This window comes from Rhinolophus sinicus, chromosome 13 (assembly GCF_057876585.1).
Source record: "Rhinolophus sinicus isolate RSI-liver-muscle chromosome 13, RSI-T2T, whole genome shotgun sequence".
NCBI lineage: Eukaryota > Metazoa > Chordata > Mammalia > Chiroptera > Rhinolophidae > Rhinolophus > Rhinolophus sinicus.
In genome coordinates, this window is record NC_142513.1 from 52,240,521 (window position 1) to 52,383,243 (window position 142,723).

General features: G+C 48.0%; 2 protein-coding genes across 6 annotated transcripts in view; one reads left to right on the top strand and one right to left on the bottom strand.

Annotated features, from left to right (window-relative positions):
- PGPEP1L (pyroglutamyl-peptidase I like) overlaps nt 1-9,993 on the bottom strand; it is a 21,358-nt gene extending 11,365 nt beyond the window's left edge. Inside the window, exons 1-2 of the mRNA XM_019726678.3 lie at nt 9,789-9,993; nt 3,782-3,834 (exon numbers count right to left, since the gene is read on the bottom strand). Of these exons, the coding sequence (XP_019582237.2) occupies nt 3,782-3,834; nt 9,789-9,822 (87 nt within the window). The 5' untranslated portion in view covers nt 9,823-9,993. The remainder of the gene's footprint in view (nt 1-3,781; nt 3,835-9,788) is intronic.
- Nucleotides 9,994-16,400: 6,407 nt separating this feature from the next.
- Nucleotides 16,401-75,562, top strand: LOC109444914 (protein FAM169B). Of its 5 annotated transcripts, none has more exons than XM_074317603.2 (9): nt 16,401-16,457; nt 31,610-31,743; nt 34,656-34,755; nt 53,076-53,161; nt 55,897-56,074; nt 66,099-66,281; nt 69,118-69,258; nt 73,392-73,486; nt 74,730-75,562. In XM_074317603.2, exons 1-9 carry the CDS (start codon nt 16,427-16,429, stop codon nt 74,892-74,894), a joined length of 1,113 nt encoding a protein of 370 aa, XP_074173704.2. In that variant the 5' UTR covers nt 16,401-16,426; the 3' UTR covers nt 74,895-75,562. The 5 variants fall into 5 exon arrangements, with proteins under 5 accessions (XP_074173704.2, XP_074173706.2, XP_074173708.2 ...); XM_074317605.2 differs by having other exon boundaries at nt 69,118-69,249; XM_074317607.2 differs by having other exon boundaries at nt 56,011-56,074.
- Nucleotides 75,563-142,723: the final 67,161 nt, after the last annotated feature.

Here is a 142,723-nt window from a genome sequence, read left to right on the forward strand (position 1 = left end):
AGAGTGTGGGGTCAGGGCTAGAAGCTGGGCTGTGTTAAGTGAATGGACATTGACAGGAAAAATGAATTCTCTCTTTTTTTTCCTTGATCACCCTGGCTAGAGATTTTCAATTTTATTGATTTTTCTCCAAGAACCAGCTTTTGGTTTCTTTGTTTTTCATCGTTACGTTTCTGTTCTCTATTTTACTGATTTCTGCTTTGATCTTTATTATTTCCCTTCTATGTAGTTAGAGTTTCATGTGCTCTTCTTTTTCTCGTTTCTTAAGGTAGCACCTGAGTTGCAATGATTTGAGACCTTTCTTCTTTTCTAATGTTGCTGTTCGGTGATACACATGTACCCCTACATTCTGCCCGAGCAGCGTGCCGCAGATTTTTATATGTTGTGCTTTAATTTTCATTCACTTAAAATATGTTGTGATATTCCTTTTGAGTTCTTCTTTGATACATGGCTTATTTAGATGTATATTATTTAGTTTCCAAATAGTTGGAGATTTTCCAGATAGACTTCTGGTTTTGATTTCTAATAAATTCATTGTGGCCAGGGAACACACTTGTATGACTTGAATCCTTTTGATTTATTCAGAATTTTATAGCCCCAGATATGGGTGTCTTGGTAAATGTCCTATATTCACTTAAAAGAGTGTGTGTCCTGCTGATACTGTGTGGCGTGTTCTAGAAATGTCAGTTAGGTCAATTTGGTTGATAGTTCATTCAAGTTTTCTGTATCTTTGCTCATTTTCTGTCTGTGTATTCTGTCCATTGTTGCGGTGGCGGGGGTTGCGGGGAGCACTGACGTCTCTGACTACGATTGCGATTTGTCTGTTCTCCTTGCACTTCTGTTAGGTTTTGCTTCATATATTTTGGAAGCACTGTTATTAGGGGCATAAAAGTTTAGGGCTGTTATGTCCTCTTTGTTAATTGACTTCTTAATACGTGATTGTTAAATGACTTTCCGTCTCCAAATTGTGAGCTCCTAGAACATAGTTACCAAGACAGGAATATTCTTTCAAGGGGGCAAAAGAGAGCGTGACCCCAGCAGGGTGCCCCCTGTGGACTTACCCCAAATGCATCTTGTGGAGCCTCAACCACATCCCCATCTTTGGGGAACCCTGTGCCTGAAATTTCACCACCGTAGAGCCTTTGGGTTCATTAGCCTCTCTCTACATATTTTTGGAAATGCCTGGAGAGAGGAAACACTGAATCAGCCGCTTTCCTGCCCAGAGAGGAGGTGCACTGTGTGAGTTCTGGGGCCCAGGCCGTGGCACCCAAAGCTGGGAGAGTCAGGAGCACCCCAGAGAAGTACAGCCTTACCGAGGCTGGTTAGGGGTGCGGCGTAATTACCTGTGATTATAGACGTCAGCACAGAAAACCAGGAACAATTAGAAGCTGCTTAGACGGCTTGCAGCCTGCAGGCCATGAGAGCCCTGTGGAGTTTGAAATCCCAGGTGTGGCGCCCCTCATGTAATGCTGACAGCTTTTCACGATGTGAAACGTGCTTTTGATATGAATGAATGTGAAGATGGAGATGAGAAAAGGCGTGCCCGGTAGCCTCCTTTTTCTGTTTGTCTGTCTCCCCAGAAGCTCTGTCCCTCCCCACAATGAAAAGGAACTAAGGGTTGCTTTTGGAATCCCACTTCAAATCTTATACCCCGCTGCCCCGAGAGTCCTGCGTGGTTTCCAGGGTCACGCTTGTTTGTGTACTTGTCTCTGGTGTTACACTGGAAGCGTTGCAAGATATGTTTTCATCGTATTTGTGGCTGCACAGATATAGACCCAGTGTCCTCAGGATCCCAGTATGGGCTCCTCAAAGATAAACAGGCCCGAGTGCTTCCCATGCCAGTGGAGTGTGTAGTCAAGAAAAGACATGACGTAGTTCATCAAATCTAAGCCCCAGAGATTGAGCGCCCAGCATTGTTGTATGAACCATCGGATTGAAGAAAGAAAGTGTAAGAAATCATGGAAAAGCGTTCATTCATTCAAGTGAGTTTGGGTTACCTGGCCTTAGAGGTCAGTGTCCATACAACTCACTGAAGTTGGCACTGAGCTGGTCGCCATAGCAGATGAGGTCCCTGTAGAGAGCAGGGAGACGTTCGGGGTCTCTTTTCCATCCTCACGCTGGTTATTTTGATCTCAGGCCGTCCCATATTACTCAACAAAACAAAACAAAAGCCATTGTGGGTTAGAGTGGAAAAAATGTCTGTCATATATATGTCTGTATTTATCTATGTTGGAAAAGGTTTTATCTTGGGATTTAGTGGGAGAATAGAGGTCCTCTTAGGAAAGCAAATAAAGATGAGTCCACAGAAACAATTGGCTTGGACAGGTAAGCAGTTACCTGCGTGTCCCTGGGTGTGGTCTGCACGACCCTCCCTTCACCTTACGTGCTCTTTAGCTCCGTGCTTCTTCTACCTTCTGATCCACTGCCTTTTATTCTTTATTATGATTTTCTTTTTTCCAAATCAAGTTGTTGTCCTTTCAGTCTTAGTTGTGGAGGGCACAGCTCAGCTCCAGGTCCAGTTGCCGTTGCTAGTTGCAGGGGGCGCAGGCGACCATCCCCCGCAGGAGTCGAACTGGCAACCTTGTGGTTGAGAGGACGTGCCCCAACCAACTGAGCCATCCGGGAGCTCAGCGGCAGCTCAGCTCAAGGTGCCGTGTTCAATCTTAGTTGCAGGGGGCAGAGCCCACCATCCCTTGCAGGACTCGAGGAGTTGAACCTGCAGCCTTGTGGCCGAGAGCCCACAGGCCCATGTGGGAATCGAACCGGCAGCCTTCAGAGCTAGGAGCACGGAGCTCCAACCGTCTGAGCCACCGGGCCGGCCCAGAAAAGTCCTGCTTTTTAAGGAACAGGCGGCAGACATCCAGGAGCTCACGAAAGCCCTGACCTGGCCTGCCTGGTACATCGTGTGTAGCAGTGAAGCTTAGCAGGGAGTCCAGGGTTCCCTGAGCTTTTCACTAATTGGAAAAGCCCCACATCCTAACTCTAGAGTGGTGAGTTTCCTTACCTGCATCTGTGCGGACAGGCTAGAAAATCAGTGTTACCATGGCTGCAAATGCAGGATTCAGCTGATTTTGCTGCATTTTCAGCTTGATGGGGAAACTCGGAGAATAGACTCAGGACTCCCCCTTAGGCTTGATCCCACAGAGGCATGACATTGATGGTCAAGGGCGAACACACAGCCGGCTGTCCTCTGAGCCCCTAAGTGACAGCATGGGGACGGCTATGAGGCACTTGCCTCAAGGAGGAGAGGTGGCTCTAGTGATTCGCTGGGACCCCTCCTCAGCTCCTGTTCCAGGACATGCTTTCTGCTGGTCGGCTCTTTCTTAAAAACAGAGCTGTGTAGTTTGCAATAATGACTTTTAAGTGCTTACTTCGTGCCAGGTATGATGCTTTTAAAAGCTGCTTTTATAGATGTACATACTTCTTTTACAGACTTACCTGTTTTACTCCTCAGAACCTACGATTCCCTCATTTCCGGAATGAGGAAACGGAGGCTGGGGGAAGTGACTTTCCCAAGACCTCACAGCCAGAAGGGGAAGGGGCCATGGGGATTCAGCTCATAGGGCAGCAGAGGCACCTTTAGCCTCTTTTCTTTCCCATGCAGTCAAAGGGCCACCTGGGGGCAGACAAGGAACAACCCAGGGACAAGAGACCAGCCCTTCTTCCAGGGTCCTGTTGTTTTTTCCCCCTCTTCGTGGGTCTGGCTACCAAGGGGCCTGCACTGGGTTTCCCAGAGCCACAGAAGGAGCCGGCTGGGCCCTGAGCCCCTGGGGTGGATATTTACCTTCACTGCTTCCCAGCTGGAATTCACCAGGTGCTGCCGGAAGGGCCCAAAACCTGAAACCAAGAGATTCTGGTTTGCGCAGGCCAAATGGAGAACGGATGGGGCATGGAGTGTTTGCACCTCCGTGGGAACCTCCTGTGGCTGCCATGGCTGTTGTGGGCCCGGGGAACCCACACATCCCCTTTCTTGTGGAGGCCTGCAGCCTTGCCAGTGTGGGAGCGTTCTCAGAGTTCTCTTGTGTGAGGCACCTTGGAGGATCCACAGAGGAACACGGGACTGACCCCCACCGAGCTAAGAAGGCTTGGGCAAGTGTGTGCAAGTGTCTGGTTAAAACGCATGCTTTGTAGAGAGCCCAGCAACACACCCACCAGATGTGCCCAGTTGTTTGCTAACAGAGATGCAAAAGCAGTTCAGTGGAGGGGGGAGACCTTTTCAACCAACATGGCTGGAACAATTGGACACCATAGGCAAAAAAATGAAATGAAATGAACCCTTCAACATGAGTCTCGCACCTTGTATAATCATTAAGTCAGAATGGATCATGGACTTACATGTGAAAAGTAGAGCTATAAAACTTTAAGGGGGAAAAGGGAAAAAAATCTAATGCTAGGCAAAGAGTTCTTAGACTTAATACCAAGTACACACAGGATCCGTAAAAGTAAAACTTGATAAACTTGACCTCATCAAAATGAAAACTACTGCTTTGTGAAAGACCCTTTGAGAGGGTGAAAACAGTTGCAAACCACATACCTCCACAAAGGCATTGTATGTAGACTATACAAAGAACTCTCAAAGCTCAACATTAAAGAGCCACTGATTAGAAAGTGGGCAGAGTCTGTGAACACGCATTTCCCTGAAGAAGGTACACAGACGGCAGAGAAGCACGTGGAAAGGTGGTCAGCATCACGAGGCATCCGGATGTGCGGAGTGAAGCACAGGAGACAGGCTGTGCTTTCTCGTGAGCAGTGCCGCTAACACCGCATGCTGGTGAGGATGGAGAAGCTGGGTCGCGGGACGTTGCTGGTGGCAATGTGAAACGGTCCTGCCGCCCCGGGAAGCAGTGGGACAGTTGCTTTTAAAACTGAAAGTGGACTTCCCAGCACTTGCACTCCTGGACGCCTACCTGAGAGAAACAAACTCATCTTCACATGGAAACTTGTACACAGATGTGTGCAGCAGCTTTCCTGGTGACAGCTCAAAGCCGCAAACTCCCACACGTCCCCACACTGTGGTTCTTCCAGATGCTGGAACACTGCTCAGCGGTGGAAGCGACACGTGCCCATCAGCTGATGAATGCGTACTCGCTGTGTGCTCTAGCCGCGCACGGAGTGTACTTGTCAATAAAAAGAAGCAAAGTACTGACACCTGCTACAACAGGAATGAACCTTGAAAACGTTATGCCAAGTGAAAGAGGCCGGTCGCAAAGGACCACGTAACACATGCTTCTGTTTATATGAAATGTCCAAGAGCGGTCATCTGTGAAGACCAGTGGTCCCTAGAGCTGCAGTGTGTGTTGGATGGGGGTGGGGGTGGGGGGCTAGGGAATGACAGCTAAGGGGAGTGGGGTTTCTTTTTGGGGTAATGGAAATGTTCTACAATAGAAGTGATAGTGATACATGACTGCATGCTCTAAAGCCACTGAATTACACACTTTAAATGAATGAGGTGTATAGTATGTGAAGTACATCTCATAAAACTGGTAAAAATGTTTTTAAAGAAGGAACTATTGATACAGATAGCAACTTGGATGCAGCTCAAGGTAATTATGCTGGGTTAAAAAAAAAACAGTCAGAAGGCTATATACTGTCGTGAGTCCAAGGCAGTAAGATATTTGTAAAGGAATGTAATTGAATTATAGAGCTGAAGAGCAGATTAAGGGTTGTCGAGTAGCCATAGGGAGGGGGTGTGTAGCTAGAAAGAGGTAGTTCACAGGAGCCTGCGGTGTAGGTGTAGTTATGCATCTTGACGGTGGTGGTTACATGAAGCTCCACGTGTGGTAAAACTGCGTATGGCTCCACACACACACACACACACACACACACACACACACACACTGAATTATACCCGTGTCAGTGTACGGCTTCGATATTTAAGACGTTAACATTGGAAGAGGCTGGGTGAAGGGTGCAGGGGACCATTCTATACATTTCTTTGTAAATTCCTGTGCATCTAGAATGATTTCAGAAGAAACAAAATGTTTTAAATGTGTGCTTTGGTCCAGCTAATGCACACCTGTATCTTGGTAAGATATGGAATCTGAGCGTGTGCATCTGGGGACGTGCTGGGGGTGGTGCGTTCCTTGCATGCTCCTGGGCGTTTCCCGCCCTGGGACCACACCTTGGGTGGCCAGGCCCTGAAAGGGCTGGAGTCAGGACACTTTAAAGAGGAGAGAGAGAGCAGGTGAGGGTGGGGTGGTTGGGGAAGACTCCTGGAGGAGGTGGGGGTGAGCCAAGACTTCACAGGGATTAGGGGGCCCAGTGGCTGGAAGGGGTGGGCCTGGGCAAGGTGAACCCCCAGGGGAGGCCCTCGAGGGGGAGCTCCCATTCTGGGAAGGAGCAAGAGCCAGGCCTGCTGGATGCGGTTGCGGATGGAATGGCTCATTCCTTGAACTGGGAACACGATTTACACTGTGTACTAGTTCATCATCTAATTGCAATGAAAATTGTAATAAGTAAAATGTTGTAGAATTTTGCTTTGGGGAGGGCAACGACCCCCCTCTGGGACTAGCTTAGGAAAGGCTTCCTGCTGGCTCAGGGAGAACCCACGTTTGAGACTGTTGTCCTCTCGGTCCTTTTCATGGCACCCACATCAGGAAGTACCCCCCCACCCCCCAAAGCCCAGGCCATGGCTCAGAGGACAGCCCAGAATGGTCAGCTCAGGGTTCGGGGCAGGCTTCCCCTTTTCCATCTCAGCTCCACTATCTACCAGCTTGCCGACCTTGAGCAAGTTACTTCCCTTCAGTGCCTTGGTTTACTCATCTGTAAAATGGGGATTAATTACAGTAATCAAATAGGGTTGTAAGGATGAAAAGAAGGAACACAAGTGAACATTGGGAATATTGCCTAGCACATGAAAAGCAGCGCCCAGTGTCACCTCACTGTTACAGTAACGTATGGCCCTGGCTAGTTGGTTGTATGGATTAAGCAGTGCCACGTGTGGAAAGTACAGGCAGTCTCCAGAACGTGGTAGGTGCTAAACAAATGCTGAGTCCTTTCCCACTGTCCCCTCATGCGATGTAGGAGGCTCCAGCTGGGCCCTTCCTCGGCTCTGATCCTCTCTGATCACCTCATGTCACCATTTCTCAGCTCAACCCGGGCGGGCATCCTGTCCTCACCTTTCTGTGATGCCTTTCACCTGCCTTTAGGCCTCTAGGCCTCTCTCCAGAATGACTAATATGGAGAGGCCTGTGTTAGTCAGGGTACCCAGAGGACTAGAATATATCTTTATCCTTTCTGAATATGGACATATCTAGAAAGAGATTGATTATGAAGATTGGCTCTGGTGATTATGGAGGCTGACAAGTCCCAAGCTGGAGACCCAGGAAGCCAGCGTAGTAAATTCCAGTCCAGGGAAATGCCAGGCCTGAGAACTAGGGGCACTGGGGATATAAGCCCGGGGACAGAAGACCCACGTCCCAGTTCACCAGTCAGGCAGAAGACGATTCAGCCTTCCTGCGCCTTTCTGTCCTACCCAGTCCCAAGCTGAGGAGGGCCACTACTTACTTTACTGAGCCCACCAATTCAAATGCTAATCTGTTCTGGAAACATTTCCACAGACACACCCAGGAATAATTTACCCAGATACCTGGGCAACCTGGCCAGTGAAGTTGACATAAAATTAACCATCGCAAGGCCTAAGGGATGGTACGGCTAGAAGGAGGCCAAGCCCACCATGCTCAGAGGTCACAGGTCCCCACCTGGCCCCGGTAGGGGAGGCCAGTTGCTGTCAGAGGGCCTGTGACAGGCGGGGACTCACTTCATGGTGGGTAGCGGGCTGCAGAGACACAGGTGGCATTCTCCAGCTCAGTTTGGGAGGGACAGCTGAGGTTTTGACTTCCATCTCTCTGATTCCTGTGATGTATTTCTCAGCTCAAACGAATTCAGAGATGGGAGAGATCTGTGATTAAATATCAGCTTCTGAAACCCCAACGACCCGGACCTCAGGGCTGTAGTAGGAGCCATTCTTGGGAGAATTGTATCTCTGAAATTCTGGAACCCCTGAACCTAGAACCACTCACAGGTGTGGCTCACAAGGGGTTAAACTTTTGCAGGGAATGGAGACTTTTGGGCAGGATATGCAGACACCAGGAAGTGAGTGGTGTCCTCTGACACTGAATCCTATACAATAAATAAGTCTGTAGCTGCCACTGGGAGAGCCAGCAAAAAAAAAAAAAGTTTTAGAAAATATTGATAGTAAGGGAAAATCACTGAGAAACCAGGTATCTTCTGGCATGACTGTAGGAATATTAAAAATGCAGTGACACACACAAAATCACCTTCGGCTTTAGCATTATCTCATCAGCCACTCAGATTAGCTTTTCCTTGTTCTAAATAGGAAAGACAAAGGGCAAATGAAGGCTTGAAGCTCCGTTCGGCAGGGTCAGACCTTGTACTTGAACCTTGGCAGGCTCTCCAATGGAACTCACAGAAGGCCTGGAGAAACCCTCCCTTGGAATCAGCAGAGGCCCTTAGGAGGGTGTAGGCTTTCTTAGTCCCCGATGTTATTCTGGGTGCCAAACAGAGGGCCTTCATCTCCAGACAGTTTGTCAGAGCCCCATTCCCCCAGATCTGTCTCCGTGCCAATTGTCTTGGCGAGATTTATACACGAAGCAAATCCAATTAAATGAAAAGACTGCCCCTGGCAGCTCAGAGCTGTTTTAATAAAGGCAGGCCACACTCTGAAAGCCAGTGGGCATCCCCAAATCATGGCTGATTATCAGGCACTTCAGCAAACAATCTCGAGTTTGCCAGCAAACCACACGCTGACAGGACGGGCAGGGGTCCGTGTGAGTCTGGGACTTGCCACGGCATTTCAGTGTTCACATTTCATTTGTGACAAGCATGGCATTGATCAGGGGTCCAGTTTCCTTAGGAATGCAAGGGTAATTTGACCCACTCAATCCTTGTACCCAAAATAACACAAAGAGAGCGAGGGAGATAAAAGATTTTCAAAAGAACTTTCTTTTTCTCAGAAGGTTAAGAGGACTTTGATTATAGCCTGGAAACATTAAGATAGGTAACTTTCAATTTGCCACGCACACAGGAATCCTTGCATCTCCTATCTTGCCTTCTTCCAGCACAATTCAAAACACTTAAAATATGCCAAATGTGTCTAAGTAAAAATAAAGAGCTTTGTGAAGAAATCAAAGCCTCTAGGGAGCCAGTGCTGACTGGCCTGCGGGCGACCTCGTGGAGTTGGGATTTGCTGGTGAAAAGCACCAGTGGGCAGTTACCCTCCCTTCCCAGTTGGCCTTTTGGGGTTCAGAGTCTCTAACTGGTGGCTCTCGGGGATGCTTCAGGGTTTCCTGAGTGGCCGAAAGCTCTCCAGTCTGGGGCTGGGGCTGTGTGTGCCTTTGGGGGGGAGGGAGTAGTCATTGTAGACGGACAGGCCCAGCCTTATGAGACCCTGTCCTTCCTGGGTCCCCACCTCCTCCTGTGCTACGAAACTGTACCTCAGCAGGTGCCACCTGGGCCTCCTGGGCCCCAGACTCTGACAACAGGTACCAGACTTGACTTCCTCCCTGGGGGTGGAAGGACAAGTTCTGAACCTAAGCCACATGTGGGCACCTACGTGTATGCCACTCGAGTTATTTGAAGTGGGTGACGGACAGAAGGAGAAAAGCCTCTGTCCCCTGATGGTTGTTAATAGGGCACAGCAGGAAGTTAGCTTCCTTCTGGAATTATGGGCACCACCAGTTGCCACTCTTTTTTCCTCCGTGGCCAAACGGCTTGTGGCCAGGCTCAGGCTAAAAGCAGCCGCAAATGAGAAAGCAGAAGAATATTCTTACCGGTCACCACCACGCAGCTGGCCTGCGGCTCCATGGCGCCGGAGCAGGGAGCGTGCCTCGCCGCCTGCGGTCAGACAGCTGGTGCAGCCTGGACACTGGGTGCTCTCGGTGCCAGGCTCCCCTCCCACTGGGCCACCAGGGCTTCATGGGGGGACCCAGCCTTGTGCGGCGCCTGGCCCCCACAGCACTCTGATGGCCCCTGAAGGCTGAACCCTTGGGGGGAGGGAGGATGGTAAGATGATGCCCTTAAGAGCAGAGCCAGCTCAGGACGCAGAGCGGGCAGCGGACAGCTGGAGGGACAGAGCACTGCCATCTGGGATTTTCTGGCCACGTGGGTCTCGGTCAGTTTGAGCCATGAATTTGGTGACCAGTTGTCCCATTTGTCTGGACCAAGGGATTTCTGGGATGGGGGTGGAGGGGGTGGGTTTGGGGTACAGACATGTGCTGGAACCAGTACAGTCCTGGGCAAACTAGGATGGTGGGTGACCCTACAAGTTGTTTGTTTGACCTGTTTTCTCCTCTTTAGCAATCTACCCCCTGCCCTCCCGTCCTGCCCAGAGTCCCTCATTCCGTTTGGCCATTATGACATGGTGAAATGTGGTTGCTCTTGAAATGGATTCTGCAATATATATACCAAAGGTGCCCAAAAAATGTATACAAATGGCCACTGTGGTCAGCGTTGCTCAAGCAGTAGTTCACCATCATCAGAAGTGTCTGGACGCTGATGGGAACCACTCTGAGCACCTCTTGTAACTGCAGAAGTCACATATGACTTGTATTCGTTTTTTGTTATCAGTATATATTGAGTATTACAATTGCAATAGTTTTTTCCTTTCTTAAAATGTGTATGCATTTTTTTGGCTCCCTCTGTATGTATTTTGTCAAACGGAAAACATGGATGAAGTTTATGGCTGAAAGTGTTGGTTTGAAAGCACCTGCTGCCTAGAAGCTGTGGGTCCTCAAACAGGTTAGCCTGTCTGTGCCCCCGTTTCCCCTTTCTGTGACATGGGGTTGATCACAGCAACCCTCATGGATGGAGTTGCTGAGTCCCAGCCACTGTCCCCAGCCCCAGGCAGCCCTGAGGCCAGAGGCTCACACCACTGGTATCCACACTGGTCCCCAGGCTGGGCTGTCGCCCTCCCACTCTGCCTGCGTGAAGTGCTTAGCACGGTGCTTGGGCAACTCCAAGTGCCACTAACTGTTGGCACTGTCCTTTCAGCACCCCACCTGGCTCTGCAGGCTTCCTCCTCCTTTCTAACTGTGTCCCAGTCACCAAAAGAGCTAACATTTGGGGCTAATTTCTCTACTGAAGAAGCCATGTTATGCAACAGCTTGACTTTTCAGAATATACTTTTTTTAAGGAAACACCTTTTTTTCCTCCCTAAAAATATATTTTTTAAAAGCTGTCTAATAAGAGTTACAAAAAACATAATTCTCTTTCCCCATCTGGGTGTGGTCAGGGAAAGGGAGTAGGGCAGCTCCAGTACCACGCTGCTTCCTGGAGCTCTGAGTACCCTGGATGAGCCTGAGTACCCTCTGAGTACTCTGTGAGTACTCGGTGAGTACCTGTGACTACACTGGTCCATCTTAATTGGCCCCCTGATAAAAAAAAAAAAAAAAGAAAGAAAAGTCCCCCTCCCCTTAATGGGCTCACTGCCAAGGGCTGGACTCTGCCTGATGCCTTCCTGGGACGCTGAACCACAGCCACTCCTGTTAATTGGTCCCTGGTGTGGGCTGTAGGCTTATTTACAGCAGAGAGCAGGTGGGAAGTGGCGTTTGCCCCCAGTGGACTCCCTCACCTGCTCTGGGAAGCTGGGGCCACCTTGTTTTGCAGAGGGCTTTGCACTTTGCCTTATTTTGAGGTTAAAGTAGAAGACAAAAGTTCAAGCCTGAAAGCGGTTCCCCAGGGCTTTGCCTGCCCGTCACAGTTACTAAGTGGACTCGGCCATTGGACATGCCCACGTTTGTAAAGTTGGTTGCCGCTGAGATCAAACTCCGGTATCAGCACCAACTCATGAGGTCCGGTACCTTGTATGTACTGAGGTTACACGCCTCAAGGAAAGAGCCCCCGACTGCTAAGACTGCCCGTTTTTACTGATGCTGCTTCTGGTAACGAAGCTGCCGTTTTTACTTCCCCCCAAGGTTTGACATGAGCCCTTCATATTTCACTTAAACTGGAATGTGTCCTGGAGTTTTCACGTTCCCCAAATTCACTTGTTTTGTCCTAAAATTTCCTCTAATTCTGCAATTAATGAAAAAGAAAATGAGAGAGAGAACATATTTTTACTTAGCCACAGTGATATGGCTACAATTGGATTCATCCCCACCCAGAAAAACACACACACATATTGTGAGTCTCCGAAATGAAAACGATCCAGAGCAGGATGGATTTTGAGATCTGACAATCTGCACTTTTATTTCTCTTTCCAGTGTAAAAAACAATTGCTGATGTCAAATGCAATCTTTAGGCTGATGAAATACAGTAAGCCTGAGAACGAATAAAGCAGCTAGAGAGTGATGTTTTATTCAGCAGAAAGCATAGTGATCTTCCTTACAAGTGAGATTCCCGGGAGGAAAATACTTGTAATCCTATTTGACTCTGGGATGAAGAGGGCAAGGTGTAACCCTCTCTCAGTGAACCAGAAAGCAAGTCACAGTGCGCACGCGTTCTCACCGGGGACGACACATGTGGGTTGCCAAGATTGCAGTATCCCAAGACCTAAAATATTTCACGTTTTGAACCAAACGTAGAACTTTGTGGGATTTGTTTTAAACGTCTCATTGGCAAGTTGTGACTTCCTGCTTAAGCAAGAAGAAAGGTTAAAAGGGTTTGTGTACTGCCCCTGACACAAACAGCGCTCTTACAACACATTTTGTGTGCCTCACATGAGTGAAATTTACTCAAACTGGTCAAATTCCTCTTGGGAGGTGGAGCAGTAAATCAGTCAGCAAGAAGCACTGGAAATTTAATAATAATAATAATAATAATAATACAAGTTCTCTTCTGTGTCAGATATCACTGCTTCCAGATTAGCTACTCATCTCTACCATAAAACATAAAACTCGGCCACACTGCCTCTTGTCAAAGCACTAACAGATTCTCCAAAAATGTCACTATACCATGGTAGCCTTTGGGGACTCACTCTCCCTTATTGCTTTGCCGTGTCAGCTTAATCCTCCAACAGAGGCCAGCGTACAATTTCTGTAAAGGGCTAGATAGTAGATACTTCAGGCTTTGCGGGCCACGTGGTCTCTGTTGCAACTGTTCAACTCTTGTAGCGTGAAAGCTGCCCTTCATGATATGCAAACGATGGGCGTGGTTGTTTCAGTAGTTATTAATGGATGCAGAATTTTGAATTGCATGTAATGCCCATGTGTCACAAATGGCTTTTTTTATGCTTCTTTCAGTTTTTTTTCTCCAGCTATTTACAAATGTAAAAACTATTCTTAGCTCACAGGCTGTCCAAAAATAGGCTGTAGTGTGCCAAAGCCTGCACCAGAATACAAGTTTTCTTCTGTAGGGCACTAGATATGGCTTGGTGATGGAGGGGCTCAGAACGAGTCACCCCAAGGTGTGCCTCTGTGGTATTTGGATTGATTAGAGCTGAAGGCAACTGGAACCTGCAGGCTCAAGAGAAACTTCTGCCCCTGCCCCTTACCTAGAAGACTTTGATTAGGGGTCTTGCCCATAATAAAAGCTAATCAGAGACAACCTTTTTTGACCTATCCACACAGCAGGGCAAACTTCTAATTATTGAACCTCTGCTCTTTTTATAGTCCTGCAGCGACCTTCCTCCCCTCTGAAGCCCCAAGGTGATCCCCAGCTCAGAATGTCATATACACCTCATTTTCCCCTTTCTGTCTTTGAACCTCTCATGTAATATGGGGTCTCTGACTATACATGTGGGATTCCCATACTTATGTATGTGATTGAATTTGGTCCTTTTCTCTTGGTAACCTACCTTATGTCTATTTGATTAATAAATCAAATAGCTGAAAGTTTCTTCCTTCCTCGCAATGATAAAGTGACCTTATGATATACACGAAAAAATTTTATGTTTAATGAATAATCGATTATGATGAAAATCAAAATGAGGATGAAGTGATTATTTATGATTTTTACTAGTCTGGAATTAGCTCACTTGAAGCAGTTATCAGTTAATACTTTTTTTCACCTGTGGATATGTAATTGCAGGTTGTCTTAGGGGGGGTTTTGCTCCAACACCCAGGTAAAGAGGGATCCTGAAACTATACTTCATCTTTTTGGAGATTTCAGACACCATAGATTCATGTTTTTAACCTTTCCCCTAAAGGACAGTTCTCAGATGCTTTGGGCATTTACTTATTTAAAAATAAAAAATTGAGACTTTTATAATATTCTGAAACAACCATTTAAAAATGTCTTAAAATAATTGGGGAATCGGTATTTTAGAGACCATATTACAATGCTGGAATTATCTTCAGCTTTCCATGGAAAACTGGTATAGAAGACCAGTTCCCTCACCTAGGAATTATGAAATAATAGCTTGAAAATTAGTGTTTAAAAATTTGTAGTATATTTCAGTGATAAATCATAAGGTAATATTTTCCCTGTATTTTATAGGAGAAAGGCATGCCTGTATTTTTCTTCTGTCTTATATTTTTTTCCTGTGAATTTTTGCTAAGCCTTGATTTTTTTTTTTTTTAAGGACTACATGTCCTTGACTGAAAATTAACAACTGTTTCAATAGGAATTTGTTTCCTTTTTAAAATCCAGTAGCTTGCTAGCTCTATTGTCTAAATACGGGATTTTTCTTTCCAATTTCACAAATACCTTGGGAATGGCTAGAACAGTTGTGTTCTTACCATTGAGGAAATTCCTGTGTAGATAAAAGGCCAGATGGACGACAGAACAGGGTGCTCACTGACCTCCTGGAGTGAAAGAGAAGGCCATACTGGAAACACGCTTCAGAGTTTCATGGGCCCATTATTTTCCGGCATGCATATATAGGTATTAGTCAAGAGCAATTTTAGTGTCCGAAGTGAGTGCTAAGCGGCTTAGTAGGTTTGAGGGAGGTTTAGAAATCCAACAATTTATCTTCAGACAATCTGATTGTCTACTTAGAAAACCTGTGATAATTGCCTTTAAAACTATTGGACCTCATCCAAGTGGCTGGATATGAGACTTACATATACGAAAGCCAATAGTTTTCTTATATACCAGTAATAACCAATTAGAAGATGGAATTGGGGAAAAGAAATTGCCCATTCAGAACAGCCAACAAATATCAGAAATGTGTAGGAATAAACCTAGCAAGAAATGTATTGGGTCTCTTTGTAAGAACTATAGAACTTGAGCCAAAAAACAAACAAACAAAACCCATAAAAGACCTAAATAAACCTAGGTGTGCTTACGTTCTTTGATGGGAAGACTCAAATCTTTAAAGATATTAGTGCTATGCAATTTGATATTCAAGCTCACGTGCTATTTCCTTAACGAGTTGGTTCAAATATTTGACAAGGAGGGGCTTGTCCGTCCAGATATCCAAACACATGATAAAGCTGTAGTAATTAAAGTAGTGTGATAGTGTCGACATAGTAAAAGAGTCAATAAAACAAGCCATACTGTCATCACTGTGGAAAATGACATCTCAGACTTCCAAGAGGTGCCTCAAGGGTGTCTGTAAGGGGAATCCCCAGTACCAGGATGTGGTAAGGGCCCACTGCAGCCTTGTGCAGTGGCAGCAGAAAGGGGGTGGGGTGCCCTGGTCCTCCCCAGGTCAGAGCAGCTGGGAGGCTCCCGTAGGACACTGTTTGCTGGGGTGGAAAGACAGGGCATACAGATGGGGTGAGAGTGGAGTACCAGGCAGGTGGACGATGCCCTTGAGGGGACCAGTCCAGAAGCACCGACTGCAGAGCTGCCAGCCAAAGAGGGGCGGCGCCAGCTGGCTGACCACAGGCCTTTGGGTTCCAGGGCTGTTGGCATTTTAGAACCACCCCTGTAAGAAAAACACCTTGAAACAAGCCGAAGAAATATGTACTAGAGAACAGTTGCCTCTCATTGAATTTTGCTGTTTCAAGTGGGTATGAGCTGGAACACTCAATAAAGTAAGGTATTAGTTATCAGGCAAAGCAGACACGTGACCGTTGTCAGGCGCACACAGAAAAGACTGGGACAGGCAGTAAAGATTAGCGGTGGCCTGCATTATGTGTGCCACTCAATTTTCATTTTTCACCTCCGAAAAAGTTCATATTTCAACTGTGTACATTTTCAAAAGGGGATAATGCGGAAGTTTCCTGTCCATAGAAACAAATAGAAGGAAGTGGGAAAGGGCACGGGAAGGGGGCTGCCGAGCCCAGGCCCACGACAAGGGCGAGGGGTGGAGGTGCGAACAGATTCCCTTTCCAAAGAATGAAGGGGAATGTAATACTTCTTGGTGGCGAACTTGCTTTGCAAACTGTGTAGGGAGCCGGGGGTCGCCACGGGAAGGGCACGGGGGCGGGCCCCGCGGAGAGGCAGCGTGGGGTAAGGGCGAGGGCAGCCCGGAGGAAGGAGCCGGGGCTGCCCCGGGGGCGGAGGCGGGGGCAGCGGGGAGGCGGAGACCGGGAGGTGAAATTGGGCAGCCCGGGGGCGGGCGCAGGGCGGCGGGCGCGGGAGCATGGAGGCTGCGGCGGCCGGCGGAGCCGCAGGTAAGGGGAGCCCGCCCGCGCGCCGCCCTCGCCGCCCCACAGCCCCTCCCAGCGTGTCGGGTTTCAATGGCTGGGCTGGCGGGTAGCTCGGCTCCCAGCGCTGCAAACCGAGCTGGTAAACAGCGCGCCGCGCGCGGCCAGGGAAACTTTCCCGGAGTCGGCGCCAGGGCTCCGCGAGCCGCGCACCTGTCGCCGCCGGGGAACGAGATGGGCTGGCGGGCGGGCGGCCCGGGACATCGGCTCGGGGTTTGGTGGGGCTCCGGCGCTCACCCCGGCAGGGGCAGCCCCTGAGGGGTCTCGGTCATGACTCTGCCTCCGCCCCCAGGGCCACCTGGTGCCTGGGCTTGGCGAGCTCCCTGCCTCAGTGGACTTGTCTGTGAAATGGGAACCGCACAGTGCGGGGGTGGGTGGGTGTGTGGGTGGGTGTCTATACAGCAGCTCGGGTTACAGCGGGCGCCCCTGCCGCCCCCCTCCAGGACTGCCAGTTCCGCCTGGGCACCGTGCTCTGCGCGGGCGGGGGCCCAGGCCCAGCAGGACGACTGGGGGAGCCTGGGTTTCAGGGCGCGCCCCAGGGCCCACAGTTTCCCGGGCCCCAGGCGGGGCCATGCCCGGCCCTTTCTCCCGAGAGAAAACACAAGTGGGACAAGTCAGCAAAGGAGATAGTGTTTACATGGAAGCAGGCTCGGGAGTGCTGGATGCTGAGAGGGCGGAGGCACCGAGGTTTGTGTAAGTGCGCTCTGCGATGGGGGACAACTACATGCGGTGTCCGAAGGACACGTGTCTCAGAACACATCTCCGTGGTTAAGCGCGGCTGACTGCAGCTGGTCCTCGAATAAAAACACCTGAAGTTTCATTGTAACACTGCTGAGATGCCTGGCAACCTCACTCTTGTTATATCAATTAGCCTATGGCAACGCTGGTTTCATCATACATGGCTTTGCTGAAAGTCAAGGAACCTGTGACGACTGGACTCGTGAGGACTTACTGTGTTTGCTCTTTTTACCTGCATTTGAAAGCTGTGTGACACTGAGTCGTTTTTTTCCCCCTGATTGCAAGTGAGTGAGTTAAGGAGGGAAGGTAGCAAAATGTATGAATTACTCAGTTACAGTTCTCATGAAAGTTTTCATTGGTCTAGAGAGTGAGAGAGTTTTGTCTCTCTTTTTAGAGGGGGAGATCCCGTTTCGTTTTTGACTTTTTTTATGTGGTCCTTTCTGGAATGTTGGTGGTCCTGGCTGTGGATAATGAATGCTGTTGCCAGTTCATGTTTAAGAACTGGGGCAAGAAAAAAAGTAACCTGCTCTTTTGATCTTGTTTCCTTTGTGTGCAAAATGGAGATTTTGCCCACTTCGGGACTTACTGTACAGAAATAGCTCGGAAGTTTTAACACTTAGCGCATGGCGCGTTTGTGCAGAGTTGCTCGGGCCATGCTGTCTTCCTTTCCTTGTGCCTCCGGGCGAGCGAGTGGTACCACGAGTTAGAGAATTGCTGCCAACCATCGTCTTGGAGCTCCGCACCTTCTACCCACTCTCACTCCATTTTAATGGGAAAGTAATGGTTAATTTCAATCTTCTGGAAAAGTGTATTGGCCTAAATGGTTTGAGGATTTTCCTCTATTTGTGTCAGCGTTTGCTGTGGCTTTCATGGTTGCTGATGGCCCTGATGACACAGCAGTTGCCCGTTAATCATTTCCATGTGTGCTAGACCCGAATGGACTGGGGACTTTGATAGCCTGTTTCCAGAAGGGGTTTGAGCAAATCATGTCTACGTGAGAATCCTTTCTCCTTTAGCAAGGAAGTGTTAAACTAAAACCTATGCTTTCAGCTAAGGCTGTGTCCAGTCCCCACTTAGCTCTGGCCCTAAATGTAGGGAGAAGGCATGTCACATTCCCATGGGAGTTGTGTTCTGTATCTAGATGCGGCTTCTCAATATGGGTGTGTCTGGTGGGAGGTATTATCCATGGGGGCCTTGGAGGTACCCCCAATAATTCAACACATGCCTCAGGGCCACACACATTCTCCCCCTGCCCTCCATTCTGGGAACGTGTATGTGTTTTTAATTTCCCTGATGCTGAAGACCGTCCTAGGTTCCACCAGCCCATCTGTTGCAGTCATTTCAGCTTGGAGCACAGAGGAAAGGAAAAAGAAAGCCAGACGGTCCCGTTCCATTACTCCCCTCATCCTTCACCTTGAACTTCTCTCAACTGAAAAATAAAGGACTTGAGCTGCTTTGAAAGGATTGGCTGAGACCCTGTTAGGCCCATCCTAGACAGAGAAGGCCATTTGTTTGTCCCCCCTTCTGTTTACACACAGAATTGCAGAATTTGTGAGAATTACTTATTTTATACTCTCCATTTAGGAAGTTGGTTTAGTGTTCCAATTTAGAACAATTAGGTGTTGGACAGTTTGCCCTGGAAATAAAGCAGAGCATTATAGATGGGAAAGCTAGTAAGCAAGGAAGAAAATCCACGACGACTTGAAGCTTGGGTTGGGGAACAGGGACCATGGTCACTCCACTGAAGGAACGACTCTCGGAGGGGGAAAACGTGATGTGATCTATCATAGTGTTTTCAGAATGTTTCAAGGTGCACCTCCAATTAGAAGTACTGAAGAGTTAGCCCGCCACACTAACTCCGGAGCTGAGGGGCCGTCTGCAAAGGCCAGTGCCTGCCCTGAGCTCGGGTGCTGAGTGGAGAGAGAGCAGAGCAGGTGGAGGCCTGGGGAGGGCCTCCCCTGGGCAGTGGGAGGAGAGGAGGGGAGGGTGCAACAGGAAGGCTCACCGAGGGAGACGTTCTGACAACCAGGTTTGAGACAGGGACCCAAGGGAGGAGAGACTAGAAAGAAAGGAAACCATAGGCAGAGCTGGGTTGGTCCCTAAGTAGGGCCAGGGGAAGGGAGAGGCTAGGAGGGAAGGGAAGGGAAGGGGTCAGTATGTTAGCGGACCCTGAAGGGGGCAGGCACAGCTGCTGTTTCAGAAGGGCTTGCAGGGACAGGAAGAGGGAGAAAGCTGAGCTTCAGGTGGTGGTATGAGTGAGGAAAGGTGGCATTTCCTTTTTGCTTTTGGGTGGGAGAGACTTGAATACATTTTTGGGAAATGCACCCTTAGGAGCACTTTACCGTACGCCAGGTATTGTGCTCAGGCCTTTCTAAGCATTACCTTAATTGGTCCTCATAATCAATAATAAACAGAGATACTGTTAGTACCCCCGTTTTACGGTGAGGAAGCTAAGGCACAGAGGTGTAACTTGCCCACGGTCACCTGGCTACGAGGTAGCAGTGTTGGCATTCAAATGGGGGTGGTGCTGGTGGTGGTCTGACTCCCAGGCAAAGGAACCGGTAATGAGGGTGAGGTTTGAGGGGAGCCCTCCCTTCCACACCCCCTAAAAAGTGGAGTCTCAGGAAGGAGATAACCCATGATCCAGTTCCTCAGAGATGACCTCAATGTTAACATAAAACTTAAAAAGAAATGGAATAGTCATCATCCTTTTGGGGTCTCCTCTAGTTCAAGGTGTACAAGTGTGCCTGGAGAGCAATGTGGGGGATCTCAGTTCCTGGGGAGCAGGGCCTCCCTGGGGGCAGTGGGCCGGGCATTGAGACCCGTCACTGTCACAGGGTGCTTTGGGGCCCCGAGCGAGTCTCCATTCCTCCACTTGAGAGGTGGTCTCTCAGGTCTACTTGGCCAGCCCTTTGTCAGTGACTTCTGCCCCAGCAGACGTGATCTCTGTGAGGGCAGGGCCCGTCTTTCCTCCTTAGTGCCCTGCTCACACCTGGCATGGGCTCCATGAATGCGGGAGGGACGGGCTCCTTCCAGGTCCTGCTGAAGATGGTTCCGTGAGTTGCGTAGCTGGGAGTTTGCCGCAGCTTGGGTGTGTCAGGACGTGTGGGGAGGAAGCTGGCAGCCCACCTCCTGGAATGTCTTTCCAGAGGTCCTGCTCTTCCTGAGTGGGTCCTCCTAGTGGCCCAGGCATTTCGTATGCTGCCCTTGTGACTGTCTGACATACGCTGGTATCCATCCTATGGGTGGTTCTGGTTCACGCCCATCTCTAGCCCTGCAGGGCTGTGTTATATGTGTATCAAATGGGATCTGTACTGCGGGGGGCAGGGCCGGACATGGCTGGTTCCTGACCTGCTGGCGGGATGGAGTGAATGACCGGGCGGCCAGGCCTCAGGCTGGGCGGAGGAGGGCAGTGGGCATTGAGGTGTGTGCATCTGACCTTTGGAACCCTAGTCTGGTGACTGACTGACTGGCCTTAGCTGGGCTCCTGACAGCAGCTCGCTGGCTGCTCCTCTGATGACGTCATTTTCATCTCAACCGGGGAAACTGAACAGAAGATTATAGCAAATGGCTGTGTTTGCTGCCGTGCTGTGTGTGGTATAGAGACCAGCTTCAGGGCACAATTCAATGACACTTGTTGGCGAGATGCCCCTTGTGCCACGTGACTCTTAAAGTCGGGGTTCCTGGGTGGGGGGCCACTGCTGTTAAGGGACTGTTGGTAGCAGTTGAAGGTGTAGGGCCTGTGGATGACACAGCTGTGGTCCACAGTCCCATGCTGTTTAGTGCGCCCATCCTGTCCTCTGGGTTCCAAGGCCAGCAGTGAGCAAGCTGGGGTGGGGGTGAGGCACACAGCATGTGTCGCTCCAAAGGCCACTGTCTGCTGAAATCCAGGCATGGCTTTCCCTGTCCGTCTGTCCATCCGTCCCCCTTTTCTGGCCCACTGGGAGCCTTCTCACATCACAGCCTTTGTGTTCCCTACTCCCCAACAGTGGCCTTGTTCCCGATTAAACAGGCCTATTGTCTGTTGAGGCATGGAAACCTTTCGATGCGTCTTTGCTCCTCCAAAGCAGCACAGATGTGTTGGCCACTGGGCAGAACCTGAGGCTGAGAGCTGGGGGCTCTGGGAAGGGGAGAGGGGAAGCGCCTGTCTGTGTGTATGCATGGTGGGGGCTCCCAAGCTCCGAAGCCGCCTGGACCGCTTGGTTTCCTTGACTTGCAGAAATTAAGATAAATGTGTTTTTCTTGGAAACCGAGTCTCTAACCACTACTCGCAAATTCCATTAACAGGCAGAGAAAGTCGTGTTCATTTTCTTGCGTTTTGCTGAAATAAACCTTAATCAAAATCCCTGAATGTTCCAGTCAGCGGTGAGTGCTTGAGAAGTCCGTGTTGTGTAGCTGTCACCATTGCGTGACATTGCCTCTCACCTCCCATTGCCCCTCTGTTAGGCTGCTACTCAGGGCATCTCACCAACACATGCGATGGCTTTGCTGGCAGGTGCATGTACGCGGATCGGGGGGCATAAAGCCCAAACAGTGAATTATAGTCGGTTGTTTGTTTTGACCTTTATGTTTTCCAGTAAGTGATTTCTGTAATCCACGTGTGTTGCCCACCTTGGGGCTATTAGAACATCTTGGGGGGGGGGGGGGAATTTAACCTATGCAGAAGGAAAGGTGTTGCTTTGTGTTTTTCATAATATATGAGTATTGAATAAACATAGTCTTCAAATCTTAAAAAATACTTGGGGTGAAAACACTAACAAAAGAAAATCTGTCCTGCAAAAGTGTAGTCTAGTTACTTGTTGATGAGTATGTTTTTAATCGTAACTGTTAAATATTGAATTAAATATGAGTTTAAATAAATAACAATTAAATATGAACTTAATTGAAGACAGAGCATCTTGTTTTTGTTTCTAGCCTTCTTTTAAATTGATATTACCCCATTGTTGCCCTAATTCCATTTTTTTTTCCTCCTGTTTTGAACTGTAACATCTGTGTTTCTATTCTTATAGGGGCTAACTTAGAAATTTTAGTGTGTACATTAACTTCAATTAATTCTGAAATTAATCAATTCTAAACTTTCTGTGGAATTATAAGGGCCTTACGATGCTTTCACTTCTTAATTTATGTGCCATTGTTAGCGGCATGTTAGTCTATTATGATTTTTTTTTTTTTAACTCCTCAGAGAAGGTGTTTTTGTTTTTCCTGGTCAGCATTGGCTTTGATTTTATCAACCTGGTTCTCATTTTCTTTGCTCCCTTTCCTTCTTGACTCACTTCCTCTTGAGGTCATTTTCTTTTCCCCCGATGGGCATCCTGTAGAAATAACTTTAGTGAGGATCCGCTGGTCATCATCTCACTCGGGCTTTGTTTATTTCACCCACTTTTGCTTGATGGAGGATAAAAGCGATTTTCCTTTCGTGCTTGAAAACGGTTCTTCCATTGTCTTCTGGCTTCCATAGTTGCTGTTGAGAAGGCAGCTGTCAATGTCATTGTCATTCCTTTGGGACGGTCTGTCCTTCCCATCTGGCTGTTTTCATGGCCGTCGTTTTGTGTTTGTTGTTTTGCAGTTTGACCACAGTGTGTCTAGGTAGGGAGTTTTCTTTTTCTTCTTCCTGCCTTGGGGTTGGTTGGGATTCCAGAATGTGAGGATAGGTGTGTTTCATTAATTCTGGAAAAAACTTCAGTCATGATTTCTTCGCATCTTAACTCTTCCTAATTAATTTTTCCCCTGTGGAACTTCAAATAGGTTGTTACTGGACCTCATCATTCTACTCTCCATCTTTTTGAACTTGACCTTCATATTTTTCACCTGTTTTGTCTTTCTGTGCTGCATACTGGGTAGTTTCTTCAGATATATTTTCCAGTTTATTGGCAATTAAAGGCATTGATTTCTAGAAGCTCTCCTTCCTTTCCCCCTAGAATCTTATTGGGCAGTTAAAAAATATCTTGACCCTTTAAATTCACTATTTAAACTTCTTTAATATTCCTGTACTCTCTGTATTGGGTAAGTTCAATACCTGCGATCTTTGTGTGTCTGATGGTGTGGTTTCTGCTGTCCCTTTCATGGCAGTGTATTTCCTCATATGTTCAGAGATTTTTGAAATCAGGTCTGAATGACCCCAAACAAAGCTGGTGCTCTTGCCCTGATGCCCAAACCTCACTGTCTGTGTGGCCTGAAACTGGGGAGGTGTGACAAGGCAGCATCGTTTTGTGGGTGTTTCCCCTGTCTTTTCATACTGGCTTAGTTTGTTACACCTTAAGGAAAATATTTAGTATTTTAGAATAATGTACATCTTATTCTTCTGTTGGCAGACTCATCAATTTACCCCTTTGGAAAGGGCTAGGATCTCACCAGTCTTACAGTGTTTCCTGTGTTAGTTGATAAGCCTGTCACTATTGGAAAGCTACTAGTCGAATTTCATTGGTTTATACGGAGGGGAGGGGTTAGATGGGCAGCTGGGCCCCGCCCCCTGCACAGCCAGCTGGCGGCACTCTCTGCCATGTCCACTGCCCACCTCTGGCTCAAGCTTTGCCATCTCACCAACATCTCAGCACCTTCACTGCCCTCAATGGGGAAGAGTCTGCTGGAAATCTCAGGATCTGGGGCTGAGTTCCAACCCACTGCTAACTCTCCGTTTCTGACCTTCTGCGTCCGCATCTGAAAAATGGGGTTCGTGCTTTGTGCTTCCTTGGCTCAGAGTGAGGATGTAAGCGTCAAACAAATGAGGATTTGTGGAAGCCCTCTGTAAACTGGAACAAGTGTAAGGTGTAAAAAGGGACATTTTAATGTGAAACCATATCACTATTTTTCTCATACATTTCCCCCCAACTAGTACGTACTTGAGAAACTTTTTATCCATAGAAGACAGAATATTAACTTTCTTTCATATTCCCTCCCTCCCCTCTACCTGTGAACTTCCTTCTTGTGGCCGGCACATTTTAGTTAAATATTTCCTTGTATTTAATTTAATTTAGTTCCCATACCTCCACCGCCGCCCCTTTGGCAACCATCAGCTTGTTGTCTGTATCTGTAAGTCTACGTCTTATTTCGCTTTGCCTTTCATATTTCTTTAATGAAAACTGAGCTGGTGTTAACCCTGACGCAATGTTTGTATTCGGCATGTGCTGCTTCATTGACTCCGCAGTTTTATGTGGAGGCAGCCAGGGCCCTTACGCAGATGCAGCTACCTCCACTCACTCCCAGTTGTTGGGATGCACACAGCTTCACTAAGTAAATCATTGTCTAGGTTTAAGCTAAGCCTGTTCTTCTCCGCTTGTCCGTTCTCCACGTGCGGGCGTCGTGGGGGTGGGGGAGGGGGGCCTAAGGACTGACACGGGGTGTGCCAGCTTCATCTGGAGCTGGACAGGCATGGGGACCGAGGACGACGACTCTGCTTTCAGGTCCCCTTGGTACTTTGCACGAGGCTGGGCAGGCCAGAGGGAACCCCATTTTCCTCCTCTTCAGAAGTCTTATTGTTTGCAGTGGAACAGGAGAACATATGGAGATGTGATGTGATTTCTGGATGAAAGTTTCGAAAGTCCACTGACAACCGCAATTTGCGGGTCAGTTCTGAGAACTGTTATTCTGTGAGTAAAAGCATTAGGGCAATGGGGCATTATTTCTTACCTCTTGCTGTGTGCTCTGTGGGTTAGGCCTCCAGTCCAGGCTGGACAGTTGGTCCCCACAGCTTTTTCTCACCAGCTTCAGGGCCACCACACGTCGTGCTGGTGGTACTGACACTGGAGCTTGGTGTTTTGACAAGTTCTTGATCAATTAAATTCAGGATACAAAGAGTCAGGCATTCTGCGTTCTCCTGAGCATGTGCCAGAGTCTCTTCCTTCCTGGGAAAGATTAGACAAATAGGGCACCGTAATGATGACCACATGGGGTGCAGTGGCTCAAGTTCAGGGGCGAGGAAGGCCTGACCTTCCCACAGTTGTGTCAGGTGAGGAGCTCTCTTCTGCTACCATTCGTGTAAGGGAGCAGATGTTTGAGATGCTATTTCCTCCTGTCTGCCCCAAATCGGGCTCCACATTTGTCCCCAGTCGTGGCACCTGTTTGAATGCAAAAGGAACAGATTTCAGTCCCACCTCATGTCCTTTCAAATGGTTCCAGGGAAAAAAATAGTTTTATCTTTGTATCATTTGCCTAAAAGTTAAGACTCAACAAAACTCAGATTATGAGACCTTTGTATTAAAAGCAATTAGGATTACATAAACCTTTGTGTGGGAAGCACAGAAAGTCATCTGCATATTTTACCATCTCAGATTTGGGACAAGTGATGTCTTCTCAGCCAAGACAATGACAAGTTGCAAATTGGCCAATACTAAATATGTGATCACAGAGCGACAAACAGGCGCCCTGTCAATTACCGGGATGAAACCTTCCCCGCCGCCACCTGCAGACCTTCCACAGAGCTTCCTCCGCTCCTGACAACTTTGCTCTCATCTGCTCAAAACATTCTAACATATTCCACATTCTGTCTTCCAATTTTTTTTTTTTCAATTCTTCGCTGAGGATATTTTGGCAATCAGATGCTCTTCAAAAACCAACGAAAATATCCAAGTGTGTATTTGCGTCCCCTTCTGTTCTCTGCTCTTCTCTGTAGAGAATTGCCCTGCTGACACCAGGGCCCCCTTTCCCAAGGTCCTTGAGATCCAGCTGTTTGCACATTTGCTGTCTGGTAGCGATGGGTCCTCCTGCCCTGACATTATGCCAAAGCACTCCTCTCGAAGGTGTGTTTAGTCGTCTGTCAGTCAGTGTTCTGGAACAAGGGGTCCCTAGTTAAATAAGTTTAGGAAATAAATGCTGGCTTAAGCGAATTCCATTGCTGCTGAATTTCTAAATGTTCCGATTGCTGACAGGCGCTCAGAACTCGCCGCAGTGAGCTCCGAGCGAGTGAGCGAGCGCTACAGCTGGCCCCTCTTCCAAACTTGCCGGCCTCAGAAACCCCCATCCAAGGCATGTCTTGTGGAGCTAGTGTTCTGCAGGATAGGCTTGCAAAAATGCTGGCACAATGTAAGGAAAGTATAGTGATCGCTGCACAACCTTGGATTCTACGTTATCAAACACATGCCAGGCACTGCCTCACACAATGGTGGGTATTTCTCAACATGCAACAGCCGTCTTAAAAAACAAGATTAAACATAATCATACTTGAAGTTAAAAGGCGTTGTCAGTTCTAAGGCATTCGGTAGTGAATGGTTTGGAGGCCCAGGATAAAGTTTGCATTTGTGAACAGTGAGTTTTCTTCAAGCGTACAGCACGCAGACACACAGCCCCAGGGACTGGGCTGTGCGGAAAGCACATGCCTCCCTGCAAACTGGGGACCCTGATGCATTCCTGCTCCTGAATTCTGAGCAATCATCGAGGTGGCATTTGGAGATCGTGTCCCTCTAGGCACTACCTCACCGCCTTGGCTGTGCGGCGCACCTGGGTCAGACCTCCACAGAGACTTCCTGCTTGATATTTCCTGCCTCTTCCGGTGTCTGCCCGGCTGGTGAGAAACTAGTCTCCAAGCCCTCTGCTAAGCTCAGAGCCTGTCTCTTAACCCGCCCCCCCTTCCCCTCCCCTGGCAGTTTCTTCTATAATAAGGATCCCTTTTTACAATAATTTCCTTTTAGAAGAAAATTAATTTATGAAGAAAAAACCAGACCACTTACGTGAGAAAAAAGAAAAGGAAAAATAAAAAATTTCTGTACAAGCGATATCTATTGTTAACCATTTTTTAAAAACAGGAGTAGGATGCAAACTTTATAACTTTGCATCCTGAAATTTTTTTTTCAACTATTTTCATCAGCAGGAAATGTTCTTTTTGTAATTTGAGAATGACGACCCACATTACTAAAAAAAGAAAAAAGGAAGAAGAGATTATAGCCAGCTTTTCCAATGACATAATGCTGTGTAGTTAGTTACCAACGGGAAGAGGCTTTCAGTGAAGTCGAAATTCCTAAGAGTGAGACAAGTAAAATTTAAAATACCTTTATTAATGTTTCTCATAATTACACTACAACCTGAGGAAAATTACACTTTGCCAAAATGAAAGAATTTTCCTGATCTTGGTGGTGAGGTGGTATGTGGCGAGAATATTCTGCAAATGACACTGAATCAGTGATTCAGGGGGTTGATCTCTTTGAAGGTCTTCATTCATTGGCATTGCTGTTTACATAGGGAGGACCAAACAGTGCTGGGAAAGCCCTCGAGCATTAGGCCTTACCTGACTGACCAGCAGTGGCTGGCTGATTGGCAGTGGGTGACAAGCAGTGGCTTGAGAGTGTGGCAGGCCATTCGTGTAACCCTGGCAACTCAAATTTTGGTACAACGATCCTGAACGATTTAAGTATTTTCCCTAGAAGAATGCTTTAAGATGTACCACTGTTTTGTTTCTCGGAAGACTACAGCAAACATGTGCTTCCAGTGAATTCTTAAATTTGGGGTTTGTTTGGGGATTTCCATTTCTTTACAGTCTGCAATGAATTATCATTTCAACCGTGGGCCTTTCTTCATAAAAGCATTTTACATTGTACTGAAAAGACTGCATTCTTTTGGCTTTGGAAAAATATTTCCCGTGCTGTTGAAGCCATTAAAGCCTGTTAACATTTCACATCTGGAAGCCCCTGCCCCAGCCTGCCTTCCATCCCCAGCGAGCGAGTGTGGTGGCCTGGACTGGCCTCCAGTGCGTGCGTAAAACACCCCAGACTTGTTTACTTCCTCAGGGCCCCTCTGCAGTGCCCAAGTGAGCCCTTGTGGTTTGGTTTAGGGGGGTGGGTGGGGGCTTCCATCCTCCCTGGGATGGAGGCAGGGTCCTGTGTGTGTGTATATGTGCGCACGCCCGTGCCTTCCTCCTGGGCTGGGGAGGCGGGTCTCACTTCTTCCTAGGTTGGAAGGGGTCTTCCTGCCTCCTGGTTTAGGAGGGGTCTTCCTTCTCTTGGGGTTGGGGAGGGGGCCTTTCTCCCTCCCAGGGTGTGAGACTTCCTTCCCAGCTGGCATTGCACGCCCCCTCCCCTCTCTGGCTTTAAGCTGCTACTTTTCTCACACTGGCCCAGTTTCCCAGAAAGCAAACCCAAACACTCTGTATGAGAGGGAAGCTGCCGAGCTTTTCTGCTGGGGGGAAATTCCCCAGAAGGAAGAGAAGTAATTAAAACCAAAAGGCTGGAGAATCACAGCCCTAGGCCGTTGGCCCTAGGCCGGCTTGGGCTGCAGCAGGCCGTGTGTGGGGTGCTCCTTCCGGGGACGCAGGGCTCTGCCTCCGGCTTCCAGGTTTTAAGGGGAACTGAGCATGGGTGCTGTGTGTGGAGTCAGCATCGATGTATCTGGATACTCCTTTCCCCAGAGGGTTGATCTATGTCCTTGGGGCCCTGCTCCCCAGAGGCAGGCTTCAGGCAGCCCCCACTCCCAGGATCAGTTCTGCTGGGCCTTCTGCTGAGACCTAGGGACCCAGCTCTGGGCCGGCCGAGCAGGGGAGCCCCGAGGAGCCTGGGTGCCCTGCAGATACTGTCCACTGAGTTCTGTGAGGGAGTCTCAGCCCCGCCGCCTAACGCAGGGGAAGTGATTTCCTAGTGTGCAAGGAGCAAAACACATTCAGGACATTTCTCCTGACCTCACGGGCCCAGAACCGGTGCCAGGCAGTCCTTGGCAGGCTGGAGGGGAACTGGGCTTCCCGGGAACAGCCAGGCCTCTGGCACCCCCCCCCCCCCCCCCCCGGAAAGGCAGGACAATCACGGTGTCTTCCCAGCCTCCCTGTCACGAGGGGTCTCCAGGGACCAAGTTCAACTTCTTCATGGGGCTGGTGGATGAGGCGCTTCTGTCTGCGCTCAGCCTCACTGGAGGGGACTGAAGGCCGGGATGTGACAAACAAGTCTCCCAGGACGGGCCCAGCGACAGAGAGAGTCAGGGGGTCTTCACTTGCTCCGTAAGAAGGTGGAGGTTCTGGGCGCTGGCAGCGAGGTGGGGATTGAAGTTGATTTCATGGGCCAACATGCGGGTGACTGTACCCCGGGGCGAAGGGGCCTCTTCCCAGTTTGCTCTGCGTGTATTTGATCGTGCACTGAATCATTTCCATACCTGTGGGGAGGCCACTTGACCAAGTAGACACAATGAATAGCAGTTTGTACAGAGAGCTCCGCTGAACCACCACTCAGATTTCCTACGTGCTCAGCATGGGAAGGGCATGGCTAGGGGTCTTTGTGGGGGCGTGAGGAGGGAGAGGAGAGAAGAAGCTGCAGTCAGTGTGCCCCGAGGAGCCTTCCTGAGTTGGCGGAGGAGTGGGGTGAAGCCGCCTTTGCAGTGAAAGGCCAAGTTCAGGTGTGTGAGGCAGGACAGCGGAGGTGGTGAAGGTGGATTAATTCTCATGCTGGGCCCAGCTGGGATTCAAACCCAGGACTCAGTGACTCCCTGAGCCCTTGCCTTTGGGGGCTCTAGGAAGGCTCCCCAGTGTGCTGGCATTTGAGAGGGGCCTTGAGGATGGCAAGGCAGAAGGAGCCGGGCCTAGGGGCCCTGCAGGGGAGGGGACATGGCACTTCCGTAAAGGGGCTTCAGGGCTTTGGTGGAGGAGACTTGATGGGGCCATTAGGAACTGAGTGCTTTACACAGGTTTGGCAATCAGACTGTCGTGCCCTGGGGCTCCACTGAGTAGCCAAACATTTTCCTCTCCAGGCCTCAGTTTCCTCATCTGTAAATCAGAGTTAAGCTCGGCTCTGGGCCTCAAGGCCCAGGGACTGCCAGCTGTAGTTGTTGCTTTCATCAGTGGGTGGATGGGAGGGAGGGGGTGAGGCCAGAGGCTGTTGGGAGACGCTGAGCATCAGGACGATTGCAGAGGTGACACAGGCGGAGTGTGGTTTTAGTGACAGGTTGGAAGTGGTCCCTGAGTGAGGAGCCGTGGGCTTGGATCCATCGGGCCCAGCAGGGAGTGGCAAAGGCCTGTCGGTTCAGCTTGTGGGCCACGTCTGACCAGTTGCTGGGGGTTTCCTGGCTAATTGTAGTGACAAGGAGCCGGGGCTTCCTTAACTGTTTGTGTATAAAGAGAACACACACACACACCCCAAGTGTGTGCCTTCCGCAGCAGAATACCTTGGCTATGCAGAAGCACAGCCTTTTTTAGACAGCCCAAACTCCATCAGTGCCTTTTTCTTTGTGACTGCCCCCGTGGACTGTTAATTCTTTATGTCTGTATTTGAAACATTTGTATCATTGCATTTACAGTTGTCACTTTTTGGTCGGATTTCACTGAAATGCTTTTAAAAATTAAATAGTGGGAGAAGGTGTTTGCTGAGCTGTTTGCCACTCTGGTGCCCATGACATTCTCACCGTGGAACAACGGGCAGGACGCTGGGTTTCTGCAAAGGCTGAAGCCTGGTCTGCGGCTCCTCTTGGCACCCTCCGTTTATTGTGAGCCTTTGCCCCAGTAGCTAATCAACAGCAGTAAAATTTGTCTTAGGCGTACTTGGGTGGCTGGAGACTTGGAACTTTCTGCTGCTGATAGCAGTCTGTTTCCTGAAAAATGGCTGGGAGGAGGAAGGGGGGTTCTGAGAGAGACGGAGGAAGCTGATGTTTCAGTGGGTATTTACGAGCTGGCTTGTCTTTCTGAAGGAGGAGCAGAAGGAGACAGCCAGCTGCTCCTGCAGCCCCCCTCACCTGTAGGAGGCCCAGAGGTAAATCAGAGGTGGGGTCCCCCAGAAGGGGAAGGGGCGACAGAGCCCCCTCCCACTCGGGGACATCCCAGCCAGAGGCCAGCCAGCATCTCGGGAAAACCAATGGCCACTTCCAAGCTGCATTGTGTGCTATCAATTTGTATGGCTGTTTAACAATACAATTTTCCTCTAAAAGTGTGGTGATAAGGAAGAGCTGCTGTCGGTGTTTACATGTGTCGTTTTCAAGTCACGCTAACTCGCGCATTTAAACTCGGAAACAGTAGCCCAGTTGAAGGAGAGGAATTGGCACAGGTTAGCAACCTGCACGTGAATAAGCTGGCAAAATCATGGCTCCAGCCAGTTTCGTCAGTCATCAGGTTCTTAGCAGCTAGTCTCGCTCTCAAGGTACCTGCTTGTACCTGCTTGTACACGTGGCCACGGTGGCGGCCTTCCGGAGAGGGACTTGGGAAGCCACCTGATGGTCTGGGTGTAAGGAAGGAAGGTTCCACAGCGGTCTCCGAGGGCCATGTTTGACCTTACGTCTCCTGGGGTTGGTGCCACCCCTGTCATCAGAAAGGCCTTTTCTTTCGGTGACTGCTTTTTTGTTTTCCTCCATTAAAAAAATAGGTGAACGTGATTTTTAAAGCAAGTGCTCTTTTGGATGCCTTTCCTTTTTAATCTTCAAGAAAGAAGTGATTTTCTCTTTAATGAAAGAGCAAACCTGATGTCATTTTTTGCCTTCTTTTTCCCCAGCAGGTGTTTACCCAGTGGATATTTTGGAAGATGACCCTGAAGGGTATCGGAAGGCAGCTCTGGCTTACTACGCCCGACTCAGGGAAGGAGCACAGCCCTCCACAGAGGTTTTTTCTCTTCCCACTGGGGAGCAGGTATGATCTTCCTTGTTGGTAGAGAGCCCTGAAGAATTTAACTTACTAGAAAGTAGAATGTTAGTGAAAGAGTATTATAGATAAAAACAAAAATGAAAAAACCCATCTGCAGTGAGTACTATACTACGTTCACCTTGAGAAGCAGAAGGAATCCAGGATTGGAATTCTGGAGTCCTTTGTATGAGTCTAGTTCTGCAAAGCAGTGAGCTGGACAGCCTGTTGTGAATCCCATGTCTACCACTTACTAGCTGTGTGACCTTGAGCAAGTATCTTAACCTCTCTGGTCTTGGTATTCTCATCTGTAAAACTGGGGCAATAGCAAAGCTTACCTCATACTGTAGTTATGAGAACTAAATGAGATACTGTTCGTTATGCCTGGCTGGGCCTCAGTTTCCCCAATTTGTAAAACAAGGATTCATTGGTCTCTAAAGTTTGGCTCAGTTCTAAAATTTTGTATTTGGAATGACATTATATCTATTAGAATGAAGTGATATCCTTTACGATTTTTAGCACTGATAAGATTCCATTTTGAATATGGACTGGACGAGAACAGAGAAAAATGAAAACCATTTATTTATCAGGCCAGTGGGATTGTGGGTAAAATTGAACATTTGTGTTACTTTTGAGATTGCCCCCCCCCACCCCTGCAGTAAGTAAAAAGAATAAACAAATCTTGGGCTGTACTTAAGTCAGTCACCTTTCTTTCACATTTGAGGCTGATATGTTGAAAGAGACAAGATTTTCTTGTGTATATAAGATCTCACTCATCCCCAAAATTGTTGCTATCTGGCAGGTGAAGTCGGTTGAGGAAGATAGGCTTTTATCTCACTGTACTATAGTTGTTTCAAGTTAATTAAAGCAACGGCCTGTACAGTTTCTAGCGTGGCTTCCCTGAGATTTTGGAGATGGCTAGTTTGTAATTAACCCCTAGAAGAATCCAGTTCCCAGGGGTGGTTGCTCACCCTTCATTTGCAGAGGGAGGTCCCGGAACTCACACGCTTTCAGCGCCCCCTAGTGACAGTTAAACCAGAAAACGAAAACAAAAAAAAACGAGCTCTTGGTCAGGCCAGGGGCTTCCTTACTCTTAGGGGCCCTGGGGCCCGCGGGCTGCAGGGTTGGATGGATGGAGTGTGGAAAATGCTAGGTAATCTAAGAAGTGTGGTGAGATACAGGAGGTAGCCCTGAACTACTTAAGGATGGAGTTTCACTTATCTGCTTTTATTTCACGCTTATTTATGTATTACAGTACCTAAAGAAAACTTGATATGGTGTATGCATAGTGAGAGCATACTTTTAGTGTTACTTGCAAAAACATAATTAAATAAGACAGTTACTGAAACTAAGCTGTTTTAATATGATGGAAAAGCTGAAATGACTTTATACCTACTCACTCTCCCTCTTCTCAAAGTTTTAGGAAAGCAGTAATTTGATTTCCTACCATTTTAGCAGCTAATTAAGAAATGGTAAAAATTTCTTCCATTTAGCAGGTTAAAATAGTCTAATTTGGTCTTGGACCTACTTATTGCTTTTAGCAAATTTAACTTGTTTTTTTGAATCCAGAGAAAATTTTCCAAACAGAAAGAAAGGATGTCATTTGAGAATATATCATGCTGTGTCACTCTGGTCTTCCTAAAAATCTTTTCTTTTCATAATTCATTTACTCTGTTCCCAGGCTTGAAATTGTCCTATCCCATTTAAAATACAATCATACTTATTGTTTTTTTCCGGCTGTAAAACAGCATATGCTCACTTTATAATATTTGGGAACTATAGCCAAGGACAGAGAAAATACATACGTTCACCCACAGTTAACTGCTATAAACATTTTGACGTGTTTCCATTTGATTTCTATTTCTGTGTATGCTTTTTTAACATTCGCATCATACTCTGAATGCTTACTGTCTATAATAAGCCCCTTTCCGTGTCTATCCGACATACTGCTTGTAATGGCCTCGTCACGGCCATTGGGTGGGTGACCCAGGCTTAACGTCGCCGCTGTGGGAGGGCCAGTGTGGGTACTCTTCACTAAGGTGACTTGAAGATGGGTCTCAGGGTTTGTTAAGAAATAGTTCTCTGACGCTGTGGAGGCCTGCTGTAAACTTTTACAAGCAACCTGCCTGCCTCACTCAGCCGACACATTTTCTCCTTTTCTTACACCTTTCTCGGTTTTCAAAACAGATTTTGCAGTGGCACGTGTTGACCTTCTGCTCTGGGAGCTGGGAGCGGTGGGTTTGATGGCCACAAAGAGGGTTAGGGATGTGGGCACTTGAGAGAAGCGTCTGGGGACAGTCCCAGCATCAGCGATGTGCTGCTTGGCATTCCTCTTGGTGGTAAGCAAACTGGTACTTAGGGCTGAGCTCCTCCATCCCGTGGTTGCCATGGAGCCAGAGCTGAGCCTGGAGGGCCCAGAAGGGCCACAATTTCTCAAGCCTGCTCATAGAGACCCAAGCCAGGCCAGCAGGCCGCCTGAGTGGCATCGTGGGTGGACACAGGCTTGTCCAGGTAGGATACATAGAGTGGTCACCAGAGGACAGTCGGGGCCAGCTTGGCAGGTGTGGACGTGAGGTGGGAGTGTGGCCCTGTTTCGTCGGCTGAGGCCCAAGGGGGATTAGGCTGGACAGGGTTGCTGGGGCAGAAAAGGTGTGGAAGGGCCGGACGGGGCTTCAGCCAAGCGGCTGTTTGCGTCATCAGTGCTTGAAGCAACGGACGGGGGAATGGAGGAAAGAGAAGGCTTGCTGGGTGGGAGACGGCCTCGGGCCTTTGGCACATTACCCTTCGTGTCTAGCTCAGACTGGGTGAGTTTTCCACTTGTATGTTGTGTTCTCTCAGGAAATACTGCACTGATCGGTAAGTAATTTCCTGCGCCCTTATTATGATGAAGGAACAAACCGGGGATTTTATTATGTTTTCAGGTTAAACTTGAAGTTTCGTCCGTTTGCTTTTGCACTGTGCACCGTGACGAACCTCAACACCAAATACTGGTCTTGGTTAATCCTCAGGCCACAAAGACAGGTGGGTCGGTATTAATGGATTGAAAGAACAGGTATGGAGATTGAATTGTTTACACCCAATGGCATCAAATACCTAGCTGGTTGTACTCTTTGTCTGGACTTAGACTTAGAAGAACATCAGGGCAGAACTGATTTACTTTCAGCTTTGAGAGATTGAATAGTGCATTATGATTTCTGTTCACTGACACATATTGATGTTGTATTAAAGACACTAGCCACCCTCTCGCCCACAGTGACAACATTCAGGGCTGCCTTTGAGGGTAGCGCTTGCTGTTGTTATTAATAACATGGGTGGGTTGCATGTACACGGAGAGGCCCTTACGTTGGAGTGTCACCACAGCCTTGGGAAGCACCATTCTTATCCCTCCCGGACGGATGAGGAGATCCGGTCTCTGGTGGTCAGGTAGCTCCCAGGGCCACACAGCTAGTGCATGGGGAAGGGTGCATGGCAAGGTGACAACCGGGGACGTTTATGTCATCTGGGGCTCATTTATTCTCCCTCTGCATTACGGTGACGCCATTTGTGTTCAGCTCCTCGGAGTGAGTTCTCTGCAGAGGTGTGGTCCTGCTCAGTTGCATATGGGGCAGGGGTCTGGGGCAGGGGTCTGGGGCCGTTGGCAGTGGGAGTGGGAGGTGGGGAGGAGAGAAGGGTTCCAGCTCGTCAGTCCCCCTTGAGCTCAGGGTACCCGTGAGCTATAAGCGAAGCACCTCGTCTCTGACCCCAAGGGAGAGGCTCAATTTAAATTTGATCCTATTTAGAAAATACCTCCTTTATTATATTTTTCTTTGTTTCACAGATTTTTTACAGTCATCGTGTATGACTTTCCTAATAAGAAATTTAAAGAAAACAAACCCACCCTTCATTAGTCAGCCCTCCTTAAACAGTGTGGTATCTGGTGAAAGTGTGGGGTTATAGGTCTTTACAGTTTACAAACGGGGCCTCCGTCTGCTTTCCACCCTCCCCCTGCCCTCCATAGACTTTTGCCTTTCACCTGCCCATGAGTCTGGGGTTTGTACTCAGAGGGTGCCCAGCTCGATTGTTGTCACAAAGCCCAAGCTGACACCTCGGCCTGGGAAGTTCTCCTCTGGTTGCTCACCCACAGGCTGGAGTGTGCTGAGCTAGCTGTCCGGGAGTTGTGCGTGTGCTGGCGCCAAGGCAGGGTGGCTGAGCTGGGGTAAGCACTTTCCGGTTAAGGTTCAGGACCTGGCAAAGCCTCAGCCCATGAACAAAGTGGCTACGATAACCCCAGGCCTTCCACTGGGCCTTGAATCTGGGACTCCACCATCAGGTTAGTAAGAAGTTAGTAGCAAGATGTGCCCACAGGAACGCCTCAGGGAACAGATTGTCAGAAACTCCAAAAATGTCATTTGCCGACTTTCAGAAAATGTCCAAATATCAGCACCCCCCCCCTTGCCTTTTTACAGCATTTAGCAATATTCTGGTTATAGGTCTTTAACTGCAGTTTGCATAATGTAAACATATGGCTAACTCTTGTAAGTCTGTTTCCTATTAATACTATACTTAGTTTTTTGGTTGTTTTCAAAAATGTAATATAATAAATATTCATAAGCTCCAGGAAATCTCACTCTGGACCTTTCCTTATATATAATAGCACTTTAAATAAAGTTTCCAAATGTTTTCCAAACTGCTGGGCCTCTAGTGGGATAGCCGCGATTTTGCGAGATTTCCATGAAGAGCTCAGGTGTTTGTTACTTGCACCTGTGCTCTTTAACTTGGTATTTAGAAGCAGACGTGATGCATAAACGCAGCTCTTGGAGCTTGAAACATGTGGACTCCAAAGCCGCTGGTGGTATCGTAGCTTCTCTTTGCAGCCTGGACACATGTGACACTCCGTGTGCAAGCTTAGCGGTGGCTGTGGAGAATGCTGTCACCGGTTTCTTTGTAATTTTCCTGGAGCAGCTGGATGTGTGAAGGCCCTGGGTGTCTGTGTGGTTAGATGGAAGCCAGGAGGACCGGGCGCTGTTTGATAAGCTTCCGAATCCATGTTAATTATTGATAAGCTGGTTGACTCCATCACAGTAACTTCCAATAACCCTGTGAGCAAATGAAAACCAGCCCGGAGTTGTGCATTTCCTGCTGGTGAGCAGTTGTCGTTGAGGGCAGACTGCTGGTAGGAGGTGGGTAATGAAGCTTTCCAAAGTGCCCCCTAAGAAACTGGGGGAGCCCTTTCTCAAAAGGTGGTTTGAGAAGCAGGTGCCCCATGCGCCTTGAGGGGCTCATACCTGATTGTTTCTCTTAATCAGAGGCTGGTTATGTCACTGAGGGGATACGCCCAAGGCTGCCAGGAACCTTCCTTCCTCAGTTGCTTCTATACCTCCCACGGGCCTTATCTTTCATTTAGTTCCCCTTATTTGTTACTTCATTTATTTCCCCTTGTCTTGTTAGTCCTCTTAGTTTTAAATTATTAACTGATCTTGATCAAAGTGTTTACAAAGATGAAAAAATAACTCCTTTCATCAAAAAAGTTGTGGTCTTTGTCTTCTCTCCTGTATTAAATCAAAACCACCCACCCTCATGTTCCAGATTCCCCTGAACCCACAGCCCTTTTGCCTTTGTCGGTTCCTCCTATGACCTGCCGAGTAGAGTTAGATGAACCCAGACTTTGGTGTCAACTCCAGCTGACTTGGAAGCCCGTCTCTGCCAACTGACTCGGTGACCCAGATAAGTTATTTGGCCTCTCGGAGCATCAGTTTTGTCATTTGCAAAATGGGGACATCTTACCTACTTCCTAGGTTAGTTGTGAGAATGAAGTGATGTATTGGCAGCAAATCGGATGCTTTGGACCCCCCAGGGCAGAGAGTAGAATTTTAGCGGTATTCCTCCATCATGGCTCCCCTGTGCTTGTTCTTCCTCTGTCTTTATTGTTATGGAAGCACAGGGATTTAGAATGGGAGTCCTTCTTGTCAACCGTGGGACAGATGCTGGCAGCTGAATTCTGTCCCCGCTGGGTTCTGCGTGCATCGTGCCTCCTGGACAGAAAGCAACAGCACCAGTAGGACGACCTGGCCTGTTTTTGAACAGCTCCACTTGTAAGAAAGTTGTTCCTTCCACTCAGCCCAGGCTGCCTCACTGAGAGCATGTCACGTGGTCCATGCAGAAGCAGCCACTGATCCCGATGGGCTGGGGGTGTGTGTGTGTGGGGGTGCCTGCCCACCCCTGGGTAGAAAGACAGGGCAGACGTCCTGGGACAGCTCAGCAAGGCCCGCACGCAGCGGGCTGCTGGGGAGCAGACGGGGCCTGGGGCTGCGTTAAGGGAAGGAGAACGTGCCAGCGTAATCTCCTTTCTTGGTGGTGCTGCTCAGGCCGCGTCTGCAGTGAACGGGCGCTTATCCCTGGAGAGTAACTGGGCGATGAGAGCCCTTGAGAGCAGGTGAACAAGGCCGGAGGAGACTCGCGAGCTGGCTCTCCAGGAGGGAGGCCAGGGCCCAGCAGTTTCTGGTGGAACGGGGTTTAGATCATTAGGGCCCGTGTTTTCCAAGATGATTTGAGGGGGTGCATTTGAATGTCCGAAGGGGAAAAGGATGATCTTGTGAATTTGATTTCAGCCCTGAATAGATCAGGGAAACAATTTCCGTTTCCTACTAATATGCTTTTAATGCTTGTCTAACACTTGGTAATTTCCTTTGAAAAGACAAAAATGAAACGAGGTCTCCCAGGTGAGTGCCTGAAGTTAGCATTTAAAGATTTGTCCTTGCAAGATTTATTTTTGTAATACTAGCAAATGATGCCTCTTCTATGGTAGGGTTAATAAGATCATGGTATAGATACAGCAGAATCAGAATCGTGAAGGTGGGGCGAGCTGGCTTCCCTCCTGAGGCCTCTGTGTCCTGGCATAGCCTCTTCTCTTGTGGGGCAGCTCCGGCTATTAGAACACTCTTTATAAGGAGCCCACCCTGATCTGCCCTCATTTCTCCTCAATGGCCTAGCACCCCCACTGGGGTCTCCAGGTAGGTGGGCATGGCGTGGCTCCTTCACCGGACACATCTTCCCAGGCTGGGGGCCAGCCGCCATGTCCCCCGGGCTGTCTTTTAAGGTCTCACATTTCTCATTCCCCAGCTGCCTCTGGGGCTCCATAACTATTCACAGCCCGGATCCTTCTTTCAGATCTGGGTTTCTCATGGGACGTGGTGTCCAGAACCCAGTCATGGGTGCCACGGTGGAAAGAACCTGTGTTTGGGAGTCACTTAGACCTGAGTTGAAATCCTGTGCCCCTTCTGAGCAGGTGGCCTGGCTTGCGTCATTTAGCATCTCTGGGCTTTAGTGTCCTGTCTTTCTACTCAGCGGTGTGGCCCATGGCCAGAGAGTTTGGGCCCCACCCAGACCTGCTGAGTGAGAAGCTGCAATTGATCAAGATCCCCAGGTAATGTGGGCACATCACCATCTGAGAACTGGTGGATGGTGAGATCATGCCTCACTCTTCTTGGACAGCTCCCACGTAGCCTCAGTTTATCTTGGCATTTCAGTAGAAGCAGCCCAAGGTTGATTCACCTCTAGCTGACCGTTAGCTCACTTCTGTGCAAGCCCAGCCCCTGGGCTTTTAACTCAAACTTATTACTAAGACATGGCTCTTTCCTCCAGACCTTGTGTAGTTGATGTTTTGAACCTACAGGAATGACAACTTTTATCCCCATTACATAAATAAACAAACAGATTTATTGAAATTTATTCACACATCACACAAATGCCCATTTAAAGCATCCAGTTCAGTGGTTTTTAGTATGTTCACAGTTGTGCATCTATCATCACACTTCATTTTCCCCTAAAAGAAACCAACCCTATGCCCCTTATATATCACTTCCCGTCCCCCCCACCCACAGTCTTAGGCAACCTGTTCTGTCTCTATGGGCTTGCCTGTTCTGCACACTTCATATGAATGGGATCATACAACACGTGGCCTTTTGTGTCTGACTTCTTTCCCTGAACATGATATTTTCAAGGGTCATCCACATTGTAGCATGTTTTAGTATTTCATTTATTTTCATGGCTGGGTACTATTCCACTGTATGGATGGACCACATTTTGTTTATCCATTTATCAGTTTATGGACATTTGGGTTGTTTCTACCTTTTGGCTATTGGGAAGAATGCTGCTGAGAAAATTCACATACACGTTTTTGTGTGGACATATATACATCCTTTTGAGTTAGAGTTTTCATTTTCTTTGGATAAATACTTAGAAATGGAATTGCCAGATCATATGATAGTTTTATTTCAAAATTTATTGAGCAACCTCCCTACTGTTTTCTGTAGTGGCTGTACTAGTTTACAATTCAGCCAGCAGTGCACGAGGGCTCCCTTTTCTCCACACCCTCGCCAACACTTTTTGTTTCTTGTCTTTTTGGTAATAGCCTTTGTGACGGTGTGAGGAGATATCTCATTGTGGTTTGGTTTGCAATTCCCTGGTGATTTGTGATGTAGAGCACTTTTTCATGTACCTGTTGGCCCTCTGTGTTTCTTCTTTGGAAAAATGTCTATTCAGATGACATGTGTTCTTAGATTCAGTTTTCAACGTGTGGAGGGGGGCTGGTTTCCCACACGGCACCAAGTCTCCAGACACCAGCTGGATAGCCTATCATTCAACTTAATTCTCACCCAGAGGTAGCATCAGCTTTCACAGCGTGAGGGTTCAGTCCTACGACTCCCCCACTTCCCACCTGCGTCAGGTACCAGTCTCAATTCCAGCTTGTTACCTGTACTTCTGATCAACTGGCTACTGTAAATCAGAGGATCTGACCTTGGGTTCTGTTAATTGTAGAGCGGCTTACAGAACCCAGAGAAACATTTTACTTACCAGATCACTGGTGTATTATACAAGGATATAACTCAGGACAACCAGGTGGGAGCGACGCGTAGGGCCAGGTGTGGGGAAAGGGCTCGGCGCTTCCCTGCCGTCTCCAGGTGCCTCTCCTGCAGCACCTCCACGTGCTCACCCACCTGGAAGCTCCCTGAGCCTTCTCCTGTGGGTCTTCACGGCGGCTTCCTCACTTAGGCGGGATTGATGAACTCACTGGCCATTGACCATTGATTCAACCCCCAGGCCCTCTTCCCTCCCAGAGGTCAGGAAGATGGGACTGAAAGCTCCAGCCAACCCTCTAACCCCGTGGCTGGTTCTCCTGGCAGGCAGCCCTCACTGTTAGGAGTGGTCCAAAAGTCACCTCATTATCATAGCAACAGACAACCTTTCTTGCTCTCAGCACTTAACAGATTCCAAAGGTTTTAGGAGCTCTGTGCCAGAAACCGGGCAGAAGACCAAATACGTATATATATTTCTTGTAAATCACAGATCTTCTGCCCATTTTTTAATCGGATTGTTGTTTTTTTTGTTGTTGTTGTATGAGTTCTTTATATATGCTTGTATATTAACCCTTATTCAGTGTATGATTTGCAAATATTTTCTCCTATTTGGTAGGTTGCCTTTTCATTTTGTTGATGGTTTTCTTTGCTGTGCAGAAGCTTTTTACATCTGTGTCATCCCACTTGTTTATTTTGCTTTTGTTGCCTTTGCTTTTGGGGTCAAATCCAAGAGATTGTGGCCAAGAGCAATGTCAGGGAGTCACTGTGGTTTTGACTTGCATTTCCCTGATGACTAATGAGGTTTGCACATCCTTTCAAGTGTTCATTGGTCATTTTAATGTCTTCTTCGGAAAACAGTTCAGCTCGTTGGCCCAGTTTTACGCTGGGTGATTTATCCTCTTCTGTTGAGTCATAAGAGTTCTTGATATATTCGGGATACAGGTGCCTTATCAGATGTACGATATAGGATTTCTCCTGTTCTTTGGTTGTCTTTTTACTGTCTTGATGGTGTCCTCAGAAGCACAGAAGTTTCTTGTGATGTCCAGAGTATCTATTTTATTTTGTTTTGTACTTTTGTACGTGTACTTTTGGTGTCAAATCTAAGAAAACTTTGCTTGTTTGAAGAGTAAGTCCTTCCGTCCCATTTTGTTAAGTCTTCCTTCTGGCTATCTAGTGAGTGTCATTTGAAGTTCTGAAGGGATGCATTCTTTATTTTTAATCCAAGTAATTAAAAAATGCTGACTTTTTATTCATGCAATTTTTATATCACTAAACGCACGCCTGGTCCGTTATGTAGCATACGTTTCTGGTTCATCCTCAAAGAGATTTCAAGAGATTTTATGAAACGCATGTCTGAAATTAAGAACGGAGGGAAATCTGGCTGCTGTAATTAAGATGACTTATGTTTAATTATTCTCCTAACACTAGCCTGGAACACTTGTCAAAAATGGTAGTGAGGCCATTTTGTCATCTCTGGTCTTGGTGAATTCATGCTGATTTTAAAGCCTATTTTTCTTTTCTAGGGTCCTTATAGAGCATCTTTCATAATTCATTGGAGACCGTCCTTATCAGGAGGGGGTGTTCAGGGATCCTGTCACTAGTCCTGAGATGCACCTCTCCGCGTCACGTACTAGGGTACGAGGGTAGCACGGGGCCACTGGTTCGGGTCTGGTCTTTTAGGCCCACTCCCGCCATCCATACTCTGGGAGATGAAGGGTTGCCACTTCAGGATGATGTTCTCAGGACCTTCTGGCCCTGAGATGTAAATGCCCTGGGTCTGGAGACTTGAGCTGCTCTAAAAGTAGCGAGTGCGCGCCTTTGGCCTTCCCACTGTTTGCAGCTCCCAGCCGTGCTCCTGACTTGGCCTCTCTCTGCCTGCCCAGAGGATGGTCCTCTATGACATTAGTGCATCCAGCGAAGGTGTGTTTCTTCCTCGGGCCCTTCCCCCTCCGAGTCGAGCCCCACTGCCTAGGCAGCTCGCCCTGTGTTCTTGAACATTTCCCCAGCCTGTCCATATGTATTCAGTGCTCTGGGCTTTTCTACTTTGATTTTAAAAGGTCATGCTCATTCTGGGGACCTGTCCTTTATTGGGGGGCGGCTCTTTTCTTTCATCTTCTGCCCTTGTCCTTTCAACATCTGACCCTCTGCAAGCTCCTGGACCACAGGGAAGGTTTTTCAAGAAAATCTCATCCTGTTTTCCTTGTTAGGAAGCTAGTCAGATTTCTTTTCAGCTCTCTTTCTGACAAGATCTGTTTAGTATTTTTTTCGTATAAAACCCAGTAGTCAGATAGTCAGAGGGCAGGGCAAAGAATGATTAGAGGCTGATTAAAAATGGCAATATGTAATTGAGTCAAATGAAGGAGAACTAATGCCACAATGCAGTGGAAGCTTCCAGAATAAGGGACTGTCGACTGTTGCTGGGCGCAGGGAGCAGCTATCTTTGGTTCTTGGCAGGCAAGTGGTAGTTTGGTCAAAATAGAGGGTGGGGGTCCTGAGAAGTCCTCCGCTGCCCACTCCCCGGGACTCCTGGCGCCCAGGCTCACAGGGGCTGCTCCTTTAGCCTGGAGCGCTGGGGGCTCCTGGGGCGGAGGCACAGGGGTCCCAGAAAGCAGTCCCTCCCCCCACCCCAGGCCCCTTCCCTTTTGCAGCGTCTGGCTGGGAGACACACCTGTCCCTCCTTTGGACGTTTTGAAGTTTTGTTCAGAAATCTTCTCGTTGTGCTCTTGGCCTTCGTCTGTAGGGGGGGCCATGCTGAAGGGGACAAGAAAGATGCCTCGTGATGTCACGGAGGGGGCGATGGAGCTGGAGGCAGGGGTCCTGTCAGCCATTCACAGAATGCCCACTCATGGCCAGAACGGAGGATGGGCAGAAGGAAGGACATACCCGCAAACCCCTGCGAGGGGAGAGACGCTGCAGCCTTGCCTGCTGGACAGGGCATGGGCAGGAGGAAGAGTGGAAATGACAGGACTTGGGGTGGACTGGAGGTCGGGGGGAAGGGCTGGGAGTGACCTGGGTTTTGGCTGGGCTTGGTGGCGATGCAACCATGTGGGGTAATTTGGGAAAATGCGCTTGGGGTGAGGGCACCTGAGTGTGTGCCTGAAGCGTGTGGGACGTCGGATGGGAGGGGCCTGGAGCCCGGGCACCTTCAGGGGTCCTCTGTGACATTAGAGCATCTGGCTAAGGTGTGTTTCTTCCTCGGGGCCTTCCCCCTCTGAGTGTGGAGCCCCTCACCACCCCTCCCTCTCTGCTCATTTCCTGTGGCCTGTCCCCGGTAGATTGGGAGCCCTCTGAGGGGAGGGGTCCTGTCACATAGACCTTCTGGGCTCTTCTGGAGGCTGTTTGGTGAATCCTCCTTAGCTAGTGGGTGGGGGAGGCAGGGAGGCTGACAAACAGAACACAGGACTTGGGAGAGGGAAGACGGAGGACGGCTTGTGTGTAGTTGTTAGCACAGGTTCACGTCCCTGATTAGAAGGTCTCCCCCCCCCTCGCCCCCAGTCTGCTTCCAGGACGTTGTGTGACCAAGCATAACAGTCATCCTTCAAATTGCTGTTAATTTATTTACAGTTTGTGGTGATCGCATGTCATGTGCACCCTGAGAAAAACAAGCAGGGAATCGAAAAATGATGATTTTTTCCTGGAAAAGCATGCCCGTTCGAGGCCTGCAGTGACAGCAAGAGCCAAGGCAAACATGCAGATGGAACTGGAGCCGCCGTGGAGCCGCCTTTGGTGGCTGTCCTGGGCCGGGGGTGGGGATTGCGACACCATGGGCCTGCGGCCAGGCCCTCTCTGGACGGCATTTGGGGGGCAGGTGGAGGGTGGGTCAGCAGGGCTATGCTTCTGAGGTGCCCAGAGAACGTCTTCAGAACTGAGGCCCTTTCTGGGACGCTCCCCACCCCTGAGCAGGTTGCTTAGATTTGGGGAAGGTTGAGGGGTGGAAAGCCAGAAGGTGGGAGTGGGGGTGCGCTGTGAATTCTGACCCCCATAAAAAGGGACCCAGCTAGAGCAGCTCCTGTTCAGTAGGATGAGCCTGTCCACCAGCTGGGATGAAACGATGGTTTGCGTATATCCTTAAAAACAAGCTAATAGGGGAGGAGTGAAGGAGACGCTGCTGACCTGCTAAAGTGTGAGTTTTGGGATGTGGAGAAGTAACTGCAGTTTTTCTGGTGTTGACCTGTGATCACCCCCCAGACTCACCAAGTTCCAGGGACCACCTGGTGAGCAGTCTCCCAGGACCCCGTGGGCACTGGCTCTTGACCTTTGTGTCTGCGCTGGATGTTTGGAGAACACAAAAGTAAATGTCAGCCTGAGCGGGGTCCCGTCCTCCCACCTTCCACATCGGTGGAGGCCCACTTACGTGGGTTCAACAGTTTGGGCGAAAGAGTTGCGGCCAGGAACTCAGTTTAAGTACCTGCTCCTTCTGGCAGTTAAGTGCCCCTGTGGCTGCGCACACTTGGTGTCTGGTGGCCACAGGTTGAGCACAAGGAGCTCCATGCTGGACACGGAGAGTTCTGTTTCCCTTGGGCCTGGGTGAACACAGATTGAAGAGCTATTCCCAGCGACAGCACTGTGTTTTGGGAATACATTTGGCTATTGTTTGGGATTTCCTTCTTCATTCCCTGCTAATTTATGGCACTTACTGTGAGTTGGATTTCAGCGTAGGGGAAAACAGCCTCCCACAAACAAAGACATGTCATCCTGACCAAGGGACTAATGGTATTTGGAAAACTGGGAAGGGCCAAGGAAAATACTCTGAGTGTGGAGCACGGGGCCGTGGTCTGGGGGGCGGGGTGCTTCTTGGGGCATCTGAGGTCTTGCCCTTGCAGCCTGGGCTGTCTGCACCTCTCTCTTCTCCCCCAGCGCTGACACACTTCCTGCGCTCGCCTTGGTCCAGCCTGCTGATTTTAAGGTTCCCTTCCCAGAGAGACCAGCCCTGGATTTTTGTGTCTCTTTCTGACCCCCACATCTTGCGGTCCAGCTGTACTCCTGGATCCAGGCACCCCATCTCATCCCTCTTTCTTGAGTTAAAAGCTAGACTCATCGAAACCAAATTGCTGAAGGCAAGAAAGGCTTGACAACCACAGAGAGGCTGCCGCAGAGATACTGCTCACCAGATGTTTCCTTCTCCAGGGCAGAGAGGCGCCCAAGCCACCAGGCATCTGGGGAAGTGCTCTCCTTTAAGGAAGATGTCTGTATGGAAATGGTGGCCCGCGTAATGCGATGTGACAGTTGCTATGTCAACTCGTGTATTTTTCCCCTCCCCTTAAATTATTGACCGGCTCAGTCAATGTTGCATAAAAGTCATGCAATGCCTTGGAATGTGTTTATGTGCTGTCCTCTGCCAGAACTTTTCAGCATTTTTTTCCTACGTCTATTTTGCTTTTGCGAAGATGGCCTGTCACTTTGGTTTAGCTGTGCTGTTTTTTTGGGGAGCTACATATTTCTTTGATTTGTAATGGGACAGTGGTGGCTTAGACTCCAGGGGAGCGATGGAGGGAGGGCTGGGTGGGGCGGGGGTGCGGGGCGGTGCAGGGAGATTTGAAGCCCCTTCCTTTGTGACTGAAGAAGTTTAAATCGTGGGCCCATACACGAACACCTTGTAGTTAGCGTGGGGAGGCGAGGTGTGTGTGTGTGTGTGTGTGTGTGTGTGTGTGTGTGTGTGTGTGTGTGAACGAACTCCTCCCTCCTTGGTTCCTACGATGGTGTGGGGCATGGACCTTCTCTCTCTCTGCTTAGCTCCAGGCTGTATGTCCAGCCGCCTGCTGGCCACCTGACCTTGCTGTGTCTCCAATAGGCATTTCAAAACTCACACCTGCTGTTTCTCCTCATTTGCTTCTGATAAAGGCACCTGTACCCTTAAGCTTGAGAATTGGTGGCCTCCCCAGCCTCCCCTCTCTCCTGCTTTCAGACCCGTCTGACTCCCACGTGGTGTTTTCTGTCCCCTGAGCGTGGCCCTGCTCACCAGTGTGATTGCAGCGGTCAGCCCTCCCCTCCCCTTCCCCCGCACCCCATCTGGATCTCCACAGCCTCCCGTCATCCTCCCTGCCTCCGGCCTCACCTCCATCCCTGAGTCCACTCTCCCCACTCAGTCAGTGTAATACTTCTTCTCAAATACCTCTTTTTAATGCATATTTTTTTATTCCCCAAGGACGAATTCCTCTCACCTGGGCACCACCAGCTGTGGTCTTTGTAAAACACCACTCCTCTCTGATCTGTCTCTGTTGACTGGATGATTCCTGAGACTAGTTAGGAAGCCAGTACCTCAGCCTGGTCCCCAGAGCCCCCTGCACCGGAGGCCAGTCTGGCCCGGGACTATTTCTGGAACTCTGTCCCAACCGTCCCAGACAGCCTGCCATGCTCTGAATATTTGTGTCTCCCCAAATTCCTGTGTTGACAACCCCCAAGGTGATGGTGTTAGGACGGGGGCCTTTGGGAGGTGACTAGCTCAGGAGGCTGAGGCCTCATCAGTGGGAGGAGTGTCCTTGCAAAGGAGACCCCGGGGGCTCCCCTGCCCCTTCTGCCACGTGAGGTCACGGCGGGAAGGTGGCCGTCTGCTACCCGGAAGAGGGCTCTCACCAGATGCGCCTGTGCCGGCAGCTTGATTTGGACTTCCAGCCTCTAGAACTGCGAGAGATAATTTCCTGTTGTTTGTAGGACACCCAGTCTGCGCTGTTTTGTCACAGCAACCGACATGGAGCAAGACACAGCCTTCGAGTGGGTGCCCAGTCACTGCTCACGTCCTGTCACGGAGCGTGTGGTCATGGCCTGGGGGCCTGTCTTGACCTTGCTGTGCAGTGTCTTCTGTCCTGGACCCCTGGGGCCAAGTACAGTACCTGGCACTCGTCAGTGTTTGCTGAGTAATGGCAGGCGGTGCCCCCCCATCCTGAAGTGCAAAATGAGGTCCTAAGGTGTCCGCTCTGTCAGGTCTCCCTGCGCCGGCCCCGCCTTTCTCAGCACTGCGTCTTGGCGAGTCTCCTCGTCTCTCCCCACGTCCCTCCCTTTCCTGCTCTGTCAGCCTTCATGGGGGCCTGGCCCTGGTCCTCTTGTCTCTCTGTCCGTTCTTTGCCTGGAGCGTGGTGGCTAGAGCAGCAGCAGTGGGACCAGTGAGGCCCAGTTCACGTCCAGTCCCAGTGCCGCTGTCCACAGGCTCGCCACCTGGCAGATTTCTTCACCTCTCTGAGCCTTGCCTGGGAAAATGAATCCGCGGTGGCACACGTTACTGCACACTGCCCATGGGCTTGCACCTGCGGGCGCCTGGACAGGGATTTGTGATGAATGCTGTTGCTTTCAAACAGCAGTTGGGTCATGTCCCCCTCGTCCTCTGAAGCTGGGTGCTGCTCGTGTCCTGCAGAGGATGGCCCTCGTGGCCTCGCATTGGCCTCACCTCGTCCCCGCACCTTCAGCTCTGGTCCTTGCCCGGCACGCCCTGTGCTCTCGTGTTTCTGAGGCTCTGTCACCTCCCCCAGCTCTGTCCCCTGCTCCCTAGAAGGGTCCGACTCATCCTCTGGGCCCTGCTCATCTGAGGATGAGTTTTTTCCTCAGGAGGAACGCCTGCTGCTTCCTCTCTCCCGTCCCGTGGTGTAACCCCCGGGCTGGTGTTGCTTAATGCGCTTCCTGTCCCAGACGCTGTCTCCTCTGAGCTGTGAGTGTCCTAAGCCAGAGTCTGGACTGAATTCCCTGAGTGGGTTTATTAGAATAGCTACTCAACGTGTGGGTAGACTGAGCAACACTGCTACAGAATTGTGACCTGTGGAGGCTCGGCCTGCCCCTTGGTGCCATTGACTGTCCTCTGTGCTGAGGCAGGTGAGTGGGATGCAAGCAGCCACATGTGCCCTTGTCCTCCACTGGGACGGTGCTACCCCGTCAGTGCTCCTGGCTGGGTCGCACTGTGGCCTCAGAAGCCTTCTTGGGGCTCCTTCTCAGCTCCCCGCTGTCACCGCCCACCCATCCGAGGGGACAGGTGACAACCAGCTTACTCTGACCCGTACTGTGGAAAAATTATGCTGACTTTTACAAGAATGATTGTTTTGTTTATTTATTGATTAAAAATGTTCAAAGAAAAAAGGATTTTGCTTCTTTGAGAATTCTCAGGCAAGAAGAAAGGTTTAAAAATCTTGTTGGGAGGTTCTGGACGGGTTAAAGTAGGCGCCTTATCAGGCATGAAGTGTGTCCACAGCCTTGGGAAGAGAAAGAGAGGAACGCAAGGGTCGCTGCAGGCTCTCTGATAGGAAAGGGAACGGGCATGAGAAAATGTGGTGAGTAGAAGCCTGTATCCCCTGGAGGGCGCAGACAGATGGCAGTGATCAGGCTGTGGAAGAAAGACAGACATTCCCATGCAAAGCCCAGCGGAGAGTTGGGAGAGGGAGCTAGCTCCCAGGAAGGAGTGCTAGTGTTATGAAGCAGTTTCCCTTGTTTCGTTTACAAAAGCCAACAAACAACAAAGGGCTTTTCCTGCTTCTTTGAAGTCCCCAAGCAACACCTGATGCAGGTGCAGAAGTGTCTGGACACCACTGAAAAGCGTCAGACACCTTAGGGAAGGCAGTTTGGTGAGGTGAACTCTTTCACCTAACCCATAATGACCAGGTGAGAGTCTGTGGTGGCCTTCATGTGACAGGTGGGCACTCACGGCTGGGAGGTGGTTACAGTCACAGAATTAGGAATTGGAGACGCCGAATTTGAACCCCGTGTGCCTCTGGAGTCGATTATTTTCCCCACACCAGGTACATCTGGCTATATCTAAATGCTCTGCGTCGTCGTGCTCTCCCTTGGCACTGAAGCTCGTTAGAGGCTGGTGAATAAATGAGGCTGATGTTTTGTCCAGCTGGTGTTCGTGCAGGGTGTACGGTGTGTGTCTAGACCGATTTTCCCATGTGTGGATGTCCAGTTGTTCCAGCACCATTTGTTGCGGAGACTGGTTTTGTTCCATTGTGTGAGCTTGGCTCCATTGTCACAGAGCAGTTCCGTATATTTATGTGGGTCTGTTTCTGGGCGCTCCATCCTGTTCCATTGATCGATTTGTCTATGTTTGGCCAGTACCACATGGTCTGGATTACTGTAGCTTTATAGGAAGTCTTGAAGTTGGGCAGCATTTGTTCTCCTTCAAAATTGTGTTGGCTATTCTGGGTCTTTTGCCTCTCCATATAAAATTTAGGATCAGTTTGTTGATACCCACAAAATAACATGTGGGGATTTTGATTGACATTGCATTGAATCTATAGATCAAGTTGGGAAGAAAACTGACATCTTGACAATATTGAGTCTTCCTACCCATGCACATGGAATGTATCTTTATTTAGTTAGTTCTCCTTTGATTTTTGTTCATCAGAGTTTTAAAATTTTCCTCCTATAATAGATCTTGTACATATTTTGTTAGATTTGTCCCTAAGTATTTCACTTTTTGGGGTGCTAGTGTAAATGGCATTGGGTTTTTCATGTCGGCTTCCACGTGTTCACTGGTGGAAGGTAAGAAAGCGATTGGCGTTTGTATACTAGCCTTGTATCCCGCTCCCTGGCTGCAATCGATGTCTGCAGTCCTCTCTCCCTTGTGTAGGCCTTGCCCAGCGACCCCCACTGCTTGGGATGCCCTGAGTGCGACCTTGGACTTGTCGGGCTCTGTGCCTCTGCTCACAGGTTACGCATCTGCAGCGCCCTCGTCTGTCGTGTCTGCCCGTTGAAACCTTACCCAGTGACGCCTGAGCCCACGCTGGTGGAGCTCCCCAGGGATGCTCTTCCAATACCCCTCAGCAGAATTGATTCCCCCTTGTGGGTCCTCGTGACACTTTGGCTCCCTGCTCGATTCCAGCACCGCTCATGTCCTACCTCGTATTGGAGCAGCTTGTTTCGGTCTCTCTTCCTCTGCAGGCTGCCGGCTCTCAGGGGCATGGATGGAGACTAACTCCTCAGCCTCTGGGGGCCCAGAACAGCAGCATTCATGCATTCGGGAGTTGAATTCAGTTGATTGTGCGAGCCTCGGGTGAAGCCAGGTCACTGGGAGTTAGCCTCAGGGACCGCACTGTCTTAACTTGTTTGGGAAACCTCGGAGTGTCATAGAATAAAATCCATTACTGACATCTTCTCTGGGGTCCACATCACCTGTCACTCAGAGGGAGAGGAAATTAAATTAGTTCAGCAAGGTTGGCCTAACTAACAACCAGCGCTCGTTGACTGTTGTCACCACGGCACCACCGCCTTCTGCAGGTGTCCAGTCTCTGTTCAGGCTCCGGAGGGTGGGAAGCCCAGGGATACTGACCAGGATTGTACTTTCCGTTCAAAGCCATGGATGCTTGTTTTCCATTTTCTAACTCTCGGATCCCACTGGCTGCCGGGTCTCAGAAGTGAAGCCCGAGGCTGGTTCTGCAGTTCCTGTCAGCCTGCAGGATCTGTCCTTTGTCCTTACGGAGCAGAGGACAGCCTCTGCAAGGGCTCTGCTGCCATTCCTCCTTCCCGTTTCCTCTTCACTAGGTATCATGTTTTTCTGATCAAAAGCTGCCACTGTCCAGAAGGCTGATGCCATTTTTCAAGCGTTAGTTTGAGGACAGTTTATTTTAGGCCTGTTACATTTGATTGGACTTCACCTTCATTGTTATGTAGCAGCTTAAGATTAGTTTGAAAAAGGCAGTTCAATCTATGGGGTGACAACTTGTGTGACTAATTAATGCTCTGCCCTGCACCGTGAAACTTGCAAGGCACCACACAAATACCAGGTCACAAGACATTTCCTGTTTGAAACTGTCTTAGTAAATTGAACATCTTTTATTGATTCACCTTGTTAAGCAAGAAAATAATCTTTATGGCTTTATAAACCTCCTGTACGTTCTAGTGGGTGCCATTTTGAACATGAATTTAGTTGAATTAATAAGGCAGATGTCACGCGTTTAATTGGCCCTTCTCTCTCAGCCAGTTCTGTCAATTTGGGGACTATTGTTGGAGATGATATAATTAATTCACCAATGATGTGGAACTGACATCGTGGATTAGATGCTGTTTGTTGGCCTTTGGAGAGGAGGGGCTGGCTCTGCAGAGTGAGAGTCTAATAACTGGCAAATGTCATTGTCACCTGGTCTTCACAGAGTTTCCCACTAAAGTTCCTCAAAGAGCAGAGAGGAGTAGGGAAGAAAGTAGGGGTAGCTTAAATTTGATTGGCCCACAGAATTTGCTTTAAAGTCATGAGCCTCCCGTTAAATGTTCAAATGACTCTTCTTTTCTGCTTCATGTTACCACTTTCCTCCCAGTCTTTAGCTAAAAGGGTCTGATGGGAAGATGCATTTTTTTTATTGTGTGGCTTCTGGACCCTTTGGGCTCAGACACCTGGCTTGAAAAGCTGATATAAAAATGGCAACAAAAGGGGGTATAAAGAAGACACCAGGGCCGGCCCAGTGGCTCAGGCAGTTGGAGCTCCATGCTCCTAACACTGAAGGCTGCTGGTTCGATCCCCAGATGGGCCAGTGCCAGGTGGCTCAGTTGGTTGGAGAGTGGGCTCTCAACCACAAGGTTGCCGGTTCGACTCCCGCAAGGGATGGTGGGCTGCGCCCCCTGCAACTAACAATGGCAACTGGACCTGGAGCTGAGCTGCGCCCTCCACAACTAAGACTGAAAGGACAACACCTTGACTTGGAAAAAATCCTGGAAGTACGCGCTGTTCCCCAGTAAAGCCCTGTTCCCTTCCCCCCAGGCCCCCCAAAAAAAGACACCAGAAGAGAAATAAACTGGTCCATCCATTCAATGGAATAGTATACAGCACCAAAAAGAATTTTGCGATATTAAGGCTTGAAAAGCTAGGAGGAACTGTGACTGCATATTGCTAAGGTAAAGCCAGCCTGAAAAGGCTGCGTACTGTACGATTCCAACCACATGGCATTCTGGGAAGGGCAAAACTATGGCAGCAGGAAACAGGCACGTGCTGGCCAGGGGGTGGGGGAGGGAGCACTGAGGATTTTTAGGGCAGCGAAACTGTCCTGTATGATACGATCGTGATGGATCCATGTCACCCATTTACCCAGACCCATAGGCTGTATAACATCGATAGTGACCCTCATATAAACATGGACTTTGGGTGATGAGAACGTGTCAGCAGGTCCGTCCGTTGTTAGAAATCACAGCCTGGTGGGTGATGCTACCTGGGTTCATTGGTTACCCTTCGGTAATGTTGGATGTGACTAAATTCGGGGAATTCTGTGTTGTGGTAACTTTGAAAAGCAAAGTCATTCTTACCCCCTGAATTTGTCACCATTGGTGTGTAGCTCTACTTGCCCAGCAGCATTACGATCCATCCTGTTTTGGGGTCAACAATGCGTCATCTATACAGACATCTGTGCAGTTCCCTAGAGGTGAGGGGTCCCTCTTTGCCCTGGTCAGGCTCTCAGGAAACTTCAGCTCTAGAAATACCACCTGCTGTACCCACACGTCATCTCTCCTTGGCCCCATGACAGTGGCTGTGTGCTGGTGGCACCACCCCTCTGGTGGCCGGGTGGCTGTGTGCACATCACCATTTTCTCTTGGTTTTCTTTCCAGTCGTGGCTGTTTACATAAAGGAGTCCTGGTGGCCCCCCGAAGATGTACTGAGAACCTCTGATCCTGCACGAGAAGGTCTGATGAAGGTGAGATGATGGCATTTTAAATGGATGTTGCAAAACAAGTCACCGTACTTACCATCATGTTAATAACTTAAAGCAGTCTGCCCCTGTGGATTCCTTCTCTAGGACTGCTGTCATGAAGCACCACTCACTGGGAGGCTTACACAACAGAAATGTCTGGTTGCACAGTCCTGGAGGCTGGACGTCTGAGGTCAAGGGGTCAGCAGGGCTGCTTTCCTCTGATGGATGTGAGCAAGGGTCCAGCAAATGGACCCCGCCGTGCGAGTCCGCGACTGAGGGACACACCCAGTGGGGCTGATGTCCCTGAGGGTGTGGTGGTCTGTCCGGCCCCTTTTTGTAGGTGGGCCAGGTGGCACTGAGTGGCTGGTGTTCTGATGTTAGGAAGAGTCTCATCTGCTCTTTAAATTTGTTTTTTCACAACAAGAGTGCTCACTTCCTTTGTGTGTCAATACTTCTAAATTTAGAGGGGGAAAACTCCCACATTTTCTGAAAACATGGCCTGTGTTGTGAATACTAAGAAACTGGGTGTTCTTCCCACTTAAAGAACTGTGTTGTAAAGCCCTGTCCTGCCCCGGGTGTATACGGGGTTAGTTCCCCGCTCCTTTTATAGAACTTTGGGCGTTGACTTTTCTTTTCTTTTAATTACATTTTGTTCCATAGCCAGCTCTTCTTCACAAAATAACAAAAAAAAAAAAAAAAAAAAAAAAAAAGAAAAAACAGAAAAAAAACGCTTTCTTAGTGCTCTTTCTGTTAACATAATTAGTGGTCCTCATTGAGGGATTAGAACTGGATCTTAGTTTTGTTTTCAGAAACGTTTCTAAGTCAGAATCACATGTCACACGTCCCCTCCCTCCCACCCCTACTCCCCCATAATGAAATTGGACAGATTAAGTACATTTTCTTTTTCTCCTTTTCTCCTGCCAGTTTTTGATTGGAGATTTCCCTTCTGCCAGATGCAATCTGCTTTTGTCTTCTGGCTTTCCTCTGAACTTTTTGGTTTTATAAGTTGACAATTATAACCTCCCACATCACAGCAGTCAGGTTTTGTGACTAGCTCGTTATTCCTAAAGCCTGAACTTGATTTGGCTGCCACTGTCTGAGATTCAAAATTGGGGTGGCTTCTCAGAGTTAACTGGTGTGCTGTTCACAAGTCTTTTCCTCATCTAAGATTTGGCTCCAGATGAAGGTGAAATATTTTACATTCTGGGCCAATTAATAAGTTTATTGGCACTGAACACTTTGTGCCATTTGCTAGGATGCTGCAACCTGCCTTGTTTTTATTATCAGAGCAGTTGAAAAACAGAAATGTTTCAGAGACCACTTGGGTGGTCTTTTCCCTTGACCAGTGAAAGAAACTGAGGCACAGAGAGGTTGAGTTGCTGAAGATCTCCCAGCAAATCTAGGCTGAGAAGAAATGATGATGATAAAAATGGAAAGGTCAAGTATTAAATATAAAACCAAGCCTTTCCCAAAGTCTCAGTTCCAGTGGATGAAGATTCAGGAGGGAACTGCTGGCTGGGCCCAGGCAGGGGTGCGGGCCTGGCACTCAGAAGCCCGGGACTGTCATTTTAAGGCTGCCTGCCTCTGACAGAGCCCTCCGCCGGCTGTCACAAGTCCTCTGCGGAGGGAGGCAGGAAAATCAATAAATGCAATCACTTGCCCTCCTTGAGCTTTGATTTCCTCTCCTAGAAAGCCGGACCTCCCCAGCAGCTGGTCAGAATCAAATGGCGGCATGTGGGTGGAAGTCACAGCCCAGAAATGGGGCTGCTGATCGCGTGGTGGGGCACAGGATGGGGTGACCAACAGCCACACACCTCGGCTGTCACAGACCAGTGCTGTCGGAGTGAAATCTAACACAGCGGTTGTCACTTTGTCAGTAGTGGATTGGTTTCATCTCAAGTGCCACAGTTTAGCAGTTGCTTGGAGCTAGCTGTCCAGGGGCCTGCAGTAAGGAGGGTTCTGAGACTGTCTCCAGCCTCAGCCACTTCAGAGTCCAGATTGATTAGCTATGTCTGCCGGGGGCGTGGGAATGGGAGGCTTCCATTTGTGCCACTTATTTGCCGTCCGGGGACTATACAAATGCAGAGAAGTTTCACAGGCAGAAGCATGAAGTCATTTTGACTTGTTCAGGATAGAGCTCTGGGGTGGGCCTGACATTGACCATGATACATTTTTGTCATTTGTCCTGCCTTTGTTGTGGGTGAGAGACAATTCCAATGTACAGGCTTAGAACGGGGAGGGCCTTGAGCTCCTGTTATCTTCTGGGATTGGGGCTCATGCTCGCTTAGAAGCTATCACAAGCCATGGAAAAATCAGTTGCTTTTGGTGTAGCAATTGATTACCCCAATTTTTTACCCTCCTTTTGAGGGCCAGAATTCCGGGGCTGTTGTTAAAAATGGCGGATTGGGTTCATTTCTGGACACATCCAGCAAATCTACCGAAATGATTTGCCTTGCCCCTGTGAAGTAACGTCCTGTGTCATGATATTGATTTCTGCCTACTTCTAGTCCACGTCTGTGACCCTGGGAACCCAGGAGGCTCCTCTGGCAGCGCCCCTCACCTCCTGGAGGCCGATGGGTGTGAAAGGTCATGGGTGTGAAAACCTCTGTGAGAAACTATGATTCACATTTGGAGCACACACCTGGCTCCGACGTGTGGGGCGATTCCAAGCGCAACATTTATCCCATCTGATTTTCCTCTGTCATCTCACTCGGTTGTTCTTTTATTTTCCTTCAAAGGTTCAGTCATTTGGGGAAAGGATTGTGCTTTTCATTCTAAATGTCGTTATTTTTGGAAGATTGGAGAGAAAATTGGATGACGATGACATGTTTTTTTTACCTCACTCTGTGAAGGAGGAGGCTAAGATTCTGTGGAGAGATGGAGCAGCCGTTGGATTTTACACGACCAAAATGAAAGGTAAGGGCTACAGGGCAAAGCAGGGCCACCACCGTTCCAGGCTTTGGCGGGGCTCTCTAGATGTCTTTCCTGCCTTAGCATGAGTGCTGCTTGGAGAGACTCTTCTGGCACAGGAAGTATCACTAATTCAGCTGTCGTGTAAATAAAGCCAAGGTATGCATTTCATTTTCACCACATTTTTCATTTTACTGGCAAACGGTGAAAAGCATGTCCCTTTGATTCCCAGGCAGTGCCATGTCCCCTGTTAAATACTTGTCGCAGTTAATGGTGTAAAATGACTTTGCAAGCACAATGCTTTTAATTTCTTTCCTTTAATGTTACCAATTAGCTGTCAGGAAAAATGCCATTGCTAATAGCTGACATGTGGTGCAAAAGCACACTGGATGCCAAGATTTATAGACATTACCTCAGAAGAGAAGGAGGTCGGCCATGATACCAAGTGGAGGGTAAAAGGCTGCGACTTAGTTTTCGGGGCTGTGACAAGAAGTGAGCGTGGAACTAGTACCATTTTGCTGAAGGGATCTCTGCTTTCATTAATAGTTTTTCTTTTTTTAAATTGATTTTTCAGTTATGATTGACATGCAGCATTATATTAGTTTCAGGTGTACAACGTAGTGATCAGACATTTATATACCTTATATCTTTAATCGTTTCTTTAATTTTTAAAGGCTGTCAACATCTCTGACCCATTTGTTCCCAGCCCCATCATTTGGTTCTTATAAATTTCTACATTTTCACAAAAATAAAATTTCCCAGTAAATCACCATGGATAGGCTGTTCTCTGAGGTAAGTAGGCTGTAAGGTGTAGTGAGGCTGATGGTGGTTTTGACCTCTGTTCACATTGGGTAAATGTTCCACCTGTTCAGGATGGAGTAAATCTGCATTTCTCATTTTCTTTTTCTCAGTGTGAGATGACCAGTTTCCCAGGCAAACAACTGCTTTACTTAATTATTTTGTCAAGGGCCACCACGGAGGTGTTAGAGCCTGTGTTTTTCAGCTCCTTTGGTCAGGGCAGCCATTTGCCCTTTGATTTCAATGTACCATTTCACTTTTTCGAGTGGCTGTGTTCTTTAGTTCTTTAGTTTCAGGGGGACCAGCGTGCCTGGAGCATAATTAGAATGACGGGGGCCCTTCTGTACCTCCTCTTTGCTGCGGTGCTCATTTGTTCGAGATCGTCTATCAAATGGCTGATCTGAAATCTGGAACAAACTCACCTGTGCCTTAGACATTCCACTACTAGTCATAGAAACTTGCAACAGATCCCAGCTTAATGTGTGAGAACTGCAACCGTGGGGCAGAAAGAGTTTGAGCTTGGTCTTGCCTGGCCCGGCCCTTGCTCCTGGTGGCTGGCTTTGTTCCGAGGGGGTGACGTACAGGTTGGTGTGGCCGTCTTGTTCCTCTCAGGGCAGGCCCTGGGCCTTGGAGGGGAACTGGCCGTGAAAGGTTGAGCTGAGGCAGAGCAGAGAAGATGCCTGTGTTCCTGCCTCCTATTTAATTCCAACAAATTCTGTGGAAAGTTCTCTGAAGCTACTTCTAGGTCACATTGTTTTCATCTGTGAACTGATTTTTTTTTTTTTTTTAATTGGCAGTTGACTCTTAGTTACTCAGCAATTCAGTGAGTTTCCAAAGTGTCAAACCTTTAGAAAATTAAAGAAAGAAAATACATTCTTCAGATTTACATCGCCAACTTAACAAATTTTCACTGCCTATTTCTGGATTAGCTTATTTTGGGAGAGACAAAATAAAAAGATTTCCATGCAATATGTATTGCCACCAGCAATGTATGAGAATTCTGGTAGTTCAACATCCCAATACTTGGTTTTGTTAGTCTTAATTTTAATTATAGCCATTCTGTGAGATGGGAAGTGGTATCTAATTTTGGTTTTAATTTGTATTTCCCTAATGACAAATTATATTGATCATGTTTTCCTGTGCTTTCTTTTTTTTAAAATTTATTTTTCAATTATAGTTGACATACAATATTATATCAGTTTCAGATGTGCTGTGTAGTGATTAGATATTTGTATACATTGCGAAGTGATCACTGCATAAGTGTAGTTCCATCTGTTCATGTGCTTTTGTGACGGTCATATATCCTGTTTGATGAAATGTCCACTCAAATTATTTTTCCCATTTTTGTATTGGGTTGCTTGTTTTCTTATTGAGCGTTGAACGTTCTTTATATGTTACAGGTATCAGTTCTTTATCAGATATGTATTTTGAAAGCATTTTCATTTTGGTAGAATACTATTTTTCAAAGAGCAGAAACTTTAAATGTTGATCAAGTCTAATTTATCAATTTACCGATTTTCATTTTGATTCAGTTCAAAATATTTTCTAATTTACCTTGTGATTTCTCTGGGTTCTTGAAAAATGAGTTTTAGGTTTCTAGGTATTTGTGATCTCTTCTAGATGTTTTATTTTTTGTGGATTTCTGGTTTAATTTTGTTGTAGTAAGGGAATATAGTCTGGTACATCTCACTATTTTGAAAAGCAGTGAGAGTTGTTTTAGGGCCCCGTATATGGTTTATCTTGGTAGACATTCCATGTGTACTTGAAAAAGTGTATATATATCTCTTACAAGCATTGGGTTTAGTGTTCTGGAAATATCAGTTAGATTAAGGTAATTAATGGTGTCATCTACATCTTCTATATTCTTACTGATGTTTTTGGCTAGTTTTATTGATTTCTGAGAGTAGCAGGTTAGTCTTTATGACTGTGGATTCACTTTTTTTTCTTTTAGTTGTCAGTTTTTATTTTATGTATTTCGTAGCTTTGTTACTAGTCACATCTAATTTATCGTTATTGTATTTACCTGGTGTATTGACCATTTTGTCACCACGGAGTGTTCCTGATTATCTCCAGTAATATTTCTTGTTATGAAGTCTGCTTTGTCTCTCATGAATATAGCTACTTCATTTTATGCTGCTTACTGTTTGCGTAGAATATATTCTTTCTAGCTTTTCAGTTTTAGTTTGTTTTTATGTTTATATTTAAAGCATATATTTTGTTGACAGCATGCAATTGGGTCTTGGATTTTAAATCTAATTTAAAATCTGTCTTTTGATTGGAGTGTTGAGTCTATTCTAATTCTATTTACATTTAATTATTGATAGCATTGTACTTAGTTTTTCCCTCTTGCGATTTGCTTTTTACCTTCTGTTTTTTGTTCCTTTGTTCCTCCTTTCTTGTCTTCTTTTATTTTAATCAGACATTTTTCAGTATTCCATTTTAATTTTTCTGTTGGCTTTCTAGCTCTATATTTTTGCCTTTTTTTTTTATTACTCTAGGGCTCACATATGCATCTTAAACCTATACCAGTTCACAAAGAGTTAATATTGAATTACTTAAGGTAGAATATAGAAACCTTTCAACAGTTGTATTTTTATTTACCCCTCATTTTATTTACATAGTGCTATTGTTATATATTAGATCTGTTTGTTAGAAACCTGTCACTACTGATTTATAATTTGTAATTTAAGTAGTGATATCTTTTAAAGATATGAAGAAAAGAAAAACATACAGTTTAAAAATGTTCACTCACATATTTACCATGAACAGTTTTTTGTGTGTTTGTCTCAGTTGCCATCCAGTGTCATTTACCTTCAGATTAAAATACTTTCTTTAGCTTTTCTTGTAGTGCAGATGTGCTGGCAACAGATTCTCTCGGGTTTTTTTGCTTACTGGAAATGCCTTTGCTTTATTTCACTTTGATATTTGAGGGATACTTCAACTGGCTATAGAATAATTTGTGATAACTTTTTTCCATCAGTGCTTTGAGTATGTTGTTTCAGTATCTTCTGGCTTTCATAGTTTCTGGTGAGAAGCCATCATTTATTTTACTGTCCCCTCATTTATAACATGTCCTTTTCTCTGAATACTTTTTAATACTTTGCCTTTAACGTTATCTTGTTTTGGAGTTTGACTGTGATGTGTCTAGGACTGATTTCATTTTTATGTTATGTATATTTTTTCATTGAAAACTAGGCATTGCAGATATATTGTAGCAAGTCTGGTTTTTTTTAGTGTGTGTGTGTGTGTGTGTGTGTGTGTGTGTGTGTTCTGAAGATTTTTGGGTTATTGATCTAGTAGGCATTCAACTTGACCAGATTCAAATTGAAAACTGTCTCCTTTGTGATTTGCAGCTGCTGACGTCTGTTTGTATGACTGCCCATGGCTGCTGCTTTAGCTGGTTTTATAGAAGTCTTCCCTGCAAAATTGGTAGTCAGGCAAAAATTTGGGCATGGACGTTGCTTCCCTTCTTTGTGGTTTTCTTGCTTCTGCTGGTTTCGGACGCTGTGCTCTATGCTTTCAAACCCATTTGGCTTTCAGCTTTCTGCCAGTTGAGCTGCCCACGTCGAGGAATGTTCTTGGTTAAGAAAAGCATCAAACTCACAGATCTTATCTTGTGTAGTCTATCTTTCAAGGGTGGACCTCAATCTGGTCTCTGATTTCTTTTCCTTGGGTACCCTGGGGTCTCCTTCATTCATGTGTACATTAGCTGTAAGCCAGCAGCTGCTCTGAATTTGAGTCTAACTCATTCTGTGGTTCTCATGCTGCCAGGAGTCCCTTTAAAATTCCAGCCTCTTTCCTAACATCTGATCTCTAATACCTTTAGTGGTAGCCTTCAGTTTCCCCCGCCAATATTTTCTGTAGTCTTGGGGATTGAGTTGTACTCTGTGGACAGTAGGCTGCAAACTAACAGGTTTTATCTATTCCATTTGCAATTTTCTGAAATTAAAATCTCCCCTGGTTTCTATGTGCTTTTGGATGCCTTATGGTGTCTCCAAATGATTTCTTGAACTTACTTCTCAAATAGTTACTTAATGTATGTGGGAATTTGCATGATCGTTGCATTCCACCACCGCTGTGTCATGGGGGACTTGTTTAAGTATGGATTGTAGAATTTTATTCCTTGCCTGCCCCTCTCTTTCTATAAGTTGAGAGATGGGTTTATTTTGATGAATTAAAATGGTTGATATTAGCAGCATGCAGATAACTTAAAAATAATTTAGATAGTGAATCGATATATTTTATAATGTTTTACTGTTTTACACAGTGATTTCTGAAACATCATTGGTGAATGCTTGTGATTTAATTGGCTACAGGAGGAGTTTGTAGTTCAGAAGTACAGAACAGTTAACGATGCTTCTCCAGTCTTGGCTCTGTCTTTGGTCCTTGTCACAGGGTTATATAGTGTTGTCGTGTTGATGCTTAAAATAGGGGCCTAGCACATGGCGTACTGCTCAGCGTGGCAGCAGTAGAATTCTCTTCATTGGTTTAGATCCACGTGATTCAGAATATCTGTTAATTTAGCTGTCGCTAGGCTGAAGTTAGCAATTCCATTCTGCGTGGAAAAGAAAATGTACAGATTCATTGTATAAATAGGCTCGCAGGGGCCAGGTTTTACCTATTTAAGTACGTTTTTAGCACATTCTAAGTACATTCTTAGCACATTTATTTGTGTGTGTGTGTGACTTATTTTAAAAATGATGAGACAGTAAAATTGACCTTTTTGACTTTATAGCTCTATAAGTTTTTTAGATTCTTTGAAATTTATTTTTCAGTTGTAGTTGACATACGATAGATACCATGTTTCCCTGAAAATAAGACCTAGGCGGACAATCAGCTCTACTGCATTTTGGAGCAAAAATTAATATAAGACTGATCATATTTTACTATAATATAAGACTGGGTATAATATAATATAACCGGTCTTATATTAATTTTGCTTCAAAATACGCATTAGAACTAATTGTCCATCTAGATCTTAATTTTCCGGGAAACACGGTATCACATTAGTTTCAAGTGTATGACATAGTGATGACGTGTTTATGTACCTTGTGGCGGGATCTATGAATTCTCACCCATACACAGATTCATAGAACTGCAACCACAGTTAACATACAGAATAGTTCCACCCTCCAGACAAACTCTTCCTGCCACCGCACGCCACAGCCTGGCCACCACCGTTCTGCTCTTCCTCACCACAGCTTTAGGCGTCGTGCCGCTGCGATCCCTCCAGGTCCCTGTGTACGTCAGTGGTCTGTGTCTTTCTATCCCTGCGGAGCACATTCCGTTTTCAGACCAGTGTGTGCCTTTGCATGGACTGAATGAGGTCTTTTCAGGGAGACCTAGTTCTTTGGGGACATTTCGTTACATAGTCTGGTTGGAGTCTCTCCCGTCACTTGATGGTTCTGTGATTGCCTTTCATACCAAATATTGACCCTTTAATCATTTCACTCTTTCAAGCTGAAGTTCTCTCCATATAATCAACATTAGTGAGGTTTTGGTTTAAGTATGGCTCCCACCACGTCCACGAGACTGTTGGCTTTCAAGGGAAGAAAATAACAGGATTGGTGAGTGGAGAGTTCGCCAATTTAGGGCTAGATAGTATTTTGCTTTTGTATGAAAATCTAAAACAGAACTTTCCATTTCAGATTTCTGAAAGCCCAACACAAATGCAGATCACAGAAGCGAGAGCAGCCCTGAAAAGTATTAGATTATGTGATTTGCAGGCCAGATGAGCATGTGAGCTGTGAGGTGGCAGTGACGCTTTGACGTGGCCTCAGCTGCCCTGCCCATGAGCAGGCCTCCTGTTCTCCCCTCTTCCAGACGCCCTGTGCCACGGATGCCTCCTGCCCTCCTGTGTCTCATCAAGCCGGGGCCACATGTCATCTTCTGGACTTGAGCAGAGACATAAGCGGCATCAAAGGGGAGGCGAGAGAGGGGTGTCGGTTGAGGTCCCAAGTCCACCACCCGCGGAGAAAGGGCTTGCTGTTGCAAAGAACTGACATCCCCTCGAAGACTTGCAAGATGGGGTGTTGGAAAGATCCAGGGGAAGCTCATGGGTGCAGCTGCCTTCTTACCCAAAGGCTGCTTCAGTCTCATCTTTGCAAATCAGCTTCCTTTACCCACTTATGTTTCCTGCTTCCTTCTAACCTTGACTTTAGTTTGCCATGCTGTCCACCTGGCCTGTAACCATATCTGCCTTAAAGGAACAGGACCTACTATAGTTCGAGTTTTACGTCATGCAGAGTCTTCTGAAAGCATAAGATGGGTCCAGCTGGCCTCTGTATTGGTTTCTTGTGGATCATGGGCTCAGCTGTAGCTCAGTTGTCTGTGGATGGGTGGGCTCACTTTCGTGGTTCCGATATGGCCACCTAGTCTTAGCTCTTTCACTGAGGCTGTGGTAGGGACAATTTGAAAGCAGGACTGTGGGCTGGGCATACATCCTGTACTAACCCATGGAAGAATCCTGTTTGTAAAGTCACAGCCTGGGCTGGAATCCTTCTAGTCAAGACCCCCAGGCAGCCCTTCATGTCTGCAGAAGTGGAAAGTAGAGTGTGATCAGGCGGGCACAGTGCTGTGCATGTCGGGTGGGCTGCAGGAGTTCTCGGGCCCCACCCCAAACCTGCTGCCCCAGAGACCCCAGCCGTCTCTGGTTTCACCAGCCCTCCCCATGCTTCTCATGCACCCTTAGCTTTGAGAGCCTTTCCTCTGAGGCCTGCGTTCTTAGTGGGGTGCTGTTGCCCTCAACAGGCAAGTATTCATTCTTGGGGAACAAAAAAAAAACACCCTTATATACTACAATGGTGTGTGGCTCTTCAAAGCCCAACTCTACCCAACAAAGTCTTACCCCTTAGTATGTAACCTGTAGGGGGACGACCATTGGGACAAAATGTCTTCCCTGACATGGACACTGTTGAGCCCTACGGGTCAGGGTATTTATAGAATGTCCCTTAATTTACGTTTGTCTGGTGTTTTCTCATGATCAGACTGGGGTTATGTGTTTGGGGACAGGGGACAGTGACGTGCCCTGCTCCTTACAGGGTCACATATGTGTGTGACATCAGCATTATCCGTGGTGTTCCCCCTGATGGCTCACAGGGGTGTTGTCCCGGTTTCTCCACTGCAAAGTTACTCTGTTTCCGGTTCCATACTTGATTGTATCTCTTAAGTGCAATTGTATCTTCTCATACCGATTGTATCTTTTTAAAGTCAGTTGTGCCGAAGTATAATTTTACATCCCCTAAAAGCTGCCCATTGTAAGTATACAATTCAGTGAGTTTTAGCAAGTTTGGAGAGCTGTGTAAACATCACCCTGATCCAGATTTTGGATATTTTCCTGCGCTCCAGAAAGTTGCCTGATTGGCGTCAGTCTCTGCGTCGTCCCACTTCTCGGCGACCACCCCTCTGCTCTCTGTCTCTATCAGCTTGCCTTTCCCGGACATGCCGTTCGAATGGAATGATACACTATGTGGTCTTTTGCATCTGGCTTCTTTCACTTAGCATGGTATTTGTGAGGGTCATCCAAATGGTAGCATGTATTAGTATTTTATTCCTTTTTATTGCTGAGTAACGTTCCATGGTATGACCATACGACATTGTATTTATGCATTTACCAGGATGGTTTCTAGTTTTGGGCTTTTATGAGTGATGCTGCTGTAGCTTTCACGTACGTGTCTTTGGGCATTTTTTTAAATATTTTATTAAATTTGTTGGGGTGGCATTGGTTAATAGAATTATTGGGCATGTGCTTTCATTTCTCTTGGACGGGTTCCTAGGAGAAGAATTGCTGGGTCATTTGGTAAGCATATGTTTAACTTTTTAAGAAACTGCCAAATGATTTGACAAAGTGGCTGAACCATTATACATTACCATCAGCAATGAGGGTTCCAATTTCTCCACATCCTGTCAACCCTTATTATTGCTTGTCGTTTGATTATAGTCATCCTAGTAGGTCAGAAGTTGCATTTCAGTGTGGTTTTCATTTGCATTTTCCTAACAATAGTATCTTTTCATTGATTATTAACCATTTGTATGTCTTCTTTGAAGAAATGTCTGTTCAGATCATGTGTCCATTTTTAATTGGTTGTTTTCATTTTATTGAATGATAAGAGTTCTTTACATAGACTTATTCTGGATATAAGTCTTTTATCAGAAATGTCATGTGGAAACATTTTCTTAACAGCCTGTGGCTTATCTTCTCATTTTCTTAGTGGTGTCTTTTGATGTACAAAGGTTTTTAATTTTGATGGAGTCAGATTTATCAATTGGTTGTGCTTTTGGTATTGAATCTAAGAACTCTGCTAACCCAAGGTTCTGAAGACTTTTTTCTATGTTTCTTCTAAAAGCTTTGTAGTTTTAACTCTTACATTTATATCTAGATCCATCTTGAATTCATTTTTGTATATGATATGAGGTAAGGGTCCAATTTCACTTAAAAAATGCCTAATACATTAAAAAATTAATGGAACTTATTTTTTAGAGCAATTTTAGGTTTACAGAACTACTGAGCAGAAAGTAAAGCGTTCCCATATATCCCCCTACACACACACACACACACACACACACACACACACACACACACACACTCGATGCTGCAGAACCAAGCCCCCTTTGCAGAATCGGCAACTGGGCTGGCATTGGTGTTGGTTGCAGGAAAGTTAAGTTCAAAATAAAAAGGTAGGAGGTACCACTGTCCCCTCTCTCACATTGTTTAGCGAAGTCATTGATGTTTTATGGGAAATAGGACTTAGTCGATTTGGGGCAAATGCACTGTGCCATGTTTGGACACAGTGAGCCCTCGTTAGTTACTGAAACAAGCCTGTGCCCTAGGGAAGTGTCGGGTGGTCTCCCAGCCCACCTCTCCTAGGTCCAGGGAGAACTGTGATGTCACCCAGATGCCTCTCATTGGCTCCAAGAGTCTGTGAGCCGTGCACAGTGAGGGTGGGGTCTCAGGGGTATGGGAGCACGAACAGCCTTCTCTGCTCAGTCACCAGCTTCACTTCTCATTTTAGTGTCGTCCTCAGGTGGCTGCATTTGCAGCAATGAGGAATGTGGGCTGCTCGACCAGCCAGCTGGAGAACTGGTGGTGTGGAGTGACCTGCTGTTTTGTGTTCGGCTGTTCCGTGTGTGACGCTAGCCCTGCTTCCAGGTGGTCTCGTGCAGGAGTTCCCTGGGCTTCTGGCAGGTCAGCGCAAACCCCAGGGACAGAGCCTGTCTCTTGCTGTCCCTGCAGGCAGCCTGTGTGGCGAGGGTGTGGGTGTGTGCTACCTGCTGCCCGTCCTCGACACCGTGTTCGTCAGGAGGAAACACCGTCGCCAAGGCCTGGGCGTGGCCATGCTGCGGGACTTCTGTGCGATGTTCCACGAGGATGAGGCCCTGGGCGTCAGCTGGCCAATTTCTCCTGCCATGTACCAAGGTAAGCCCACCCTGTGTCAGGCGGATGCGTCCAGGGCACTGGGATGGGTATCACGCGTGCCTTCCAGGGGATTCTGAGGAGGGCAGCTCCTCGGGGACCTTAGCACTGTGACGCGGGGGGTTTCCTCTTCCTGCTGAGAAATCTCCCAGTGCTTCAGCGCGAGACTGGACGCCTGATGGCAAGGGCCAAACCTCCCCCAGCCTGAGAAATAATTGGAAACAAATCAACACACTGTCAGAGACAAACAGAATCTGTTGCTGGGCCCTGAGCGGGCCTTCGCTCTTTTGGTTGAAGCTTGTAGCTCAGCGCGTTGCCCTTTTCCCTGGAAGCCATGGGGCTGCCCAGGAGCTGAAGGGAAGGCAGTAGCTGAGGTGCAGGCACCAACCCCCGGGCACCTCTGTAGCTCTTACTGCTGGAGACGATGGCTCCCCTCTTCTGTGCTCGTCCTCCGAGTCGTATCAGTCGGGCTGAACCAAGAGGGCAGCTCAAAGCAGAGCCAATATATGTATGTGTATTTCTAAATAGGTGACGCTTTAATAACATGGTGATTGGGGGTCCTGACCTCCCATGCAGTTGAAAACCCATGTATAACTACACTTGACCCTCCACACATGCAGATTCCCAACCGTAGAGCTGCCCCTTGAATGATGCGGGTTTAAATGGCATGAGTCAATTGAAAATAATCTGAGTATAAGTGGACAGTTCAAACCCATGTTGTTCAAGGGTCCACTGAATATACAGAGAAGAGATTTATGATACGTCGTTGCTCACACAGTGTGGAGACTGGGCTGTTCCAAGGCCTCTAGTCAATAAGCAAGGAGAGCCGGTGGTGTAGTTCCAGCCCAGAAGCTGACATGCTCACGCCCCAAGGAGAGCCAGTGGTCCAGGTCACATCTGAAGGCACGAAAAGAGCAATGTCCCAGTGCCAGCAGCCAGGCAGGGACAGTTCCCTCTTACTTGCAGGAAGGCGGGCCTTTTTGTTGTATAATCAGGTCTTCACCTGATTGGATGCAACCCACCCACCTCAGAGAGGGCAATCGCTTTCCTCAGTCTACTGATCAAATTTTAATAGCATCCAAAACACCCTCAAAGATGCACCCAGAATAGTGTTTGATCAAATGTCGGCCCTATCCCCGGCCCGGTCAAACTGACACATAAAAGGAACCGTCTCAATCCCCTGCCATGTTCTGGAAGGGAAAACTTTATACCTATTTGCCCAAGGATGTTCCGACAATTCTGATGTTAACCGTCACACTCCAAGTCAGCAAGCGTGGAGCTTCTGCTCAGTGTCTCCCCTGGGTCCCCAAACCCCCAGGAAGTGCACCCACCCACCCTGCGCTTTGCCTCGCTTCTGGGCATCCAGATGTCCTTGGACCCTGTCACGGGGAAAACAATAGATGAGAGAGCAAAGGTGGACGAGGCAAATTTGAAGTCATAAGAAAAGGAGGCGCAAACACATTTTCCTCAAGTGGGTTTAGTCGTTTCTGTGTATTTTTAAACTCTCAGTCTGTAATTAAACTCAGAGGATCCTTGAGTCCCTTCGTAAAGCGCTCAAGGATTCCTGCGCTGTGCAGCTCACTTTGAGGTGTTGGAGGGTTCCAGAAACCAGGCGGCTGCTTCTCTGTCCACACCTGCGTCCTGCCCGTCCCTCTGTCATTCTTGCTTCAGTTCTGAGACCTCTGTTTGAGTGTGTTGGCCCCCAGCGAAGCCACCTCAGGTTTACCCAGGGGAGGGGCTGCTGAGGGCCCATGTGGACACCATACCTGGCTCTGTGCACCTGAGGGCTGACCACGTGACTAGTGTGTGTACCCTTGGGCCCCAGGGACAGCTGCTGCTGTGTGTGGCCGGTGTCCACATTGGTGTGCCCAGGCCTCTTGCAGTGCTGGGGGAGTTGGGCTGGGAGGGCTGCCGGCAGGGCACCAGTTGTCTTGGCGTTGCCATATTCTGGTGCCTAACTCCAAGGCGTCCCGGAATTCTGACTTTAAAACTGGCTTTCCCTGTTGTTACGGAGTTACATTTGTGGAGACAGGAGGTCAGAATGTTCTATCTAGTCCTCTGCCAGCTTGGACTTCGCGTGGTGCGCTGTACGTTTCCATCTGTGCTGTTGCCCAGGCCCGAGAATGTAAGGAGAGAGCCTGGTGAGTCCCCACACACCTGCAGAGGCAGGGGCAGTGTCTGTTGGCCGGACGTGGGGTCCTGCCACCTGAAAAGGCTCACCCTGTGAACGTGGGCATGAAGCCCACAAGCCTCAAGGGGACTCTAGAATCAAGGTGCCTGCGGAGAATGGGCCATCTGGAAGATTCTGTGGGAGAGGAGGGCTGAGGATGCTTGGGAGGGAGAAGGATGGCGCCTGAGGTGGGGTGAGGGGGGGTGAATTGGGAACCCCCCAATTCTTATGTTGAAGCCTAACCCCGATGTGACTCTCGGTGGAGAGGGGGACTTTAAAGAACTAATTAAGGTTAAAGGAGGCCCTAAGCATGGGGCCCTAATCCAACAGGGACCTGAGGACACAGAGGGCTTCAGAGGGAGGGCCATGCGGGGGCACAGTGAGAAGGGGCGACCTGTACGTCGAGGGGGAGGCCTCAGGAGAAAGCACACCTGCTGACACCTTGAACTCCGACTCCCAGTCTCCAGACTGTGGGCAAATAAGTGTCTGTGTTACGACCACCTGAGCTGAGAAAGATGGAGTGGACGAAAAGGGGTCCCAGGCTGGGCAGGCGAGGATGATGAGAAAGGGTCTTTTATGTAGTGGGTCAGAGCCGAGAGCTGAGCCGGCCGGGCTGCAGGCAGCCCCGGAAGTGGCCCTGCCCGACTCACGCTGTGCTGCTCTCCTCAGTCTGCAGGAAGTTCCTGTCGGCCCACCCAGAGGAGCGGGGGCGCCTGTGGGAGGTGGAGCCCCCGGGAGCCTGGGGCCAGCGAGGCAGCATCTGGCTGAAGGTCCAGCTTCAGGAGTCAAGACTTCCAGACCGTGAGTCGAGTGAGAAAAGTACCCTTTGGCCTCGTTTCTGGTATCGGACGGAAGCGCAGGTGGATCTCTACAGATCCTGCTGCTGCTGCAGGAGCAAAGGAAGAGTGACACCTGGGTGGTGGCAGCTCATCCTCCATCCACTCTGTTCCTAAATGAACCCCCTGCCCAGGAAGAGCTCCCCCAGTTCAGCTAAACGAAGCTCCTTGATTTGAGCGCAGCACTGAAACGTAAGGAGACGAGAATCCCTGTCCAGCACAAGGTCAGATGACAACACTATTTCAAATAGGCAATGTGTGCACCTGGGTAAATATTTAAAAGACACACAAGGGTTTTACTGTAACAAGCTAGGCTGACCCCCTCTCCTCTGGGACAGTAAGTGACAGCATCGTGTAGACAGTATGGCCAGTGAGTGTCCCCTTTATGGGTAGCACGGGTCATGCTGGGTGGACATGCCGTCCACTTGGGCTGCCCCAGGACAGACACACACGCTGTCTTCAGTTATAGATGGTGCTTCGGAGGGTTTGCTGGGGCGGGGGGCTTTGATGGAGGGCATTTGTGTGATGGCGCCAAGGGGACGGGTGGGAAGGAAGACCATTAAGTAGGAGCCAGAGGGCAGTGCAGGGTGGCAGAGACACTTGTCCCTGCGTCTCCACGTTGCTTTTTGCCAGGGTTCCTTCCACCTGTCCTGAGGGGGGCAGGACTGCACGGCAGGCCGTTCTCAGCGCAGTGCTAAGGGTGTGGGCGCGGGGGCCTCCCACAGTTTAGGTTCCCTGGACAAGGGCAAGCGCTGGCTTTTCTCCCTCCTGGCATTGGTGCCCCTGCCAACGTCCAGTGCCATTTCTGACGCCGCAGGGAGCTCATTAGGGGCCATGGGCAGGCCCAGGGCCTCACTCTGTGTCCACGTGCGTAACTGGCTTACCTTGGTGGGGCCAGGGGGCGCCTTGGAGTTCATTGATGAGAATAGTGATCACCCGGGCTTTACTGGGGCCATTCAGCTGGAAGCCCTCCTGGGTCTTTGCAGACATTCATGGGGTGACGGGCACCTGGGAAGGAGGGCACGGCGGGCTGTGCTGTGATCCTAATGAGGAGGTCCCGTGACGTGCCCCATGGCACTGAGAGGTGGAAGCGAAGGGAAGCCGGCCTGGACCTCTGCGCGCAGAACTGCCCGGCCATTCGGGTTCATGGACGAGTTTCCCAAAGGAGCCTTTAGCCCCTGGATGCGGCCTTTGTGTCTGGGAGCCTGCAGTTCCTTTCCTGGAATGGAAGAAAATAATGGATTGCATATCGGAATGTGGAAATTGCACAGGCGGAGGGAGTAGGCAGGAGGAGGAGGTTTTTGCATCATTGGGGAGATGGCTTTCTCTCAGGAGAATGGCACTGGGGGTTATCCAAGAGTGGGAGCTGCTGTGGTCTGGTCAGACAGAGCCGTGCTGGAAGACACATGCCAGAGCTGTCACTGTAACTCACGCAGAGATTCGCCAACTCTCTCTTTAAAATAGCAAATGAGGGGAGTTTCATGGAGAATGTTCCAGAAGCATGCATGAGTCCCTTGAAGGAAGAAGGGTCATCATTATAATTAGGATACAATTAGATTACAAAAACTCTATAATTGAAAAAGAAAAATTAAGTTACAGTCTTTTCACTCCCTGAAAAATCCTGGCAGGTTCCCAACCTCACCCACACCTTCTGTCTCCCTGGGGCCAGAAGTTAGGATTTAATTCACCCAGGAAGGTTTTTAGCCCACAAGCTTCATCTTGTAGCAATTTTGTCAGTCAGTGCTAACATATCAGTTTTTTTTTTTCAGGTTGGTGGGTGAGGGCTACAAATGCAATCACAATTAGCCCAGACGCTCCGTAGTTTCAGTTTCTCGTCTGTTTTTCTCTTCACGGAAATCAGCAAGTGTTGTTAGCCCATTAGATTTCCCCACAGGTCACCCAACAGTGCAGATGTTGGAATCTTTTCCCCGGAAATCTCATGAGGCCACTTAATTTAATTTTAGTTTTTAATTAGTCAGTTATTCTTAGAATTGCTTTCTTGAATTGTTCTGGTTTTCAAGTTCTGTCTTCTGTCCCTTGATTTCTGAGTATTATTTTGGAGGGTTTCTGCAGTTTCCTGGGCCGTAGAAATAGAATTGTGACAAGAAGTTCAGCGGAGTTGGTCACTTTTTATATCCCAAGTAAGGCCTGGACATTTTATAGCATTCCAAAGGGAAATGAACTTGTGCTCCTTTTAAATGTTTTAAAATCTATTTTTGAAGCAGTGTCATTTGTGGATGAGGTCTTTTAAAGTCTGCACGATCCTGCCTGTGATAACATCTGTGGCTTATAATGGCCCTGAAAATATTTACAGGGTCATTCAAATCTTTGGAGAGCAGCACTTTGTGGGAAATTCTTTTCTTCCTACACCCAGTTACATCTGAAGCCTTTGAAACTTGACCACCAGGATCCGATGTGACCTCCCAGTTAGCCAGCACACGCCTTACGCCTTTTTACTGGGTGACATGAAACCATACGTCCACAGTCTCATGTTCTTTTACGGAAATGTTGCTGGAGGCAGAAAATCATTGCACACAGGTTTCAAAATTAATTTTTCATTCTTCATGTTATAATGTTGCTTTCTTTGCAGGTGACTTTGGAATAGATTTCCAGTTGTCATCCACAGGGAAAATATTTTTTCTTCTAGTTACATTTAATTTTTAAAGCTTGAGGGAGTGTATCTATAGAGATGCGAAATATTTGAGCTGGGGTCATTTTTTTTAAAAAAACTGCAGCTCTGTGCTTGTTGCAGCTGGTACTGGTGAGTCAGGCATCACATAGAGAGCAGCAGCAGCAATTTTGTGGCGGTGAGCTATGCTGGGAAGTGCTGAGAGCAGAACCGCCATGCTGGGCGGATTTTCTGCCTGATGGTGCTCTTTGAAAGGTTCTGTGGCTCCCCCTAGCGGCCGGTGCAGTCTGTGCGTCCTGGACGGTAGCTTGTGGGTGTTTTTAACCTTAGGTCTACCTGGGGGTGGTTTCTCAGAGTTTTAGACTTGTCACTCTAAATTAGTGCGTTCATTTAAAAACTTATTGAACTTTCATTGATTAGGAATAAAATAGAAGTGAGCGTTTGATAGCTGCTAATATGCTTTCGTCCATAACACATAAAAAGTTTGATATAGCAGGAAAGGTAGAAAATTGATAATGGATTATCTGCTTCATTCGCTCATTCAGTTATTCTGTCGTTCACTCACTCATTCTGTCACTAATTCACGCATTCATTCATTCATTCACCCATGTGTATGTTCTCTCATTCATTCCGTTGCTTACCGCCAATGGAGCGTCTTCCGCTACCACGCATTGCCGGAGGTGGTTGGCATACAGTGGTGAAAAAGGCCACAGTCTCTGAACTCGTTTCTCAGCTTACATTTTTGTGAAGAAAATTACATGGGCAACTACTATTGTATTACGTAAAAAGTCTGAGAGAGCACAAAAGCGTGCTGGTATTTTTAAATGCTTACAATTACATGTTGCCTAACCCAATTTTTCTAGTTTATTATATCTGGAAATAAACTTTAAAATTGACTTATATAGGTAACAACTAAACAATACATTTATTCTTTATTGGAAAGTGTATTTTATTTGTATTTTCAACTCAAACAGGAAACTGCATACTTTTTCCCTAAGGGATCTGACCTCACCCCTTGCCCCTGACAAACCCCCATATATGGATTTTGGGGTGTGGGGAGGTGCCCCGTGGGACAAGAAGGTCATCCCATTCTAAGTTGGGACTGGTTTGGTGTGTGTGGGGGGTGACTGCTTTCACATGGGTAATTATGGGCTGTCTTGTGAGTAAAAATTCCAGGGAGCAAAGTGCTAGGAATGGAGCTGGAAACCTGACTCCATGTAATGCCTGAATAATGCAAGAAAAGACAAAAATTCCAGCTCAGAAATGCTTGAGTAGAAATGCTCCCGACACGGGCAGGTTTCCCTGTCCTCCAGAGGGCGCTGGAGAGGTGTCAAACTGAAGGTCAGTAGGACGGACTTGGGTCACGGCGATCTGTGCTTTCGGAAGCGTCCCTAATGTATTAATTCATCTTTGCATGGTCCACTCCCTTGGGAGCCGGGCCTACTTGCTTATCCTGCTCTCTTGCTTGGGGAGGGCAGCTCACCTAGGAAGTTCCAAGGAGGACGTGAGCAGTCCCAGGTCGACTTCTCGAGATGATGGACCCCGACCGGCCGATGATGGAGAAAGGAACAAGGTACGGTGGTGGATGTGCCCTTCAAGGAGTAGGTCTCGTTTCCTTAGTAACCGTGCTGCTCATTAGCTTCCTGAGCACCTCAGCTGCAGGCTTAGAGCCTGTGCGCCGCGGGGTGAGGAAGGAGCTTTGGAAGTAGACGCGGCGTGGTCCTCTGCTCTGAGCTAGGCAAGCTCTAAGGAAGCCAAGTCTAAACGTGGGGATCCTTGCACTGTAACCTTGCACTGTGCAGGAAATGTTGAAAAATCTGGATTTCAAATTCTGCCATGGACCAGCATCTTTCCAGCAGAACAAAAGCACAGAGAAATTTGTCTTTCTTTCCTCCCCTGCCCCTCAAGCCCAGGCACTAGCAAATGAAACATGGCACTGTTTAGTGTCTAACCAGAGTGATGGGAAAGCAGAACCGTGGGCACGGATGGTTGCTGACTATTGTTTCTTAGTGGCCTCTTGTCCTTCACTAGTTCGTAAGATTTTGAAGTGTGATTCCATAAGCATTTTCATGAAGCCAAGCCAGACACTTGTGCACACGAGGTCACTGTGATAACATCCACTGTCGGGCACAGAAGGGGCTTTGCTCGAATCCCTAAAGAATCGGTAATGATTTTGAAATCCAGAACTTACAGTTCCACTTAGTGGGGAATGCTGCTTATTTTGGCAAGTAGGTGGTTCTGCGATTCAGGATCGAACATGAAAGAAATAAAATATCCCAGTAAGTGCTGGATCATTCTAGGAAAGCTGCCCGGAGCCTGACATTAGGTCTAGCCATCTGGCGGACAAGGACTTGCATGTCCCTTGGTTCCCAATGGGGAGATGGGCTACCGTTCGACCGTACCAGGCCACTGGGCAGGCAGCACTGTGCTTTGCGTCGTCACTGATCCGACTGCCCCTTTAAACCTCGGAGGCCATTCGAGGAAGCAGGAGGCATCCCGTGTGATGTGACGCCCACGGGCGTGTGTCAGGGAAGTCTGCACATTCAAGCGTAAGAGCCGCAACTTTTAAAGAGGTGCTTCCTTGCCTTGTTCTTTCTTGGATGTCCTGGGTGGGGCCTCCCTTCTGTTTCCATCAGTAGAAATGTGCTCAGAGCTGCTGGCGCACAAACCATGGTGCCCCAGAGCTGACCAAGGTGTCTGAACCCGGCCCATCCATCCCAATGTGAACATGCAGTGCTAGGACAGGCCCGGCCCCCGCAGGCCCCTGAGATAAACAGCGTTATTGGGATGCTTTGTAGCTTCTCTTGTGATTTCAGGAGAGGACCAGTGGAGAAGAACTGGAAAGGATCAAGGATGACCAAGACTGTGGAGTGGAAGACGCCTGCGGGGCTGAGCGGGACGGGAAGGGCACCAAGAGGACAGCGGCGGCCGCGGGGCTGGCCGGGGGGTCCTGGCAGAAGCACGTGCGGCCCAGTTCCTGACTCCCCGCGATGCTGATTGGACAGCTAGCTGCTTGTCACTCCCTGCTGTGCGACCTTAGCTGCCATCCGTCCCTGCTGTCTTCTTTGTAACCTTTGAGGAGAAAGTGACCAGACCTGCCTGCAAGGCAGACAGGCCTGTCGCAGGCTTGTGTGGGCTCAAGACTATGCTTCCTTACACCCCAAGTGCTATGCAGGTGCAAGTAACTGCACCCCCAGCTCAGATTCCTTAGACCTGATATGGTTTCTGTGAGTCAGGACGAGTTTATAAAGACTGCGCTGGAACCACACGAATATGCCATTTTCTTTGCACAGGGAAGCTCAGGGCCACGCCAGCCCGGTCCGCACAGCACAGAGCCTGTTCAGGTTTGCCCTGTGGCCTGACTGCCCTGAGACCCGACACCGGGCAGGCCTCTCAGGAGACACTTACCTTTCCAGAAGCTGCCTGACGATGGGGGCCCGGGCTGACCGGGGCAGACTGTGGGCCTCTCATTCGTATCGGGCCTGGTATACAGGAGTCGCTCAGAGTGGGCTCCAGACAGGAGACATTAGCTCAGCCATCACCTAAGTCAGAGGAGAAGCCCCCGGAGGGGAGTTTGGGCTGATGGCCCTGTAGCGTATTGGTCCCTTGAGTGGGACGGCTGTGGGATTAAAGGTGACTGTAAAGGTAAGAGCCCGACCCAAATGTGACACTGGCTTCCCCTTTCTCGAACGCCCTACACAGCCCTGCTTGGGGCACACGCTCGGCCACCATTGGGGAGTCAGTGCCAAGCCAAGGACTGTGCTCCTCAGGCCCTTATTTTCTCATCCTGTGTCTGTCCATCCATTCACCATCTATCCGTGCGTCCATCCATCCGCCTGCCCTCCCTCCACTTATCCCCCATCTCCCCATCCAGCCATCCATTCATTCCTGTGTACCCACCCACCTGTCTGTCGGTTCATTTGTCTGTCTGCATGTGTCTGCCTGTCTGTCCAACCATCCATCCATCTGCCCATCCAGTTGTACCGCAGACATTCAGCACGATTGCTCAGGGCCAGGCTCTGCTGGGCACTGGGGATGTACAGAGAGGCAGGTTCCTGGACCCAAGGAAACTGGTTTTTCTGGAAGGGTCTCTTCCGGACTTTCCTGCCCATTAGAGAGAAGAGTCCAGTTGAGTAGAAGTAGTTTGGAGCGCTATACGGCGACATCGCAAAGTGCCCCGTGCACGTGGGCTCTGTGCAGTAGGCACAGTCATAAAAGTGGGTTCAGCGCAGCCGAGAGGGAGCTTTGCATGTGATTTCGGTAGAACCTTTAACACGTGACGTACATGTGTGCTGGGCACATTGTCCTATTTGAGATGCAGGGTTGGTACTTTGTCTATATATGAAAATGGACTGCTGAAAGTCTCAGGTTTGAGGAAGTTTCTGTTCAATAAAAGAACCCTCCCGAAAAAGAACTGATGTGTGGATGGAGCTCATTGAAGGATGTGTCAGTGAGCTGCCATCAGAAGGAAATGCTCTGGAGCCCGTAGCAACCCTCCCCGGCGTGGGCAGGCCTGTGGGGTCTGGGGCTGTGTGCAGGGTTCCTTTCCATGCGGCGTGTATGGGAATGTTGGTGAGGCTTGCGTGTGTGCACATGTGTGCATGTGCGCATGTTATTGTACTGTGCATGTGTGCGCATGTGTACGTGTGTGCATGCACGTGGTTTTGTATGTGTGCATGTGTGCGTGTACACATATGTGCATGTTTTTACATGTGTGTACATGTGTGTGTGCATGTGGTTTTGTATGTGCACGTGTGTGCATGCTTGTGTGTGCATGTAGGTGTGTACATATGTGTGTGTTTTCATTAAATTACCTTTGTTTGTTATTCAGTTCCTCCGATTCTTGCCTATAATTTTTTCACAGCTCTACTGAGATATAATTTACGATCCATAAAATTCACTTCATTTCAAGTATATAATGCCATGGTTTTTAGTATATTTACAGACTTGTGCAACCATCACCACAATCAATACCTCAAAAAAAGTCATGTGCATTAGCAGTCTCTCCCTTTCCACTCCCGCCAGCCATAGGCAGTGACGAATCTACTTCCTCTGTAGATTTGCCTTTTCTGGACACATCATACACGTGGAATCATTTAATGTGCGGCCCTTTGCATCTGGTTTGCTTCACTTAGCATGACGTGTTCAAGTTCCATGTGTAGCACGTATCAGTACTTCATTTTTTTTCATGGCTGAATGATATTCCATTGTATGGATATAGCACATTTTGTCTATCTTTTTACAAACTGATGGACTTTTGGACAGATTTCAGTTTGGGGCTGTTATCAGCAAGGCTGTGAACATTCGTGTACAAGTTTTTGTGTGGACCTATGTCTCAGTTCTGTTGGGTATTTACCTGGGAGTGGCATTTCTGCGTCATATGGTAACTCTATGTTTAACATTTCTGAGGAACTGCCAAATGAGTTTTCAAAGTGACCACAACATTTTAAATCCTCATGGACAATGTCTGAGGGTTTCGGTTTCTCCCCATCCCAGCCAACACTCGTTGCTACCTATCTTTTTGATCTAAGCCACCATTCTGGGGGGTGTGAACTGGTATCTCGTGGTTTGACCCTGATGACTGAGATGTACATCTTTTCATAGGTTTGTCGGCCCTTCTTATGTCTTTGCGGAAATGTCTATCCAGATCCTTTACCCATTACTTAATTGGGGTGTCTTTGTTATTGACTTGTAAGAGCTCTTTACATATGCTGCGTTCAGGTCTCTTATCACATATGTTAGCTGCAGGTATTTCCTCCCATTCTCTGGGTTGCCCTTTCACTTTTATGATGGTGTCATTTGAAGTGCAACATTTTAGATTCCGATGAGGTCCAATTTATGTCTTCTTTCTTTGGTTGCTCTTGCTTTGGGAGTTGCAGTAAGGATGCAGTTTCTTTGGTGCATGCCCTTCCATTCCCTTCTCAAGGGAGTTGTTGGGGAGAAAGGCGTTTGTGTCTACAATAAATATAGAAAAATCCACAGAGAGTTATTATGGGAAGTCCCCAGGCCCTGCCTGTGTGAGGCGCATTGCCTGGCTGGAATGGGCTAGAGGGAGGACACTGGGGGCCCGTGGGCCTGCGGAAGCTTGCCTCACGGGTTCAGGGTCTGGCAGTGGTGGTGGTGGACGTTTACTGCTGTGCACTGGGCCCTCGACCAGATTTCTCAGGGAGGAATGAATCCAACTGGCTGGCAACTTACAGAAGCCTTAGGGGGCCAGTGGATTATGAGACAGTTCCTAAAATCCCCATTTTTCTCTGAGCAACCATATGGAATCTCTGATTTTGATTTTGTTCTCTTTGGGGGTGGGGGTGGGAGAATGGTCAGCACCTGGGTTTTAAAGTTTGCTGTCCAAGCGTCCGTGCTGAGAAGCCATGAAATTCCTGGCCACCTTCCTCTCCTACCTTTGCCTCTGTCTTTTCACACACGGCACAGAATATCACTGTAGCCACACCAGGGAAAGAGGAGCAGGAAGCCATAGCGACACACGCACGAGAAGTCCGTCACGAGCCCAGTGCCCCATCGAACATCCAGGGAGCTGGGCTTTCTGTCTTTTTCAGGATCAAATAAGAGAAAATCGGAGAGAGTAATTTCCTTTCCTGTCAGAAAAATCCTATAAATGTCCATAGCAACTGAAATGCTTCCGTCAATGTGTTTTTGTGCCTCCAGACTGGATTCTGTGTAATGGAATTGGCTTATCTCACTGCGCCCTCCTTCCCACCAAACAGAAGTCACCTTTAGGCTTTCATGAAGCAGCCTCTCTAGCCGGGCCCTGACAGTGTGCAGACAGCTGCTGAGTTCGTGGACTTCTGTGGTCTTGATTCCCCGTGACTCAGGCATCCACCCTGGTGGGTGAGCCAGGGACGCTGTACCAAGCGGGCGCTAGGAACATGGCCCCTTTGGTCCTTGGGGCTCCAGGGGACATGTGGCCGTGTGCAGAGACTTTCTGGTTTTCCCAGGTGGGTGACAGGTGCTTCTGGATCTAGTGGGCAGAGGCCAGGGCTGGTGCTCAGCATCCTCCAAAGCCGGGACAGCCCCTGCAAGCCCAAGAACTACCCAGCCTGTAATGTCACGCACGCCAAGGGGACAAACCCTGCCCAAGTAACGGGTGCTTTTCGTCCTCAAGTCCTATGTATCGCCAGCTTCAGTCCATCTCAGCCTTGTTCTCAGAGCCAGCTGAGAACTCGGGTCTCATCCTCCTCTGTCACGGAAACACTTTCAATGGCTGTTTACTGAGCACGTGTTCTGTGCTGGCTGGGAGGCTTCCAGGTGCTTCCATGACTGTGACCAACTCTGAGATGAGGGCGGGACTTGGAGGGTGACCCAGTGGAGGGAGATCAGGCCTGTGGTCTCCCTTGGGGACGCCTCAGCTCTTGCACCCTTGGGGACGCTTCAGCTCTCGGACCTTTCCCCTGTTCTGACTGCTAGGAAGGTTCTTCCTCGTTTAGAGGAGAAATCACTGCATGCCTGGAGTTGAGGTCCCTGGTAGGGCCCAGGAGGTGCCCAGGAGAAGGCTCAGGCCTGAATGGCAACGTTAGAGCATGGCTTTCCTCTTAATCTAGATCTTGAGCCCCCATTCTGGCTGGTGGCAGAAAACCACGATCTTCGAATAGACTTGCTCTTCCTGGCTCCTCGCTCCAGGATTATTTTCTGAGGGAAATACCCGAGGTGGCCACACGATGGCAGCCTTGCATAAACCAAAGCTCGCGTGTCCCAGGACCGCAGCCCTAAGTGGATGTCCCCTGCAGTGGACACCGCCTGTGTAACTGCAGAAATCGGGGGGGGGGGGGGGGGGGGGGCGGGTCGGCCAGGAAGACATCTTTAATGGCAGCTGGAAATTCCGAACTTCACTCTTGACCACGAGTCAGGCGGGAACCACGTTTTTCCTAGGATGGAAGATACAGGACCGCGGCGTGCTCATCTGCGCAGTCGTCCCGCGCGGCCACTAGATGGCGCTATTGCACTTTCCTGCGGGCTCCGAGGGGCGCGCCTGTGCCCGCCTCTTTGCATCTTCAGATCCCACCAGAGTCCCCAGGTGAAATAAACGTGCCATTGTGAGCCGAGGCCTAGTTCACTAAGATGTCTAGGAAATGAGATGCAGCCAGGAGGCTTTGCCAGAGGAAACGCTGACTGTGGCGTTGTAGCAGGAAAGCCCTTTAGGATTCTACAAGTCTCCCTCCTCCACGCACTGCCTGGCGCCCCAACCCCAATCCCTGCCCCTTAGGGGGCAGAGTTCTGGTCACAGGCCCTAATATCAGCCTGGTGGAGGGGCGCTCATAAAAGTGGCACCAGGCATTTTCTTTTCCGGAGAACCTGTAATCCGATTGCATGCCTCTTGGGTGTCTGTTCATCAATCCAGCCACCGCAGGGAGTCAAAGGAAAACCACCAGGGATTGGCCCGGGACCTGCACAAGGGCCCCACAGAGAAAGAACAGTCTGTGGGGTTTGAGGACAGCCGGCCTGGGAATGTGTAGACTTGTGGCTGCAGGCAGGGCCAGGCTGGGACTGGGGTTGGGGCCACTGGACTCGGGGTCAGAGCCCAGGACAGCCCCTGGGAACTCGCTGGTCACCCACTCCTGCGAGGCTACGCAGAGCACAGAGTGCTGAGGGGCCACGTGCAGCCCCCACCCCGGGGCCCAGGCGGTCACCTTGGAGGATGAGTCCACAATAGTAACACACAGCAACAGCAGTGATGATAAAACATGTACGTGTGCCGGGCACCAACTCCTGTGACCTCACCACACGCCCAGAGGACAGACTTGGCCACCAGCTGCTGCTCTAAAGGGGGGGTGCGTTCTCAGCTTCTGCCTGCAGTCGCACAAGATCAGAGTTAAAAACCAGCTTTTCAGTTGGAATTAACTGTTAATGGGCAAGAGTTGCAAAAGTGCAAACAGTACAAGGAACACCGTGGTACTCTTTCTGTGCGGGGTTTTGTCTCTGCCCCATCCGAGGTTTTAAGGATCGCATGGCATTTGACCCTGAAAGATTTCAGTGTGTTTCCTAAGAATGGAGGTGACCTGTGTTCACACTGCGGTTATCAACATCATAAGTTGTCCTGCGTATGTTGATGTGATACTTTCTCTAACCTACTGTCTGTGTCCTACCATTGTCACTTGACCTAATAATGTCCTTTATAACATGCTCTCCCCTCCCCAATAGCACAGGATCCATCAAGGGGCAGATACTGCATTTAGTGGCCGTGTCTCTTTAGACCCCCTTAAAATCTGGAACGTTTCCACAATTCTTTCTGATATTCATGTTTTTAAAGCATATGGTACCTCTGCTTTTTTTTTTTTTTTCAGAACGTTCTTTATTTTATGCTTGTCTGCTATTTCCTTGTGGTCATCATGCTGGGGCAGTGTAGGTGACCTCATTCCTTCTCAGGTGTCGCATCTGGAGAGACTTACCGTCAGAACCTTCCTCAAGTGCCTTCTCCGGCTCGAGCTGGCTCTGTTTCCTTTTGTGAATCTGAGCAAAGGCTGTAGTTTCACTATGTGCCTCTTCTTCAATGAGGGTTCTGAAAAAAAAACTGTCTTTTGTCAGCTGTGGTTGCCGGACGTGAAAAAGCCTCCTGGCTTCTAGCAGGAAGGCCTTATGTCAGGTGTGAGAGATGCTGGCAGTTCCCATGCTTTCCAAATGCCATTTCTCTGTACTTCCTGCCAGGGCCACCCTGTAAAGCTCCCCCCACCCCTAGGAGCAGGTTGGGGCTGGGAACAGTCTGCCTTTTACCTCCTTAGCTGCATAGCGGCATAGTTTGTAAAACATTCCAACGTGTGTAATGCCACCAACGGCAGGGGTTGAGAGGGAACGCCTGGAGGCCTCCCACTTTTTTTGTGGCTCTCTGCCTGGAAAGGAGGGGCTACTTTTTAGGGCTGATGCTGACTGATGTGCTGGGGGGGGCATCCAGATGCCAGCAGCGGCTGGCCTTGGTAAAATGTTGGAGGGGTGTTAAAACTCTGACTACAGCATGTCGGTTGAGCCAAAATGACTAACGTCCTTCATGCAGCCTTTAAGTTTCCCCAGAGAAGATACCATGCCTTCTCCTCTCCTCTCCTTCTTTCCCCTCCCTCCCTCCCTTCCCCCCCCCTCCCTCCCCCCCTCCCTCCCTCCCTCCCTCCCTCCCTTCCTCCCGCCCTCTCAGGCCTTCTGTGAGCCAGTCACTGTGTGGACACAAAACAGTGAACAAGGAAAGGCTCATGCCCGCCTGCATGGAGTTTATTATCTAGACCGGGGTTTCTCAGTCTCAGCGTTTTCATGTTGTGGATGGATCATTCTTTGTGTGGGGCCGTCGTGGGTGCTGTAAGGCATCCAGCGGCATCCCTGGCCTTGACCTGCTGGGTACCAGTAGCACCTCCCTTCTTGCCACAGTTTCCCCCCTCAAAGAATGTCTCCAGACATCGCCCAGTGTCTCCTGGGTGACACCGTCCCCCTGGTTGAGAACCACTGATCCAGCGGGAGAGAGAGAACTAGATGACCCCCGAGCACACTTACGTCGCCTGGTAATGGCCTTGGTGGGAGTCCACTCAGGCTGTTCTCGTTTTGTGATCACAGGGTCAGGGCAGTGGGGCTGCCTGTTGGTGCTTGAGGAAAGTCCCCCCAAAAAACTTTAGGTAAGAGAGGACCTGTCTTAATATCATAGAGGGGTCGTCATGGATACTCTTACTTGGACCATCCAAAAAAGCAGGAGCAGGTATCGGTAATAAAGTAAACGATACAGTGACCCTCCCGGCTTCTCCATGTTGGCCTTTCCTCTACCTGGAAATAACTGCTCTGTGGGGGAGTGAGGCCATCTGCTAGCAGACCTGCGATCTGAGTTTTTTCTACTTTTCGAGTAAGCCTCCAATTCCCTCCCTGTGTCTGATGGGGAGGCAAAGAAGAATGTGCAGACGGATTTCTTTGTGCCTGATGCCGGGGGCCAGGCCTCACTATTGCCAAATGTTTGGCTGTATCTGGCGCTTGGCACAGGCCATACATCTGCGTCCTGTGACGTCCAGCAGCAGAGAACCATCTGATTCAAGCATCCTGTACAGAAGACGCCGCCAGCTCTCCTGCTTGTTCCTCCCCGTGTCTGGCTGAGTTCCTTTCTGTCTGCTCAGCCCCAGAGTGTTGATGGGTCAGTCTATGCAGAGCTTGCAGTTTCGTCTCAGCTGGGAATTCTGATGGGGTGTCTGTGCCCGGACGCATGCGTGCACGCGAGTAGCTCAGGGCCGCGCACCTGCATTTAAAGTGCCAGAGGATGCTCCTTTGATCTGCTCATTTGACCATTGGAAGAGGCCATGCCTGCTCCAAGTTCCTAGATGCTCAAGGATAATCACAAGCATTTTTGAAAACAAGATGTCAAATAGGAAACTTTTTAGTGTAACAAGACACGCCTTGGCCATTTCAGTCATTGAAATGACAAGTTTGGAAACCCCTTGAAGTAAAATTATTTTAGAGGAAGCTATTTGTGAGAAGATAGTCTTTGAAAGGAAAACTGTTTTAAACACCAAAACTAACAATGGTGACGATGTTTATGATGACAGTGACAGATCCACATAATTTCCATTTCCAAAGGCTTCTGGGTCCCTCTCGGTCACTCAGGTCACTGGTCAACCAGTTACCAAGACCCCTGGCGTTTCCATCTGTCATTAGTCATGTGTGTTCCCATCACCTCATTCAGCTCTTCATGACTGTCCTAAACTTTGACAAGAGCTGTCTTAACAGGCCTCCTTCCTCCTACCTTTATCATCTGTCTTCCAACTATTTCCTGGGCATCCCAGAGTATCAGTTATCCACTGCTGTGTAACAAAACGGCCCCCAAACATATTGGTTAAAAACAGTTATTATCTCACACACTTTCTGAAAATCAGGAATTTGGGGGCATCTTAGTTGGGTGGTTCTGGCTCAGGGTCTCTTGTGAGGTAGCAGCTAAGATGTCAGCTGGCATCACGGTCATCTGAAGGCTTGACTGGGGCTGGGGGACCCACTTCCAAGATGACGTACTCACACGGCTGTTGGCTGGAGGCCTCAGTTTCTCACCTCAGGGGCTTCTCCACAATGCTGCTTGAGTGTCAGCTGGCTTCCCTTGGAGCAGGTGACCCACGAGAGTGAGCAAGGGGGAGATTGCACGGCCTTTTGAGACCTTGTCTGGGAGTCAGATACCATTTCTTCCCCCAAATTCTATTTGTTGGAAACACTTCAGTTTAGGAGAGGCGAATTAGTTTCCACCTTTTGAAGGGAGCAGTTTTGAGGAATTGATGGACATATTTTAAAATCACCACATCTCTTATGTAAATGTTGTTCTCTGGGTTTTCAAGGAACTTAGTCCCTAAGGTGCGTCCATGTTGGTTTATCCCAGTCTAGAGACAGGAGCTGCCAGTGTGAGGAGTCAAGTCGTGCTGGATCTTTGCTAAGAAATCTTCAGGGACCCCTTCCCTACGGGACTCAGCACAAGGTCTCCCCCACACCGCTCCAGCCCTCCAGGCCCTGACCAGGACGTTCCACTCTCTGCCCCAGCTGGATGACTTGCTCTTTCCGGACTCATCCTGGCCTCCTCATCCCTCTGCCTCCACCGGTTCCCATCGCCCTCGGAACTCCTGCCTCTCCTTCACCCCATTTGCAGTCCCCAAGCCCTGCTGACTTTACTTCCTCAGTTTGTTCCAGGTATTGCTCCCCACCCCGCTCTCTCTCCTCCCGACCCCAGGTCGTACCCCTGGCCTCTCAGCAGCTCTCACAGGCGCCTCCCATGCAGACTCTCCCTCCATTTCTGTTCACTTCCTCAGCCGTTTCTAGGATGCAGTTGCCCCAGGATGCATCTAGAGTGCATCTTTGACCATGTTCATTCCTGGCTCAAAATCTTTCCCTGCCTTTCCACTGCAGGCTGGATAAAGTCCAGCTTCGTTCTGTGGTGGCCCAGACCCTCTGTGACCCAGCCCCGCCAGCCCATTTCTCCAGGCTGCTCCCCCCCCACCCCTTGCTCTGGCAACACCACACCTCTTGCTGTTACCCTCACAGCAGGCAGGTCCCCACCTTTGCGCCTGGCTCATGCTTCCCTTTGTCAGGTGGGATGCAGGACCAGGGAGAAAGGAAGCAGCATCATAGGGGCCCCTGTGAATGGGGGCCCACAGATATCTTGGGGAGCACTGAACTTTCCACCTGGCAAGGAACAGGGGTCCACAGTCAATTTTATGTAGGCCTTGGAGGATGGGGCTACATATAGATTCCGAAACCAAGCTGCCAGTTAAATTCCTAATGATCCTGACCTGGAAAATGAGGCCCTTTCCCGAGTCCCCTGTGAGCCTGGGGGAGCAGGGGGCATTGCTGCTGCTAATAACGCCCAGCCATACCTTGCAGAGAAATGTGCCCAGAGGAATTGCTGCTGCTTTGTGCATGTGTAAGCTCACTTCCAAACTAGAGAAAGAAGCACTTTGTCACCCTGTGCAGGAATCCTAATTCTCTGAGCTGCTCCGGCCTGTTCTTCCTGACACAAGCAGTGTTGTGACGTGACGTGCACACACAGTGAGTATGAATGCAATGACTTCTAAAGAGAGCAGTGCGACAGAGCTGGGCTAAATGCCAACTAGAGTTGTCTTCGGCAGTGATCCCGTCTGCTCTGAGCTGCTAGACCCTGGGAGGGGTTGGATGCCTTTGCCTTCCGGGCATTCCGGTGGCCCCACTGTCCAGGGCAGGTTTGGATGGAGCTGATAGAATGTCTCCTCTTATGCTTTGTGGTGCTCATTAGTGCAAGAACCCAAGTATTTTCCTTTCGTCCCGCTCTGGGCACACGCTAGGATTGCACTTTCTGGCCCCCTCAAGGTCGAGTGGTGCCAAGTGATTAGTTCAGGCCAATGATTGTGAATGGACCGTGTCACCCACAGACTGGACATTTAATTGCAAATATGAGACCCTCCAAAGCTCTCTTAGTAATTGTTCAGTAAGTCTGGATCTCTGAGTGGCGTCCCCTTGCTGAGTTAAAGGACATGTGACACAATTTTTTGCCCACTGAGATTTTGGAGTTGTTTGTTACTACACCACAGCCTGGCGTCTGCTGACTGATACGTAGTGTTGGCATTTGGGGCAGCTTAATATTTTCTGTAACTTCATTTACACAGAGGCAGTGCCTTGGGCTTTCCTTGTTCATCAGTTCGTGTTCCTCCAGGAAACTGACTGATGGCCTATTGAATGGTCAGAGTTTATTATCCTTTTCAAGATTGTGAAGAGAGAGATCGTGGTGTAATATTTTTGGTGATCTGATAATGTTAATGACCTTGGCGTACTTTGTGAGGTTAACCTTTCCTCGGTTGATAACAGACATCCAGACTTGGCTATGCCATCCCGTTGCAAGACTAGGCAAACACTGGTAATCACTACAGCTTACTGAGTGCCACCCTGTGCCAGGCAGGCACTGAGTACACTTTGTCTCTGACTCTTAGTACAGCTCTCTATGGGAGGCCTGTGTATTTCCTCTTACTGAGATGACAAAACTGAGGGGCAAAGATGATAAAACTAAGGGACAATAGCTTGCCTAAACTCACTCTGCTAGGGGAGCCAAGACCTGGACCCAACTCTGGGTGCAAAAGTCTATGTTCTCTTTATTGTATCTATAGTTTTCCTTTGCAGATTTCTAGGAAAGGGATTTTCCTTCCTTCCTTCCTTCCTTCCTTCCTTCCTTCCTTCCTTCCTTCCTTCCTTCCTTCCTTCCTTCCTTCCTTCTCTCCCTCCCTCCCTGCCTTCCTCCCTCCCTCCCTCCCTCCCTCCCTCCCTCCCTCCCTCCCTCCCCACCAATAAATCCATTCACTCGTTCAGTGGGTTTTGTTGAGAGTCTCTTAGGGGCTGGTTGTGTTTGCGGCTGGGATTTAGATGTGAACTGGTTACGATTCCTACCCTCGACCTCAGTGGATTCACAGCCTTGAAGGGGTAGCAATGTGTATATTCACAGAAAGTGTCACAGATATGTCCAGGGAAGTGTGGGCACGCCAGAGAGGTGGCTCCTGGTCTGAACAGCGTGTTGAGTGGTGCCAGGAGTCCTGGAGGAGGTGATACCAGTAAAAATTTTAGAGGCTTCTGTCTTCTATTTGCCTTTGAGTCTTTCACTGTTTGCACTTCAACCCCACATCCTAGCCTGCTACACCCATCTGCTGAAGGTCAGTGTCATGACCACCAGCCGTGATCCTGTTGTTTCTGAAGGTCACCATATCAGCGGCTTCGATATGCCACCCCCTTCCCCTGCTAAGTGTTTGGCCTCGTCCTGCTCTCCTGCCCCCACTTTAGAGGCATGCTTTCCTGTATCTCTCACTGAGGTTGGGTGGCCCCTCCTAAAGAATGACGGCACAGAATCCTAGCTCTCTGGGAGCACGCATAGACTTTCCCAAAGTTTGGCCTGTCACTTGTTCTTCGTGGCTCGGGGGAGGCTGCAGAACTCTCCAGCAGGAAAAATGAACAGAACCCTATGATTACGCACTCCTCAAATGGCTGGGGTGATTTGAGCAGAAACGGCTTTACAGCTCTGGGGAAAAAAATGTAATTCTCGGGTATGAAAAGCGTGAACCAGAGTTGCCATGTTCACGTCTTGTTTTTAAAGCCCCCACAGGCCAAGTCACATATCTGGGTCAGAGGGTCTATTGATTAGCTGTCAGGGCCTGAGGTGTGGGTAATCAATAACGCTAACCTTCAGGAAAGGTGGCCCGAATGCAGAAATCCCAGCACGTGGACCCTCTGTTTCTTCTGGTCTATGCACGCTTTGTGGGAAAGCAAAACTCTGCGAACTGGAGCGCCCCAAACCTGACAACGTTCCTACAAGCTGAGGCCTTGGAAATGCCGCCGTAAGTGAGCCCAAGGCCATTGATCTGCTCGGCCCTCAGCCCTGACACAGCCACGGGCACACAGGGAGATGGAGAAGACACACATTTCACAACTGGAGGGTCCCCGGGGCAGAGAGACAGAGTGACTTTGTCAGGAGGTCCCTAGGACCATAACCTTGACCTTTACTAATGTTTAATCAGGTGCTTAGATTAGAGCAAAGCACTTGAGAAACTCCGGCTAGTCCGTGTGACCGATGAAGGGCTGGCTTTGATGGATCGGCTTATAACGCTCCCACGTGAATCGCTTTCTTTCTGAAGAGGGGTGTCACACAGAGCAAGTGTGGCTTCTTACCGTGCATCTGCCAGGGGATCTGGCCCAGGGTTCGTGTTGAGAAGAGCTGATGTCATCCACCCACCATTCAGTCCCCCTTCCTCCTTCCTAAGGGCCCTGAGTTTGTTAAACCACCCGCCCACCATGGGAGGGAGGAGATGTAGCTGGGGAATCAGCAGGTAACCACCCCTGGTGGCTAAGATGAGTGGAGAGCTGAGCATACGACCTAGGTTGGCCCCATGTGGAAAGTTCCAGAGCCTCCTGATGGAGGAGAGGTTCTCGCTCATGCAGAATAAGAAAAGTCTACCTTCCCACCCACCGGTGTGACGGGACTGCTGCTGCTAGCTAACTCTGGACCTCCAGGGACCCGTGAAACCTCAGACAGTCCGAGACCAACCTTCCAGAGCCTTCAGGTCCAGAAGAGCTCCCCACCTGCAAGCACAGGAAGAGAAGAAATGTTTCTCAGGGTGAAGAGAGGAGTGGTTCTGGCCCAGCTCATCCACCACCTCAGGTCATCAGGTAGAAGCACAGACATGCGGCCCCAGGCCTATGGGAAGCACCATCTCCTGGGACGGGACTCGGGAGTCTATATTTTCAACAGGTGTGTCCTGGAGTTTTTTTTTTTTTTGAGCTAAAGTTCTTGGTCCTAGCAGTGACAGGCACAGAGGAAAGAGGTGACGATGGCAGGATCTGGTCCCAAAGGAGGACAGTGATGGGATTGAGTGAGGGGTTGAGTGTGTGTGCGTGTGTGCAGGAGAGGCAGTGTATGGTACATCTGTGAAGTCACAGCACTGTCTGCTGTGGGGCACGACGTGTCACAATTCCCTCAGACGTGGGGAACTGGAAAGGTGACGTGCAGCAGTGGTGGAGGCCTGGTGTGGGGGGGAACCAGTGCACATGGGGCTGTCAGGGCCAGTCCCCGTGGCACTGATACCACTGGCCGGGAATCTGACCCCGACCCTGTGACCCTGACCTTGTACAAGGTAAGCTGTCGCAAGTGAAGCTGAGTCCAGAGCTCAGCATCCAGCAGGGAAAAGCTTCTCTGGGGTGAGGACGAGGCTGGGGCTGGCCTCGGGCACTACCGCCTCAGCCCGCGTGTTCTAGACATGGAGGTTCCGCTGGGGGTGACTGGCCTTGGGGGGTGTCCAGGGGCTCTGGGAAATAGCACAGGCCCTGACTTACGTGGTCCTTTTTATTTCCCTCCAAATTTTGTATTATGGTTAAAATACATATAATGTTAAATTTACCATCTTAACCATTTTTAAGTGTACAGTTCAGTGGTATTAAGCACATTCACGTTTTCATCTCATCTCAGAACCCTTCGTCTTGCAAAACTGAAACTCAGTCCCCATTAAACAATTCTCCCCTCCCCCCTGCCCCTGGCACCCACCATCTACTCCTCTGTCTCTACGAACCTGAGTCTTCTAGGGACCTCATATAAGTTGAATCATGTACAGTATGTGTCCCTTTGTGACCGGCTTATTCCATTTAGTGTCATGTCCTGAAGGTTCTTCCCTGTGTTACGTGTGTCAGGATTTCCTTCCTGTTTAAGGCTGCGTACTGTTCCATGGTGTGGATGGGCCACATTTGTTTATCCATTCATCTGTTGATGGACACTTGGGTTGCATGGTGCCTTTTAAAAATGTTTCTGTCATTAAATAATTAAACCTATGAGTCTGGAGTCTATACTCTCACTTGGGTGCATTTTTCTCATTGACTCATTTCCCTTGAATGCTAGTCATGTGGTGAATTTGACCTCTGTGAGGAAAGGGCTTGGTAGGCAGAGAAAAGTGTGAGTGTGTCTCGCGTAATCCTCGCACATTTTTGTGAGCTAGAGCCTGAGACGTCCGTGGGGAGGACAGTGGGCTGGACTCTGTCCGTGGTGTCTCGGCTTTTTCCCCAGTGGTGTGGGCTCTGCACTAACTCACCAGCTTTCCCATCGTGTCTTCTTTCTACCTGCCAGCTGGCGTGTTACGGTGGAGTCAGATATCCCTGGCACTGAACGTGTGGCCTCAGGCAGGTGACTTTCCCTCTCTAAGCCTCTGAGCGTGTGGGACCTGGGACAGTGGCTGTGAGAAGCTGACGAATAGTGAGTTTCCTGTTCCATGCCCCTCCCAGTTTGTGGTCATACAATTAAGAGAAAATACTACCTGATTTTTTTGGAACGCACACGGTGACAGTTGCATGTTGTCATACTGCTCAGTCAGGCTTCCCTCACTCCTCCCAGAACCCCCCCACCCCCCACACCCCCTGTGTTGGGCTTTCTCTGAGAAACCCAGCCTCCCAAAGCATTCCTAGGGGACTCTGTGAGTCATTCCTAATTCCATTATTCAGGGGCACAGTGAGGTCCCAGGTGAGAAAATGCTGTGGCATTGGAGCAAAACTTATCACCGGAGTCTGGTTGGGGGAGGGGACCATGGGACCCACACCCTCCTGCCTTAAAGACCTGCAAGGATTCAGTCCTGACAACCAGTTATCGCTAATTACTGCCCAGGGGCTCAGTGCTATTGGTTGATTGGGTTAAGTCAATACTTTGGACTAAAAGCCTTGCTAATTTCACGGGTCTGGTCTGCAGTAGCACTTGTGGAGTTGACAATGAGTCTGGTCCCCTTAGGTGTTTCTTTGTGGTGACAAAGCTTCATTTCAGCACAGATGGGACATGTTGTCCCCACGTAAGCATGACAAACACGCAGAAACCACCAACAGATCCAACAGGGTGTGGGGGCCCCAGCTAGGGTCCCACCTCGTGGCCAGTGCAGTTTGGGGCCCAATGTGCATGACAGCACTTCTGTGGGTTCACACCATTTCCTTCTCCCTAGCCCGGGTCACTGCCCCCGACTGCCACCCGGCCCTTCCCTGCCTGGCAGGGTCCTTTTCTTTAGGGCCTGGGTCCACCAGTATGGAAACAAGAGCACTATGCCTAATTATAAAATCATTATATGATTAAACGCAATTAACTTCAAATAACCCTTGAAATTTGCTTAATGTCAGCCCATGGCCCTGCTTGAACCGCTAAATATTGCTCTCCTTTGAAATTCTGAAGAGAAGGGCCGATTGCACTGAGGTGTCTGGAGCTCCATGGGGCTCACGCCGCGTGTCTGAGTTCAGGAAACGGTACCGGTGCTGAGGGTCCTGGGTCCCAACTGGGGCGGGGCAGGGTGGGGTTTGATGGACAGTGGAGAGGGAATTGGGGGAACCTGCAGCTCTGCTGGGTGTCAGACCATGAGCTGTGGGCGCAAGGGGCTGGGCCTTTACCTGGGCTCTGGCAAATTTGTTCAAACCTTGAACTTTGGATTTGGTGCCTGTTGGGGACTGAATTGTGTGCCCACCAAATTCATATGAGTATGTTGGACTCCAAACCCTCCTACCTCAGAACAGGATTGTTCTTGGAGACAGGGGGTTTTAAAAGATAGTTATGTTACAAAGAGGTCCTGAGGGTGGGGCCCTCATCCAGTCTGACTGGTGTCCTTATAAGAAGAGACCAGGGCACAGACACACACACAGACGACCGTGTGAGGACATGGGGAGAAGGCGGCGTCTAAAGCCCAAGGAGCGAGCCCTCGGAGAGACCAGCCCTGCCGACACCTTGGTCTTGGACTTGCAGCCTCCGGAACTGGGAGAAAGAAATTCTTGTTTAAGCCACCCAGCCTCCAAATTCCGTGAGGCAATTCCTTAGAATGAATCTCTTTCTTGACGTCTATACCTCCTGTTGGTTCTGTTTCTCTGGGGAAGCCTGACTCATGCAAATCCCTTCCTCACACCTGTTCTTTGCTCTGCAGGTCAATGGTGCCCCACCCTCCCAACCTCCAGAGCGGGAAAGCTGTTACTCTGTGTCACATGCCACCCACTGTGTGCCTTTGAATGCCTCAGCTGGGCCAGCTCTCCTCTGTTTGCACTTGTGTTCAGCTCCAGAATTTTTAAAGCTGCTGAGCTGGTCTCCTCACTTCCAATCTGACCCTCTCATTCTCTTCAGAGATACGGTCCCCAAACCTCACTGCCTTGATGCCACTTCCCTGCTTAGATCAGCTCACATTCTGGCCATGAATGGCCTTTCCTGTCCTCGGCCTGACCTTCTCCGTTCCTTCCTCATCGCTGACTGACTTGGCCTCGTTCAATCCTCACGACCTCACTCGAAGGCCGCCTCCCCAGGGGAGGCTTTCCCCGTCTCTTCCTGTTCTTGCTCTTCAAAGCCTGTGACTTGGGGATGTGGTCAAAACACAGCTCGGCTTTCTCCCCACTTTCCTGCCTGTTCCTGACTCCGTGACCTTACCCGTTACCGAAGGCGCAGAAGGTCCTCGGCGTCTCCAGCGAACTGTTTCCATCGGTAATGAAGGTGCTCAGTCCTGAGGAACAGTCCACGCCCTGAGTTTGATTCAAGCTAAAACTGCTCCCCACACCAGGGCCAGCTGCCTGCCCTGGGGGAGGCCCCGGTCACCGCACTTGCTGTCCCTGCTGCTCCTCCCCCCAGTGCTACGTCTGGCTTCGGACACCTCTGGGGGAGGGTGGCAAAGGAGGCAAGAGCCGCCTTTCTCTGTGTCTTCATCAGCTTGGGTGCCACCACGGAACACCACGCGCGGGGGCCTAAACATCACAGATCTAGTTCCTCTTAGCTCTGGAGGCTGGAAGTCCAAGGTCAAGGAGCCGGCAGCGTGGGTTTCTTCCCCACTGTAGATGGCCACCTTCTCACTGTGTCCTCACGTGGAGGGGAGGGGAAGAGGGGGGAGGGAGGGAAGGAGGGGGAAAGAGAAGGAGAGAGAGGAAGCCAAGTCTCGGGTGTCTCTTCTTCTGAGGGTGCTAACCCCCCTATGGGCCCCACCCTCAGGACCTCATCTGAACCTAGTTATTTCCCGTAGGTCTCATCTCCAAAACCCACACATTGGGGAGTTAGGACGTCAACATATGGATTGGGGGGGCGGTCACAATTCAGTCTGCAGCACCTGGCTGACGCCACTGTGAGATGCTAGTAGCTCTCTGGGCCGAGCCTACCTGCAAAGCTGCCGTGCCTTCACCTTGCAGGTGTGTCTGTGGGGCCGCCAGAGCTATGGCTCAGGGCGTGGTGGTACTTACACCCAGAGGGCAGCTCTCGCACCTTCCTCAGGCTCCGTTTCTCCACCTGTCTGCCTGCTCAGACCTCTAATGTCATCCCTTTAAAAATGTTCCCAGGACAACTGCCGTCTGGGGCTTGCTCTCGGGGTCCCTGTCTCACCCTCAGGGGAGACTGTCTGCCTGGTTCCCGGTCTCTCCCGCTCTCAGGCTCGTCAGGCACAGGCCAGACACAGCCCACTGTGCCCCCCACTTGGTTCTCCAAGTGTCCGCTCAGTGCTGCACTTAGTGAGAGAGCCATGCAGGCTGACGCTGTGCGGTCAGCACCCGGGGTCCCGTCGCATCCCTTGGGGACCGCAGTCACCCCCAGCTCTGGCCTCGCAGGCTGCGTGTGACCTCGCGGGTGTCTGCTTCCATCTCCCGCTCGCCCGCCCCTGTGCAACCCCAGCCTCATGGCCTTGCCACTGTGTCGACCGCGTCTGCCTGCTCTGTCTGGGCTGCAGCTTCTCTAGAAAGACTTCCTACTGCTGGTTCCCGCCAGACCTCGGAAGGCTCAGTGTTATACCCAGGATCTGGGTCTTGCACTGTTACGTCCAGCTGTGACCAGGGTCACGGGACTACCAGCCCACGGCCACCGAAGCCACAGGCTGGACGGGCCCGGGGCAGGCAGGTGCTCCAGGACCGGCCTCCTACAGCCCGGGGTAAGATTTGACTCTTCCTTATGGCGCCAGGTGTCTGGCCCATTACTTGGCCTGAAATAGGGGTGCAGTTCACCAGTGAAAAGAACGCCCATGGTTCTTAAGGAAGATACCCTGCTTGCTTTTTTTCTTCTTCCTTTTTTTTCTGCCTTTTCTTCCAAGGCACCTTGCAGCATGTTTTCTGTGATACAGTTGCTTAGTAAATATTGTTGACTGATTCACTGGGAAAAAGGTGGTCCAGGCATGTCTTCTGGAAACGTCCAGTAAGCCCCATTATTCGTGTTTGCAGTCAGTTGTGGAGTGGGCCTTTTGGCATTCATCCCATAAGGACAGTAAACAAAGATGGCTGTATAATTTTATTGTCTCTCGTCCTTCGTCCTCCTCTCTGCCTCATTGCTTCTGGGTTCACCCCTAGGACGCTAATAGCCCCCCTTTTCATTTTGAACGCTAATGTTTGTTTCCAGAATAACTGAATCCAGCCGGGACAGGAAGGGTGTAGAACACTTTATAATACTTTTGCTGTGAAAAAGGGGAAATCAAGAATTTGCTTGATGGCATTTAGTTCAGGGGACACAGTTTATCAGCACTGTCGTTATCTACTTATGTTTTAGTGATTCAGTGCTGGGGGGAAATAGCCTCAGACATAAAATGTGAAGTGCTCTTCTGGCAAAGCCTGCCGGTTTAATTCAGATGTTAAATATTTTCAGGAGGGTCAAGCGCTCAAGGCCTATATGTTTTGTCCTTTGAGTGAAACTAGCTTCAATGAGAAGGAGATAATCTGGAGCCCCAACCTGCGATACGCACGAAGCAGGGGTCAGAGGTCTCAATTTTACAGGAAACGCGTGCTCCAGCTCTGGGGCTCTGAGGAAAGAATGGGAAATGTGGGTAATTGTGTTAGGTATAAGGTAGCGGAGAAGAAGCCTTGTTCCTGGGAAATGATGCTTTATTTAAGGTTGATTAAGTTGGAACTCTCTCATCCAGACTTTTGTCTGCCTGCAGTCTCCCCAGCCTAGACCGGGGGCAGGCCCAGGGAAAGCCGTGTGCAGAGCAGCTCCCCTGAGCGGCCCTGCCTTGTGTTCCTGGGCTAAGCGCCGGAAATGGCTGGGCCTTGGCTGTCTTCAGGTCGCCGTTTGCAAACCCACTGGTCCCCGGAGAGAGTTCTGGCCTCTGGAACTCCAGCTGTTTGCATGGTGAGGTTTGCACCCCACAAAGGTTCTTTATTTCCTCCCCGGTACCTCTAGGTTTGGCTCTGTGGTCCCTCATGTAAAGGTCCCGTTGGGGGCTGGGGTGGCCCTCTGGAAACGAGTGGCAAATTCTTCCCACAAAATTTTGCCTTTAAACAGAAATCATCACACCGATGAGTGAATATGCCTTAATTATTATTAACCCCAGTATCATACTTAAATAGGTAAGATTTAGGGCTTCTACTCTTATGTTCAACTTTCTTATCGACTAGCTATAGGGTCCAGAGATAACTGAAAATAATTCTATAAAATGGAATTCTGTATTAACTCAATTAAACATAAGCATTGATCAGTTTTTGTGTAAACGTAGTCTTAAACTATGCAATTAAAATAAGGTTTCAATAATTGTCTCATTTAGTTACTAGCTGCACTCGTGGAACACATTAGAAAGAGAGAGGTAAATGGAGTATAACTGAAAAACAAAACAAAACAGAACTGCACACACACAAACTCTTTAAAAGAGGAGTGACAAAGTTTTAAAACAGAATTTTTGAATGATCTTCCACTCCCCAGGACCCCTGGATCTTTGGTGCTGCATATGAAGATAGTGGGTATTTCAATTATAGAGAAATACTCTAACCTATAATCCAGCTTAGAGAAAGGACTTGGTACCTAAGAATCTTCAAGCTTGAGAGAAAGCCTGCCAGGTTTTTTTTGTTTTGCCCCAGAGGAACAGTCTTGGAATACCCTTCATATTCACTTAATGTCTAGATGTCCTTGCAAAAGTTTTAACCCTAGGGCGACCACAGTTCATTGTCCCCAGCTGGCCACTTCCAAGAGTGCAAGGGGAAGCTGTTAGTAATGAAGCTGGGACAACAGGCCTTGACTGTCAGGAAACCGGACGCCAGTATAATCATGGCCTCCTCTTTGTCTCCACCTGCACCACCTGATGTCATCAGGTGCTCCCTGGAATGTTCCTGTGGGTCTAAAATACGTAAGGGGTGGGGTGGGGTGTTCTGAAGAAGCGCCGGGAAGAGCTTACCAGCACAGGGAACGTGCGTGACCTGTCACGGTCCTCACTTAGGCTCTTTGTGCCACTGCTTTTTAGCTGTGTGACCTGAAGCCACTTACTTCACTTCGTGTGCCTCCATTTTCCTCATCTGTAAAGTGGGGATTGTGATGAGGGTTAAAGCATGTATTAGTATTTCGTAGTGTGTAGTGAGTGCTCAGTAGTTGTAGCTATTACAGTATTACTATTAAAAGCTTTAAAATGATGAACTGGATCAGGCTTAACAACAAAAACTAGGCAGGAGTCTGATTTCCCGCAAGACTGAGCTTTACAGGAGCTCGGTAGGGTGGGAAGGGCATGTCGTACTATAGTTGAAAAGGCTTTGTCCACTTGATGAAATGTTAAAATTGGTTTTCGTTTTCCCCTGGAAAGAAGTACTTTAGAAGACGAGTCTAGGAAAGGCCTTTGACTTCCTGAATTTTCTCAGGACCAGGCAGGCCCTGGTCTGTGCTTCCGTTGGTGGCCGCCATGTGCTCTGGAAGGAGACCTGGTCTGCGTGCCCTGTGTAGGTGGTGAAGCCCATTGGGCCTTCACTCGTTGAGTCCTTGCTGAAGCCATGCAAGGAGCTGCCGGGGACCTGTTTTCCAGATGAAGTCACTTGGGACACAGGGAGCCAGGGGCAGAGCTGTGACTAGCGCCAGATCTGAGGATACAAAGTTGGGTTTCTTTCTGTCGTGTTGCCTGCCTGCCTTTGAGGTGCCCCATGTGGAAAGACTGCAAGGACACGCCCCGTCACAAAGGCTACACTTGGAACGTGCACTGAGCAGGGGGCCCAGGGACACATGTCACCAGCAGTGCCCCCCCCCTCAGGTGCCCCTCCAGGCAGCCAGCAGGCCCGGTCCTCCAGACGCTCAGCTCATACTTTTGAGTGAAACCACTTTCTTAGCTACTCTTGGTTGTTGAAATGTCATGAATTGGAATGATACACAATCATCCCGATTTCCAAGGTGACCGGGGGCTGTTTCTTTTTAAAAGAGGAAGAACAGCTGCTTGGTTTCATCGGATATTTCTGCAGCATTCTTCCTCGGATACAGATGTTGCCACCACGTGTGAAATCCCACACGAATTGCAGAAGACACACAGCGTTTCTGTGGGCGTATCTAGTAACAGATGTGTGCGTGTGCCTGTGTGTGCGCCTGCTGGGGTCGGGGGTCCAGCATCATGAAAGGACCGCCACATGTCTCTCTGGGCATGAATGGCCCCACGTGCCCATGTCTATGTCGCCGTAACATGATGTCACTCTGCCGTGTGCCTTTTGCTGCTCACGTCGTTCTCAGTCACTTCGTTTCAAACTTGGAAAAGCCGCATTGGATGTTGAAAGCGAGTTCACACAGCGCAGGGTATTTTAAAACCCAGCATCTGGCGCCTGAAGTGTGAAAAAAAATACATCTTTTTAACGCTTGTTGGGTGCACCACAAGCTGGGGAAGTTTTTCTTGACTTCCCGGGGAACATAAGGCATTGCTCCAGCAGGGCTATGTGGTGAATGACGTTACGAGCACTGAGGAATGATCTCTGCCATTCCGGCTATAAAACGCTGTTCTTATGTACCCGATGGTAGAAAAATGGTCCAAATGTCCAATGACACGGATAAGCTGTTGAGAAAAGATCACGCAAATTCAATAAGTAAAAATGGATTTATTTGAGGTTTTTTTTTAAGTGGCGTGTTTATACACATAGATTTTGAGGCTCATAAAACAAAAACAAAAACAAAAAAATAGAAGAGAAATGTGAGGAAATCAGAGCCAAAGGGAAGTAAAGGCAGCACAAGTATAAAGACGGGGGCAGAGGGCAGGTTGTCCCACTGAAGTGATAGCTACGTACCAGCTCATTTGGGTCTCCTGCTGGCTGTCATGGCTTTCTCGTGGCTGCACCCAGACTTGAGACTCTTCTTACTTCCCCTCCTCACTCCCTCCACACCTCCCTCTCTTTTCCCTCTCCCCTCCCTCCCATCCTCCTTCTCCCCCCTCCCTCTCTCCCTCCCTCTCCTGCCCTTCCCACCTTCTCTCCCAGATGTCACATCTGTATCACAGACTGAATGCTCCCCCTCCTGCTCCTAATTGTCTTCCCTTTATAAACCTCTTGAACTTCTGACTCCCTGAGGACGCAGCTAACACATGTGTTTAGCAGTCACCTGCCTGCGATGCCCGATTTCTCACCAACTCCCAGGTGACCCGGTTGCTGCTGGTCCCTGGACCGCACGGTGAGTGGTAGAGAGACACTCATTTGCTGCCTGGGTGGCACTTTGTCTCGCAAGTTTTATTGTGTGTGTATATTGCCTACCAGAGTGTGGGCATCGTGGAGCGAAGGACTCCTGTCTGGTTCATTTTTGTTCCCTGCCAGGTGTTGTTCATAGCATAGTACCTTTCCCGAGGAAGGCGAAGGGTGACAGATTAGAGGAGGAAGTTGGAGGAAGGCTCCCTTGCTCGAAATACCTTATGGGAAATAAATCCTGTGTTTGCAGAAGTCACATCTGACCCCGTAATGGGCTTCAACTCTAAAGATGATTTTTTTAAAGTTCGGGTAACTCAGAAAATAAATGATTGAAGCTAAGAATTCTAAGCCCCAGGGTCCCCAGTCGAGTGTGTGTGGGGGTCATTATCCACAGAATCAGCTTTGTGGCACAGCAGAGAGGGAGGAATCTCACAGATGTCTTCCCCAGCCATCAAACCTCAAGAGTCCAGCCACTGCCCAAAGCTAGATGGTGGAAAAGGAGGGGTGCCACAGTTCCAAGAGTGGAGGCCACCTTGTTCTCTTTCATTCCTCTAGAGCAAAAGTTGGTAACCTTTGTCTAGGAAGGCCCAGATAGTAAATATTTTAGGTTTTGAGGGCCATGAGGTCTCCATCCCAACTCTGCCATTATAGTGAGAAAGCAGCCATCCACAGTAAATGAATGAGCATGGATGTGTTCCAATAAAACTTTATTCATAAAACCAAGTGATGGGCCGGACTTGGCCCACCTGCCATCGTTTGCAGACTCCGCGGTATCAGCCGAGTTGCCCATGGTAACACAGCTGGTAAGAGATGAATGTGGGCTCTGTATCCAGATGTGCTGTCAGAGGCAAGTGTGTTTTTACCCTGTATTGTCCTTGATCCTGACTTGGTGGGCGGGCTACTAGCTCACAAGGCCTCTGTGCCAGGCTACAGTCCCCCCACCCAGCTCTGCTGGAATCCAGACCTGGCCCACACTAACACATGTAGCAGAATATTGTCCCTTACCCAGCTCTCCTGCTTATAGATAGGCACAGCGTGGATGACAGACAGTGCGTTATCTTGAAAAAAGTTGAAATTGGGCTGGATTTTCTACAACGGGCCTTTGTGCACAAGCCAGTGAACACCAATAAAAAAAAAATAACCTTATCGCAAATTAAAAGAACAATCTTTAGAAAATAGCTGAAATGTAAGGTTAATTGGAGCCAGAAATGTCAAATTAATGCCGCAATGCACCGGGGAAGCTGGCCTTTGTGCACAGAAGCAGAGGGGAAGCAGGGAGCGATGTAATAGGATTTTAGGGAGTCCCCTGTCATATTAAACAGGCTTTGCAATTAATTTCTTGCTGCAATGTTATTTTCATTGGCCTATATTTTCTTTGACCTCTCACATTTTTTAAGCTACCAATGCAGGGCAAGTGGGATTTAGGCTTGAAATTTTAAAAAAGCCCACCAAACTGTTTTGACTTAAAATCAGTGGAAATGTGATAAAACTGCGGTGGGTTGGGTGAATAGTTGGAGTGCTCTTGGGGTGAGTTGGGGTTCACAGGTCCTTCCCTGCTCTGCTTGGCGATTTACCTCCTTACCTCGGCCCCTTTCAGAATCACTGCCCCCCGCCCCCTCCAGGTCCCATCCTGCAGGAAAGGCTTTGGTCCTCCTTACAGGCCGGGGTTTCGCATTCGTTGAGCATGAAACACAGGCCAGGCACCTTTCAAAACCTTCACCTTATTTAATCTTCCTAAAAACCCTTTGAGGTTTGTTCTTTAATTATTGCCGTTTTCAGATGGGGAAACGGAGGCACAGGATAACGAAGAGCCTGGTCGAAGCCACACAGCTAGTTAACATCCCAGGCTGGGATTTGAACCCAGGTCTTCCTGAGGCCAGGGGCGGTGTGTTTAAATGCTGTGTCCTGCTTTGCCCTCCTCAGATGGCACACGTGTTCACCTGAAGTGCCTGCCTGCAGGCGACATAATCACAATCAGTCTTATTTCTGTGTTTATTTATCTTTATTTTCAATCATAGTAAAATACACATAATATAGAATTTACCATCTTAGCCATTTTTGCGTATATCATTCAGTATTGCTAAGAATATACACGTTGCTGTACAACCAATCAACTTTTTCCTCTTGCAAAACTGAACCCCCGTACCTATTAAACAACAACTCAGTTCTCCCCTCCCCGCTCCGGCCCCCACCATCCAACTTCGTGTCTCTAGGGACCTCACATAAGTCACGTAGTGTTTGTCCTTTTATGACTGGTGTCTGCAAAGTTTATCCATGTATAGCATGTGCCAGAATTTCCTTCCTTTCTAAGCCTGAATAATGTTCCATTATACAAAGGAATATTATATGTATGAAATATATTCTACAATGGAATATTATATATGGAATATATATATATATATATATATATATATATATATATATACCAAAATTATATATATATATATAATTCTTAAGTAATGTAACACTCAGCTTACACAGAACACGTGTGTGTATACGTGTATGCCGTGTGTTGGTTATCCATATATCTGTCGGTGGACATTTGGGTTGCTTCCGCCTTTATCTGTTGTGACTTACGCTGCTGTGAACCGCCATCCATTTTAAAAGTTGGTATTAGGGTGTGGCTGTAAAGCGGTTGCAGGGGGAGTTCCTGTGTGCTGATGGGACATTCTGTTCTGATGGTCGTGGTGGTTATAGAAGCTATTTATGGATCAAGCTATCGACACACACATGTGTGCACACACACACACACACACACACACACACACACACGCCGTGAATGCAGGGAGACTCGTTACACTGAATAAGGTCTGCAGTCTGACTAGCCATGCTGTCCCCAATTCCCTTTCCTGACGTTGCACTGCTCTTCTACACGAGGCCACTGCTGGGGGAGGGCCCACAGGGCTCTCTGCTCATTTTGCACCTTCCTGCGATTACAGAATCATTTCAGAATAAACACTTAAAAAATACACTCACATTCAAAAGCAGGAATTGGATGGCTGCATCAGCGCAGCCACCAAAAGAATGTCATGTTGTGAGGTGTCAGGTGAGGGTGTCTCCAGAAACCCTTCCAAGGTTTCCTGAAGCGTCGAAACCCCTCATTACTATTTCAGGAGAAAGTTCCACAGAGGACTTTTGTTCCCCAGAGATTGCGTGACTGTCAGTCATGGCAGCGAGGGGGTGAGGTTCACACGCTGTGTTTAGTATTCCAGTTGTGCCGAAGAAAGTGTTGAGCACTTTGGGGGCCTCTGTTCCCACTGCACACAGTAGGATGCCGTGACCCCGAGCCATAGATGTAACTATCGCATTTGCATTCTGTGGATGAGCAAATCAAGGCTCAGGGGGGGCTCAGTGACAGGCCAGTGTCACACAGTTAGTGAGTCAGCCAGATAGGGTGCGTTGCTCCAATGGCTGGATCTTTTGCCTTTATCCACACTGCCCTGCTTCCCGAGTGAAACAGGGCTGGGAGGAGCGGGAGCAGTGTTGGCTTGTCTGGTGTTGGCTATGAAGGAAAAGGATGTGAGCGCTCGGCTTCTCGGCTTGAAGACACGACACGGTGTCTCTGTTGAGATTTTGGAGGATCAAATTGTCTTTTGCAAAGTGGGTGAACAACCAATGAGAAGATAAGGTGCATTCTAGCATTGGGAGTAATCTTTACAAGGCACAGCAGCATTTAAACCACAGACAAAATGCTGTGTGAGTTTGCTACGTGGGCTTCAGGAGAAAGAAGTACCGTATGTATCGGAAAATTCTTTGGATGGATTTGGGGTAGGGAATTTGAAGGGCTTGCTACATTGAAAACTTAGAAGCATGACCGATGGGTATCATGGCTAAAACGTGCCGTACCTTTCTTGGAAAATGTTGGTTCTTAGCGTTGCTGGAATGCCTGTAACTTAGTACTGGAGTCGTTCGTGTTACTGCATCCAGCCTCGCTGTATCACTTGTCAAAGCATTTGTCCAATGTCAGGCTAATATGGAATAAAATGTCCTATTAATTTAGAAATGTGTCTCAGAGGACATGCGTGGCTTTTGAAGGCCCACTCCTAACAGCTCTGGGAACGTAGTGAAATCTCCCTACATTGTGGACAAGCCCCTTAGGAGACTGGGGGCCTGGCCAGGGGCCGACTGGGGCACTGGCTTCCCTCCTTCTCGAAGGAAGAAAGGAAAGAAGTGAGCATTTGGCTTCTTCCACTTCAGTTCTCACTCCAGCCTTCTCAGATAGATACTGTTTTCTCCACTTCGCCACCAAGGAAACTGAGGCTCCGTGGGGCTAGCTCGTCGAGGGTCACACACGAGTCAAGAAAAGAGCCAGACTCGAGCCTCCATTCCGGTTTCCAGCCCAGTTCTCATTCCTGCACATCGCGCTGGATTTCCTGTCGTTTGGTCGTTCAGGACAAGGGGTCAAGTCAGAGCCTGGAGAATTCTGGCTTCCTGACAAATGTCCATAGACAGATCTTCCGCATTTGTGTGTGTGTATGTTTATACACACATTAGCACTTACTATTTAATATATATAATGAAAATTGGTCTTCCGTATGCTAATTAATTTTTTGAAAGTGTTCATTTTTTACACGAAATGTGTAATGGTTAGCCATCCACGCAAACTGCAAAATGTGTTTGAGTGTGTTTAGCCTCTGCAGTGACTCACAATCTCTAAGGAGACATGATTAGTGACAGAGACATATGTAGGTAAGTGTGTACAGTTGGCATATTTCCAGCCTTTTGGAATCCAGGGAGAATTTGAAATTCAGACATCTCTTTCAACCTTTTTTACCTTCCTCCTACTACTAGCTCAATTGTTTGTATTCCCCAAATGCTATAAAGGTGGCATTTTAAAAGGTAGGCAGCATTTTGTTCTAACGTGGGCAAATCCTCATTGGCCCTGCTCACCGGGCAGCTAGTTGATGAACCACTGCATTTCAATGGTGTAAGTGGTGTCTTATAGTTAAATACTTGCACGTGTATCTAATTGCCTATGCGGATTTGTTCCTGCCAAGTAGAATTCTGGTAGAGCCTTCAAAATAATTTGGCGTCCAACCTGCATTAATGTTTTAAACCGTCACTAACATTGGTGCTGTAGATCCAATTTTACTTAATTTTTTTTTTAAAACACCTCCCACTGCAGTGGGTAATTTTGAATATCTGTAGCTTGCTTTGAATACTACTGTAAGGTCTCAAGAACCAAGAATTCTGATTGTGTATTATTCCCTGTGCCAAATAACCAGTAAAAAAAAGAAAAAAAAAAAGCACCCTCAAATTCAGTTAATCAACTGGTAGTATGGTTATTTCTAACGGGTGTAAAAACACAAGTTAACTTTCTGTTATTGCCTCAGAGCGTGGAGTTCATCACAGCGCAGCTTCGTGTGGGTGGGGGGCCAGCAGCTGTGATTCAGGCTTTAACCCCCGGATGAAAGAACAGAGTCTTTCCTGGAATGTGTACGTCCAGTCAGTATTGGAGCAGCCAGCACCCTCCCAGCCAGTGTTGGCAGCAGTGTGGGGGGGGGGGGGGGGGGGGGGGGGGGGGGGGGGGGGGGGAGGCCTTGGGAGAGGTGGTTCCCCTGCCTGAGGAGCGGGGCTGAGCTCAGAGTCCAGGTCTAACCATCAGAAGGCAGAAGGCATCCTGCAGGCGCAAGGGCCGAAGTGGCCCAGGTGAGAAGGACAGAGCGGGCTTGGGGAATGCCGGGAGGTTGGCGTCACGTCTGGCAGGTAAGGGGCCCATGGGGGGTGATGGGGAGTGAGGCTGGCGAGCGTGGCAGACTCAAGTTGCACCGACTGTGGGCTTTAGCCTGAGAGCTTTCCAGCAGGGGCGCCATGCAGTGCCACCACCGCAGGCGCTGCCTCCGAGACAAGCAGGGCCTGGGCTACAGCATCGATGCTCTCGCAGAACTTCATTCACTGCCCGAGAGCCTGGGGAATGGACCACAAGGAGGGAATCCCCCGCCCCTGTCTCCAGCCCTGGAGTCTTATTTCTAACAGATTGTGAGGTCAAGCTGACCTGGGAAGGAAACACTATTGGAAATTGGAATTCACAAGCAGTATTGGTGCATCCAAACCTTCAGACACTCCAGTGGCCATTCCTTTTCATAAGCGTTTGTGGTGTTCCCAACCAGACAGAATGTCTCGATATGTCTTTGTCACAGCCAGTGGGGGTGCAAATGGCATCACATCTAGTGGGTAGAGACCAGGGAGGCTGCCGAACAGCCCACGGTGGCAGGACGGTCCCCACTACAAAGAATGGTCCGGCCCCAAATGCCAATAGTGCTGAGCTTGAGAAATCCCGATTCCGTAGTTACCAGCTTCTGGACCTGTGCCAATCCCTGGGACTATTGAGATTAATTGGAGTCGATGAATGACCTTGAGGAGCCGCTGACCTGCCACAAGGACATGCTTGGAGGCACAGAGCTGGTCGGTGGAGGCCCGTGAGCTGTGGGTTTCCAGAAGCAGGGGCACCTCCCTGAGTGTGTGCATGGACCATGGTGTTTGCTTAGCCTTTTCTCGTGGGAAAAAAACAAAACAAAACAAAACAAAACAAAACAAAACCACAAGCCCTGTCCATCCTGCATGGCTGGGGCCAGCGCTCTAGGCCTGCATAGAAAGTGAGACCAGTTATGGGTACGTTGGAATGGGGGAAAAATGTTGAGGGAAAACAGCCAAGAAAAGAGCAGTTGAATTTAGAATGCCGTAGCTGTACTTTAAGTGTATTTCTAAGTCATATTTTATTTGTAGAGGCAGGCAAGGTCCTGGCCTTGGTGTTTTGCAACCACAAGTTCTAGGTCAGAGGTGGCTCATCGGATGCAGGTGTTGACTTAATTTGGAATCTGGTTTTGCGTGGAATCTCTTACACTGTCTCTGCTTGGTGTTCTTTCAGGGGGAATATTTCTATGGTGTCTGAGGTTTCCAGATGATGACGGTATAGCTCGTCCTACTGGGAGCAGCGCCGTCACAAAGCACCCTCCTCTGAGGTTTTCAGCAAGGGCCTCGTGTCGCATTCTCTCTGCCTGCTTTGGCCATCAGGCTAGTTACCAAGGTCCCTGCTTCCTGCTGACCCGCTGTGGAGAGCTGGCTGCCGCTGCACCGCCAGCTCGGACTCTGACCACTTCCCAGATGTTTGTGCTTCAGGGACAAGTGTCCCTCCTCGACCCAAATGTCCAGTGCGAGGGCTCCTGCACAGTTAAGACTGGATGACTCTTTCTGAGACCCCTCTGGCTTCACAGAGTCACGGTGGCCGGTAGAGTGACAGGATGGGGGAACCGCCATCCGGGGCCCACGCACGCTGTAGCAAAAGAGTGACATGAACTGAGAAGAAATATAAAAATTCCTGCATGCTGAAGAAAGATTATGCTGGCTTACCCACTGGGTTCCCGCTGAGCACAGTTGTAATTGGAATGTATTCTTTGCAAAGTTTATTGGGTCCTGGAGCGACTTGTTACTGAACTGGTCAATTAATCTATTTTTTCTTTTTTTTTTTTTTAATGAGTTAGGGGATTTCCTTTAGCAGAAATCACCAGGAAGCATGACCAAATGCCCAGCGCTCAGGGAAAAGCTGGCCTTTCCTTCTAGAAAACCCTATTGAACAATGAAAGGAGGAAATGGACGCCTCCAGCTACAGGTGGCAAATTGGACTGATCTGGGAAGCAAAGAGGACGGATTTATCCTGCTCGGAGGTGAGCACAGGGAGATCACCAAGACCGATTACTCAAGTGAGGCAGTTTGAGTATTCGGAAATAAAGCCGTTAGTCTCCCTGCTGAGAGACAAATGATTTCTATTTAAAAACCTGCTTGTTCCATGCAGTAACTCCCAGTGTAGCAATAATTAATGATATCAGGAGGTTAAGAAAGAACTTCTGCTGGAATCCCTCTGCTCCAGGCATGAAATTGGATTAAAGTGAAGATAAAGTTAGACTTCAAATCTGTTGAGGAAATCAGTAATTACGTGGAAATGCACACTTTCCCAGCAATTGGAGGGAGCCAGGCGGATGACGTGTCTGCTGGTCCCAGGCACTTGGGCCTTGGTGGAGGTGAATTGGCAGAGACCATGCTCAACAGGAATGCTACCTGCCTCAGTGCCGACTTGAGGTTTAATTTTTTCCCGATGTGAAGTTTGGTGGTCATTTGGATACACTCTGCGGCCGGTACTGCTGGTGTGTGACCTGATATCCATTCTCCTTCTTTATTAACTGATTTTTTTCCCCAAGGGGACAATGTACAGACTGAAGAATGTAATTTACCAGGCAGTCTGGCAATTATGGGTGACACCGTCACAGCCAGAGAAACTTAAGTGGAAATCTCCTGGGTGGAGCTTCTGGGAAAGTTCGTCTTCTGGTGAAAAAGGGACGGGGTCCCTTGACAATTGCATGTTGTTTTGTTTTGATCCCCAGTAATGATGTGTTTGAGACTGTATTTATATATCAGAGAGCAGGTTACTTCACCTCCGAAATTCAGCGTTTTCATGTGGAAAGTGGAGGTAAAAATACCCCTCTGGGATGCCGGGAGAACAGTTTGTGGTGACGTATGTAAGCGTGGGGCACTGTGCTTTCAGTGAATGGCCTGCTTCAATCTGACTGTTTTTAAAGGAGTGTTTTTCATGTTTTGTTTTTCTTTTCTTTTTTAAAGAATTGACATTTTATCAGGATTCCAGGACTTTTCTGCTATCATTTGCTTCACCCTTTATTCTCTGTTTCAGTTAAAATCTACTTTCTATCCTTTCCCCCCAAGACAGGTGAGTGTAAATATGACGTGGCTTGTTTTAAGGGACACATCCTGGAAGTTTGAACACCTATGTATTCTTTATGGTGGTAGAAGAAGGCTCCCCTTCCCCGGCTCTCAGCGGTGAAGGGACGGTAGAGGTCAGAAGCGGCGTTTAGAATGAACGTCCCTCTCCGTGACTGCAGCCACTGTACTTCCCATCCTCTGGGATGCCCTCCATCTGGAACGTGCTTCCTTCTCACTACATTTTAACTCTGCTGCTTCTGAAACCGGTGGAAGTGGCCAGAGCTGGCAGCGCTTACATTATGTATTCCAAGAAATATTTGGGGGACTTAGTAATTCGCAGCCACTTCAGTTGGCAAGCAGAAGGCCTGGAAACAGAAGAGTTTGGCCAGCGGCCCAGGCTGTCACACCGGGCTGCTGCTCGTTAGCGAGGACCCGCCTTTTGTGCTCTGCTCTGCTTCTGCTTTGAGGACGATTTCATTATCTGACCGAGTGGACAGCTTCAGGGTCCTGGGGGTTGTCACTCTACTCGTCAGCAGGAACTCAGTGACACTGAGTCACATTCAGGGGAGGCGGCGTTGGGGTCTTTGTTGAAGGGTCTTGCTCTATTCTCCTTTCATGTTGTTTCTATTCCTGACTCGAGGTTGGCCTTTCAGTCCCATCAGTGAGGAAACACGAACTCAGAAAAAGACCTTTCTCTTTTGGAACAGGAAATCACATTCTGACCCGTGTCATGTGAATTTTCTGTCTGTGAGTGGGGCCGTGGGCTTCCTCGTGGCGCCTTCGTGTTCACCCATCCTGCTCCATCTTGGTCTGTGCTGCTGGGGCCCCCATTGTCAAGGGGAAAAGTGGAGAAAGGTTCTGGATGTTGTGTCTCTCCCTCCTTCTTGTTTCTTTCATCTTCTAGAAAATGACTTTGTTTTCTTATTACAAAAGCACTAAGTGTTTATCGTAGACATTGAGAAGATGCCCTCGTCGAGTTTAAACTGGGATTGAGGAAGGCACTGCCCCCTCACCAGATGACACTGCCTGAGCACCTGCACCCTCGCTGCCCTGACCAGGAACTTACTATTACGTTCTTTTTGCAGGGGGCAGAGTAGAAGGCTTGCAAAGAGAAAAGAGACGCTTTAAACCAGAGATCTCGAGTCACAAGAACTGCCCAAACTCACCTGCATGCAGCCCTGTTGAGGGATTGCATCACTTCGCTCGATCATCTTCTAAAGCAGCAATCATAAAGGGTGGTCCGGGGACCCCTGCGGGTCCCTGAGACTCAGAGAGTCTGCAAGAGGCTAAAATATAATTATTACTATCTGTCCCTCTGTCACCAGTTATTTAAAAATCAAGATCCAAATAGGTTTCCCTTTTCTCTGTCACGAGTAGGGCACAGCATATTGAGGTCAATTAAAATTTACAGTTAAGAGTAGCAGATAAACTGTACACACTGCTATAATCTTGAAGACATCAGCTATTTCACATGCACGTGTCATGGAATGACGTGTCCGTCTGTGGGTGTCACAGGGCCGCAGCGTCATGTAAGAACAGTGGGTGTCATGGGCTAGGAGAGGTGCGGGCTCTTAGCTGTCGTTTAGTTCAGGAGGTTTGGGTTGTACTCTATGGACTCTGTAAACAGTGGAAGGTTGCAACTGGGCCTTCATGCTGTATTAGTTTGCCCGGGCTGCCGTGACAACGAACCACACTTGAGTGGCTAGGACAATAGACATTGAGGGTCGCAGGGTTCTGGAAGCCAAAAGTCCAAAATGGAGGTTTTGATAGGGCCATGCTTCCTCTGAAGGTGCGGGGGCGAAGGAACATCTGATCGTGACCTCTCTCCTAGCTTCTGGTCACCTCAGGCTGCTGGACAGGATGTGTCTCTTCCCCTCGTCTCCCCTCTGTGCATGTCTCTCCTTATAAAATGTCCCCCTTTTATAAGGACGTTGTACTGGATTAGGGCCCGCCTTAATCACGTCCTTTTAACCTGGTTACCTCTGTAAGGACCCTATCCAAATGAGGTCACATTCTGAGGTGTTGGGGGTTGTTAGGTCTCAACATATATTTATTTTGGGGGGAGACCTGTGTGGGGGACGCTGTTCAGCCCAAACAGATGCTTTGAGTGGATTGAAACTCTAGATGAAATTTGTTGGAAAAAGAAATTCACTGCCCGATATTCTGAAAAGCCATCATCTGAAAGGTGGGGAATCTAAGGTCTAGGGAGATAGATGATTTGTTCAATCGTACGGCATATACGGCAGACTTGGAATTCGAACCCAGGACCTCGGGACTTCCCAGGGTGTTTTCCACCGTGTAACAGTAGCTGCCACGCCAGCTGATAGGAAGTTTTGGTTACTAGCATGACTGCTAAACCAACCTTACACTTGAAAGTTTTTATTCGTCTTTTCCAAAAATGTCCCTTTTAATTGGAGAATTTGACACTGACATTCTGTTGGTCGAAAAGAGCCTAAGGCAACATAAAGTAATTGTGTTTCATTAGAAGAGTTCAAAAGTACCTTTGATGCTCTCCATCGGTTGATGAAAAATACTCATTTTTTCCTGGAATAATTTTGAAGTGAAAGGTGGAGAAAACAATCCAACAGTTAATGACACATAGTATAGGGCTTCTCCTTTCCTTGTTGTATTCCCTCTCCCTCCCTCCCCCTTTTCTTCTTCTTCATTATCTGACAAGACTCTCTGACAGATGGTAATTTGAAGGATTCAGAACTTGTGGGGAAACAAAAGCCAGTGTGGAAATCCTGTGTTGTCTTGTGACTGTTTGGGAATGTGGAGACCCACAGAATGAAAGGAATGAACCAGTGAGATTTATCTTGTTAGACCAAGATTTACCTTGTACCATGTGGCATGAAGGGCACCCTGAGATCTGTCCAGTTGGCCAATTCTTTGGCACGTTGGGTGGCAGGTCACATATGTCCTGTGTGACACTTGAGGAGTTCTCTATGTCCCTGCCTGCTCATTGGCTGTTTGGGCACCTAGGGCAGATCTAAACAGCAAAAAGTTCTGTCTCTCTTTGAACCCCCATCTCTCTCCCTCTCTTTTTGTTCTTATAGCCATCCATCCATCCATCCATCCATCCATCCATCCATCCATCCATCCATCCATCCATTTATATTTATTGCATGCTGTCAGATCTTTTGCATCTACAAAACAAGTTAGTTAGTTATTTGTTAAATCTATTGGTTATCAATGGCATGACCAAATCAATTACTTGTTTTAGTTATATTGACCCAGCTAAAATATTAACACACTGTCCCAATTAAGAAAAAAAATTGAACAGGGTCTTTCTTTGTCATCTGTTCCATTTTTGATGTGATTCATTCTTAATGTTTATTATCACGTATGGGTACTTGTTATTAATATCGGTAGAACTTTTGTGATATTCAGGGGTTCCATGGGTCCTTGATAACTGTCCTGTAGTCCTGTGTTCTTGTCGGCCAGCATGATTGGTTCTTTTCCCCAAGGCCAAGAAGAATGTTGATTGGAACCATTAAATGGAGCACAAAGGAAAGCAAGCGTTCCGATTACTATCTTCGCTAAATTGGCTATAGACTCTTCTTATTTCATAAGGCCTTTGGCACTGGTTTTGTTTTTTAAGTTCTTTTTCATTTATGGCTGGTGCCTCAGGCATCCATTATACAATAGGTCTTAATAAATAATAATAATTGTGATGACTATGGAGCAGAAATCGACCGACCCTTTCCCATGAATGGAACCTTGAGACCTTGTTTCTATCATGTAGGAGGGTGTGTTTGTTTTACCACCACCTTGCTGTGGCTTTTTATTTCCAATGCATCAGCATTCCACTTATCCACATGCTTTAGGATTTATGGTTATGACTGTATCTGTTTTTCTGTCTCCTCCATAACCCCAAGCTTCAAATGTTTTTCTTTCTCAATTCCAAGAGTTCAGATCAAAACAGAAAATGCATAATAGATTTAGGCCTCAGTAAATAATACAGGACGTGACTGAAGCTCTGTCGGTAATCCCGACTCACTTTGCCTGTATTTTCCTCACTTGAAAAAATGTTGATCAGTTTATTCTTTATCACTTTGGGAAATAATATAAAATGTGATTAGAGGCCTATATCGTCTGGGCTGCGTTCCCAGAACTGTTTTTATTTGGTGCTGCTATATTTGGGTGATGAAATGTTTATGCCACCGCAATAGACTTTTCAAGTTACACTATATTCAGTAAAAATCTTGCATTTGAATCTTTCTTACTGTCCATTTTGGGGGTGATTGGGGCAGGGCTTTTGTTTTGTTTTGTTTTATTTATTTTTTACTCTAAACCTTATACAACGTGTATTGGATGGAAAATATTTTAATAAGGATGACGCATGTCTCACCGTTTCCTAAAATGCATGTAATTTCATCTTTTCTTTGTGACTCAAAGTTGTCATGAACCTAAATTGTGAAACAGTGCGCTGTCTAGGTGTTCGCAAGATAGTCTCACACTAAATGTCCCCAGGCTGCTTTCTGGAATTTCTACTACTTTGGTTCTGTGTCCTCCTGCATTCCCAGGCTGTTAATTTTTCCTTTTTGCTGCTTTTTCTGGCTAATGCTGCTTAGTGTTCGTCTCTCGTCCACCTTACGGTCATAAAGTGAACACGGAGAAGGAAAAAGTGATAACCAGTACTGTTGGAGAATCAGCAAGCTAGGAATCAGGTCCGAGGCTGCATCTTCCTTCCACTTTCCACTGAGATACACCTTATGCCACAGGTGCCCCAGTGCTCATCTCTTTACATCCAAGAAGAAGCATTTGAGCCGACTTGGGGTCTGGTTATGATCTGTAGCAAACTATGCTTGTCATGGTGGGTGGGGCGGGGCTTGTTTCTGCCCGCTGAACATGCCAGTTCATTGTCCTCATTCATGGTAGTGAGGTTTCCGGTGTCCCTTGGATTAACCCTGAGTGTTGAGGGAGCTCTGTGTTCTCTGATGATAGAATTTCTTCAGTCAGAACGAGGGTGTTAGTTATCTGCATCTGTACATTGTGCTCGGTGCAATGCACGGTGAGGAAAGGATGGCACACAAGTAACTGGATGAGTTCTACTCCCTCCAGCATGTTACCTGGGTGACCTGTGTCATGTCAGTAAGGTCAGGCCTGCCTCGGTGTCCCAAGCCCATTGACACAGCAGTTGAGGCACAGTGCGAGGCACAGAATCAGCCAGTTACGTTTTGTGATCTGAAACCTTTGCCGAGGGAGTGTGGTGTTGGAATTGGTCCTCTACCAGATTTGTTAGGAATGGTCAGAAATTCAAGGACAATCAGCCTTGTTTCGTTTAATACTTATTTGATTACCGTGAACTGGGTGGAAAGAGGGGGTGATAGGAAGGAGGATGCAACTTCCTGTAGTACGTCAGAGCTAGACAGACCGGGGTTCGAATCTCAGCTCTAAAGGTAAGATTTTGGATGAGCTCTGTTACCTCAATGAGTCATTGCTCAGCTTTGAACTTCAGATTAGATCTGGGGTTGATGCTGTTGGCATCAAGAGAGAAAGAATTTTCCAAATTCTTTAACAGAACCAGGACAAAGACCGGGAGCTTCAGATCACCCAGGTTTTCTATAATGTGGAGAAGGTCGTCCTTCACTTATGAAAGTGTGCCATGCAGCTCGTTGCCCTAAAACAGAGGAGGACGTCAAGTAAGAGTGGAAAGGCCCACGCCTGCCTTTTCTGGCTTAGGGAGTGTGGGATAAAGAAGGAACAGCCCTGGAATGGAGGCCTGCGCCTTGAGGTGGTTGGGTGGGTTGAGTAATTGTTTCTACCACACCGACTGGGCGACAGAAAACATCAGTGGATTATGGCTGACCTGACCTGAATGGGCCTTTGGTGTAAGGTTTTACACTAATTGGACTAAGAATCGGGCTGTGGTTACTACTTGCTGTACCTGTAGGGGCCATAGGCTTTCTCCCGTGTCCTTGTTTCGTGTCCCCCATTGTTGTCTGTGAAGGAAGGAGTTTTACACTACTTCTTTGGTTGTCGAGGGCAGGCCTCATGTTCTTTATGTTGCTAACCCCAGATTTTGGGTTTACTTGTGCCAGGTATCTTAAGACAACAGGAGCAATTCCACAGCGACCTGTATGTAAGCGGCCCAGGGCTCCTTCCTGGTTGAACGGGGCTGGCGTAGTTAACTGTGGTACCTTCACAGCAGCGGTGAGCCTCAGGATGCCGCTGTTGTCAGGTGTGTAAGGACCAGCATCCCGAACAAGACGGCGGCCTATGGCAAGTCACACATGTGGTCTCGGAGTGTTTCCGAGCAGGAGCCTGGGTTCCGAGTGTAGCTGGCACACGTCCTGGGGCCACCACCTGCTGCCCGAGCCCTCGATCGCTGCGCTTCAATCTGGGGAAGGGTGAGGCGCTCCCAGGCAGGCTCCCGTGCCGTCCAGCCCGGCCTGAATAAAATCACATCACACGCAGTGCAGGCACGTCGGGCGAACACCTAACTCACTCAGGTTCCACTTCCTGAGCATCCAAGAGGAAAACGATAACTTCAGTGGCATTCTCAGGGAAGAGGAAGGCTCATCCCTGGAAAACAGTAAGGATTTGTCTTCATTCCCATCGTTCAGTGGACATTTGATTTTTGTGCAGACACAATCATGTCCTGGGTAGTTCACAGCAAACTGCATATGCTGAGAGGGAGTCAAGTAAGGGTTTAGAGTGAGGACTCCAGTCAGACTCCAGTGTTTGAATCCTGGCTCCACTGCTTGTGGCTCTGTGACCTTGGGCAAGTGGCACCACATTGCTCCACCCCTCAAGGTGTGACCTAGAACTCCCAGTCATACCTGTGTCAGTTAGATGAGTGCTGGCACTTAGTAAGCCCTCCCTAGGTGGTATCGCTAGATCATTCTCACCCAACTCAGTGTGCCACGTGAGAGATTTTCAAGGGCAACGTTGACCCCACATGACTTTTCCGGTATTTGCCGATTTTATGAATTTCGTGGGGCTTACCTACAGAAAGCAGGCCTTGTAGGACTTCTGTGCCAGGGGCGTCTCCACGCTTCCATCCTCTTAGGGGGCTCCAACCTTCCAGCTTGGTCGGAAAGCTGGCCACACCCCTGCCCAGGCCCCGACCTCCTTGTTGCTGAGCTAACCTTGATGCAAACTTCCAGCAAAGCGTTTCTGCTCGGCGATCCACAAAGCACGACCGAGAGCCAGACTATACCTACAAAAATCACCCTCCAACAGTGAGAAACAGTTGTATGTAGTGATCACATTTTCTAATTTTTGCTCAAAATATTTGGTAATCTGTAGAGAGCACATTTCACAGCTCCCGCAAACCCTCCCAGCTCCCCTATTTGTCATTCCAAGCTATAAGTAGAGCGGAGAGGAGGGGAGCAGAGAGGAGGGGAGCAGTCTTAGCATACATTATTATTTGAGGGAGCCCAGTATAGGCAACAGCCATGCAGTTAACCCGTGCGGAGCCAGCCTGCTCAGGAGGCCGACATCGTGCGAATGGCACATGGGACCTCCTACCCCCACTGCAAGTTAAGTTGCTAAAAAACAGGACCATATTTTTCAGACTCCAAATGCAGTGCTAGCATTTTCTGTGAGAAAGTTTTTTCTGCCAAAAAGTTTAGAGCTGTCGATTCTTTGCAAATTCTTTGCAATGATGTGTAAAGGACCCTGCTCTAATATTTCTCACAAAAGCAGTTTCTTGATTGGAGACCCTTTGGCTATTCTTCCAGCTTATGTGTTGCACTTGCCCACAGCTTCTAAGGCAGGCATCACGGGCGTGAGGTCTGGACCCCAACTGTGAGTTAACAGGTTTTCTGAAGAGAGAAAAGGTGCCACTGCTAGTCAAGAAGAAAATGCTCTAATGGGGTGTGGAAAATATGGAAGGAAGAAAGAGAGTAGAAAATGGAAGTGCAGAATTTGGTCGTCCTTCTTCAGGGCTGGGTCAGTGTTGGGCTGCAAAGTGGCTTTGTTGCAGGTTTCCGTGTGTCCATCTCTGGCTGCCATTGAGAACGAGACTGTCAAGGTTATTCCTCATTTAAAAATATGCACTGGACCCCGAGGAGTTCTCTTCAAAATATAAGCTGGAACAAATATTTTACTATAAGATGTGAACTCTTAAGTTGGAAGGGACTGACATCAATTTGAAAATGTATACACACAGTACATGTATATGAATGTATATTTGTATGCATATATGCACACATGCGTGTGTTTGTGCCCTAGTGTCACACTTGATCTGTGTGTGTGTGTGTGTGTGTGTGTCTGTGTGTTTGTCTGTCTCATGAAAGGAGCACAGATTTGGAGCCTGAGCTATTATTTCCAGTGACTTGCAGCCTCGGGGTGGGGTAGCAGTGACATGGAAAAGAGCAGGGCAGCCTGCCCTCCCTGACATGTTCGCTGCATCTGAAAGGTCACGTCATGTTTCCTGGCAATTGACTTGATGGGTTTGGATGCTAGAACATAAGGTCGGGCCGTTTCCACTCTGCCTGTGTTTCTCCGGGAACGTGCCTTCCAGTTGTTTTCACATTGACCTCATTACCCAGCGCTGGCGACAAGCTTGGCATGGACTCTCTGTGGCCGCCTCCCACTCAGGGCTGTACCGCCTGCTCCCAAGACCCGGAGCCTCTGCCTGGGGAGTGGGGGGGTGTGGATGCCTCTCTCCTGTGGCTTAGAAAGCGCTGCTCCCTCCCTCAGCCAAGACCAGCTCAGCTGCCTGTCACTGAACACGGACTGTGTGTGGGAGTGAGAGGACGTGTGATGAGGGCGTGGGGACCATTTCTCTCACTCACGGGTAGAAAGAGGCGACAGCCAGACAGCCAGGCTCCTGGTCTCACGTCGCCAGTACACAGACAGGGGACCTGGTCAAGACCGATATAACATTTCCAAAATTTCCCAACTCCTTTTCACATTAGTTCTAGAAACTCATGTCGAGCGAGGAGAAAGTCATTTTCTTGAATCCACAGTACTCCCTGCCTGCATAAGGTTGTCCTGGGTCATCTTCAAGGGAATTATGACACAGGCACACCTCATGGTTTTGCGATTCAGCTTATTGCACTTCGCAGATACTGTGCTTTCATCCTCGAGGCCAGACCCTCCACCAGCAATAAGATGATGGCTAGCATTTTTTTTTTTCCATAATGTGTATTTAACTAAGGGATGTACATTGTTTTTGTTTTTAGACATAATGCGATTGCACACTTAACCGACCTTACAGTAGAGTATAAACATAACTTTTATATACACTGGGAAACCCCCAAATTCCTGTGACTCGCTTTATTTCAGTATCCGCCGTATTGCAGCCGTCTGCACCGAACCTCAGCTTCTCCTGGGTCCACCTGTACTTGGGAAAACCAGATTCTTCCAGCCCCAGGAAGTGGAATCCATCCAAAGTAAAATACTCAATGAACCCAAAGCCTTACCTCCTCAGATGCCTGAGGAGCGTGAGCGTGAATCGGTGGGCAGCGTGCTTCTGTCAGTTGAATTCCAGAAGCCAAGTGGATTGGGAAGGGCTGGGCTTGGGCTCATCCAGATGGAGTGTAGGCATAGTTCCACCCCTTGTGATGTGGCTGTGACCGAGTTCTATGAAATCTCAGAGCCTGTCAAATGAGATCTTGTTCATACCGTTTTCATGAGGCTTAAATGAGATGGCGTCCAAGGAGAACGTAATACAGGCTAATGTCAGTTCTTTAACGCCTTGTTTTTGATTTTTACTATGGGGCTGTTTCAGTCACCAGAGTCTGACTAGTTATCACTGAAGTTAGAAGAAGGAAAACTAGAGTCTGACACGGAGGAAAAGAACATTCTGAACCATGAAGGTCGATCAGGAAGTAGAATAATATTGCTCAGAAGCCTGTCAAGACATTGGAACTAGACATATTCAAGGGAAAATTGGATGCCGTACTTAGGGAAATAGTATGGGAAGACTTTTTGCCCTTGTGAACGGAGCCTGAAGGAGATGACCCAGCTGCCAATCTATAAATAAAAAGCTTTTTTGTTGTCTAAGAGTTGGGCGCTTTGGGAATGATGGGATGTGTCGGGCACTTTGAAAAGTGATAATACGAAAGCATTGCAGTAAAAGGAGAACCTGATGTTTTTCTTCATCACAAAAACTATATTTGAAATATGAGGCCCATTTTAAAGGTGACCGTGTCCCTCAGTCTCTGCATTAGACTAGGTCAGGCTACTCTGTACAAACGTGTGTGATGGTTCAACACCGCAGAACGTTATTTTTTTGCTCCACAGCCTGAAGCAGTTGTTCCTGGCTGGTGGCAAGATTTGTTCCCTATAGTGATTCAGGAAGCCAAGCTCCTTTCATCTTTTGGTTCCACCATGTCCTACACTTTTGCCGTCCTCTGCCGTGAGTGCCGGGGAGAGGATGTGTAGGAAGGATAGCCACTTCTTAAAAGCCTTGGACAGAACCGTCGCCATCTTCCTTTTCATAGTCTAGTGGTTGAATGCAGTCACATGGCCACACCTGTCAGCAAGGGAGGCTGGGAAATGGGGTCAGCTGGACGCCCAGGCTCTAGCTGGGCAGCTTGAGTCTTGCCACATGCCCTTCCTTAAAGGCTTTCAGCCGATCCCAAGTGCTCTGAGATCGGAGCATTTGCACCAGGCGGAGCAAAGTCACAGACTTCTTTCAGAAAGAACAAAGAGCTGCAGAACCTCTGCCCATCTTTAGACCCCTGCAGGTTTAGGGAGAGTTCCCAGATGCTGTTAACAGAATCCCTGATCTAGAGGGACAGAGAACCCGTTCTCCGATAATGGTCCAATCTATTAAGTAGCTTTTTCACGAAAAAACTGGTGCACCTTCAGAGGGCCTGGAGTGAAGAGGGAACATGCCAGGGGCCAATCTGAATGCCACCGTCCCTGGGATTGGTCACCTAAGGAATCCATGGATGGATGAGGCCAGCCCTGCCCAGTGAGCTCGGTTCTCCAAAGGCCCTGCAAACAAGGTGCTGTTTGATCACCACTTTCTGCTGCGTGAGACCGTCAGGACTGCACACCCGAGGGGTGAAGTTGACCTGTATACACAAGGTGGCCAGTCGCCCAATTGTAGGTGTCATAATCAGCCATTTCCTGACAAAACTCCGCACATAAGCCACAAACCTCAAGACACAACCCTCTGGAACCTTTTACAATTTCCAGAATTGTTAGCAGACCAAAGAATAGTCATCTGTAACCTATTTAATTCCACAAGCCATATATTTAACGGCCCTCGACTTGTTTGTCCCAATTTTACAGCATGTCGGACATGAGGGGGTTAACAGTAGAAATGGCTGTAGCCACCAGGCAGAGCTGAACAAAGCTGAAAGTGAGGCTGGTCTGCTCACAGGTCAGATGGGCAAGGCTGCAGTTTCCTGTTCTATTCTTTGCAGTCAAGACCAATAAACATGTCACAAAGTGACCAGAAATGTGTGAAGTCGGGACGTCAAACACTGACGTTGATCAAAATGTTTCAGTGGTCTGAGCAGGTTCCTCCTGTCCCCTAGGAAGGGATATTGAGGCACTAGATTGTTTAAGGTGCAAAACCTCCCTAAATACCCAGCTTTCCGCCGCCAGGCATTTCTTGCACATCCCAGCAAACAAGTGAACCAAACGAATGTTTTTCTTCCTAAGAGAAAAATCAAATTTCACGGTCAAGTCTAAATGATGTTGATTTGGGTTATGTTTGCTAATGGCAGAGATGAGGCCTTCTCCCCCAGCAGCAGGCGTTGGGGGATCTACCAGAGAGATGCCTGCTGGGGTGGTAGGAATGCAGAAACAGCAATTTTCTCTCCCATAATGCCTTGGGGGAGGGAGGGGAGAGAGCGAGAGAGCAAGAGCGAGAGCGAGAGCGAGAGCGAGAGAGAGAGAGAGAGAGAGAGAGAGAGATTGGGTGATATAGTCACTTGAACAAAGCTTTTTTGTTTTATTTATTTAAAATAAGCCTGTATTGTTTCCTTTTCTTATTATTGTAAATACTGCTTCAGTGAACATCTTTCTGCAAATGACTTCTTCTTTTCAATTATTTCCTCGAGAATAAATTTTATACATGGGAATATTTAAAGGGTATGGAATTAAAAAACAACAACAACATATTGTCGACTTACTTTTCCAGAACTATGTATGCCATTTATATTGTCACCAGCAAATAATGAATTTAACAGTTTCACTACAATTTCATCAGTGTTGGATTTTCCCTCATTCGCTTGTTCAGTCTATGAGGTCTGAAATGGCACTTACAATTTCAATTTGCTTTTTATTTCTAGCAATGCTATTTTCCTATGTACTTGCTTATTACTCTTTGCTTTTTTTTTTTAGTGTGAATATTCAAATGTCATGACTTTTTGCTTATTTTGTTAGGTAGTGTTCTTTTTCTTTTAAATGAGCCTTTTATAAAACATGAGTGTTATCTCTTTAAAAAAGTGAAGTCTAGCTGTGATAATTATGTTCATACCTGTAAAATGTGCGTAATAATTCATTCCCGGGGCTACTGCATTGAATCGGTGTGAACATGAGTTTGAAAGCATTTTGGAAAATTCTAAGCGTTATATATGTGCAAGATGACCTCAGTGTAAAATTTTAATGTAAAAATTCACATTTAGTTAAAAGTGTAAGTAGAAATGTAAATATACTTTGGGGATAAATAGTTTGATAGGCATTCATTTGCTAAAGATTTGGGTATCTTAGCTGATGACAAACTCAGTAAGAGACAACAGTGAGACGCAAGTGATAACTGGTTAATATGAGACGCAGTTTATACCTGAATGGATAGTGAGATTTTTTTCCTAATATTATCCAGCTGAGAAAAAAAATGCCACCTTCTATGCAGGTTTTAACAAAGCCTCTCATATTATAGGAAACAATAATGTATCGTATGGGGAAGATCCATGAGCCTAAAGATAACCTCGGTCAGCGCTAGTTTGGATGCTTACAGAAGCTCATCGATAGAATCGGTTTAAAGAGGAAGCAAAGAAGTTTGACATAAATCGAGTAATTATTTCCACGTGCACAACCTCACAGTTTTAAATGTTGATGTAAATAAGTCTTTCATTGGTCTTTTAGAGATCACTGGACACAGCCCAACCAGTAACGAGTTATATTGTGGAAATCCCACATACAAATCTATGAGGTGAATTGTAAAAGGCCAATTGCCTGATCTTATGCAAACGGACGCTTGTGGCTTAGAGAAAGACTTTTCGTAAATGCGGCACACACAGATTTAAACAGTGCTCCTTGAACGACAACTGCAATATGAAATAATGTGGATGGATCACACAAACGTGATATTGACCAAAAGGAACTGGACACACACAGAAAAAAGCACTTAAATGAAATTCCAAAACAGGCTGCTCTGCTCGACTGTGTTAGAAGTGAGGCTAGTGGTTACCTTCTGAGAGGGAAAGAAGGAGGCTTCTGGGGTGTGGCGCTGCGATGGGTGTAAGGTCATTTCACTGTGTGGAAAGGAAACCAGTGAACCAGACACAAATGATCTGTGCGTTTTTCTGTATGTGCATGTGGGAAACGATTTACAGAGACCACATGTTGAACCACTTAGAGCTAAAGATGATATGCCCTGGATGACTGTTTGACGTGATGAGAAGTGTGTAGGGACAGAAACACCACACTTCCGAATGAAGCCTTTCTATGAGAGTATGGGATGCAGAATCAGCATGTCATTTAAATCTGAAATGACAAAATGGAGATTTTAAGGTAGACGTTTGACTGTTGCATCTCAGTCTCTCAGTTGTCTGTCCACGTGGGCCACGCAGCACGCTATAGGATTTTCTCACTGGGAAACTGGCCTGGCCTTCTCTGGAGGGCATTTTTAGTTTGAGGGCCTTTGTACGTTGAACTCATCTCCTGCTTGTTAGTTCTAGATGCTTTGTTTGAAGAGGGAGATTCACATCCTCAAGTCAGCCCAGTGGAGGGTGACTGGAGTACTGAGGGATTCTGGGAACATTTGTCAGAGGAAAGCCTGAGAGTCTGCAGAACTGAGTGGGTGAAAGACCATCTGTGAATATTGGTAGGGCTGTCATGTGGTTCCAGAGAACAGAAATAGGAACAGTGAATGGAAGGCACGCTTCAAGCCAGTGTTAGGAAGAATTTTTACAACGATTAGAGCTCTTTAAAACAGTGAGAATTGTTGTCTTCCAACTAGTCCCCCAGAAGATTCAAGAAGAATATGGGTAATTATTTGTTAGAAATGCACATAGTGGTAGAAAGGATTCCTTCAGTGGATTAGCTCATCTTTCAAGATTGCTCTCAACCCCAAAGGCTCATGATTTTAGGGCATGTTTCTTGGCTGTCTCTCCCTGTGTCAGTGTCTGCGAAGATTGGGAGGTAGAGATTTAATCAGTCACGTGATCTTCACAGAGTCATGCCATTTGAGCGCCACTCCTGGGCCAGAATTGTCTGGTTTGATTTTTCACAGATCAGAGGAACAAAAAAAAACTGTTGTTCTCTTTGTTAATTTTTTTAGGTCAAAATTCTGAACCACCCATATGTTTTGTTTAGTTCTCAGGGTTTTAAAAAAATGGTTTTGTTGCCAACATTTAAAAACCAGAAGTTTTCACAGAAAGCTCCAGGTTTCTGGGTTTTCCTTGACAAGCCTTTAGGCAGGTAATGGTGTGGCCAGTTCCCCGGCCATGGACCTTAGGGCCATGTGGTCTTTGCTCCCTGTGGATGAGGCTGTCATTCCTGCATTCATCCAGGTCCCATCCAGGCAAGGCCTGTGGATATCATGTGACTCAGAGCCCCAACTCTCTAATCACATGGTTGGTGTTTCTGTTACAGCCAGTCCCCGTCCTGAGTCACCTTGTTATAGCACAGACTATCCAGGAACCTACCGTGAATGGCAAACACACTTGGGAAATTCCAAGGTATAGAGATGACCTCCCAGGCACTGGGACAGAGGCCAGACCTGTCTGTGGGTTAAGTTCATTCTTCACTATACACAGGTACATGCCTGTCCCAGCCAGCCTCTGAGATGGCCTCCAGTGACCCCCATCTCCTGACATTCACACCTTGTGTAACCCCCCACCCCACCGCACCCCCTTCTGGTGTGGGCTGGACCTAATGACTCATTTCTAGCCAACAGAATTCTAAAAAAGTGATGGGATGTCACTTCCGAGATTAGGTGATAGAGACTCCGGTTTCCTCCTCTTCTCTCTCTTCTTGCATCGATGAATCCACCTGCCATGTTGTGACTCCCCTATGGGGAGGCCCCCGTGGAAGGAAATGAGGGAAGGCTCCAGCCAATGACCAGCAAGGAACTGCAGCCGTCAGTCCATCAGCCTGTAAGGAACAATCCTGCCAACAAGCTCCAGAGTAAATCCACTCCCAACTGGGTCTTGAGATGACACCCATACCCTGCTTACACCTTGAATGAACCTGGGAGACACCCTGGGCTCCTCAAGACACCCAGCTAAGTCACACCTAGATTCCTGACCCATAGAAACTATGAGAAAATAAATGCTTGCTGTTTAAAGCTGCTAAGTTTTGCGACAATTTTTTTATGCAGCAGCAGATAAAATAACACATTATTCTATCTTTTTCTCTTTTCTCTTGGAAATCAGCTTGCTAAGACATTATAGAAATTCCTTCGAGATCATAGACTGAAAAGATGAATGATAATGCAATATTTAAATTTAGATTTGTCCTTGATGGCGGTTCACACGCGTTTTGATGTATAAAACGATAATATTTTGTTCTCCTTTAAGACATTCTGTACTTAACTCTTATTATTTCCTTTGCAACAAGTTAGTATAAAATTAGTGCAGTGTATAGGTTTTTAACTTTCTTAATTCTTTTTAAACAAAGTACATAACATCTATTCATTGTGAAAAGAAAACTTTTCCTCCATAGGAAAAGTTCATGGACATGCATGGCACCTTAAATTGAGTGTATATCAAACTCATAGGAGATTGAACTCTGAAAGTGTTCCTTTTGGAAAATCTTTTCTTTCTTTTTTTTTTTTTTAAATATGAACACTCAACCCAAAATTTCTGTTTTTTTGTTTAAAGTTATTATTTTGGAATTTGAATTTTCTTGGACCTCAGCCCTCCGACAGTTGTAAAGCTTACATCTGTGAATTTGCTCCCTAGAAGATACTTTTATTTAGTGACCAATTATTTCTCTGTGGATAAATTCAATTATAAATTACAATGGAGTTGACTTTTTCATAGCATCCCTCACTCTCCACGTATCTGAAAGTCCTCTGTGGATTGTAAAGTAATTGCAGTGCTCCAAGGACAGTTTAATAATTGTGGACTCGAGCACAGACTCTCTTCTATATTCGAGAAGGGCTCGTTCCCAGCTGGGAACATTAAGTTGGATTTTATTGAGACTGGGGCCAGACAGCTGGGTGAGCCCCTGTGCTATTTGAAAAGTATCCTGGGATCTTTAATTTCCACCTGGATGGTCAGGGAGGTGAGAGAATGACCCTCCCTGGGTGCGACCTTGAGTTCCACTCGGGGTCTTGAACCAGGCAGACCCCCCCACTCCAGGGGTGAGATGTGCAATAGGAACCAATTAAACGACCTCCTAATTGTGCTGAATCCCAACTGTATTCCCACATTTGGTTCTCTCCCAGGTGAGTTCGGATGGTGGCCAAGAAGAAATGGTAGAAAGTTTTCAGACGGCTGTTTCCTAAGAATGTTTTAATTGGTCTACACTTACGTTGTTTTCTTGCTGTTGTTGTCTTTTAATGCTCTTTTTTTCTTTTCTTTCTGTGATGCCATTCATGTAATACAAACCCGACAAACACTCAAGGTTATTTGGTTGTTTGCCACACTCTTCATTTGGCACGTGTAAAACGGAGTCTCTCAGTATTTTTCCCTTTGTTCCTTTTTCATCTGTTGCCTTGGCACTGCTGCCTGCGTGATTCAATGACTGCTGAGTCTTTTGCATCTCACCTTGACAGGCTTTGGTATGAAAAGGTGCTAATTAAGCTGTTGCTGTTGGCTGTATTGTCTGTGTGGGCTCCAGGAAGCTCAAGATCTGGGTTAGCACTGGACCTGTGTGTGTGTGTGTGTGTGTGTGTGTGTGTGTGTGTGTGTGTTGGATTTTCCACTTTTCGAGGAATTGTTACCAGTGAGAATTGGTGTATTGCTTATAAACACAACAAATTCTTGCAACTACCTCTGGGGTTGACAGAGTCCACTCAGTTTGGGCCGTTCAACGAACTGCTGTTGTTTGTGGTCATGGTACTTCCCCATACACTGGATGTGAATATTTTCTGAAGCTAAGGAGAAAGAAGCACATTCTAAAAACAGTTGTTATCTTCCTCACCTTGGCCTGTGGATATTAGGAATGATGATGAATACATGCAGGAGTAGAATAAATGCTATTAAAATATTTCATCAGGGTCTAAAATGTGAGGTCAGTTCACGCCACTGCCTGGACCTGTGGGCTCCCCCGCTGGGCTGTGATAACCGCAACATTACCCTGGGACTTTGTTCTGAGATGCTGACTGCCTTTCTTCTGAAGTTCAAGTGCTTCGCTTCGCTTCCATGCCTTTTCATAAAATGTGTAGGCTTCAGCAGATTTCTAAAGTATACCACTTGATATGTTTTACAGCTCCAGGTAAATTCTATACCATGAATTGGTAGGATTCTTTCTTTTACCTGGGGTGAGAATGTATCTTTTTCTAGTACTGTTTTTCTGAGATACCTTTCATCTGTTTACATGAATTCCATTTTTTTCTTGTTGTGGTTAAAGAAAGAAAAAATGGCCAGAGCCGTTAACATAGATGGGAAACTTTTGGTTGTCATTTCCTGGAAATTAGGTAGGACTGGAACATTTTTATCTCTGTATCCTGAGAGCCTTTCAGCTTGCCTAGCTCCCAGTGGACACTCAATAGTTATTGAGAAGCAGAGAGTTGAATCGTGGTTACCAGGGGCAGCCAGGTGGGGAAATGGGGAGATGTTGGTCAAAGGGTACCACGCTGAATTTGTGTCGGATGAATCATGCTAGAGATCTAATGTACAGTGTGATGACTATAGTTAATACTGTATTGAATACTGGAAATTTGCTAAGAGTAGATTTCAGGTGTTGGCATCACAAAAAAATGAAAGGTAGCTACGTGAAGAGATAGGTATGTTAATTAGCTTGCTTGCAGTAATTGCTTCACTATGTATATGTGTATGGAATGATCATGCACACCTTATATACAGTTTTTATTAAAAACAGTTAACAAATGATGCAATGATGGATACGTTTTCTGAAACTATCGATTCAGTTATTTTAATGCACTTAATTGATTGGTTGGTGGAATTAACCTACTTGTGTGCTGTTTGGGGCATCAGGGATATTTATGTTTCTGGAGAAAGTGCAGTCTCCTTGGTTGACAGTATTTGTTACAGGCATTCAATGACAAGGCACCAAAGAACCATGGTTGAATTCTGCTTGGCCATACTGCCATTTACACCAGAAAACAGAGAAACGCTTTTCTGATAACAGACGTGAAAATTCCAGCTCCAAATGACATCCAGCAAATCTCCTTTTGCAGTAAACAAACATGTTTTGAGAGAATCTGAGGGGAGGCTTGGTCTTTTATCTCTCACAGAGTGCAGGAGAATTCTTGAAGTGTCTTATGAGGAGACACAAAATAGTGGAAGGACCAAAACATCAACCCATTGTTCGTGCTAGAGACCAAGAGGGAGGTTAGAGCTTATGGGAGGACCGATCACAAAAAAGAATGATGGCTGAAATAAGAAAGACATGTCATCCATGCTACATTTTTGCAGAAACCATCCCATCCTTGTGAAAATTAAAGGGAAAAGAAAAATGCATGTTTTGAAAAGGGAGGTAACAGAGGACAGGAGGTGGGAACATAAGGAGTGGTTTAATGTGTCCAGCGGGAACCTTTCAACTTAGCCCCTAAGGCTTTTACCTCCCCGTGTCACTGTCCCAACACCTTCTCAGGGCTGACAGTCTTGGTAATTGACAGGTTGGTGGGGGCTCCTTTCTGCAAACACATTAAAGCAGGAGGGAATACTCCAACCCCTGCCTTGCTGCCGCCTGGCACGGGGGACCTGGAGGCGAGCAGATCCAGGGCCTGGCGACGTTGGAGGGAAGAGGGGATCGATTCTGTCAGTCAGGCTCCTGTCAGGCTCGGGGACCTTTCACCTGCTCCTCGGAGTCTTTAGAACTCCCAAATCTCTTTGCAGGCCTTTTCTATTAGACACATACTCCCATGTTTTGATTTTTTGCTCCCAAAGTCATTTTTTGATATAATTACCTGCATTGAACCACACTTACCATCTGTGGGCTCAGAGCGGGCCAATGATTTATTAGTCTTGGTTTCTGCCCGAGCGGAGCAGCGTGGGATTGATTTGGCTGGTGACACACACACAGGGACACGCCGGTGGGTGGGGGTCAATGTCAGAATGATGCTTCCCGTGCAGTTGACACGTACGTGGGGACCTGGGGCTTGGTGTTTAGTTTGGCAGACTGTGACATTGCAAAAGTGAAGCCTCATCCGGGCGGATAGCGTCAGGCAGAAAAAGCAATGAGGCGCAGCCCGGGACGTTTCTCTTCAAGTAGAAAAAGTGTGGGTGAAACGAGGAGATAGCGTGTACAACACAAATCGGTTTTGATGAGACCCTGGGTTCCTTTTGTCTACACCACCTGCCTTATGTCCAAGGGTTTGACGGTGGGGACTCCCTGACCACTTGACTTGGCATTTAGGTGTACCCCGATTTATACCTAAACCAAGGTATCCATCAGTGTAACCGTTTTTTACCGATAGATGTTATGATTTCAGGGGTCATTTTTCGTTAGATTAATGATCGAATTGCAGCGTGGTCCACTGGATGCATCTTCTTGGAGAATTTCCTAAGATGCTGAGCCACAGTGCACGGTGCTTGTATCCACTAGCAGTGGCTTCCTCCCTTTGTCTCACAATCTCTCCTGCCCAGAAAAGTAAGACGGAGACTGACCAGAAATGCTGGGGCCACAGAGAATATGAGGCGGGGAGTGTAGTGACCCAGTGTGACATCCGTGGACTCTAGGCACTTCTGCCTTCATTGTCCCCTTTTTCCATTAAAATAAAAGAAAGAACTGTATTTTACGACATGTTGGTGTAAAGGTAACATTAATATTATATGAGGCCTGACAATTAAGTTTGTGAACTTGTTGTAACGATGTTGCTAACCTGCTTTATATTAGAGGGATTATTCATTATGAATTTGTACTAACTGGACAAACAATTAACCAAGTTTCCTATTTGGAAGTGCTGAAAAGGCTGCGTGAAAAAGTCAGATGACCTGAACTTTTCACCAACAATTCATGGCTCTTGCATCACGACAATGCGCCAGCTCACACGGCACTGTCTGTGAGGGAGTTTTTAGCCAGGGAACAAGTAACTATATTGGAACACCCTCCCTACTCACCTGACCTGGATCCCAGTGACTTCTTTCTTTACCTGAAGATAAAGGAAATATTGAAAGGAAGACATTTTGATGACATTCAGGACATCAAGCGTAATACGACGACAGCTCTGATGGCCATTCCAGAAAAAGAGTTCCAAAATTGCTTTGAAGGGTGGACTAGGTGCTGGCATCGGTGCATAGCTTCCCAAGGGAGCACTTCGAAGGTGACCGTCGTGATATTCAGCAATGAGATATGTAGCACTTTTTCTGGGATGAGTTCGTCAACTTAATTGTCAGACGTTGTATAGTAAAACTTTTTTCTTCCACCTAAAAGTTTGTGCTTGTTTTCTTCTGGTTTTAAAAGAAAAAAAATGTTTTTATGGCCCTTAGAAGTTTTATGGGCCCTGCACACTGTACTGCTGGGCCTAATGGATACATTGGTTCTGAAGAAGAGATGTCAGTGACCTTTAATGCCAAATAGAAAATGTAAAATAACACAATCTTTTCCCAGTGATATACCAAGTAAGGCATACAAAGCATGTTTTACTTTTTTCTTCAGTGAACTCTGTGGTCTCTTAGGAGTGCTGTCAACTTTAGTTATTTAAGTTACGCATCTTTTACCCCCCCCGCCCCTTTGGCAACCATCACCTTGTTCTCTATATCTGTGGGTCTATTTCTGTTTTGTTTATTCCTTTCTTAAAATTTATTTTCAGAATTCACATAAAAGTGAGATCAAACAGTATTTCTTTCTCTATCTGACTTATTTCACTTAATATAATACCCTCTAGATCCATTCATGTTGTCTCAAATGGCAAGAGTTCATTCTTTTTTATTGCTGAATAATATTCCATTCTACATGGAATATTATTATACCACACCTTCTTTATCCATTCATCTATTGGTGGACATTTAGATTGCTTCTATATCTTGGCTATTACTAGTAATGCTGCAGTGAACATAGGGGTGCCTATATCTTTTCAAATTAGTGTTTTTGTTTTTTTTGCATAAATACCCCATTGTATATCCTTGCCTCTTTTGTTGTAGAATAACAGAGCAAGGATTTATTTCTAAGCTCTCCATTCTGTTCCACATATCTGTTTTTATGCCAGTACCATATTATTTTGATTATTGTAGCTTTATAATATAGTTTGAGATCAGGGAGTGTGATACCACCTACTTTGTTCTTTCTTAAGATTTCTTTGGTTATTTGGGATCTTTTGTGGTTCCACATAAATTCTAGGATTAGTTCTAATTCTGAGAAGAATGTCATTGTTATTTTAATAGGGATCACAGTGAATCTGTATATTGTTTTAGGCAGTAAGGACATTTTAACAATATTAATCCTTCCAATCCATGAGCAAGGTATATCCTTCCATTTATTTGTTTCTTATTCAGTTTCTTTCTTCAGTGTCTGATAGTTTTCAGAGTACAGTTGTTTCACGTCTTTGGTTGAATTTATTTCTGGGTATTTAATACTTTTTGATATAATTGTGTATATATATCAAAATTGAGGTTGTATTGAGGTTGTTTTCTTAATTTCTTCTGATCGTTTGTTATTGGTGTACGGAAATGCAACAGACTTCTGTATATTCTGTTTCCTGCAACTTTACTGAAGTCATTTATTAGTTCTAATAGGTTTTTTGGTGGTCTTTATGGTTCTCTATGTATAGTATCATGTCATCTGCAAATAGTGAGAGTTTTACTTCTTCATTTCCCATCTGGATGCCTTTTAATTCCTTTTCTTGTCCAATTGCTGGCGCTAGGACATACACTGCCCCCACGGTGCAGGTAGGCCCGAGCACCTGGATAGAGGCCCCGCCCACGCGGTGGAGGTGGAGGGGAAATGCACAACGGCCCTCAGCGGCCCCTCCGATGCCAGACAATTCTCCCCGTCCCAGGTAAGCTCCCACGGCTTTTCAGTCTCCTCCATATAGGCTCTGTCTCATTTGTGGTACCGAACGTGGTCGGTGTCGAAGCTACTACCTCTGTGTGGCTCTAAGTGCCGGGTGGTTGCAGCAGCCGCTGGGCTCCGAGCATGCGCTCAGGGCGCCCCGCGCACTGCCTGCCGGGAGGAGCCGCTCTCCTCAGGGCGCCCGGCGCACTGCCTGCCGGGAGGAGCCGCTCTCCTCAGGGCGCCCGGCGCACTGCCTGCCGGGAGGAGCCGCTCTCCTCAGGGCGCCCGGCGCACTGCCTGCCGGGAGGAGCCGCTCTCCTCAGGGCGCCCGGCGCACTGCCTGCCGGGAGGAGCCGCTCTCCTCAGGGCGTCCAGGTGCCTGAGGTGACGCCCTGCGCTTCCCGCGTCTCCCTGTGTGTGGAGGCCACAGGCGCCAGGCCATGGCGCTGGGACCGCCCCGTGGGTACCTCGCAGGTAGGCCGAGGCCCCAGTAGCGCGCCCGCCGCCGCACGGAGGTGGAGGGGACGTGAGGCCTCCTCAGGCCCCGGAGAGCTCCCGCCGTCCCGGGGTTCCCGCCGTCCCGGGGTTCCCGCCGTCCCGGGGTTCCCGCCGCTCCCCAGCCTTCTCTCCTCGGCCTCCTTCTCTTGTTTGTTGTCAGAAGCCGGGCGTTCGGGCTCGGTTGTCGCGCAGGAGTCACTGCTGCCTGGAGGCCTGTGCATGTGGCTTTGCTCCGTGAGGGGCGAGCGGCGTCCGCCTTCGCCGCCGTCGTCTTGGGCCTCGCGGGCTCTTCCTTTTCGATTTGTCAGGTGAAGGTAGAGCTCACCTAAGGCGGCTCCAGAACATTCTCTGAGGTGTAAACTTTTCGATAACTCCCTGGTATGAATTATGTTTTTTTCCTAAGTGTGACTTTCACCTAAATTTCCAAGTCATGTGTAGTTCGATTGGGGTAAATTACAGTGTTATTTAATAGCCAACTTACTATTTAAAGAAACCAGGAAAACTTGGGATACTGCGAACACTGGGAGCAAGAAACTTCACAATAAAATGAAGTTTTTGAAAACTAACAATAAAAACGCCCCCTCTGCCCTATGCAGAGGAGCTTGTTGTAAAACAAGTAACACCTTCTAACGTATTTGCTTGTCAGTTAGGTTTTTCAATTACTGAAAAATTTTTAACTGGTTGCACCCTATCCTTTCTAACATGGTGAGTCCGGAGGGATTGGGCCATTCTGATTCTTTTATTTGTTTTTATTTTTTACTACCCTGACAAATGTTTCCATCTTACCTAAGAGCAAGTCTGGTGCAGTGGTAATGCCTGGGCCGTAGAGGCAGCTGAGTGTGGTTCAAACCCTGGCTCAACCACTTGCTCTGGGAGACCAGCTACAGGTGTCTGAAATGGCCTGTGCTTTAGTTTCTTCCCTTATACAAGGAAGATGATAATGCAAGTATCCCTCATTATCCCAAAACAAAGTTGTTCCTTAAATCATGTAAGAAAGTCCTTATTTATAGAGCAGGGACCTATATAACCCATCATTTAAAATAGGAAAAATAACGAATACATTTCTAGTTCATCCTGGGATCCCTGCTGACTCCCTCAAATGACCAAAAACTCAGACATTTCATAATAATCCACGAAAGATTCCTGCACAATACGAAAGTATTTAAAACATAATCTCACGTTTTAAACACTCAATTCATTGGTGGGTATGTTTGTGTGCATTTCGTCACACGTATGCTCTGATAATCAATAATGAAGTGGTGTGTCAAAGACCCCAAAATGCCAAAAATACATAGTGAAATAAAATAAACTAATGAGGCAAATTGAAAAATGATTCCTTACAGATGGAAGACACACAGATCGAAGGGGAGTACGATTTGGAGGTGAGGGGAGGGAGATGGAGGTTGTGGTCCTTGTTGTGTGTGAGATGTCTCGAAGATGCAGTGACCCCTTGGTCCATAGACTGACAAAGTCACCTGGACATCATGTTAGTAATTGGCAGCAATTGTGTTCTCTCTCAATCAGGGTGTTGATTGCAAAATCATGTTCTTTGTATCATCTTTAGTGTCCAGTGACAGAAAGCTCCTGACGTCATGGTGGCCTTATGATTCAAATGCTACACGACATGTATTCCGTCTCTTCAATGAGGCTCTGCAGGGCCTCGAAGTTGTTGGAGGCATACATACACCAGAGTTTTAGCCTAACCCCTTCTTCATAAATTCCTCCAAAAATTAGTGCTAGCCTCTCTTTAGAGGCTGTATGTCCAGGCACATTTTCTCATCTTTTGAAATGCACATAGGAAATGGCATCCATTAACAGCAACAACAAAAAAGTGCCTAGCTTCATCAACATAAAATAATGGTTTTGCAGTAAATCACCTTCCTTCGGGGTTTTCTGCCAGCCTCACCGTCCCCAGCGGCTGCCGCACCTGCTATCTTGAGAATATCCACCCTCTCACATTTCATTCTCTCTGTGATCTTTCTAAACATCCAGGCCTTGGTTTGGAACTCAGCTTCTCTGCTGAATGCACTATCCTTCTGACCTTTGGAGACGATCAGCCCCTTCTTTCTTTTCAACAGGCTGCTCAGTGGATCCCACAGTGGCCATCAAACTCCTCATCAGCCTTTTTTCCAACATATACTTTTTCGAGTCACACTGACGCTCTCCATGACCGACCACATGTTTATAATTTTAACTCTCTAGGCACAGACAAATAAGCAAGTCTCTCTGGGTTTGCACTCAATCAAAGTTACGTCTCTACACATTTCTTCACGTCTACATTTTTGTCGAGCGTACATGCTTTTCTGGGCCTCGTCGCCTCACAGGATTTTCCACGTTTGTAGCAGGCGTTTTCACTGAGTCGCTGAGGGAAGACGATGCCGTAAGGTGCATTACATGTCAACAATGTTTCAGTTAAGTCAGCGAGCGAGCATAACTTGGTCCTAGGACTGCAGATCAGTGTCCCACATCCTCTCACCAGATGTGGGAGCATCCAGTAGGGAATTTTCGCTAACCGTTTTTATGAAGTGTTCTAACAAACTATTGTACTAGTGAGACTCAGGTAAGGCATACAGTGGTACCTCGGTTTTCGAATGTAATCCGTTCTGGAAGATCATTCGCGTTCTGAAACGTTTGAAAACCAAGGCATGGTTTCCCCATAGAAAGTAATGCAAAATGGATTAATCCATTCCAGACCTTTAAAATCAACCCCTAAAATTGCAACTTTAGCATGCATTTACTATCTCATGATACCACAGATCCATAAAACTTACAGCGTTCGTAAACCGAAGTGTTTGTCAATGGAGACGTTTGATAACCGAGATACCACTGTACTTGTTACAAGGATGAATATGAACTCAAGAGCAAGAGGCTGTCTGGGAGGGGGCCATCAGAGTGAATGCTTAAGTCCCATAGGCAACTCCTTTAGTTGCTCTTGACCGAAGGAATCTCCTTTGAAACACTGGACACATTTAGATCATGGAATCGCGGTGGGTTAGCCTGCAAAGCTCTTTAGAAGTGTATTCTTCCTGCCTGTAGCTTTCCAGAGGAGGAGGTGGCGGTTTGGCATGGTGGGGGATTTTAATGCGATGCCCTCCGGTTTGCCCTCCAGAGGGGCTAATGTGGAGTTCTGGAACAGTAAGCGCCTCCGTGAATTCAAAGAGAACCCACCCGGACTCCTGATAAATAACGGCGTCTCCGTCAGTCCTGGGCTCCACCTTGTGATCTGGGGAGCACTGAGCAGGGAGTCAGGAGACTGGAGTCCTGGTCCTGCATGGCCACCTGGTGACCAGGAACTTGGTCGCTGACAGGAGGCAGAGGAGAGCTGACCCATTTCCTCCCAGCACGAAAGTCCCCATGTCTCTGTTCCTGCCCGGGGGACGGCTGTAGTTGGCAGAGCAGAGTCTAGGGGTGGCTGCCGCCTCTCTTGGGACTTTGTCTTGGGGCCAAGTAACTGAATATACAAACGGACAATGGCCAGGCCATGTGCAAAACTAGAGGTCTGACTCACAGCCTCTAGCAGCCTGCCCAGGGTCAGTCCAGGAGGCCAGCATGGAGGAGCAGACTTGCAGGCAGCCACGCTGTGACGTCCGGCAATAATCCAGCACATAGGTCCCACAGAACCAGCACTTGATTAGTAACTGACAGCTTCCCTAATTTTGTCCTTGCTTCCAATTTGGCACTAACTGGAGAAAGCCACATATGCCCCCTAAGCAATCACGTGGGATGCCCTCTGCTGGTTATCGGCCTCCAGCTTCCTCCTCAGCAGCCACCAATCCAGGTGCCCGGAACCTTCTGTTGGCTCCACTATAAAGCTTTCCCGCTCCTCTGCCACAATGCAAATGACAGTGGCCAGCTCGCTGTAGCCAGCTCTGAAATGCCTTCGCCTCTTCTCACTTGGTTGGTCTTTGTTTCCTCCCACACAGAGGCAATACCAGCGCTGGGAACTGGGACACGGAGCGCCATCTTCCTCACCTTCCTCATGACCACGGGGGGTTCTAGCCAGGAGTCCAGGCACGCTTGGGAGAGCAAAGGACCCTCCTTCCCCCAAATACGTCCATTCCTGTCCTGTTGAATCTTGCTTTGTGGCATTTCCCCTATGGCTGACCCCAGTGTTATTGATAATGACAAAAAAAGAGACTTCCATGCAGTATAACGTCCATGGAACTTCAGGCTGGGTCTTGCTGCTGGTAATGTATTTAGACGTAGGTTTCTGGTCAGTTTTGTCACCTGTGAGCTGAAAAATTGCAGCTTGTGTTCAGTCATTGGAGTTGGACAAAATTCTCCTTGAGAACAATTGCGTATGAAATCCAGTCCATTTTGCTTGGACCCAGGGAATCTTTCCTCAGCTTGCTTGTGCTGGTGATAAATAATTTATTATTTGAGGGCAGAGGGATATGGAAATTTGAAAAAAAAATTTAAAAAATAGAAAGACTCATCTATTCAGCACTTATTTAACTCCTACTGTTTGCCAGGCTCGTGACTTATATCAAAATATGTTTTCACCATTTCTGTGAAAGTAACAAGTTTATGTCGACCCTGTTGATTCACATGCTGTTACTTTCTCTTTCCCATAGTTTACAAATTTGTTGACTAACAGAATGCTGGATGAGAAAAAGGCATAAACCAGTGTTTTTTGGTGCGAGGTTCTCTGACCACCTAAAGCCACATTTTCAGGGATGCTTAATATAAAATGACGCCCCCCAGGCCTCACCTAGAAATTCTGGGGGGTGGGATCTGTATGATGGGTGGGCTCCTCAGGTGAGCTGATGAACACCGATGTCCCAGAGTGACTGAGAGTCTCGGTCACGTGGCTGGTGTGTTCTGGGCGACAGCGATTCTATTAAGGACGCGGCAACCAGCCGAGGAGGGTATGTGGCCTGTTAACGGTCCCAGAATCAGGGTGGCTGTAACATACAAAACCCAAGGAGGTGAATGATCAAGTGATTGAAATCTGAGTCTTGCCGAGGTTCCAGGTCAAGTGCCTACTATTTGCAACTCATAAATAATAATAATAATAATAATAATAATGATAAAAAATATGGTACTGTTTTCACTCAGTTGAATGGGGTGGAATCATTGAATGGGGTGGAAACTCTGGTGTTATTTCTGGAGACTTCATTTCTCTGCATGTGATTCCTGGGCAGCCATGTGTTAGGGTCTGGGAGACCTGAGCCCAACCCAGCCTTTGGCTCAGAGTGGGTCACTTAACCCCTCCAGTTAAGGAAGGAACTGGCAGTGCCAGTTTCCAGGTGTGAAGCTTAGACAGCAGTGCCCTTCCTCTCCCAGGAAAAGTCACAGCCATGGAACTTTCTTTGAGTGAAGGCTTCACCAATGTCAGTCAGTTTTCCCCCTGTGATCTGGAGAATCCTGTGGATATTTAAGCCAGAGCTAAAAAAAAAAAAAAAAAAAAAAAAAAAAAAGCAAAAAACAAATCCTTCCAATTGTTTTTCTTTTAATAACCTAATCAGGAAGACTATTTTCATTGGAATGATGCCGCATCTTCTTTGCCTCACTTCATTTTATTTTATTTTACTGCCATCTCTTTATAGGGCTGGTGATCTCCTCTATGGGTGGGCTCCCTTCTGAGTTGAGCCTTTGCCACCTTCCAAAGCAGCAAGAAGTTGTTGCAATGTCACAGCACCTCTGTAACCCCCTGTGGTTAAGAGTCCAGGTCCCAGGCTCGACCAGTCCCTCGGGAACCTCTCTCTCTCCTCATACTGCCACTCAGATGAACACAGAAGCAGCGGCCAAATCTATGCCTTTCAGAAACAGGAAATAAAGATAAAATGCGCACTGCACTTACGTAGAAACTGCACTTTAACAGAAATGTTTTTGTGAAGCAGAGTATACTCAGAGAGAGAGAGAGAGTTCTTGTTGAAGCAACAGATGTAAGGCGTCCTTCTTGCTCGTCCTCCTTGTTCTGGGTTCCAAAAATCAGGAGGCCTACTGATCTATTTGCAGCACTCAAGTGCCTCTGGCACTCGCGTACTGTAGACCAGATGTGCCGTCAGTCTTGGTGGAAGAGTCCAGCTCCTCGTCTTAAGACACTGCTGTCATCCTCAAAGGAGCAGGGCTTCTCCCGATCCCTCTGTTTGCTGTCACCTGGGTTCTGTGCATTCTGTTCCTTGGTCCTCTCCTTGCTTTTTCTTCTTTCATGCTGTTCTGGATTGAAGCAGGCTGTCATGGCTGGACTGTTTCTTGTAGGTAGGTCTGTGCTTGAACTTGAACTTGCTCAACGTTCCAAGTCCGGAGTCTTTTCCGGGAGGCTTTCAAGGAGGCATTCATGTGTCCCAAAGTGCTCCGAGAAATGTCAGCCAGTGATTACTAATTAATAACCTGGCGATGCATCAGCCCTGCGCTCTGACCGGGGCTGTCTGCCAGGGCAGCATTTTGGCCCCTGGAATTCTCTGCTGCACTGGGGTGAAGGGAGGATGAAAGCGAAGCAGACAAGCAGAACCATCTGCGATTTCTTTACTCATTAAAAGAATAATAAAATGATACAGTTAAAAACTATAAAATAGTAGACATAATACATAAAAGTACTGCATAATTTAGAAAGGACAAACTATTAGGTTGGTGCAAAAGTAATTGCTGTTTTTGCAGTTATTTTTAGCCTTTTAAACCGCAATTACTTCTGCACCAACCTAATAAAAGGAAAGAGGGGTCTTCCGTGGTCTTATCGCAGAAGTAGAAACATCAGCATTTTGGTCTGTGTCACCTGTTGGTTCTTCCATCTACTAATTGCTTTTTCCACTTAACGTGGCATCTTGGGCATATTTTCAGGTCATTCTCTTACATTTTTTTATTTACTTAAATTTTTATTGTTTAAACCATTGTATTTTGGGGACTTACTGTTTCAATAACAGTATCTTTTTTCTCTCTTTGTTTGAACGATAAGTTAGTACATCATCGTATGGGAGGTCTATGTGTATCCGACTTCTGTTGTACAACATAAGTTGTTTCCAAATTTTTGATACCACAAACATTGGGGTGGATACCCTGTAGCTACCAGTTTGCGCCGTTCTCGGTCACGCGAAGGCTATTTGTGGTGTCTGTCCGCTTGGATGAGGCCTGCGCTGAAAACAGGTTTCCAGGCAGAAATGACCATGTCCTGCTTTCCCCCAGGCACCACAAAGCATCGTCCTCGCTGCCGCAGCTGCACCCTTTCCAGCTCAGTGGTGACATCTTGACACGTGTGGGGAAGGAGGTAGGAGGGAGCAGACCACACACCAAGTAAGGAGTCCTGATCACTCTCTGTCCATGCATGGTGGCATTTGGCATTTGTCTTTCCCTTCTGCCAACTGAATCCCCTTTGCAACCTGTGACCCACGTGCAAGACTGACCTTGCTCTTGAGTTCCCACTACCACCCCTTCCGTAGGGGTGACAGGAGAGGATCATCCATTTTCTCGTATGTGTTGTTTTTAGCGCTCTGAGCCCCTCAGCCTCTCAGCGCTTCTCAAGTAGCAGTCAAGTGACTGCCAGTCGGTCCCTCGGAGGATTTGGGGATGGAGCGGCTGACGAGCAGCGCTGTGGGCGGTGCATGTTCTGTGGCTGGTTTTGAGTTTCTGAGGTGAAAGGTAGGCTCTTCAGGAGACAAGCCACTTCTCTGTACATTCGAACATGGCCCTCTCTTCTTTATCTAATTCTAAATGCTTCCACCCCTTTCCAAAACAAACTACACGACAGAAAGATCACATCTGTATCTTACTACCTTACGAACATTTCCTCGGGATAGTACGGCTACATAAGAGACGCTAATTTTTGATGTTATCTTTAAAATAAATTCCTTCCCTTTTAACACTAGAGGTCACCCTGAGACCGCGTATGTGGAATACGTACCACAGGGGCCATGGAGGTCAGCGCTACTAATCTGTATAAATTGCTGAACCAGGAGCCAAATTTGTACCTAATTACAGGTTGCTTTGATGTAGCCCTGCTCCTGTTAAGTTTCCCTCTTTCCTGCAAAACTGTGGACGTTGTGATGTGTGCATGTTTCAATTCAAGCCCTATTGCTTCCCAGCTAAGCAGCTGCATTTCAGGCACTGTAACCAAGAACACTCACTTCCTTACCCTCCAGAGTTTTTGATGTTCCTTTTCCAGATGGAGAAAAGCACCTGTCACTTTGGTATCAAATGGTGATAATTTGATTTATATTTCTTTATTAGACTGAGGTAGAGACAGATTTAATACAATCCTGGTTATGGGGACGCAAAGACCGGCAGACCAAACTGGGGGGAAACAATTGTCTAGAATTTTCAGAGTGTCTCTTCCCTGTTTTTGGAGAAACAGAAGACCTGTTTGTATTCAGCATATGGAATAATATTATTTGCATCTCATGTGGTTGACAGGGGAGGTCTGAACCTCAAAGTGGCTTATCAGTCGGAAATTAAATTCCTTATGTCAGCATCCCTAGAAAATTTCGATTTCCTTTGACTTGCACCTTTTCAGAGTAACTAACAGTATTTCTGATTTGGATTCTTGAGGCTTTGGGTATCTGTCCATGCAGAAATTTCATACATAATTGGAGACAGAAATTTGCGCTTCCTTATGTTAATGGCTCCTATTCATTGGTGTCTTGTGTGAGTGATGGGACATATTAGGGTCCTTTGCAGTGTCCTCATTCAGGGAGAGTGGGGTTCCCGAGGTGGGCAGGCATCAAAGACCTGAAAACCAAACCTAATGAGAAATAATGGTGTAGTGGAAGCTTGTCACTCTCCACCATAGCGTCATGAGATGTAGATGAGGATTTGGCAGGAGAGGCAGGTAATGCGGAGGAAATGCAAGGCGTTCCTCTCTGGAGGGCAGGCTCAGCTCCGTTACCTGGGAGAGGTGCCTTGCCCTGGGCAGTCTCAGATGGTGAGGGGGGGAGTGGTGGTGTCTCTGCCACTCTGGTAAGCCCCCAGCACCTGGCAGCAGATGGAGAGCTGATGTGCTGCCCCTGGGTCCTCTGCCTCAAATCCTGGTGGCCATATTTAGCAAGACCTTAACCCTGGACAGCCAGACTCTCCCTCTGCAGATTCCACCACAGTCGCATAACGGCCCCGACGCCTCTGTGTTGTACCCAGACCTGGATTGGACTTGCAGTGTGTATTTTGCCTAGATTTAGAGCACTCAGGGCGGTCGAGATCGTTATTCTCTGTAAAGAGATAACAAAAATACTCTGTGGTCACTTATCTCGGCACCTAACCCATCCACCAGCCATTGATTTCCCATTTTGGTTCGCAAGGTGCTGAATGGAGCTGATCAATTTAACAGCACTGATGTGACTCAAACACCCCCAGAATCTATATGACCGTAGGCCTTCCTGATGTCCTCATCTGACCTGGTCACAGTGGCTTCTCGATTGGGGAAATTAAAGGAGGTGTTGGGAGGTCTCTGTGGGAGCGTGTCAGCGTTGGTCTTGTATTCTGGGAGAATGGGGAGGGGGGTCACCACGTCCATATCCCCCCTCTTAATGCTTTTACTAATGTACATGTTTGCATCCCCTGCTTGGATTTAAATTAAAAGCTCTAATTAGTCTGCTGTTTTCTAACAGCCTGCAAAAACGCCATTTAGGGAGGAACTGTTTAGAAAGCAGGTTTTTACTTAATAAACAGTGATCAATCGAATTGATTAACCATGAACACTTTCCCACGGAGTCTGTGGGTGGCGCTTGTTGTTGGTAATTGGAGCTCATGTGTGCCAGACTATTAAATGGCTGCCTGTAGAGTACGTGCCAGCTCTCGGGGTGAGGGGTATGGGGCGCGAGCCTCTGTTGACAGCACTTTTTGGGTTGAGCCTGTGCTTAAGTCAGCCTTTGTCTCCAGCGTGGCTTTTCAGCTTCTTTATCAATTGTGGCCATTTACTAGGCGCTTGCAGACATTTCTGTAAACCTCGCATCTGTTTTTTTTTTTTTTTTTTTTTTTAAATTCCCATGGTAATTAGATCTTTTCATGTGGGCTTTGTGGCTTTACATAAACTGTCAGTGTTTGGAGCTGCTGTGTATCAGAATCGGTGCTGTGTGCTGTGCGAGGCTTATTACAATACAACCCAGTTCCTCTCTGTTCCCTGGAACTACAGCTAGACACTGGGAGGGTGAGCAAGCTCGCTGCCTTGGAAGGGAGCTGGGAAAGATACAGATGGAGGTGGTCTGTGCAGGAAAGCCACGGGTCACCCTGCCGTGCTTGCAGGACGTGCCCCGTAGCTGCAGGTATCGCTGGATGGGCCCAGGGGACAGGCTGCCGTCAGTGTGACCGAGGGAAGGCACAAGGAGAGGACGCCTGCCCCTTGGAGCCCTGCTGATGCTCCACCACATTTGGGCAGGTTTCTGAGCCTTTCTGGGTCAGTTTACCAAAGTACCAAAAGCACAAAGTAGCAACACAGCACAAATAGCAATGTCGTGTACTCTCCGAGGCCAGGCTGCATTAAGACCGCGTGAGTGGCTCTGGGAGAGGGTGCGTGTCTGTTGGTTAGAATGCCTGTTAGCCTTTGGTGCTGTCCCCGCCCGGGTGCATGGGAAGCGGCCAGAGACCTTGGTCGCTGTCTCCTGCAGCATCCTTCACAGAGGAGCCCTCGGGGCCGGGGCATCTCTTGCGCCCTCTCGTGGCTCAGCTACGCAGTCTCCTTGGGCTTCCCTAGTGGCCCTGAGCTTTCGCTGGGAGTTGCAATGGTCAGGCCCCATCCACCCCACAGGGTTTCTTGGTCTGAGAAGAGACCCAGACGTGGGTGAGTTTTACAAGCTCCCCAGGCAATTCTAATGTGCGGCCAGGCTGGAGAACTGACAAACCAAGGAGGCACCGAGCCCCGCATGGGAGGTGGTAAACCATGTATGTTTAGCTTTGAAATGTTTCTTATCTGTGTGTTTATTTTACTCCCCCATTTACCTGGGTGGTTCTAATCTGAAAATGTCCAATCTCTGGGAAGACCTTGTAGGTTGCCTGGCCTGACAGCCATGTCCAGCCCTTGACCCTTTTTAGTACAGAGACGGAAGACATGAAAGGAGCATGTGATTTTGCAGTCTCTCTTAATGTGGTGGGTGGCCATGTGACACACAGTTAGTCAATATAAGAAAACATAAGTCAATATAGTCAATTAGTCAATATAAGAAAGAGTCCTCTGTTGACTGTTTCTGGGAAAGCCTTTTTTTTCTATTAAAAGAGAGAGCTGTGGACGACCACCCATGTCTCTTTCTTCTTGCTGTGGATGTAGAGGTGATGCCTGGAACGCACGTAGCTACCTTGCAACCATGAGGGTAAGGCTAAGAGGAAAGGGGAGACCCTGGCTCAAACAAGTTCGCCTCCAAAGTGACTTGACTCTAGGCTTTTTCTTATAGGAGGAAAGTAAGCCCCTATTTGTTTAAGCCACGGGCAGGTTATCTGTTATTTGTAGCCAAATAATTCATAACAAATGCACTTTCAAATGAAACATGGAGAGAGCTGAGGAGAAAAATACATTTGCCTAGAGTGTCTGCCGCGAGCCAGGCACTGGGCTCTCATGCATTATTTCAAGCGGCATCGGAGACGCTGCTGTCGCTAGTACCATTTTCAGTGGAGAAAACGGAGGTTGAATAATTTGTCCCTTTTTTAAATAACCCGTTAATGTGAAGGACCAATTACCAAACGCAAGAATCAAACTCGTAGTGAGTTTTATCTGTCTCCAGAGCCCTGGCCTCTTTTGAGGACATTTTTCTTACTCCTGGTTCCTTGTCAAGAGGAAATGCTGCAGCCCCCGTTGAGGGGACAGACGTTACGCCAGGGAGGCCGCTGTGCCTGAGCGACATCTGTAGTGACTCCCGGGGAGTGTGGTGCTCCAGTTCTGAGCCTTGGATGCCTCCCCCATCTCCAGAGCACAGAACAACAATGGGGGCCAAGATGCCGGCCTTCTAAGGCAGAGAGAGGGATGGAGAGGCACAGCTCACGGAACCGGGCAGGGAGGGTAGACGAGCTTCCGGCAAACTCTCTCTGAGGGGGTGTTTACTTTGGATGATACATAGACTGCAAATCTGGTAACATGGGCTCTGAAATGAGAAGCAGCACCCCACCTCCAGCTTTGTGCTGAGAGCTGCGTAGTTAATAGAGAAGGATGGAGAGCTGATTTCAGGAGCTCACGGGGGAGTGCGCATTTTAACACATGTATTGCACATATTTATTTGTTATAAATGGTGTGGGCCTTCGTCCCTGATTGTGCGGTCAGTAGCCTCCCTGCACCTTTTATCTCTCCATCAGCACTAAGTTCAAGAGCCCTCACCTCCAGGCACTGTTCCATGTGGCAGGTGGGCGTGGGCCCCGATGGCTGTGGCAGAGAAGACAGGTGCCCAGGCCGTACAGCAAGCTCCGCTCTCAGCCGTCCGTCCTCACTAACCATGTGCGTTGGCACCACAACGCCCCTCTCTGAGTTCCCTGGTTCGTGGATTGCCACCTCCCCGACTGGAAAGATCATTAAGAGAATTGGTTTACAAGGCTCTTGCTGAGCTGTTGACTGTGGGAGAGAAAGTAAACAGACGCCAGCTAGAGCTATAACATATGATGTTATATCCAATGCTTAATGAGGCCAGTAAAAACAGGAAAGCAAGATTAGCCTCAGATAAATGAACGTGCCTTGTGTAGAATCGAGAGTTGACTGCATTTTATTTGATTTAGTTCTAGAAATAGCAGATGTTGTGTCAATTACTGCACAGCAGTTCCCACTAATCTCTTCGTTGAGTTCATCTCGTTGACTGAAATGGATTAAAAAATTATTTCATTTCCATGAGTGTCAGAGGCATACAGTTTCATGTAGGAGTTATAAAGAAGAATAAAGCAGAGACTTGAAGGGCCCAGTCATCTCACCTAGTAATAATTTGTACCAATAGATAACATTTGCAAGTGCTTACTAGGTGCCACGCTCAGGCTAGAACCATCGCCGTATTAGCATATTACTCAAACCCTCTACGGAGTAGGAACAACTAGTAACCACTTGCTTAATACAAGGAAACTGAGGCCCAGGGACATTACATAACTTCTCCAGCATCACACACTCTCAGAAGGGTTCGGCCGTGGCACGGGGGGTCTGGAACCGCATGTCTCTGAGGAAAGCTATGGATGGTATGTGGTTTTCTTTCTT

What these genes read in the sequence shown, in the direction of transcription:
- LOC109444914 (XM_074317603.2), top strand. Translation starts at nt 16,427, where the DNA reads ATGGAGGCTGCGGCGGCCGGCGGAGCCGCAG. An exon ending in GGCGGCCGGCGGAGCCGCAG is followed by an intron (nt 16,458 to 31,609) that starts GTAAGGGGAGCC and finishes CTTTTTCCCCAG; the next exon opens with CAGGTGTTTACCCAGTGGAT. An exon ending in TTCTCCTGCCATGTACCAAG is followed by an intron (nt 66,282 to 69,117) that starts GTAAGCCCACCC and finishes TGCTCTCCTCAG; the next exon opens with TCTGCAGGAAGTTCCTGTCG.